At 37.8% G+C, this 144,179-nt stretch overlaps 1 protein-coding gene and 1 long non-coding RNA gene across 2 annotated transcripts; one reads left to right on the top strand and one right to left on the bottom strand.

Annotated features, from left to right (window-relative positions):
- Positions 1-3,715: 3,715 nt before the first annotated feature.
- Positions 3,716-18,432, top strand: CA2 (carbonic anhydrase 2). The gene is made up of 7 exons (XM_067711955.1): positions 3,716-3,900; positions 5,011-5,208; positions 11,828-11,946; positions 12,375-12,467; positions 13,471-13,533; positions 16,106-16,261; positions 17,625-18,432. Exons 1-7 carry the CDS (start codon positions 3,867-3,869, stop codon positions 17,742-17,744), a joined length of 783 nt encoding a protein of 260 aa, XP_067568056.1. The 5' UTR covers positions 3,716-3,866; the 3' UTR covers positions 17,745-18,432.
- Positions 18,433-39,430: 20,998 nt separating this feature from the next.
- Positions 39,431-88,289, bottom strand: LOC137210751 (uncharacterized). Its single transcript, XR_010936696.1, has 5 exons — positions 88,195-88,289; positions 46,017-46,095; positions 45,706-45,844; positions 42,524-42,562; positions 39,431-41,879 (listed from the first exon to the last, which is right to left on the bottom strand). It is a non-coding gene; the product is annotated as an uncharacterized lncRNA (long non-coding RNA).
- Positions 88,290-144,179: the final 55,890 nt, after the last annotated feature.

Below are 144,179 nucleotides of genomic sequence, written 5' to 3'. Positions count from 1 at the left end.
ACATATAATAGTAGTAATGATAACTAGGATTTATCAAGTTCTAAATATTGGCACTGTGCTAAATCTTTTATACAAATTATGTGCATTAGTCCTTGCCTACTCTAGCAGGTGGGTAATTTTATTATCCTAGTTTTTCAAATGAGGAAATTGGATCTTTGCAAGACCAAGCAATTTGCCCAAGGTCAGAGTGCTAGTAAATTAGCCCAGATTCAAAACCAAGTCTAATTTCAGCACAATGTTATTTGTTAACCGACTGGCTTCTGTACAGAGGAACTGCTGTTGCCTCCATTTGGATTAGTGACTTCATAATTTCAAACAGCATTACTTGGGTAGTTACTAGTTGCGTCCGGGGGCTCATGCCAGATAAAAGTCATAGATACCTAGGATTCGGAGGTGAATAATGTGATACAGTTCCCAGCCTCAGGTGGCTCAGTTTAATAAGAAAAACAAATATGCAAGTGTGCTAGAATGGACTTCTCCATAGCCCAAACACTCTTCCCTCCCCCCACAAAAAGCTGCATGCTGCGGAAAGCTCATTCTTCTTGTTTCCCTGAACCTTGCCCAGGTATTTAATTTTGCATTCATTACATTATATTCTAACGGTTTAGCACTGTCTGGGGTGAACTGAATAGCCATTTACTGAGTGCCTTGATGTAGCAGATGATTTATACATAGTCTCTAATTGAATCCTTATAATAACCCTGAGGTGGGTGTCATTATTCCTACTTCACAAATGAGCAGCCAGCAGCTTCTTGGGATGGTGAATTACAACTTGATGATCATAATAGCATCTGATTAGAATGTGCTATCGAAAATACTTGGATGGATGAATATGTGTGCAAAGACCTACAGGAGCCCCAAGAAGGGATTGGCTCTTAGCCTGCATAGATATTTACTTGAAAACTATGATTGTAACAAACATGAGACTAGTTAACTTTTTATTATCTTATTAGTTCTGTAGTTAAATGTTTAATAAACTATGTATATTTCACCTTGTAAAATATATTAAAAATATCTTTACTTTGAGGGGGGAAAAGCAAATACTTTTCCATTTTATTTTATATTTTTAGCAAGATTAATATGTTAGAAGCCTTTTTATTATGATAATTAGAGCATGGACTTCAAAATTTTTATATTATGTTTCCCTAGTCTATAGCCTGCCATTTCTTCCTCCTGGGGCAGGAAAAAAGTGCCTTTCTTCAGATACTGTACAGTTTCTTTATTTAGAATTATTCTGAAATGAACAAGCCTTTCCCTCTAGTAGAAACATGGGGACAGGAAAATTAATATTTTTTATATTTAAAAATCCAATCTTAGAGTAGTCTTTTGAACATAACTGAATTATGACTGCCTGCTAAGAATGCCCTCAGTAAAATAAAGTTACATTCTGAATGTATCTACATGAAGGCACAAAGCCATCTCCAGCACTGAAAAAAAATGGACAGAAAAAAGTATTGACAATCACTGTAATAAAAAAAGTTAATAAAAAAATGTAGATCTCTGCTGAATATCCAAAGGTGAGATATAATTTCTGCCCTGCAGTGAGCATGTGACATTCTCCCCAAGCACAGCTCTGTGGGGAGGGCCTGCTCCACTGAAAACGAGTTCATTTTCTAGAAGTGAGAGAGAAGGGAGAAACTCACTTGAATAATAAGAATCTATTTTCTGAACTGCAGTTTGGTGGTGTTTGAAGTTTTAAAGATATTTAATAATCAAAATATACTCTTATTACTTCCATGTTAGTAAAGCCACAATCCAGCTCCACAGAAAATGAGAGAGACACAAGGATTCCAAGGATTCTGAAAGCCTAGCTAGCTTCACAGAATCTTTAGAACCCACTTTACATTCATAGACTTAGTATTCAACTCTTCGCACTTACCAACTTTACATCCCCAGGGCCTAGTGAAGAGTCTCATAGAAACTGCAAGGCTCTCTCCTTTTGAATTAAGTAAATATTTCAAAATTATGCAAAGAATCAAAATTATTTTACTGGGCTCCACAAGAGACTAGGCAGCTACAGAGGCATAAATAAAAGGTTCTTTGTAACTACAAACTACATTTTCTGATGTTACTAGAAATCAAAAATAGCTCATTGCCTAAGAATTCACGGTGACATCAACCAGAAGACCCCAACACAAAGTGGTATACACTTTTCTGGAGACTTAGGACAAAAACAAGTAAATCTAAATATGAATCATATTTGTTTGTGTAGAATTGACTGAAATAAATAGTAAATAATGATTTTGAGATCAACATTACAAAAATTTACACTAATATTATAATTTATCCTTTTATTTGTCTATAAGAGTAATATGATGTTAAGGCTGATAGAATTGTGTAAAACTGTGTCTTGCTGCCCCAATTTTAACTCTAATACTATGCTCTCAAAGATCACAGAGATCCACAGGAAAGAAAATCCTTCTCCACTTTTTGTGGCAAAGTCCCCTGAGGGAAATGAATTCTGTCCCCACCTCAAAACAGTCCTGACTTACCCATTAGGTACAGGAAAAACAGTGACTCAGGCTCACAACACTTTTCAATATCCATGAAAATATTTTCTTTTAAAATCAGAAGAAAAAATTGAACATTTAGATCAAAGAAAAAATTTAAATATATACTATTAAGGTATTAATCTTTATATCAATACAGCCATAAATACCTGTATGTGTGTGTGAGCTTGTGCGTGTGTGTATGTTTATGAATAAGGGACCTATAAAGGCAAAATGCCTAGGGCCCAGGAAAGCTATAATGCTGCCTTGTCTCAAAAATATCCTGTCTTAAATTTCTTTCAATTGGTTTTTAGGTATGCCAGATGCCAAGTTTCCTTTGTCAGCCGAGGAAATTCTCATCTTTTTGCAAGAAATTCTTTCTTTTACCCAATTCCTGTTAGAAAAGTGATTCTTTAGAAGTTTTGATTGCTTTAAATTAATATGTACTCAACTAGGAAGTCTCTCCCGCAAAGTTAATTTTTTAAAGAGAAAAAAGAAGATAGGAGGTGATGAGCACTTTATATGAGACCTTGACAGCTCTCAAGGAAATGCATTCTCCCTTGCTCGCCTCAGTTTGGACTTACGCAAAAGAGACTCTCTCCTCTTTCTTGATTTATTCCACAGCCTTCCAGCAGGGGGAGCGTGGTTCTCAGCCCTAAGCGGCTCGCTCCCCAGCGCCTCAAGGGACCCGTATCCCTATTTGCCCCAAGGTCATAGCTCCTAACCGAGCTTGCCGGCCCAGGGCCGGGGATACCGGTCAGCAACCCTCCGGGCTGGAGACCTCGGCGCGGGTGGGGCCGATGGGGCTGGGCGGAAGGGCTCCGAGGCCAAGGATGCGGTCACAAAGGGGACAGGGGATGAAAGGCACCGGGCCCGGGTCCCGAGCTGTCAGCTCTGCCGCCAGCCTCAGCGCCCCGGAGGGGGATGGGGTGCACGTAGACGCTCCGCAGCCCAGTCCAACCCAGGAGCCCAGGAGCAGCTGCCGCCGCCGCCGCCGCCGCCACGCGCGCAGAGAGCTCGGAGCCTCTTGGCTGCCCAGGGACCGGGGACCCGGGCCGCGGGCCGAGGGAGCCGGGCGTTGGGAGAGGAGCTCTTGAACCTGGCCGAGCGCCCGCCGGGAGGGCGTTCTCCCTGCCCCTGGAGCCTCTCCAGCCCGGCCCGCCCCGAGCGCGGGGAGATCACCTCCGCCTGTCACCTCCTCCCCGCGTCGCCCAGGTCCACCCGGGGCCTCCTCCCCCGGGCCGCCCCCAAGCACGAAGTTGGCGGGAGCCTTATAAAAGCCGGCTACGGCGCGACCCGCGGACACACGTTGCAGGCGCCAGAGCAGCCGCCGTTTAGACCCGCGCCAACTCCTCTGCCCGGACCTACGGCGCGACCATGTCCCATCACTGGGGATACGGCAAGCACAACGGTGAGTGCGGCCGGCGGGCGGCGCGGCGCCCGGGGCCCCGGTACCCGCAGCGCCCGCACCTACTGTTCACCGCTGCCGTCCGGAGCACCCGAGGTTCAGGTGCGCCTCCGGCGCCCGCCCCGCCCGCCGCTCCCAGGCACAGGATGCCCCCAGCACAGATCCCTAGACCACCGTCGAGGAATCCCTGAGTCCCGCTGCGGCGCGCAGGGCCCGGGGAAAGGGGTGCGCAGCCGCAGCCGCGGGACCCACGGACAGCCACTCCAGGGTCACGAGCCGGAGACCATCCTATCCCGACCCAGGAATAAACTAGGAAGGGTTGTAAGGAAACATTTTAGTTGTTGATCGCAGAGAAATTAGGGAACCCCCTTCACCCACCCACCCGCAACTTCATCCTCAGCACCACCTGTGGCTAAGACTCTCAGCACGAACTGTTCCGGGGCATTTTCTTGGGCTGGTCTGAATCCTTTGCGTTGATTTCTGAGTTTTCCCTTCAGCTCTCGACTTCTTATGTTAGGAGGTCACCAGGAACCCGGTTTTATCAGGGCCGCAGATCTGGGTTCTCCCGGGCCAGCAAACGCAAGGGAAAGATGTGTCTGGCGCATCTTTGAACATCTTTAGGGGTTTGGGGATCCCCAGGTCATGGGGATCCTGACCATTAAAGGAGGGGTGCCCGGGCGTGAGCAGTTGACTCTGTCCTTACATCTAGTCCGAGGACTAGAGGAAGGAATTCCGATCTGCTGGAGTGTCCTAAGTGAGCTTGCATATCCCAAATCCTAATCACAAACCCAGTGTCAGTTGCTCAATTTCAGTAAAAGGAGCATAAAAATGGCTAATATTTATATGGCACTCACTACTTGTTCTAAAAGCTTTACATGTATTGATTCTAATTCTCACACCAACCTCTATAAGCTAGATGTTATTATTACCCCCTAATACAAATGAGAAAACTAAGGCACAGATTAAATGTTTTCCCAAAGGTTATTCAGCTGTTCGGTGGTGCCGCCAAAACTGGAGCTGAGCAGTTTGGCTCCAGAGTCATTGCCCTTTTCTAGGGGTCTGCATGTGCCCTTCCCCACACTGGGGAGTTCACACGTCTGTTCTCAAACCCAGGACCCGAGCAATGGCATAAGGACTTCCCCATCGCCAACGGAGAGCGCCAGTCCCCTGTTGACATCCACACCCAGGCAGCCGTTCATGACCCTACCCTGAAGCCTCTGTCTCTTCGCTATGAGCAAGCGACTTCCCGCAGAATTATCAACAACGGTCACTCTTTCAACGTGGAGTTTGATGACTCCCAGGACAAAGCAGGTCAGTGTTTAAAAAATAACTTGTGCAGTTCAGCCAGTAGCTGTTTTCCCAGCTTAACAGGAGCAGCAGCAGGACCCCTGTAATACTACACTCTGATAATCTTCATTAGGTTGCAGTCTCTGAGGAGTAGGCTAATTACTTTGAAGTGGCAGGGGCTGTCTCTCCCTGTAAAATTCCTGGTTTCTATGTAGGGCATTGAATAACTGTGATATGCCTGGGAAAAGTCACAAAAGGCAAGGTGCCCTGGCAACAGAGATCAGCAAAGATGAGATTTGCAAAACTTGAACTTTTAAGACTCTAAAATATTTGTTTCCCAGAATTGATGCCTATCCAAGAAAAAGCACATCCTAGGGTGATCTGCAAGGTAGCAGTGAGAAGAGTGATGGAAACCTAATACTTTAAAATCCTGAAATTCTTGGAAACATTGTAGTTACAAATACTTTCTCAGCATTGGGCTAGTGTGATAAAGGTGGTCGTGTATCTTGGTATCCACCCAGAAATTCATTCCACAAAGGAAAATGTTTTAGAGTTGGTTGGACATACCTGGTCCATTACTGACAAAACCAATTACCATAATTTATTTGTAGTGAGGCTGTTTACAGAGCACCCTTTGAATTGTTCTTTTCTTCTTGCTTAGAAATAGGAGAACAATCCCCTTGATTTTGTTGCCAGTGTCCTATTTTCCTGAGTGCTTTCCTCTGAAGGGCACTGAGTGAATGGAGCTACAAACACATTATGTGTGGTGGTGTGGGAGTCTGGGGGTGGGGGGCAGGGAGCATTGGGGCAAAATGAGGGAAGATAGAGACAACATTCAATAATGCTGTCAGAATGTTGGAGTAATGACCTATAGTACTCACATGGTATATAAATGTAATTATCGTCATTATAATAGAGTTGACTATTCTCTTTCAGTAGCTATCCAAAGTATTCAGTACAGTTTTGAAAAAATTCTTCCTTCCTCCCCTCTTGGGAGTGATAGTAACTTAACCTAAGTTTTTGTTTTCTTAACTGTAAAATTGGAGTAGCAGTATCTATTACAGAGGAAGGATTGAATGGGACAGACATATAAAACCTAGTGCCTGTCACCTAACAATTCCTCAATAAATGACCATTGCTCTTGTCGGGTCTATACACCATTTGACTGCCTTTATTAGGCAATTGCTGTAGCTATTGCACCTCTGATAAGTTTTTTGAATTAAGTTTTTAATTAGCTTTAAAATTACTTCCCATCACTTGATGGCATTTTAAAATCTTACTTTTATATTGTCCCAAACATGCCATTTATTATATTAAACTATGTACTGATTTTATATATGACATTATTACATAGTAATATGTCTTACCATGAATATGTCAAGTTCTGATGGATTTCTACATAAGCAGGAACTGATGAGAGCTAGCCACCTTTGTCTAACTACTTCTGGTGACACATACATTACTAAAGCAACTGGCCATGTTTAGATTGTGAAACAGATGAAAATCAAGTGGTTCAGATAGAGGCTCAAACCCATGTCTTTAGAGACAGAGGTATTATTCACCTAGTTTTATGCAAAAAAACAAAATTCTTACAAATACCACTTATATGTTAAGACAAGCTAGGCATCTTGAGGGCAGGATGGAGTCCTGGTCCCTCTCCTGCATCCCCAGAGGCCATGATGGCGATACCTCAGGTAGAAAGACATAGAAATAATAGACACTGACAGTCACTTTGATAAGTGCAACAAGGAAGTATCCCAAGGAAATATGGAAAGCAGGTTTGGAGTTGGCCTGAGCAAGTCAGAAAAGACTTTTCAGGGTGAATAAAGTTTGTGGTTGAAGGATGAGGCTTGAAGGATTTCAGTTTCTTGGAGGAGACTCCAGACAAAAGGAAGTAGGAAACATGGGAGACTTGAGAGAGCTAGGCAAGAGGTACAGTAAAAACAAGAGGAGTGAATGTTAGAAAGACTTGTTCTCCTTTAAATACGGAAGACTCCTTTGTACTTTTGCCCATATCTCTTCAACATTTGCAGTTGTTTTGATTAAACAGGAAGCATTTTTTTTTCTAGAATACAGAATATATTAAATGCTGATGTTAAGGGAAAACACACCTACAGGATAGAAAAAAGAAAAAAAAGTGAAACAAAACCAATCATACCATGCAGAGAAACACCCTTTAGACTTTTTTTTTAAGATCCTAGACTCTCAAGTTAGAACAAATGGTAGAGATACTCTAGTCAAACCCACTTAAAATAAACATGAAGAAACAGAACGCTCAAGAGTTTAAGTTACTTGCTAATCATCTCCTTCCTAGTTTGTTGGAATGAGACTAAATGGCAACCACTTAAAAATAGAAATTGAATAAGAATCTTTGAAGGACCATCATAGTTAATATTTAGTGTGTTTGTACTTGTACCATGTTTTTAAAAACTGATATATTTTTATGTTCACTTAAGTCAAAAAATAATTTTTCATTTTGGTCACTCAGTTTTTTAAAATGGACAGTTTATCATAGCTTTTTGTTAGGAATTATTTTCATGGTGTTAACATTTTTAGATATCCTTTATTTTCTGTAGTTAAATGCTTCAGTTCATTTACTTCCCCCCTCCACCCCCAGTGAGATTTCAGTCTTCTAGAACTTCTCATAGACTCAGATTTTCAGATGTATCCTAAATGTTATCTTATACCCAAACTTAAATACTTGGGTATAAGGACCTGAACTGGTAGAATTTATTGCTATGTTTAAGCTTGAGAGAAATCTTTTAAAATGCGGAGTTAATAGGCTTTAACTAGAAGCTTGGGTTAAAGCTCTCATCAATCTTCTAAGTTCCTTTAAAAATAAACCACCTTAAATTAATGAAAAATTGTTAATCCTGTTAGGTTTTTTTTTTTAATTATTAAAAAATAAATCTTCCTGCTTGAGATCTTTTATTACATGCTTCATCTGGGATAAAAGAATAGTAGTCAAATTGTTAACTCCTGCTAACTTATTAACTTTTATTAATGAGTTTAAAACTCTCCTGCTTTATAGCAAAGTTAGAGGCAAATATCTTTGAAAAACCAATGTTCGAATTATTGGGCCAACCCATATACAACTCTCACATCATTTCTGCTTTTAGAAATTGGAATATTTTTATCTGTTTTTATTATTTCAAGAAAGAGAAGGAAGGAAGCTGAGTTCACCTGTGCTCATTTCAAGCAGATCATTGTTTGTATGATATAATGGATCGTCATACAAGATTCCTGCTTGATTTTCAGAGACTTGCTTTTGAAGCTTTAACATTTTCCTTTTACAAACAATTATAAGTTAAAAGGAAACAGAACAACAAAAAATGGAAGGGCTTGTCCTGCCTACTGCTAATGGTGTGAACAGAACCCTAAACTTCTATAAAACTGACAAAAGCATCCTAGACACTGTATTTAATAATGTTCATGTCAAAGAGTTACTTTTTTTTTACTCTCGTACAATTACCATAAACCTGAAACTGAAAATTTCTGTTCTCTTGAATCTTAATTGTGCTTACACTAGTGAAAGTGACAGCTAAACATTTCACTACATAAAAAGAAATGGAATGTGGGTGTCTATTTCTCAGATTTGTCTACACTGACATTTGTTTTTTTAACCTTAGTAGGTAGCCCTAGGATTATTGACCACTGTCGAAAAACCAAAACCGATTTAATAAATTTCAAATTATTCACCTGCTAGAAATGTGTTTTTAGTAGACTTATTCATTTACTTCATTAATAGGAAATCCCTTAAATTTTAGTTTTAAACTAAGGATTATTGGGAGTAGTTTATTTATATTTTGGATTTAGGAGAGATTATTGACATTCACTAAGGTCTTTAGTTTGTTATTTGGATGCATCTTATATTAAGTAATAATAAAGTGATTAAGAAGGAAAAAAAATTTTAACATTAAATTTTTAATTTATATAAGTATCTAATTTGTTTCAATATTACTGGAATGAATCTCTTACTTTTCACAAGTAATGTATAATTTACATAAGTAATATGTATAAGAAGACAGATTATAATATTACATTTAGTGCTTATTTTGTGTTTTATATATAGTATGTATAATTGATGGAAGACCATAAAAGTTAAACTCTTCTGGGGCTCTTGGTTTTGAGATTTGGATTTAAATTAAGTTTGGAGAAGTCTTGAACAAGACATTGAGTCTTTGAGTAGAAAACCCCATTTATGTATCTCTATCACTTGTGGAAAAAACATTTCTGTGGTACAAGAGGTGATTGACTCTTCAGAGCCCCACTAACAGATTTTACAGAGGAAAAAAGAAACAATTTTTTAAAAAGAATATCAGCAATTTCTGATATTCTTTAAAATTATTTTTGCATTAGAAAAACAGGTTTTATTTTAAACTGGGGTAGTTTAGAAAATGGCTTGGAGCAATCAAATTAAGTAAAAAAATAAGTAGATCCAGAATATTGTGTAAGCTCCATCTTTAACCTTGTCTTTCCTATTTCTCAAATAAAAAGATGTATGCTACCTATATTAGAGTTTATGGCAATTTATTATTATAACAATGTTTTGAGGGGTTTCATTGACTAAACTCCATGCTAAGAATTTGCTGAGGAATGACCAATTAGTTGAAGAGGACCAGAAATGCTGCTTTTTGTAGCAATTAAACTTCAAGAATTTAATACCTTTCCTAAATACAGTAGGCTTCTAATCTACATAGCAACATAGTTTTATTTTAACAGGAGTTCAAACAGGTATCTGGGAATAATAGATTAGCCCTGAAAGTGTTTAATCTTTGAACTTAGAGTGTTTCTTTTTTTTTTTTTTTAGTATTAGAAAACCTTATTTAATAAAAGCTCATATACTCTTGCCTAATTCTAAATCTCTTCTGAAATATGATCAGTTATCTCAGATGCTTACTATGGTTTTATTTAACTAATTTTGCCATTTGGTAGAATTAATGATGTTACAAATGGTTTTTATGATCAGCCAGTTAGTTAGTAGTTTAAAAAAGTTATTATAAAGGAATTAATTTTGGTATCAATTTACCTTATAAACATGTATTTTGTTTTAAGGGTATATATAATTATGAAAAATGGGAATTCCTTCATTTTGGAAAAAGTCTATTTTGGGGATATAAGGATAATTCTTTCCTTATCAGATTTAGAAAAACACTTTTACAATAAAAGTTAAGTTTCAAGAGATGTGATATTATCAGAATACATCCAAATTCATGTTTCTTAATAGATCTGTAATGTAATACCATTTATAATTTGTTCTCTTTCTTTTTTTTTATTCTTTTCTTCTCCTGGCCTATTGTAAGGCAGATCTGGCAGCCAGAGGTTGTATCAGGAGCCATAGAAAGGCCTGACTGCTTAAGTATCTTCCAGCCAGCTTTATCTTTTCTTTGAATAGATGAATGGGTATTGCTGCCATCTAAGCATATTTAGGTGAAGTTGAGCGAACAAACTTTTTGTAGAGACTTTGTCCCTTGGTTTTACAAAGCCAAAATTAGTTTGGGCTCATTACTCTGTGGAATTATAAATCAAAGCTAATAAAATACACTTATAGCAAAAGGTGTTCTAATCCCAGTTCTAGAGAAATAAAATTGAAGTAGTAGAACTAAACTAATTTTAAAAGCTTGTATCAGTTAAGTCCCATTAATACATATAAATTAGGTAAAAGGCTTTTTGGAGGGAATGGGGGAAACAGTGATTTCTTACTATTTTAATCCTCTCTTAAGACACAGCTCATTAATTATCTACAGATAGACTATAGTCTAAGAATGTGATTTCTAATATGGATTTAAGTGTAATAAAGTTACATTAATATCAGAACAGTAGAATCATGGGATGGTTATTAAAGTTAGAATTTCAAGAAAGCATTATGCACTGCGTCTCACAGATAATCAGTCAATTCTTAGTGAAGTAGTAAATAATTGGAGGTATCCATTCTACAAATGAGCAAATTAAGATCAGAAAGTCAAATAGAACATTTTAAGGGTATAAAGCTAATTAGTAGCAGTGACAATCTGCTGTGTAAGGAAAATTGTAAGCCTGTGTAAGGAAAAAGCCTGTGTAAGGAAAATTGATTTTATGTTGTTAAGCTCAAGGGAATGATTATTGTTTCACAAATTCTGGTAAGAACTGGTATCAGAGGTTAGCAAGGCCGGCTGAAGGTCAGTCACTGGTCCGTGGCAGAGGAGAGATTCCTCAGCTTGCAGGTGTGCAGCAAACCAGCACTGACGAGTAGCTGTGGGCACTTCCTCACTGATTCACAGAGGAATTCATAGTTCCCCTGAAAATTTCCTCTCTCTGAACCTGAACCTGAACCTATGAGGAGGCCCCAAAAAAATCTGGAAGAGAAGTGCCACTGTGCTCAGAAAACAGATGGGAAAAGCATCCATCCTTCAGTCAACACAAGTGAGGAAAAAATAAAACAGTTGAAATGATCCTCTTCAGCTCTGTAGACTAAACCTGAGTCTAGATTGAATTTTCAGAGTGAAAATGTTGGTTCAGGCATAAATTTAGTACTATAAAATGGGATTAAAGATTGTAATATTCAGTAGTGTGTGTTTCATGTGCATGTGTATGAGTGTGTGTGTACGTAAATGTGTGTGTGTGTGTGTGTATATATATATATATATATATATTTTAATTTTAGTGCTAGAAGGAGGACCCCTCACTGGCACCTACAGGTTGATTCAGTTTCACTTTCACTGGGGTTCATCTGATGAGCAAGGTTCTGAGCATACTGTGGATAAAAAGAAATATGCTGCAGAGGTAAGATACACTTTTTTTCTTTCAAAAGCTTAATTTGGTAAACTCAAACCCCCTATTTTACAGAGGACCTTCACATTTGCTTTTTATAACTTTTATTTGTGATATTACGATTAATACTGCAAAACTTTCTCTAAGACCTCCATTTGCACAAAATTAATAAATTCAAATTGGAGGATCCTGTTTTAATGGAAATCTAGAAATAAACTTTCTGTCTTTCCTCAAAAGTATGCAACTCTTTTTCTTAGAGTTGTTGAAGGAATCACTTGATATTATGCCAATTAGAATTAAAATACGAGTTTAGATTTAAAATTATCCACATTTTCACTCTCTTTAGTAACCTCTAGCTGTGAAGAAAAGATCGCTAGATAGCTGTGTAGGCTTTTATTATGTAAATCATTTGTTGTTTGTGGTTTTGTCTCCTACTTTAGCTCCACTTGGTTCATTGGAACACCAAGTACGGGGAGTTTGGAAAAGCAGCGCAACAGCCTGACGGTCTGGCTGTTTTGGGTATTTTTCTGAAGGTTAGTTGATGGCCCAATTCTTTTTATTCCCTGTTTGCAAAAAAGATTAACTGGACAGAACATTCATAACAAATAGGACATTCTACAAAGAGCCTAGGAAATGCCTTTGGCTCTGAAGTATTTTCAGGCTTATTTTCCCGTGCATCTGCTAGTAGCAGTAGAGATGGGGGACAAAATTGCAGAGGTATTTCATAGGTACCATTTGGATGTAAATGTGAAGGGTATATACATGTGAAATGTGAAATGAGAAAGAGGCATATTTTGGATGAATACTAGTATTTTTCTTTTCATTCAACCTTAAGCTAGATAGTACTATTTTATGATAGTGCTAAATTAAGACCAAGTTTTGGAGAAGTGAAGGACAGTGACTCCATATTGGAGAATTCAGGCAACAAGAGTAGGACATACAGGTTGAGCTGCCCTCTGGATAGTTGTCAACCCAGTGGAGAAAGGTCTGGGCTGCAGATTCATGATTCTGGAAATCCTGTGTCAAGGTGGAAGCTACAAGTGTATATGAAATCATCCGAGGAAAGCATGAAGAGGGAGGATAAAACTGCTCAGCAAGCAACCCTAAGAAACTTCAAACTGTAAGGAAAGATGCTGATTAAATGACTAAAAACGAATACAGGAGTCAAGGGAGATTTGGGAGGCTGGAGAGCAAGAGGAAAGCCAAAAGAGGGGAGAATTTTTAAAAGGAGGGAAGATGATAGCACAAAATCCTGCATGAAGCTTAAAGTAAGCACGTGAACAGTGCTCTTTGCTTTGGCAGTTGGAGATCACTGGTGACAATTGAGAAGGTAATTTCAGGGGAACTACAGGGGCAGAAGCAGAAGGAGGTTGTCAGTGAAAGAAGGGAAATCAAACTAAGACTGATGGGTGGCGTGTAACAAATGGTGAGTTTTGGTTTGCTATTTGGAGAAATTTTACCATAGAACTGCCCTAATTAAAAGCTGGTGTAGTGCCAACTGGAATACACTATCTTGTCCCTTGTCTCTTTCTATAGATTGGTGATGCTAAACCAGGCCTCCAGAAAGTCGTTGATGTGCTGGATTCCATTAAAGCAAAGGTATAGTTGAATTTTTTGCCACCTGAATAAGGTACCTATTTTCCATACCCCACTCATTTTTGAAAATTCTTTTGCTCAAATTGAGTAGTCTCGGTTTGACGTGTGGTGCTCAGATGAGCAGTTAATAAAGGTAAAATGTTGCTTATGCGTTTATTTAACTTATCTTCAACCCAAAGTTGATCCTAATACTCGTATAATTTTAAGACTTGTATTTATTTAATGTTGCTTCCCATCATTTGAATATCCATATGCAAGAGTCAGAGAAAATCATGATTGCAAGGAGGCTGAAAGATCATCTGGTGAAATTATTCACTCATTCATACAGCAGATATTTGCTGAGTACTTACTACATTCTGGTCACTTTGTTAATCTAGGAAATACAGTGGTGAACATGACAAGTCAAGTCATGCTTTGTGGAGATTTATATTCTATGACCTCTTTGAATTCATGTTTAAATCCGCTCCACAGCACAGTTGTGCTGAGGTCATGGAACATCTGCTTATAAATACTACCATCAGCAGTAGCAACCTGGCTTTATAAAACTCATCCTCAAATTGAAGCAGCATCTATCTTCTGAAATGCTTACCTGTTACCCTGAGCTTGACTCCCTTGATTCACATAGAATAAACCTGATCCTACAACACTAATTCAAAAAGATATATGCACCCCCTCGTTCACTGGAGCATTATTTACAATTGCCAAGATAGAAACAGCCTAAGCATCCAGTAACAAATAAATGTATAAAGAAAATGTGGTATATAGATAGATAGATATAATGGATTCAGCCATAAAAAAGAATGAAATCATGCCATTTGTGACAACATGGATGGACCTTGAGGGCATTAGGCTAAGTGAGATAAGTCAAAGAAAGAAAGACAAATACCATATGAACTCATATGTGGAATCTAAATAAGCAAAACAAAACAAGCAAACAAACAAAAAACCAACTCAAAAATACAGAGAATAGATTGGTGGTTGCCAGAGGTGGGGGTGAGGCCAAAATGAGTGAAAGGGGTCAAAAGGTACAAATTTTCGGTTATAAAATAAGTCGTGGGGATGACTTATAAATAAGTCAAAATAAGTACTATATTGTCTATAGTTAATAATACTGTATTGCCTACTTGAAAGTTGTGAGGAGTATATTTAAAAGTTCTTAACACAAGAAAAGAAAATTCTGTAACTATATATGTTGACAGGTGTTGACTTATCGTGGGTGATCATTTCACAACATATTCAAATATTGAATCTTTACATTGTATTCCTGAAACTGATATAACATGTCAATTATATCTCAAAAAAAAAAAAAAAAAAAACGGAAACAAAGCAAAACCTGATCTTCCTTCCACTTGACCCTATTCTCTATCAGCCTTTTACCTACCCCCAGGCTAATTATCTTTAGTTCCCTTTAACTAGTCTTACATGACAGTTGTGTCTTTGTAGCAAACTTGTCACTCTTCCAGTAACCCTTTCCTGTTGCTTCTGTTGCTCTAAAAGCATGGTGTCCAGAACTGAATACAGTTCTTCAGTTCTGACCTAGCCATCAAATAGGACAGCAAGACAATTACCTCCTCGTCAAGGATACTATATATTTTCTGTTACAGCAACCTAAAATTGCCTCATTTCAGTGGCAGCAATTTCACTTTAAATACTGGCTATGATCAATGAATGACTTAAAGAAAACTATAAGGGATTATTTTAGAGCAGGGGTCCCCATCTCCCGGCCACAGACAAGTCCGTGGCCTGTTAGGAACTGGGCCACACAGCAGGAGGTGAGTGATGGGCAAGTAAGCAAAGCTTCATCTGTATTTACAGCCGTTCCCCATAGCTCACATTACCGCCTGAGCTCCGCCTCCTTACAGATCAGTGGTGGCATTAGATTCTCATAGGAGTGCAAACCCTACTATGAACTGCACATGCGAGGGATCTAGGTTGCACACTCCTTATGAGAATCTAATGCCTGATGATCTGAGGTGGAGCTGAGGCAATGATGCTAGCACTAGGGAGTGGCTGCAAATACAGATTATCATTAGCAGAGAGGTTTGACTGCACAGAGACCATAATAAATCAATTGCTTGCAGACTCATATCAAAATCCTATCAGTGGGTGTCAAGTGAAAACAAGCTCAGGGCTCCCACTGATTCTGCATTATGGTGAGTTGTATAATTATTTCACTATATATTACAATGTAATAAAGAAACAAAGTGCACGGTAAATGTAATGTGCTTGAATCGTCCCCAAACCATTCCACCCCCTCCCCTGGTCCGTGGAAAAATTGTCGTCCACGAAACCAGCCAAAATGGTTGGGTACCTCTGTTTTAGAGGACAAGGTGAGAAAATGGATAGGTGAAATTAATAGTCAGGTTCTCTTGCTCATATCTGCCAGTCTAAATTTCCATGTCAAATGTCTTCTGTTAATTTGTTTTATTCTGTTTTCTGGTGAACATGGAACTTCTCTTCAAAAAAATTGAAAGTTTTCTGGGTACCAGAGGGGAATATTTCTGTTTCCTATTCTCCTGCCTCCCCCCTACTCTGATCATGTGACATTTCTAACACATGTATTTCCTTGTTCCAGGGTAAGAGTGCCGACTTCACTAACTTTGATCCTCGTGGCCTCCTTCCTGAAAGCTTGGACTACTGGACCTACCCTGGTTCACTGACCACCCCTCCTCTCCTGGAAAGTGTGACCTGGCTCGTGCTCAAAGAACCCATCTCTGTTAGCAGTGAGCAGGTCTGTTTGCTAAAGTCAAGTGAAGCATTTAGTCCAGGCAGAAGGACTTGGCCTTTGGAGTCAGACAGACCTGGGCTTTAATCCTCCTCCTCATGCTTCTAGCTGTGCAACTAGTGCCAACAACAGTGCTTAGCAGATATAATCAGCTCTCAATAAGTATTTGTTGTTGTTAACTATATCCTTAGGCAGTTTTTTCTTTTTTACTCTAAAGTTGGATAAAATTGAAGATTACATGAGAAAGGTGTCTGTCACCTAATAAATGCTTTTTTTGTAAGCTATGAAGAAACTGAGGCTGGGAACAAAGAGATTTTATATTCAAGGGTGTATAGGAATGGGTGATAATTCCCAGCCTACTGCTCACTCACCTAAGAGCTTACTGCAGTATATTTATGTCAGAATACATTTCTGGATCCTGACAAAGGCAAGAGTCATCCCTTAGAGAAAATATGTCTATTAAAAGTCATTCCAGGTTGCTTTAGCAGCTTAGACCAGATACACATTTCCTATACAGTGTAATTTGTGCTGTTCGAGTGATCAGTGCATGCAGTGACCATGGCTGTGCCTGTTACAGTAGTTGGCTTACATGAAGTTGACTTCCTGGGGGGTGATCGAGGGAATATTAGTGGACCAAAGAGATCAGGTTCAAGGCTATTGATTCATGGGCAGCTACATTACTTCCCAAACCACCCTTCTTCATTTAGATCAAGTCATGCTTAAGGAAAGGGAAGTGCCAATTTGCAAAAACAACCTCAAAGAAGAAAGAAACCGGTTGAGGGCTGCCTATGTCACATCACTGTGCCAGGAACTGACACAAATTTAATAGGGAATCAAAATTAACCAATGATAAGGATTTGAAATCCCAGCTTGGGCAGATTCATTCCTGTGTCTCTATAAATTTAAGAAAAGATGTCAGCCCATCATTCGGCCCCGGAATTTGCAGATCCGGGATCACTTCATCTAATTGTACAGATGCTGTCGTTTATCTTCCCTGGGGTAGAAAACCAAACCTTAATTGGGATCTAGAATTGTTATTATTACTTTACATCTCAGAATTATTTTATAGGCTTTTGATGTTTGATTATAGAATTAAAAGAGGAAAAAAAACAAGCTCACCAAAAATTTCCTTTCAAATGACAGCAAAATTTTGTGTGTATTTTATAGAAATTGATTTGTTGTATAAAAGCATATATATGTGATCTATATGTGATTATATATCTATTGGGAATCAAATTAAATTTTGAACATTGCAACATGGAACTATGAATATTGAGGAATGTATTTCAAGATTTAACACAAACACATAATTGAATACTCCTGTGAAACTTTTTTTTTTAATTTTTTCATCTTTGATTTTGTCTTTTAGTTATCGAAATTCTGTACCCTTAACTTCAACGCAGAGGGCGAACCTGAAGACCTGATGGTGAACAACTGGCGTCCGACTCAGCCACTGAAAAACAGACAAATCAAAGCTTCCTTCAAATAAAATGGTCCCAGAGCCCATGTCCAGTGAAGAGTCTTTGGGTTTCCCTTTAGCTAAGCACAAGTCTACCTTGGTGAATTGGACCCTGGCTGCTTTGTATCTATTTGGTTTTCTAGACCCTTCTAGACCTGACGTGCTTACTACTAAAATGTGAAAACCTAGACCAATTGTCAGGCTTGACAGAATTGCTGTGACTGGTGCTTTGCTTATGGTAGTAGCCTTTTTGTAACAGAGAATAATATAAGGAGTAGAAGAAAAGTACCTTGACTTTGTCTGTAGCACGTGGGCTAATGAGCATTCACGATTGTTCACTAAAATGCTATTTTTAAAACATAAGAAAGTAGGATGATTGAATGCAAAGCCGTATAATGAGATAAATTGAGCTGTGTAATTTAATCAGGTAAAATAGTCATGATCCTATGTAATATAAATCAGATAAAATAAATGTTTGTGGTTCCAATATGGTAAATTAAAGAAAAAATTTTTAATTCTTATATATTTGTAGCAATGTTATGTTAAATATGAATTATGTTGTAATTTAGTGACTTTTGAAATATAGGGATGTAAATGAAGTATTATCTGTAAAGATTGTTATAGTTGTGATACAGAGTATATTTCCATTCAAATAATATATCATAACTTAATAAATATTGTATTTTAGATATATTCTCTAATAAAATCTGGAATTCTATTTTGGGTTATTTTATTTTATTCTGGGCAGTGGGTAATAGTGGAGGAGCAGATGTGTACTTTTATAATTCATATTAATTCACTGTTAATAATAAGCCATCATAATTGACTTTCTCATAATTGATGGAGTCTCCATAAAAGGAAAACCCCTGAAGGTCATTTATTATTTGCCAAGCACTGTTTTAAGTGACTTGTGAGCACTCACTCATGTGATCTCCATGAGGACTGATCCTGCAAAGGAGAGAGGAAGTGGTGATATGAACAGCAGAAGGGGGGTGGGGGGATGTCCTGAATCAACACATGCTCCCTGGAAATACAATAAATAAAAATCCATTTTATTCAAAAAGGGAATCCAAGTGGTACCCAGAAGTAAAAGAGTCATTTGAATCTTAGGAAGGTAAATTACCCTATTACAGGTAGGAAGAAGAGTGGATAGATGAAATGCCAATCTCCTACTACTATGGCTGTTTTGGATCTAGCTCTGTGCCAGGACCATGGGATGTTTGGCTAATGAGTTATTATGGGAAGCCAAATTTAACACATAACTCAGGTTCCACACTTCGAGGCACAAAAACTCTTTGTTAACAGAGATAGCAAACTCTCTAAATTCACTCTCACCTGCTTTCCTAAGGAACTAAGCTGAGTTTTCTGCAGAAGAAAGATCACAAGCTTTGGAGTTTGATGATTTGTTTTGAATCCCAGCTCTTCTCAACCTCTCTGATCCTGAGTGTAAAAAGAGAATAACACCCAGGATATTCATAATTATATGGGGTAATGTCTGGTGTATAAGAGGTGGTCGAAAATAACACATTTTAAATGTGTTGTGTGTATGTGTGTGTGTGTGTGTGTGTGTGTGTGTGTGTGTATGAGTCTGTCAACTTAGTTTCCTGGAACAATGTTTCTCCTCTAATTTGTTGTTTATTGCTTTGAGTATGGAACCCACAAAGCCAACCTTAAACAGAATCGTGTATGAACTAACGCAAGAGGGAGGAGATATGGGGATGTATGTATACGTATAGCTGATCCACTTTGTTATACAGCAGAAATTAACACACCATTGTAAAGCAATTATACTCCAATAAAGATGTTAAAAAAAATCCCTTATTTTTCAAATCAAAAAAAAAAAAAAGTAAATACTCCAGGTGAGCTGCAGAGGGCCTCTTCTAAATATGAAGAGTTTAATTTGTGTATATTTTTACATATTGGTTTTCAGTTATATATGGAAGCAGAAACTTGTCAACAACTGAGTTCTATATATAGATGAATTATGATGTTCTTGGTGCCTAATAAATGATCTCTATATTCTGCAATGAAAACATTTTATATCACTTTCAGCTGGGATTAAATGTAATCAGGAGACATTTTCTTGAATTTTTTTTGAGAAACAAAAAGCTTTCACAAATTATTCTAATTTATACCAGTGCTTTTCAGATGTTCCATCAAAATATTCCTTAAAGCAGAGAAGAAATTCCTTAGGCACAGTTTGGAGTGGATCATTGCTTCTTTAAAGTCTCATGTTTTACTAAATTTACTAAAAATTTCCATTCTACTCTGTATTATAGCCATGTTCATTTTTTTTTTTTTTTTTTTTTGCGGTACACGGGCCTCTCACTGTTGTGGCCTCTCCCGTTGCGGAGCACAAGCTCCGGACGTGCAGGCTCAGTGGCCATGGTTCACGGGCTCAGCTGCTCCGCGGCACGCGGGACCCTCCCGGACCGGGGCACGAACCCGTGTCCCCTGCATCGGCAGGCGGACTCTCAACCACTGTGCCATCAGGGAAGCCCAGCCATGTTCATTTTTAACATAAAATGTTTTAACTGGCTCATTACAATTAATAAAATTGGCACTGGAGCAGTGTTTATCCTGCAACTTATTGTCACCTCTGGTTATCAGGTGTACCTGCTGGGACCCAGGTAGCCCCAGTTTGAGAAGTACTAATAAAGTAATGTTGGGAGGCAGGAAACAATTTAATGTTAACTATTGAGGATTTTGATTATATAATATTTATTTCTCCAAGGACAACTGTTAGTTTTAAATGGTGTTCACCTTGACACCTTAATGCAGCAGTCCCCAACCTTTTTGGCACCGGAGACCGGTTTCTCGGAAGACAATTTTTCCACAGACCACTTGGGGGGGATGGTTTGGGGATGATTCAAGTGCATTACATTTATTGTACACTTTATTTCTATTATTATTACATTGTAATATATAATGAAATAACTATACAACTCACCATGATGCTGACAGGAGGTGGAGCTCAGGCAGTAATGCAAGCGATGGGGAGCGTCTGTATATACAGATGAAGCTTCACTTGCTCGATTGCCCGCTGCTCACCTCCTGCTGTGCAGCCCGGTTCCTAACAGGCCACCAACTGGTACCTGTCCATGGCCCGGGGTTTGCGGACCCCTGCCTTAATGGATATCGTAATTGGTATAAGTATGTTTACATTTTTTAAAGTATATTTGAATTTTTCTTTTGCATTTCACTAATAGGATTCTAACTCAGTTATTCTCACTGAATAAAAAGAAGGGAAGTAACATAAATGATACTGTAGTAGGCATACAGGGGCCCTCCAAAGATGCCTACATCCCAAAATTGTGAATATGCTACCTTACATTGTAAAAGAGACTTTACAGATTTGATTATATTAAGGATTTTGAAATGAGGTGATTATCCTGAACTATCCTCATGGGCCCATTGTAATCACTAGGGTTATTATCAGAGGGAGACAAGAAGGTCAGAAGCAGAGGAAGGAGATGGGGCAACAGAAGCAGAGACTGGGTTGATGCAGCCACAAGCAAGGGAAGCTGGCAGCCTCCGGAATCTGGAAGAGGCAAGGAACAGACTCTCCTCTGGAGCCTCCAGAACCAGCCCTGCTGACACCTGGATTTTAGCCCTGTAAGGCTCACTTTGGACTTCTGACCTCTAGAAAGGTGAAATAATAAATCTGTTGTTTTATGCCATAAGTTTGCGGTGATTTGTTATAGCAGCAATGGGAACATAATACAGATGCAGGAATTATATGGAAAATCCATATGAAAATAAACTGTGAATAGCCAAAAGTTTACCTGTCCAGCCTTGGAGCCCTGGTAGAAATCATTCCTTGGCCTAGAATGTTCCTCCTCTCCATCCCTAACTGTGAAATCTTACCCGTCCTTGGATGCCAAGCTCTAACATCAACTCTTAACATCAACCCCCAATCTCTCATTCAGAAGAGTTTGTGATTCTATGGCTTCTAACACCAGTACCCTTCTCCACCTGGACTGCAATCGTGACACATCTGTCTCCCTTCCAGCCTTGAAAGCCCCTGGAGGGCAGCTTTTGTTTCACTGCTGAGCTCTGTGTACATAGCTGGTGTTTGGCAAACATGTGTGGGATGGAATTAATCAGGAAAAGCCTTCTGAGGGGAGTGAACTTTGTCCTAGATCTGAAATGAGTCAAGTGGGTGGGTGTTGGAAGATGCCCTGCTCTCAGACGTGCACTCTGCACTTTGTGTAGCTCTTTATTTACTACATTGTGTAGCTCTTTATTTACTACATTTACAAAATGTAGCTCTTTATTTACTAAGGCTCATCTCATCTTCCCCAGGCCCACCCTCATCCACAATGCTCTGTGTAGTGGTGGTGGGGTGGTTGAAAACTCAAACCTGCCACCAAAGAGCATCTCAATCTATTCTGGTTTGAAGCAGATTTTTAAAGGTTTTCTATCTCTTAATTCCTCACCAGGCCGCTCAAACGGCATGCCTGGGTGACTGGAGCAGGCCTGGATCCGTAAGAGGTCCCCTAGGTGCTAGATGGCCTCTGCCGTGGGGTGGCCTGCCTAGGCTGGCCCTGACCTCAGTCTGTGTCTGCTGACACTTGTTTCATCTGGTCTTTGGAGGTGTCTATAGCTGAATCTATCCCCACCACTGCCCCGATTGCAAAGTCCTGTACTCTCCCATTGTAGCCCTAGGAGAGTGTCCAGGTGAATGCTGTTTCCAAAAGGGAACAGAGTATAAGGGAAGCCCCTTTCACACAGGAAGAATCAAACAGAGACAGCCTCCCTCTTCTGACCCAGGTACTGGGGGCCTTGCTTTCCCCTCATCACCCAGATTTGACCCTGAAAGAAGGTGGCAGTGAGGATGAGGACATTGGTACCTGACCTCTTTTTTAGCTTCCCCTCCCATTCTCCTCTTTACACTGGTCAGAAAGGTAGTCTGTCTCTTCTTCATATGTGATGGGGCTGCCCTTATACTGTTTTCTTCTGGAAGCAATATTCACCAGGACCCTTCCCCACAGTCATAACAGCAGATAAAATGCACATAAAGAAAATTGGTTTCACCAGTAGAGGAAGGTCTATCAGAAAATATTTCAAAATTACTATCGTTGTTATACCTAGCAATATGTTGTTATGGAGACTTCAAGAGCTCTCTTTAGCCTAATTGGTAAAAATCTAGACGATATTTAATTTGTGTTTCTTCCCCTTTTCTCTCCATTCTCTCTCTGTCCTGAAACCCTACCTTCATTATGAAGTAAATAGTGCTTAAATAAGTCAACGACACGTAGCATCATTACTTTTCTTCTAATATTTCTAACAATTTGATGGAATGAAACAAGAGAAAACTCTGTAGTCTCTGGTACTGAAAGGTTTATGTTTAACAAGTAGAGAATCACACAACTTCCTTTATATGTGTGACACCCTAGGGTCGGATGGTCTTTCTGTGGGATTTGGGGGAGAATCACATCACCAGGATACCTGATGGAGTTATATTCTGCAGAGCAGCATGGTGGCTCTGCTACTGAGGACTTGCCTTACAAGTTTACATGGTCTATTATGCTTGGAAGGAGGCTCAGCCCTCAGCCCCAGGGGCCTGCGGTTGCTTGTGGAGAGAGTGGGCCCAGTGCAGTCCCCACCCCCTGCACACTTTCCTCCACGGGGACTGGAACTGCCGGCTTCTACCGGATGTCCCCAGTGTTTTTGAAAGATTCCCCAGTGTTTTTAGAGAAGACAATGTTCCTGGACTTCCTCTTAGAAGAATGATTCTGGCTTGTGTGGCAGAGGCCAGCACACCCTCCCAAGCAGGGCTCTCCAACACTCAGTCACTAGTCTGTCTTTCTCTCCCTCCCTTCACTCCACCTGAGTTTCTCCTTTGTAAAAGTTTTCAAGTCTGTGTGCTTTGTTGTCTGAAGTTTATTCTCAGAAAGTTCTGGCAGGAGGTATGATGCCTTTCAGTTCTGAGACCTGTGCATATATATAGAATTTCAAAACAATTTTTGTTAAACATACACCCACACACAGAGTGACTGGCAACTTAACAAAGATTAAAATGATAAATTTTATGTGGATTTTATCACAGTTTTTTAAAAAGTCAAATATAAATTCCTTTTACAATATCCACTGTTTCATTATTCACTTCTCCCCTGTCAGTTGAAAACAGGCTCAAAAGAGAAGAGACATTTACAATCTCACTTGAAAGATGGATGGGTCCTTAAACAAGATTGTGGCACCAACATGAGCAGGATTGAAAGGCAGCAAATGTTGTGGTTAATCATAATGGATTGTCTAGATTTAATGCCTGGCTTTTTGTCTCTTAGAGCATAAAGTGGGGCAAGTTATTTAATCTCTTTAAATCTCCTTTTCCTCATCTGTAAATTGAGGATTATAATACTAGCTGTCACATAAGGTTTTTGGAAGATAATCCATGTAAAAGGAATACTATCATGCTTAGAAAACAATAAAATATATCAGCTAGGGGCTTCCCTGGTGGCGCAGTGGTTGAGAGTCCGCCTGCCGATGCAGGGGACACGAGTTCGTGCCCCAGTCCGGGAAGATCCCACATGCTGTGGAGCGGCTGGGCCCGTGGGCCATGGACGCTGAGCCTGCGCGTCCGGAGCCTGTGCTCCGCAACAGGAGAGGCCACAACAGTGAGAGCCCTGCGTACCGAAAGAAAAAAAAAAAAAAAAAAAAAAAATATATATATATATATATATATATATATCAGCTATGACAAGTAAGAAGTTATAGACCCCAAAAGTGACTAAAGATGAAAAGTCTTCAGTATTAGTCCAACTCAGACCAGGCTGCTGCTTGCAAACAGCTGTGAATGACTCCGTATGTCATCTTTCCTCTCTTTCTCCTAGGGATCAGGATGCCACCTGTGCTGCATTCTTCGACAATGCGCCCAAGAATTCATGTGTGCCCTGATTGTTCTGTGAAGTACATACTAGATGAATGAAGAACAAGCTTTTTTCCCCTTTGCTTCAAAGTCTACAGAGCCCTTATGCAACCAGAAAAGGAAATAATGAATCCATTTCAGATTGACATTTTTACTTGTTTTAAATGTAAACAAGTAAAAGGGGGAGATTAACTACTATAGAGAGCACTTTCTTAGCTTATCTTAGCCGGCTGGGGCATGAAAATACAAATAACAGCTTCGAGGAAAAAGGTGTTTTATACGCATCATTGTTATCCATAGAGTTTTATAGGTACGGTATCAGAAACAAACCAAAAAGAAACATCAAGAAAGAAGTTTAGAGCAGGAAGTATATAGCCTTTAGAGTCCAACTGAGAGATGTTTTTCAGACTGTGTGACCTTGAACAAGTTGCTTCGTGACTCAAACCTGTTCTTTCACGTGTAAAATGGTGATAATATATATCAGAGGGTTGATGTCAGAAGTAAATGCGGTTTGTACGAAGAGCACCATTGTAGTCTGGCACATGGTAAGTGCTCAAGAGATAGTCGCTCTTGTATGCATGCTCAGAATAAGATCTATTTTCCTGTCAGACAAAATCCTCTTTATTGAGGATCACATCAGCCTCCATCTGCTGCCTGAGGTACGGTTAGGCAGAGGGTAAGAGTGTGAGGGTCTGGCTGCTGACATTTGAACACAGGCTCAGCTATCACTCACTGAGAGATGATAGGTAAGGTACTTAACCCCCCAGAGCTTCAGTTTCCTCATCCGTTCCATGGAGATAATAAGGGTACCTACTTGTGAGGGCTGTTTCGGGGATTAAAAGTGATAATCTAGGTAAAACTCTTAATCACCACACTTTGCTCATGGCAAGTGCTCTATAAGTGCTAGCTATGGTTATTAAAAATTCATTGACTCAACCACGCAGAAAGCCACTGGATTTTTTTCAGACTTCTGGAAATGCATCACCAAAGGGGTGGCTTTCATATGCTGCCTCCAACAATTGTATTGGGGTTTTTCACTTCAGAACACGCACTGATCATGCTGCGAGCCCAGTGCAATGTCTGAGTCTTCTGGGTATAGCTGTGGAACACCCACCATGACATCTCCAACAGTGGAGGCCATAGAGCAGATAAATGGCTCATTAACTGTGGAATGGAATGAGTGTGTGAAGACACAGTATCTGACACCTTCTTTGGTGTAGAGATAGAGCTGTCAGCCCTGACAGGCTCTTCCGTTTATTTTTTCAGCTGATCTTGTAGTGTTCAAGAAACCTCTTTCGGGCCACCCCCAAGTTTTCACAGTGGAAAACCCTAAGGTTTTCCACTGTGCCAGTGAGCAAACCTTCACTGTTTTTGCTTAGTTTTCATTTACCTGCTTCTCAGGTAAATTTACTAACTACAAAATAGTTGTTACAGCCATGAAGTTACAATATATGGCTTTTTAAAAATGCCATTGTCCTTGAAATAATTAATTTTATATACATATTAAAGACAATAAATTGACTTTAAATGTATACTAGTAAGATTGCTATATACAGATTTGCATACAAGTCAGGAAACATTTATATTAGTGTTTAAAGTTTTGATCCTTCAATCTTATCTGATAGGCTTGCAGAAACTTTGATCTGCGCTGATAGATTCTTTCTCTCCAGATATTTGTGCAGGTCTGATGGGTGCCTACAATTATTCCAAAATTATCCCTTGGGTATAATATACTATTATTGCCTGCTGAGGAAGCAGAAAAATTCAGACATTCCTTGTGGGCAAATTCCGTAGGTGATGCACCCCTGAAGGTTTCTGATTCTGTGTTTCCATCGTTCCTAATCCCAGTGAGGGAATGGGAGATCTGCTATTGCAGTTGGGGCTGGGAAGTCACCACATCACTGGTGGTACTGTCACCCTGGCCAGGGCTTTCAGCTTGAGCCTTGTTAGTCCCACGGCCTTAGTGCAGACCTCTTTCTGCCTACACAGGTTGTGATGCTCTTGGAAAAAGAAGGGCATTAAACTTGCTTGGGGCTGTCCACTACAGAACTGTCTGTGCATTCTCTCTCTCTCTCTCTCTCTCTCTCTCTCTTTCTCTCTCTCTCTCTCTCTCTCTCTCTCTCTCTCTCACACACATACACACACACACACACACACGCCATTACCTCCAGGATGCTTCCATAGCACCAGGACTGTTTGGCCTTCATGCTGCAGGCAGCTCAGGGGCCAGATTTCATCTGCCCCAGTAGTATTATCTCTTCCATGGTTCATTCTGATTTTAATCATGTGCTACACAGTGTGCATGTTTCTATAAACTTGGATCCCAAAGAGGTCAGTGTTCCTGTGTCTTTTCAAAGGCAGATTTTCAGCTCTTACATACATTAACTCATCCTAATAGATGGGTGGGGTATTGTCCAGCTCTGCTCCTCCACAGCTGCAAGCTCAACGTTCTTATGGATTCCTTGAATGAAGGAGATTCCTAAAGCCACCCACCAGCAGCAGCTGACCATCTATGTTAGTTTACCTGGGTTTCTGTTAACACAGTACCATAAACTGAGTGGCTTAAGCAACACTTTATTGTCTCACAGTCCTAGAGGCTGGAAGTCCAAGATCAAGGTCAGGGCCTCTGAAGGCGCTAGGGAAAAGATCTGTTCCAGGTCCCTCTCATAGTTCCTTGAATCATGGTAGCATAACTCTAACAGTCTTGGTGTTCCCCTGTGTGTCTGTGTCCAAATTTCCCCTTTTTATAAGGACATCAGTCATATTGGCTTAGGGCCCCCCCCCCCACTCCAGCACAACCTCATCTTAACTAATTATGTCTGCAATCACCTGATTTCCAAAAAAGGTCACATTCTGAAGTACTGGGGTTAAGACTTCAACATTCCTTTTTGAGGGAGGAGAGACACAATTTAACCCATAACACTAATTAAATGTCCTTTTACATAATATTTGTGTTCAATGACAAAGTGAAATTATATTCTTCAGAAATTCCTAAATATTCCTTATTTGGACATATACTTTACTTAATTATGATTAGTTCCTTCTAAAGGATTTAATGGAATATACATGGCAAGGTTTAATCACTGCAACAGAAAATTTTAAATTTTATTTTATTTTTATTTCTTGGCTGGGTCGCATGGCATACAGGATCTTAGTTCCCTAACCAGGGATTAAACCAGTGCCCCCTGCAGTGGAAGTGGGGAGTCTTAACCACTGGACTGCCAGGGAAGTCCAGAAATTTTTAAAAAGAAGAGGGGAAAAAGGAAAGCACAATTTAGAGTTCCCATGTGTTCATACTGTATGTAAACTTTCCCAAGAGGCAGAAATTTTTACAGAGTATTTGTGTATGTGCCAAACTGAAAAAAATAAACGCTTATCAAACTACACTCACATCCCTAATATCTTCAAATGCATTTTGTTAGAAACCTTCATTTTCTCAGGAAGCAGTGAGTCTCTTACTCATGTTGTGTGTTTCACCAGCATGTTTGTTATTCTAGAGGTTCACTTACAAGGCACGTTCTTTTACAGTTGGGGCAAAACTATTTCTATATACATTAGAATATGACCTACTGCTACCAGTGTATCAAATTTCTACATTTTATGTAAAATAATGCTCTAATAGCTCTGTTAGTTGAAAAACTGCTTTTTGTATAAAGTAAGTAGTGCATGAATTTGGTTTTGTGTGAACTCATTGAATCTTTAAGGAGAAACAATTCACTTTCAAACTTCTTCCTTAAGTGTCTAAAATTCTGGCACATCTAGATTTCAGATAAGTTCCTTTTTAAAAAGAATTCTGAATCGATACTTCATATAATTTTCCTTTGCTCTTCAAGGACAGGAAGCAAAGCATTAGACTTGTACTGAAATGACCCGGGCAGAGAGTTAGCCAAACTCTGTGCTGTTTTCACAAATTAAATCAGATCATTAGGTGAAAGACCACAGGAACGAATGCGTTGGTCATGATCACCTTGCCAAGTCGCCTTCCAGCTGAAGCTGTCTTTCTGCTGTTTTCCATTCAGAAAAGCAGGGCTTGGTTGTTCTCTGAGCACTGTTGACCACCTATTGGACTGAACTGGGGACCCAGCTCAAATATGGACCAAGAAATGGCCTGGAATAAAGATTTCTGCCCAAAGAGATAACAGTGGGTAGGTGAGCCTATCAGTCAGACCTTTCCAAATCAGAGTCGAGATTACAAAGAGGATTGCCTAATAGAAAGAGGGGAAGAAAACAGCACAGGGAGCCCACAGGCAAAGATCTGGAAGCCCAAAAGACAGGAGGGAGAAGCTGGTACCCAGGTCTGCCTGGGTCTCTGCCAGCTCTCTGTTTCTATTTACGTGAATTCCTAGCCTCCCTGTTCTTAAGGTAGCCTGAGCTATTTTTCCTTTGTATTATCCAAAGTGCCTAGTACACACATAATCAGAGATCACTTTATTTCCCTGAATATTTTTGAACTCCTCCTATTAGGTGCTGAGCTCTGAGCTAAAGACTTCCAGTCTTCCAGGAATGCACAGAGAAATCCTCTATGTACTGTTCTTTTTATTTAAATAAATGACCACTTGAATGTGTCTCTTTCATTAATGTACTAGCAGAACTATATTTAGTTTTCATTTCTGTCTTCCTGAAAGATCTTGTAAATGGATCACAAACCCATTTTGAGTCAGGGGTGCAGGAATTTCTTCCCTCATGTGTCACACTTACATGAATAACATGTGATTTGCATGATCAGGCCACTCAAGATGGCTGCTCTCTTGATCTCTGTACATCCCCTTCTAGACAAGTTCCTGCCTCACCTACACCCTATTCCCCCACTGACCTTCCCTCTTAATCATAGGGCTGAATCAGCAAATGCCTACATATTCATCCCCGGCCCCAGCTAGTGATTGTTAAAATCTTTAGATCAGAACATCACCACTATGACAGTTTATCAAAGGGGCAGTGAGGGGCATATTCCTCTGCTGGCTTCCCTGGTAACAGATGAGCCAACCTGATGTCAGTTCCCTCTATAACTGGTAACCTTCCCCTCCTCTTGGTGACAAAGACTGCTGTCCTGTCCTGCCTGCCTTCTGCCGTCCACAGTGTGGTGTTGCTCCAGGACTCTTTTGCCTCAGGTGTGTAAGATCCCCTATCCAATAAACCATTATGTCTCTGTCTCGGGGCTCTTTCCTCGGTCTTGAGGCTGGACAATTACAAGGCTTGTAGGCCTGTGGGGTGCAGCCCAACACTTGTTGTCACAGTCAGATGGAATGAAATGGTGTTGAGTAGAACTCTAAGAATTCCTACATAATGTCATTATTTTTCTTCTTCAAAATAAATGTAAATAAGAAATAAAGCCATTTGTCATAGTTATGTGACAAAGTTTTTGCTAATGTGGCTGATGACATTATAGTTAATTGCTGCAGCTGGAATTTGGATAGACCATGCATTGGCTCCCTGATACGGTACGTTAGGGAATTAACTTCCCTGAGTTTCAATTTTTCCATCTTGAAAAGTGTATGTAAATAATAACCCTAAAAGGGTTAGTATTTATCAAAAAAGGTTCTTTTTTGATTCTTTGGTAAGAATCAAAAAAGAACATATTTTAGGGTACTTAGCATAGTGCTTGGCACATGACTGAACAATAATTGTTAGTGCCTTTCCTTTCCTCCTTCACTTCATCCTTTCCAATGCTTGTTATCAATAAAATCACATGCAATCTTTAAAAGTCTACTTTTAAATTTTACCTCAAGAACCACATCCTCAAACCTAAGTGGCAGTATATTTTATTATTCTGAGTCAACTCTACTTCGTGTGACATTCATTTCTTATTTCATATATACTGTCTGACCTTAAATGCAGACCAAAGAAAAGTAGTTTTCTCCCCATGTCCTATATAAGCTTTCAGAGGAAGCATGGTGAAATCACTTGTAACTCTGCTCTTTCTACAACAAGGCATGTGCTTGGGAAATGGGAAGTATTCTCTTTTGAAAATGGGACTCCTAAAGTATACAAGATACAGTTAATTCTTCCTAGTGACAGACATGGATCTTTTCAGTGATTAAATCAGTGCCACACTTCTTCTTTCTTTGGACCCCTCCCAGCCATCTAGTATTCCCAAACCTCTTATCTAAGCATTGACTCTGGTAGGTCTCAAAATTAGGCTAATTGACTAACCTGTCTGATTGACTGTAGTAATATTTAGTTAAAGATGAAAATTAAAGAGATGATGTTAAGCAAATACACAAAACTCTTTAGATACAAATTAAAACATAGTATATTTGATTAAAAGCTTGTCCTATATTCAGGGTCAGAAACTCTGAGGTTCAAAGCAAGGAACTACTCACTTACTATCTGTGCACACCTGGGCAAGTTATGTCAACCAATTCAGCTACAAATCCATGTCCTTGTTCACAGCAAATCTCTAAGAGTTGCCTATACCTGCTGTCTCCACTTCCTCCTTCCCTTCTCTCCTTGGCTCACTCCAATCAGCATTTTGTCTCCATTGGACCACTGACGTGACACTAGGGAAGACTACAAAGACACCCTTCTCTCTCCTCACCTTACTTGTCATCTTGATGCATTTGATACAGTGCATCACCCCTATTTTTTTAACACTCACTTCAGTTAACTTCAGTGATGCCACACTCACAGTTTTCCTGACAGTGTACTGCCTGTCCCATGTTAGCCTCACACAAACCTATTCTTTGCCCATTTTCCCTCTAGGTACACTTTCTACCTAGTTTATCTCATCCAGGATTTCAACTTTAAAGGCTACCTACATGTTGAAGACTCCCAATTTTTAATCTCCACTTGAGACCTCTTCCCAGAACCACAGCCTTTCCTTTCCATTTGTCTGTTTGACTTTGCTACTTGGATGTCTAACAGGCACCTTAAACTTCAGTATGACCAAAAAGACCAATTGAGCTCTGCAATCTTCTCTATTCTCACGGCCTTTTCTAGTTCAGCAAATGGCATCACCTCTCACCCAATTGCTCATGCCATAGACTTAGAAATCACATCTGATTTCTCTTTCCCTAACACTTTCCATGCAATCCTGTCCAAGCCATCACTGTATCTTCCCTGAAGTACTGCAATAACATCTCAACATGTCTTCTGCCTCTATTCTGGTTACTCTGCTGTTTATTGTCCACACAGACACCAGCCTTGCTGATCTAAAGCATAAATTAGATCTTATTACTCTCCTCCGTGAAACCCTCCAATGACTTCCCATGGAATTGACAAGAAAATCTAAACCTGTCTTCAAGGCCCTATGTGATCTGGCTTGAGCCTTCCGCTTTGAACTTGCTGCCCTCTTTTCCTGTTTCACTGCATTCCAGTATACTTCCATTTTTTGTGTGTGCCTCAAGGCCTTTACACATGCTATTCTTCCTCCTTGGAATGCTTTTCTCTGAGGTTTTCAAATGGCCCTTTCCTCTCATTTGAGGTTTCAGCTGAAATGATGCCATTTTATGAAGCCCTTACCTTACTATCCTAGTTAAAATAGCTCCCCCAGTTCTCTATCTCTGTCACTCCCCAGAGTATCATTCTATTTTATTTTCTGCAAGGCACCTACCACTATTTGAAAAGATCTTATTTATTTATATGCCTTGGTTTATTGTATTTCTCTGGCCTCTAGAATGTAAGAACTTTTTGTATCAACAGCACCTAGAACAGTGGCGGGCACAGAGCAGGGGCTTCTTCCGTTAATAGTTGTCAGCTGTCTTACTAGATGCTTTAGTTTCTCTGTAAGGTTGAGACAGAAACAAGACTTCTATCTTAGGACTGTTTATAAAGTAATATATATATATATATATATATATGCGCCACACGGCTTGTGGGATCTTAGTTCCCTGACCAGGGATTGAACCCAGGCTCTTGGTAGTAAAAGCACAGAGTCCTAACCACTAGACCACCAGGGAATTTCCTAAAATATAATTTTTGGTCTAGAAAATTTACTATCTATTAGCTATTAGTAATGCTGAATAGGTGTGATGAAACAGACATTCTCAGACATTGCTGGTAGAAACTGAATCCTCTTAGAGAGCTATGGGACTTATGCAGCAAGACCACCAACTGTTATGAAAGACCTTGGTAATTTTCATACTCTTTGATTCATAAATATATGAAGATATGAGAAAATTATATCTATATTTTCATAAAGTAAACTTAATTTTAAGAACATTCATCCATCATTATTTGTAATAGTATGAATGCAGAAGCAACCTTAATAGGGTAATACTTAACTATAATATGGTTATAAAATTTATACAATAATATGGAAAATTTAAGTACATATTCTTAAATTAAAAACTTACACAAACTTGTACTATGGTAAGTGTCTCCCCCTCAAATAAAAATCCATTGAAAAATGGGAATAGAAATACATAAACAGTGATTTTTCTCTAATTTCCAACTTTTTAAAATTATTTCTACTTTTATTATGAGTATATGATAAGTAAACAGAAGTACATATTCATAAATTTTGATTAAAGCAGCTTTTTTAACACAACCTTATATATCCAGTAATCTAGTTTTCATTTGTCAATTACTTTTTAAATAGTGAAAAAATATAGAAAAGTACCAAAGTATTATAATAAATACTCATATTCTCATCATCATCTATCAACAGTTAATCTTTCCTTGTTTTGGCTTTTTTTTTTTCTCCTCAGTTATTAATTTAAAAAGTTACATCACTAAGATTTGCAAATATGCAAGTCATATTTCTTTGTTGATTATTAGGCAGCTTTTCAAGAGTATTAATAATTCTTCTCCCTTTGTGTCTCTATAACCAGTCAGCCAAGTACTTTCAGGACCCCTAATTGAACTACTCTTTCTAGGTATTTGATTTTGACAGGAACTCTTTACCTCATCCGAGGCTGACATTCTTTCTCATTCATTACCATAGTTATTCTGAATATTTAATTGTCAATCGCAACCATGCGCTTATCCCTTCTTTTCATCAGACAACCTTACCTTCTACTTCAATGTGAAAATAAAGGTCAGGTCACTAAGCACAAACATCAACTTTCCTCCCCATCGCTCAGGACTAATATGCCCCTGATATACACATGGGTTGTTTGAATCAATCTGTTCCGTATCATTGATACCCCAGGTCAAACAGGTTAATCACTGTTTTGAATATCGCGTCTGTGGCCACTTCAAAATTTACCAATATTTTATTCTTACTTCTGTCTGTCTCAGAAGAAGAAAATTTCACTTTCAGGCAACAGCTAACTTCTGTATTTCACTTCTTCATAATTTTTCACCAATAATTATTTTGCCTTCCCTTTGATCTTCAACCTCTTCCTATTCACCAACTTCTTTTACTCCATGTGTGACTTACTCAAAACTTCCTCAGTATTAAAAAAAAAATCCATGAAGATTTTAGACCTAACTTTCATTTATAACAATGCGAGAGTAGAGGAACTGACTGATTTTATCTAGAAATCTTAAACATGAAAGAAAAAAAAAGTGGGGGGAAGGCCTGTTTTAGACTGCAAGAAACTTAAAAGGAGGCGCAACAACCAAATTCCCTGATTCCAAGAAACTATCTGTAGAGGACTTTTTCTGAGACAATAGGAAAAATTTGAATATAAACTGGGAATTAGGTATAATAGAGTTACCATTAATTTTGTTGGATATAAACATGGCATTATATTTATAAAGGAAAAGTACAGATTTTTAGTGAAGCATGGTGAAGGATACGGGGATTAAATAACATGATGTCTGGGACTTGCCATAAAATAATTCAGAAAAGAGAACAAGAGAAAGGAAAAATGTAGTAAATGTAGCAATATAATTATTGATAATTGTTTAGTCTGAATTGTGATGGCTCATTTTACTTCTTTCTACTTCTGTGTATGTTTCAAATTTTTTCTTCAAAAAGTTGTTTTAAAAAGCTATATGAACAAAAAAGTCTCCTTTAACCTCATTTCCCTTCAAGGTTCATTCTCTTCTCTCTCTTTTTTTTCTCTTGTTATTTCTAGAAATAGCTGTTTGACTAACCACCTCCACTTCCTTATTTACCTACAGCAATTTGATTTTTACACACACAATCTTCTTGAAACTGCTCTATCAAAAAGTGGTTTAGGACTTCCCTAGTGGCACAGTGGTTAAGAGTCTGCCTGCCGATGCAGGGGACACGGGTTCATGCCCCAGTCCGGGAAGATCCCACATGCCATGGAGCAGCTAGGCCCGTGAGCCATGGCCGCTGAGCCTGCGCGTCCAGAGTCTGTGCTCCGCAGCGGTAGAGGCCCGCATACCGCAAAAAAAAAAACAAAAAAGTGGTTTATATCTGTCATCTGCTAATTCATTTTCCACTGTAATGCAGAGCAGGAAAGGCTGTCTCACCACAGAGGGAAGGAGAGAGGATGCACAGTGTTTGCGTGTGGGAGGGGGCGGAGGGTCACTCCAAAAACTGTTAACATGATGACTTAACTTGCATGATTTGTTCACAGACATAAGGTCACCACACAGGATGTTATAGTAATCCTTTTGAAGAAGTAACTATCAACTATGAAAACCACAATAGCCTTGACTGAGCAGAGGATTAATTCCTTCCCTGCTTGCCAACGGATCCGTCAACAGAAAAATAAGAGTGTGTTTAGATGTCGCCATCCACTTCATGAGGATAGTTTGAGGTTTCTTGTCACAGGAACAAAACATGCCCTTAAATAAAGAACAAATTCTTCCACGTGACCTCTAAGGCCTGGCAGGGTTGGGTCTCTCTGTGGCACATGCGCCCTGTGTTCTGCACTGCAACCCGCATGCCACTGGGTCTTTGCATCCCCTATCCTCTCTGTTCCCTTGAGCACCACTGCCCTTTCCCTATCCTCTCCCCAGAGCTTCTGAGCTCAGCACAGTCTTTCTTTTCTCAGGAAAACCTGTCCTCCCGGAGTAGACAAATCCTGCTCTCCCAGCTCCTTGCACTGCTCCTTCCTAGCTCTTATCAAGCTATAATTTTACATTTATTTGAGCCTTTCATAAAGTATGTCTTCATTATACTATAGACTCCATGAAGGCAGGGACGAGATTTTGTTTGCCCTCAGTAATCCTTAGTGCCTTAGAAGTGGTATGCTCTCAATTAGTCCTTGATCAATCTCCCAACATGTAAGCCTGGAGTCATTTGATTTCTCTCTCATCTCAATCCATACTGCTCCATACTTCCTATTTATGACCCACATTTATCTGTTCCATTTCAGGCCAATCCCAAAGCTATATACTCTGGGGGCCTCATGAACTTTGTGATTAAAAAGAAAAGTCAATATTCTCCTAAATCCCAGTTGTTGTATTTAAACCCAACTTCTTTTCCTTCCTTATGTAAAACTTCACTGTCTTTAGTATCTGTCCTCCTACTGGTACACTGCTCACTTCCCAATAATAAAAGATTTTGAAACTTACTTTTTTAGGTACCTCCTGTCCTGCCAACGTAACAGTGACTGCCATGGTCATGTGAATGACCCACGTGAAACCTGGTCATGCGGTCAGTCCCTTGATTTCCTTATCTCCAAAGATTCTGACCTTCCCTCCACCTCAGTTGCACCTAGTCAGACTCACACTCTGGACTTTGTCACTAACCCAGACTAATTCCTATAAGAAATCTTCAACCCCGGTAACCCACCCTGACCATAATCTCCATATTCCAGTTCTTTTGCCAAAATATGGGTGTTAACTTCAGCTGTAATCTTTCCTGACCACTTTGTAGTGTTTGACAATGTTGCCCAAATATTTCTTATAAAAACTCTTAACTGTCATGAAAATCATCTCTCCTGGTCATACTCCTCCTTTTCTCATTCCCTCTTACTCTCATGCATGAGATTTTTTTTCCTGCCTCTCAAACTATTGCTTCTCCAGTTTCTGTCCTTGCCCACTGCTCTTCTCATTCAGTATGTCTTTCTGGGTGACTCACATAGCTTACGTAACTCCCAATTTAAATGGATTGAAATAAGATGAACAGCCATCTCCTTTGAAGTTCACTAACTGTGCTCTGGGTAAATTCAAATACCTAGTAGTTTTGTTCACAGCTTTGATATACAAACTAGAAAGGACACATTATTACCCTCTCGCTTTGCCAGTGTAATCATAATTGCTTCCTGTTCTCACAAGTTATGAAATAAGTTATGTACCGCAAGAAATACTGTGATGTCCCACCATTATTTCCTCTACCAATTTTGTGACCTATGAGAAGGACCTTCAGAGGATCTAATTGATTCCTAAAGTTCAATCTGTTTTGACAGTCAGCAAATCTGTAAGTCTGTGAGTGGCTGTATTAAGAGCACATAGCACCTAATACAATAGATATTTACCTAATCCGGAAGGATATGAATTCTAAATACCTATTCTGAAACAGGAGCCTTACATAAGAATACTACTTAGTTGCCACATAGTTTCCAGAAGTGTAACATAGTTTCAGATATAAAAAAATAAAATTAAAAATATGCTGGCTGTAACAGAACACTCTTTTATTTTTACCAATGCACCTCAGTATCACACTTTATTTTCCAACCGTTTTTGAGTCTAGTTGGTAGCCTTAGAGAGAGATGATTTTTATTTGTGCACGATTCAGCAAAGTTCATTTCCAATGTTATCTAAATGTCCTCATCCCAGAGGGAAATAAATTGGTAGACCACTATGGAAGTATTTTCAGCTGCAGAGTTTAGAACTGTGCCCTCCTTGGTCAGTAAGGTATTCATTGAAAAGCCCAAGACAACACCACAGGCAACATTTGAGCAAGTCTTCATTGTTTTTGTCTGAATATATTTAGCACACAACTTTCTGGGAAGGTACCAGGGTAGAATTACCATAACTAACAATACATTTCCTTTCCATGTAAAAGTGGAAGTGATTGCAAGGATTGTTATTTGTGTGGCTCCAAAGAGATACTGCATATTGCTGCATAATACAGTTGTACCATGGAATTTGCAAAGTTTCCTGACATGATCTCATGAAGCACCCGCTGATTATTTTGTTCATCAATTAAATAAGGTTTTAGAACTACAATCTGTTCTACGTCAAAGTGTGCTGCTTTGTACTAATTACTCCATTAACTCTTGGTAAATAGGAAAATAACGTCTATATAACATGTCAGTCATGGAATGGCTCTTATATGATTTTTCTCATCAGGTTAATGTTTTGAAGCCATCAGGAGCAGGTTTTCTCTCAATTAAAGAGAAAGCTGGAGCTATTTGTGGAGACCTTAGGAAGAACTGGAAATCTACAGAACTGCAGGTAGAGATTGGTTTAGTGGCTTCAAGAACTCCTAAGCTTTCTTCTACATTAAGCTTCCTTGAGAAACTGAGTTTAGCTGAAGAAGATGCAAAAACATTTCCCTTGCATTAAAACAATGGAAAAATGTAAAAGGTTACACTCTGAATTAGATTTTTAATTTTCATTACAAGGTCTGATAGAATGGTCTACCTCCAGGATCTCTACCTCACAAGGGAAGCATAAGCACCAGGGGTTAAGGCTTCAAAGATCAATTGATAGGGCATAAGTACCAATGGACATGTAACTGTGTTCATATGTCTATTAAGATTGTTAACTGCCCTTATTAGTGCTTTGTTTGCAAAAGTTCCATAGCTTTTGAACTATCTTCCCTGATCCTACTCTTCCCATAAACTCTCTTATTTTTAGTGTGCGATTTTGCAGAAAGTGAACATGCCTTATAATAGATACACCTAAATCATTTCCATTTTATAAACAGGAGAAATGTACATGTATGAGAGACTAAAACCAAGTCACAACCGATTCAAAGACAGAGTAAAAATTGGGATTTATGATTATTAATTCTTATAAGACTGTTTTAAGTAGTACTTGTTCATCTACATTTATTCATTGGAGATATGTGGGTTCATAAAAATCGAAACTTTTCAACTACTTTAATTTTCCTTTTATTTTTACATATTTATTTCCAAACAGACTGATTTATCACTGTTGAGGGACTCAGTGCTTTATGACCGTTTCAGGGCTTCCATGTAACACATTTTAAGACATGGTTAAAATAAAAGATATGCAGGTGAAAAATACTACACAGCTTTAGGATTGTGCTTGACAACTTTTAAAAAGATAAAGGCCAACATTCCAAAGACTTTCCTACTGAGTGGAGAAGGGTGGAGACATACTTAGCATCTGATGTTAAGCTGGCTGGTAGAGGGTGATACCTTCATGGTGGATGAGGATGTGAAGGGTGGAGGTGGAAGCCATTGTCCTGGAGGACAGAGTGACACATGTCCAGGCAACAAATGCATGTGATACCAAAAATCAGCCCCGGGGCCATTTTGCCATGTGTGTATGGGTTGCTGAATATCTTTGCATATGACATTTCTCTACGTTAATTAATTATGCACTTGACCTGAGAAACATGTATTGTCCATCTACTGTATTCTAAGAACTGTGCTCAGCATGAGGGAGAGAGATGAAAGACAGAGTCTCTGCTGTCAAGCAAGTCCACAGCCAATCACAGTCCAGTGTGGTAATGACTATCTGGTTCTGTGGGAGCAGAGGAGGCACTTCTAACTTCAACTGTGGTCAGGAAAGGCTTTAAAATGTGAAGATAATGCTTGAGTTTAGATTCCAGGAAAACCTGGGAGCCTACTAGGTAAATAAAGGGGAGTAGGAGACTTTCACGCAGAGAGAATGGCATATGTAAAGTCATCAAATAAAGGAGAATATAGGAGTCTGTGGAAAATGCAAGTGGGTGTGATTCAAGCATAGCCTGTGAGTGTGTATGTGAGTGTGTGTATGTGCAATATGTGGGTAGTGGGAGTGGTGGGGAAGGAATAGGGGGTTGGAGGTTGAAATTGAAGCCAAAGAGCAGGTAAAATCCAAATCATAGAAGAGCTTGTTTATTAAGAGATTGAAATCTGTACTTTTTGACAACCAGTTTACTTATTCTAAGTTGCTTCCGACATCTGTTTTCCCCCACAGCATTCCCAGACATTTACGAAACATTTGTCACTACAGTGAATAGAATTCATTGTTACCATTTTAAAAAGGAGAAAACTGAGGCTTACAGCTGTTATACGAATACATCAAATTCCCACAGTAAGCAAGTAGTAGAGTTTGAACATTGTCCTAACTAGCCTTATTGAATCCAACCCAAAGAAACATTTCAGGGAGGAATTACTTGTTCAATATGTATGTGACATTCAATATGGAAACTGTTCATCCATTATTTCATTTATCTGATATTTATTGAATATCTATGATATACTAGGCACCGTGTTAGGAGCTTGGGGGGATAAATTAGTAAAACATGAAGACTGACCTTAAAGCAATTTGCCATTTGCAAATCCCAAACTTCACTGTTAGGACAGGTAAGCATTGATTAAACATAGGAGATGGTTTTCTAGATTGACTAAAAGAATCTCAAACTACTCTGGCTGAAACAATTTCTCTTAGATACCTCAATAAAACACTAAAGGAAAGAGATATGTTGGGCTAAAAATACAATATAATTTGAGAAGATTGGCCTCAAACATGCTTAAAGAGTTTTTTTTAAATGGCAGACAGTTTAATATCCTGTTCAGATAAAATAACAGATTACTTACAAAATTACATACATAAATGAGTCAGAATGCTTGCTAAGCCTCATGTTTACTCATTTAGTGTGGTGGGATTTGAGAATGATGAAAAGAAACAGTATTTGTCTCAAAATGCAGTGTATTTTCCGGCTGGGCAAGTATTTACTGAATGCCTACCATGTGTCAGGCTGCTTCATAGGTATTTTCCATTCTGTTGTGTAACAGTAAGCAACTTAGTTCCCATGAGTCTCAGTTGCCCATCTGTAAAACAGAGATGCTAATAATACCTTCCTCACCACATTGTTATAAAGATCACATGAGATATCACGAGAAAGCACTTGGAACATGTAGCTTTTCAATAAATGTTTGTTCAGTCTGAATCATAGAATCTTCACTATTATTCTTAAAATAAGACTGGAAGACCTTTATCAAATCCTATGTGCTTCAAAGCTGAAAGCTCTTCCATAACTTTATTAAAAATACATATTGTCAGATATATGCAAGCTTTATTTTTGGCAGAAGAGCAAATATAATAAAGAAAATGATAACAAAGGTCTGAAAATAAATTATAGGCTGAATTATAACATTGTAGACAAATTATTCTTAGATGTATTTGAAAGGGCTGTATATTCCCCCAGGAACTTAAAAGAAGTGGCATATTTTTTCATATCTTTTCTCTATTATGCATTGCTTTAAGATCAGGGCTACTTAAATGAAGCAGTCAGTCACATTCTCTACTTAGGGTAAGAAAGTATAAATATCATATAAACAAAGTAAAGCAATGGATTCATCCTGTAAGAAAAAAATTGATCAACTGAATCTCATAACCATGAAACAAATACACCAACATATTATGTGATTAAGTGTTGACAACGCTGTAGTTTATATAGATTAAACTGTACCTTTATTTATTTTAAATTTATGTCCCATCTATTTCTGAAAGAATGTAAGGCAGTGTATAGAATACAAATGGTTTAAAGTTTCAAGAGACACTGAAACATAACACTAACAAATCAATAAATTCCATCAAAAACCTAAATAACCTGTGCTTTCCAGTTTCTGGGGAAAGTGTGCTTGGTTTCTTGAGGAAAAAATAGACTCGACTTCCTCTTATCCATTCTCTTAGGAGTCTCTTAGGGAAGCTAGAGCTATTCTGGTTGCTCTTATACACTAAGTCATGTGGGCTGGGAAGGTGGAAGACTTCTATTCAGCTCACAACAATAATGTGCTAGTGAAACCCCACTGAGGTATATTGTTGCTACGGACTTGATACAATGAATAATAATATGTTAAGATTATAGATCTGGAATATATCTATTTTAAAAAGTAGATAAGAAGACATAATATTAAAAATATTAGTATATATTAAGAAAATAGCTCTAGAACATTATACTTGACTAGAAGGAACTTTCTACCATAACTTCTATTATAGTAAATGATACTCCTAATGATGATTCTTTCCTTTTTTAAAATTTTTAATGTTTAAAATTTATTTATTTATTTATTTCCATTTTGGTGGGAATTATTTTACTGAAAAAAGCAGAATCGTATTTTTCATTCACTCACTCAGCCATTTCTACAACAAACCTTTATTGAACACTTAATATGTGTTGAGCAATGGACATGGGCTGAGGATGCAGTGATGAATACAGCATGGCCCCTGCCTCAGAGAGTTCTTGTCTTACTGGGGAATGAGAATGTCAACAGGCTTTACACCATAGCCTCATTGGTGCTATGGGAGCAGTGGAAGAGCACTTCACAGCAATGAGGCGTCAGGACGCTGAGTGAGAGGATAATCTGAAGAATAAATATATGGTGTGAAGTTAGTTTTCACCCAGAAGGGACACCTTGGACAGTCTTCCCAGTTCATGCAACAAATTCAACATACTGTGGTGGCAAAGAGTTAAGCTGGAGTCAGGTTTAAAGTTTTCACCCAAGTCACACTAAAGAGACAGCCTCACCCTGAAGTCAATGAGGAACCACTGGAGAATGTCAAACCTGTTCATCATTGAGTTTTAGAAACATTGTCCTGACTGAAGGTAGATAGTGTGGAAAATGTACTGGGGTTGGGAGAGTCAGGAAGAGGCCATCACAGAAATACATGGGAGAGGTAACAGAAACCTTAGTAATATAATGGCTATAGGGATGGACGTTTTAAGACTGGCTTCTACAAGCAGGGAAACAAGTCTAAGATTATTCATTAGGCACAAGCACACAAAGAAGTTTATGATCTTTCACAGAGATTCCCACATCCTGAGATTGCTCTCCTATCATTAACATCATTCCATCTAAACTCATCGAGTATCATCAAGCAATAAGATGGTTCCCATTTTGTCCTTTTCAGCTATTATCTCACTCCTTTGCTCTCTTGCCAACCTCCCCTCTTACAACTATGGTTCTGAAACAGAAAAGCTGGAAACATCAAAACAATTAGTACTTACCTCTTTTTGAATTCCCACAAGTCACTGAGAGGTGTGATGCTGTGAAAAAAATATGATAAGGAGTCACTATATCTTACATTTTTACTTAGGAAACATAGATCTAAATACTTGTGATTAAAAGTTAGAAAATTATAAAAAGATATATAGTGTTAGGAAAGATAGAGACCTTGCAGTTAATTTCAAAATAACTATGAGTTTATTGCATATATTTTTTCCGTTCTTAAATTTCTTATCAGAAATTGAGTGGAATAATAAAACAAAATGGACAAAATACTGAAAATTATTGAATCTGGGTGGTGTGTATATGAGAATTCAATATACTATTTTCTCTACTTTTGGGTATGTTTGAAGTTTTCCATAATATAAAATTTTTTGAAAATGTTATGGCAATATTATGTGTGACGAATATCCCAAACTGGAAAATCATATAACAATTTTATTAAATTACTTTATCAATTTATTTAGCCTCTGAATTTGTGGGTCTGTTGAACTCATGGTAAGCTTACATTACATTGCTCTAATGTCTTGAGAAAATAGTGCCCCAAATGCCTTCCCCTAGAAGATAATTTACAATAAGGATTCAGCCATTTAAAGATAGTGATAAAAATATTATCATTTTCTATCTGAGTAACTTAACCAAATGAAAAATAAATCTTTTGTGCATCAGATAGCCATTAACTTTTTGAAGAACACATTTTTACATTTATTTATGTCCCAACATGTTTCAAATTACTTGATGTGGCCTATGACATATACTAGAGTGATCTCTGATCCTAGAAAATGGGATATATTTCTCAAAATAAAATCATTGAACCTCAGAGAATAATTTTCACAAATAACTTAATATATAATCGTATTTCATGTTTTGTTTACTAATGCAATTTTCAAAGTGGTGATGATTTATTACTATTGCTTTTTAAGGTCAAAAAGGTTTATGAAAAAATTCAAAGCGAAAGTTGTCTTACTTAAAACTGAGAAGGAGAAGATGGTGTGAATTAATTGTTTCCTTTTTTGTCAGAAGACATTTTCAAACAAATTAAACTAAACAAGAATTATAGACCCGGCCCCAGACAGATGACTCTCTAGTGGTAAGGCTCCATATACAGTGGTAAAGAGAGAAATGGTAAGCCAGGTTCTCCTCGAAGCCTACAACATTCAGATAATCTGCAGTTATCCATTTTCCAAATCTGACCTCAAGAGAAAGGTAAACAGTTATGCAATATTGGGACAATATCCAAGCCATTTTAGAGGAAGATTCCCCACCCAGGTTGCAAATGAATCAAGTCTGAAGAGACTGTGTGAGTGTCTTGTCTGGAATTCAGAAAGCATTTTCTCATGGAAATAATCTTTCTTATCATGATTTGGACCGACCCCAGAAAAGTCCACAAATTTCTTTAAAATGTAATAGATTTGCAATATGTACTGATAAGGTTGGCAGCTGATACTATTGATAATGCCAGAGTTCTCTAACTCAATGACTTCCTCAAAGCCTAGGAGTTTCCCACAATGACTTTCGTGCTGCTCCCTCTCAAACCCCATTTCACACCACTCTCCCCTCACCCTCTGTGCTCCAGTCACACTGGTCTTCCTTGAGATTCTTGAAAAAGTCAAATTTGTTGTCATCTTAGGACATTGGCACTACCTGTTTTCTCACTTTGATGCTATCCTCTCTGATTTTAGCAAGGCTGGCTCCTTCTTGTCCTTCAGCCATTCAGAAAAATGGCCCTGGGTACAGTTGCCTAGTAGACTCAACTTAACTATTAGATCTTCTCTGACACACAGTGCAAAGTAGCCACCTAATTATTCTATTATGTTATCCTGTTTTAATCCTTTGCATAGCTCAAAAAAAAAAATCTACCACCTTATACCTTCTTGTTAACTTCTTTGTACATTACGTATGTGCCCTGCTAATACGTAAGCTCCGTAAGAGAGACCTTGCTCGTCAGTGCCTCCCATCACCTAGACTAATCACAATAGTAGAGCCTCAGTGCATGAGAAAGGGAATTCAATAAACTACAGAACTACTGTATGTAGTAATTGAGACCATAACTGCCGCCAGAATATTTATTCAGAGTCGTGTCTTAGGGAACCAGGAACATACCTTCTCCTGTTTCATCCCTGGTGGTGTCAAGGCATTGAAGTTGTCTTCCAACACTCTGGGATGAGGGAAGTAGCTCTAGAGAGGTGCCACTGAATATAGGTGTGGAGGTGGATGGTGTGAGGATTAAGAATGGCCCTGAGACTGACTGAGTGGAGGTGATGGAAAGCTCTGCGGCAGAGTTTTCTCTCCTTATCAATTTCCCTCTGACTTTCTCTCCCTTTTCTCACCTCCATTCTCACTAAACAAGATCATGGCAAGGAAAGAAGCCAGCTAGCAGCATTAATTGGCCAGGTATGAATAAATATTTCCCCCTTTTCCTTTTCTCCTGCCTTTCCTCTCTTCTTCTCTCCCTCCCTTCCCTCTCTCCCCCTCTAATTTCTCCCATTCTTCACACCCTTTTCTTGCAAGCTTCAGTCAGTGCTGCTGGTGGTGAAGTTGGAAATGTGGACAGTGACAAGCACCATGTCCAGCGTGCAGTAAGTGCAAAAGGAATGCTTGCCAAGTAGGACAACGTCAACGGCTTTGCCTAAATCAAGACAGATTACTTCTTTGACTTGCTCTAGGCACTAACAGACATGTCACTCGGCTACTTAAAGGACTTTGATTAGTTGGGTATGATGTTTTTCCGTGATGCTGACAGGATTTATTAGAGACTCAATTTTAAGAGACTTAAAATGAAAAGGTTCAAATAGAAAACACTGTGAATTCTACTGTTTTAAAAGAATAACTTATACTAAATAGGCAATGACTACTCCTATTCCTGAGTTCCTAAATTTACTATTTTGGTTAGGTTAAGACATGTTTTTCCTTTCAGGAGAGGTACTGGAATTCCTTCACTAGATGCTTAGATACTGTTATGGTCTTTTCTAACAGTTATGAAAAGAAGGACAGTTCAATAATAAAGCTAGAGGTTTCTCTATCAGAAATGATTTGCCCCTTATGGACTTAGAGGCTGGACTTACTGACTTGTTTGAATGCATTCTCCAACATATCTATTTCTACTTTCCAGCACCAGCGAAGATGAGGAGTTGCTGATTTAGCAGGTCTCTTTGTCTCCATGCCCATGACAGGGATGTATTACCTGATTGTGCCAGAGAGAAGGCTCCAGCTCGCTTAGCTGCTTCTTTGCCCTTGGATTCTCAAAAAGTGACATCACCTAGAAGCAGCTGCCTCACGGGAAGCTGTTAAGGAGGTGGGAATCCTCATGCCTGCTGATTTTTCTGGAATGACAGACAGTCTAAGAGCCAGATGCAGTAAATTCTTGAAAGCAAAGTTTCTTAAAAACAGTGAAAAAATATTATAAAAAGCCACATTTACTTTGATCTAGAATTCAAGCAAACTTCAGTGTTTGAGTCTTTGGTAAAATCTCAGAAATGGGAATTTGGGACTCACCATAATTTTCAGGCTTCTTCTTCTATTTATAACTACCTTAGCGTATGCTTGGGTTTCACATTATGCCCCCATCCTTTTCCTGTGAATACAGTTGAACAACAACAACAACAACAACAACAACAACAACAAGTTTAGGAACTGAAGTGATCACATACTGGTCTCCCTGACATCTATTCCTCTTCTGCCAGATGTAGCAGCCTGTGGTCTGGGTGGGATTTGCCCCTCTACCACGTCCCGTGGGGAGACTTGATTGGTCTTAGACAGTCAGGGCGGTCCTGCCCCTCTGGCCACGGTGACTGGCTAAGGAACTCAGGCACAAGCCAATCAGGGCCTTTCTCTGGCCACAGGAATTGATTCTGCAAGTGGCTAGATTCAAACCAGTTAGATTAGAGTTTTTGTTGAAGAGGAATTTGCTTGCTTTTCAGAGAGAGTAACTCAAATAAATGATCTCTCCCAGGATATTTTCGTGCACCAGTGTGACATCTGGAGTGTATGAGCCATTTTGCCTCCTTGAGGGGGATCCATCAGAAGAAAAAACTAAATTCTAGAGGAAGACACAGCTGAAAAAAAAAATAAAAAGGAAAATGGAATGGAAATGTTGAAGGTATTGCACTGAGGACCCCAGTTCTATGAGTCAATCAACTGCCTGTTACTGTTTAAGCCTGTTTGGGAAGGGTTGGCAGTGACTCACAACAGAAAACACTCTAAATGGCATATGTATTAACTGTGATTATAATGCTTCTTATAATTTTCATTTGTCATTAACATTGATCAGAAAGAGTAGCACAAATGATTCATGCAAAGAAATTCTTTGGTTTAAAAGGTCAACTCTACTGTTGAGTAAAACCTAACAAGGGTTGTAATTTAATATTTGATGATTTTGATAACAGTAGAAAGATTTTACTTTGGTCCCTTTTGTAAGTATATCTCAGGTTTCTTCTTAATGTAAAAATGTAGTTTATCTAATTTTGAAATCATTATACCAGGCAACCAGAGATATGGTTTAAAAAAATGACTGAAAATATGCTCACAGATCAACAATTCTAATACTAGCTTCTAACTTCCATTGTCCTTTCTTGAAACTATTTAGGAGATTTGTCTTGATGGAATTAAGTATCAATCTTCTCTGGAATAATTATGAATAATCAATAAGCCTATTAATTAAAGGGGTCTCTATTCATAGAAAAACAGTGGATAATCGTTGCTGTGGTACAAAAAGCATTAAAATACATGTTTCATAAATAAATAATCAAAAAGTTTAAAACATCTGTCCTTTCTCCTTTGTAGAAAATTAAAGTCAGATGAGGAAACTAAACTTAAATTCCCTATTTAGCTGAAATGTAGTCAATAATTGAAATCAATTGAAACTTTAATTTCGTTCTACTCTGTGACTGCATTTGTTTGCATCATTGCTCTTGGGGCGGAATGAAAAAGCTGACAAGTAGCTTTATAGAAATTGCTTAATAATTAATTCACTTTCTCAAAAGTAGCCAGAGCACACAGTGAGTGAGATAAATCCTAAGCATAATGAAACTGAATTAAATATGTCTGTTATAGGTAATCCTGACTGATCTCTTAGTTTGTTTCTTCTTTTCTCTGTAGAATTGGATTATTAGTCATAACAGGCAACTCTGACTTGCATTTGGGTTCTGTTATTGCATTTCTTTTTTATCTGATGAAAAGGGTCAAATGAAGTATAATTCATTACCCTTCTCTGGCTTAGAGTTGCTGGCATATTACTCAGATGAGAAAAAATAGTTTCGAGGATTGATTAATGTCTCCAAAGATGTTGAAGAAACTCCATTGGTGCTTTGTGTTATTGTAGCTGTACTCATGAATGTGTTTTGGTTGTACTGATCTGTGTGCTTCATGCATTAAACTGTTCAAACTGACAATATTCATTATAGTTAAAAAAATAGATTTAAAGGCCATTGTGTGTCGTGATAGAAGAAAGCAGAATACCAGAATCAGTATATTCATGTGATAATTTTATATTTTTGGCTAGACATTGCTTGGCTAGCAGAATAAGAATAATAAGAAGTTATATTTCAAATATCAGAATAATATATAGTTATGTTACTGTTTTTATTTTGGAGGTTTCAGTAAATATGCAGTGCCTAGAATAGTTCTGGTAATATAACAAACACTTGATAAATTCTTGCCAAATATATTAATTAGAATTACGTAGAACTACCATATGATCCAGCAATCCCACTCCTGGGCATATATCTGGAGAAAACCATAATTTCAAAAGGTACATGCACCCCAATGTTCATATGAGCACTGTTTACAATAGCCAAAACATGAAACAACCTAAATGTCCATCAACAGAGGAATGGATAAAGAAGATGTGGTACGTATATACAATGGAATACTACTCAGCCATAAAAAAGAACAAAATAATGCCATTTGCAGCAACATGGATGGGTCTAGAGATTATCATACAAAGTGAAGTAAGTCAGACACAGAAAGACAAATATCATATGATATCACTTATGTGTGGAATCTAAAAGGATGACACAAATGAACTTATTTATGAAACAGAAATAGACTCACAGACATAGAAAACAAATTTATGGTTACCAAAGGAGAAATATGGAGAAGAGGGATAAATTAGGAGTTTGGGATTAACACATGCACACTACTGTATATAAGATGGATAATCAACAAAGGACCTACTGTATAGCACAGGGAAATCTACTCAATATTGTGTAATAACCTCTATAGGAAAAGAATTTGAAAAAGAATGGATATATGTATATGTATAACTGAGCCACTTTGCTGTACACCTGAAACTACCACAACACTATAAATCAATTATAATCCAATATAAAATAAATATTACATTAAGAAAAGGATCACATTAAATATACTGTATTTACTTACTTAATATACTTTATTTTTTAATTAATGTATTTATTAATTTATTTATTAATTTTGGGCTGTGTTGGGTCTTTGTTGCTGCACTCGGGCTTTCCTTTAGTTGCAGTGAGTAGGGGCTACTCTTTTTTTGTGGTGTGTGGAATTCTCACTGCTGTGGCTTCTGTTGTTGCAGAGCACAGGCTCTAGGCGCACAGGTTTCAGTTGTTGTGGTATGTGGGCTCAGTAGTTGTGGCTCACGGGCTCTAGAGTGCAGGCTCAGCAGTTGTGGCACACGGGCTTAGTTACTCCATGGCATGTGGGATCTTCCTGGACCAGGGCCCGAACCCATGTGCCCTGCATTGGCAGGTGGATTCTTAACCACTGCAACACCAGGGAAGTCCCAATATACTTTTTTACCAAGGATTTGAGTAGGTTTAAAAAATACACAAAATGAAAAGTAACTAAAGTAAATAAATGAGAGAATTAGGGCAAAGGAAAAATATGGACAGGAAAATAATAAATCTATGGTAAAATTGGCATACAGAAATGCATATGTTTTGTTGTGAAAGGTTGGCAATGATTTTCTCTGTGCTTCCTAGAGGCCAAATCAAAGAAGAAAACAGGATCAAATAAATGCAATTTGGTGTCCTTGAGATAAAACAAAAACAGTTATTTGGAAGAACTTTTTGACCAAGAGACCTGGGAATCATTTCTGATGTGTCTTCATTAATGCAACAACCATCATCAACATTGCCAGTTTTGCATATTTAAGTACAAATAATTAATAAAGGTCTAAAGCAATACAATTTAAACATGTAGTTCTCTGATAAGAGAACTTTACTATGATGATAAAGAGCACTCACTTTGGGATCAGACACACTGATGTGAAGACTAGTGTGTTCATATTAATTATGAAGATAATTAATAGCTACAAATGACATGGCTATAAACACACAATTAGGTAAATGTCTTAGCACAGGACATGGAACAAGTGCTCAAAGGATGGTTGTTTCTGAATTCATTTATTAGTTCTAACAGGTTTTTGTTTGATGACTTTAGGATTTTCTACATAAAATGTTATGCCATTTGCAGAGAACTGGCATAGTTCAGATGCCTAAGATACTGGGGGAAAGGGCACTTTCCTGCAGCTGGTTTGGCTCTTGGAAGCTTGGAGAAGGTGTAGCCTTACTTATTATAAAATAATTAAGAATAGGAGGGGCTCAGTAACTTGAGTAAATGGGAAAGGTGCAGACGCAATTAATTTAGCTGAGCCCTCTCTCCATTTGGACTAATTTCACCTATGAACTTGGCCAACCTCACTTTGGTTGGTTGCAAGAATGTAAATATTCTATGATCTCTTATCTAGTTTGTCTCAATGCCTTGCTGAAAAATAGATACTTCAAAATTCAGTGACAAGACATATGTAATCTAGTATGTTGCCCTCCTTCAATACAATAAGTTTCTTTTTTGACCATCACTACTCAAACTTTCCTCACTGATTTACTGCCTTTCTAAATTTCTTATCTCCCTATAAAAAGTTAATCACTGCATCTCCCCACATCCTTCCTTCTGACCCTCTTCTTCTGGCAAGCCTCTTCAATTCAGCTGTTAAGATCAATAGTCCCCAGTTCAAAAATAGGCATATTATGAAAGATTATTTTAATGTTTGTTACTTGGAATCATAATGTACAGTCTAACAAAATTTATAAAAGTGGTGGTTGGTTTTCCAAACTAGCAAGGAAAAATTAATCTCTAATATAGGTGTGGTACTGTTCATTTATAATGAATGGGAGAATAAGGCAATGTTATTGCAGTATTAAACTAAAGGAATAACTAAGAGGAAAAAACTAATGACATTGAATAATAAATAATGATACATGCATTTAAAAAGAAATGAAATTGAGCTATTTGTAATGAGGTGGATAGACCTAGAGTCTGTCATACAGAGTGAAGTAAGTCAGAAAGAGAGAGACAAATACCGTATGCTAACACATATATATGGAATTTAAGGGAAAAAAATGTCATGAACAGCCTAGGGGTAAGACAGGAATAAAGACACAGACCTACTAGAGAATGCACTTGAGGATATGGGGAGGGGGAAGGGTAAGCTGTGGCAAAGCGAGAGAGAGGCATGGACATACATACACTACCAAACGTAAGGTAGATAGCTAGCGGGAAGCAGCCGCATAGCACCAGGAGATCAGCTCGGTGCTTTGTGATCACCTGGAGGGGTGGGATAGGGAGGGTGGGAGGGAGGGAGATGCAAGAGGGATGAGATATGGGAACACATGTATATATATAACTGATTCATTTTGTTGTAAGGCAGAAACTAACACACCATTGTAAAGCAATTATACTCCAATAAAGATGTTAAAAAATTTTTTTTCATTAAAGGATCATCTTTTGTTGAGATCATAGTAAGGCTAACTTTTATTATTATGAATAATTTTTATCTAGAAATAAGTAGTTCTCTATTCTTGGATATAAATGCACCCAGGTCGCACTTGATACCATTCAGTCCCTCTTATCTTTTGGAGATCTGCATGGGTCTGGAAAAATAATAAGCCCTCCTCCATGATTGTGGATTTTTGATTTCTCTTTTTCCTTTCACTTTGTATTCCTGCACCCAAATCTGCTCTCTCATTTCAACCTTATTCTGGTTTCCATGAAAAAGGAAAAGTAAAAAGACACTCTTGGCAAGCATCTTGTGGTGCTCATAGCTTTCCTGAAGATCTAGAGGCATCACTGGAGAGGGATGAATCACACACTCTCACCTCCCTGGCTCACTCTTCACAATCTGCTCCCTCTGCAGAGCTTTCTCTCTGGACACATGGATCCCCAGGAAGTGCCACAATTGATCAGGCAGAGCGGTACTGCCAGCACCTTAACTTCCCGGCCCTCTCGATTCTCTCTCCTCCTACCATCCAGCTCCTGCCAGGTGGTCCTCTCCCCACAGCTCTCTCTCTGGGATCTCATTGCTGCCTCAATTCCTTGCCCTTCAGGTCCAGGCATGGTAAGAGTCCCTTGCTCCTACTGGCTCTGGGGTGTTACACTACCCCATGGAGAGTCCACATCTCACCCATACTTTCTGAAGAGTCCCTTTATTAAACTCTCATCAAATTACGTAATTGGTCCATGACTGTTTCCAGTCATGACTCTGGCAGTAGTGAGATAATACTTACCAAGTTGCTCTTGTGTCTTAACTCAGAAATAGAGCAAATCACATCAGGCTAATGTGAAAAGACTTCTCTAGGTAATAAACCTATAACAAATAATTTTTCTTGGGCTATTGAGCTTGATCTTCTCAGTTCAGCAATTTAGCAATAAAAAGGAATGAAGTACTGATACTGAGGGAATGAAGTACAACGTGAATGAACCTTGAAAACATGATGCTAGGTGAAATATACCAGTCACAAAAGACCACATATTGTATGATTGCATTTATATGGAATGTCCAAAAGAGGCGAATCTATAGAGACTGAAAGTACGTAAGTGGTTGCTAGGGTCTTGGGGGATGGAGGAATGGGGAGTAATTGCTAATGAGTACAGGGTTTCTTCTTGGGCTGATAAAAATGTCCTGAAATTAGATAGTGTTGATGGTGGCACAATCATTTGAATATACTAAAAAACACTGAATTGTACACTTTCAAAGAGAGAATTTTATGGTACGTGAATTATTTATAAATAGAGCTGTTATATAAAACTTTGTCTCAGGAGAGTTAAAAAATCAATTTATTTCACTTCTGTCATAATACAGCAGGACAATTTTCAGTTCTCTTAAATTACATTCTAACATGGGCTGTGTAAAGATCAGTATTCATTTGTTTGATATTTTTTGTCCTTATGGACAGTCTATAAAGGGCTTAATATAGAGGCGCTTATAAAGGAAGGATAAGTGGCCAAAATTTCTTTATTCCAGTTTTCAGTCAACATTACCCACATGTCCAGGCAATTGTTGGAATAAAACTTGGGACCTCTGGAGAAGATCTTTAACCTTTGTTTCCTAGTTTGTGCACATCTTTGTTTCCTTCCTTGTGCACATCTCTCTGAGCCCATGACTCTAAGGTCTTCTTCTGGGGAAAACCACCATTTTAAACTGTGATAGGAGTTTCAGATTCCAACTTTAATCCTGACTTGAGTAGGATTAACTCTTGTAAGCAAGAGTTATACACAATCTCACGCCAGGGACAGAGCAGGCAATTCTTTTGTAGCAAAGTTTCTGAAAATAAGGTGAAAGAAAACCCATTGAGTCCAAAATGTTGGTTTCAGTAGGAACAAAGCAAGTACTAACCTGACCCAGAGGGAGACTCAGTTTTAACAAAAGTGGAAACAGTCTCGGGACAGAACCCATCTGAGTTACTTGCAATTAATTGACTTTAAAAGTCATGAAAATTAAAGCCCATCCAATGGCCTTTAAAAATTCGAGTCAGTGACTTTGAAAGTGCTCTCTATATTTTAATGGCACAGGTAATCTGGTGCTCAGATTGGAGGGGTCTCTCGGGGCGATTTTTTCATCCTTTGAGAAAGAACTGAAAATTAACAAACTGATTTCATTTGGGGTACAAACCTGTGCACAGCTCTTGCAATATTCATTGAAAGGTATTTAGCACAGAAGGAGGACCTACATACTAGCTCATAAAAAGAAAGCAAAAGCAATTACACTCCCTTCCTCTGCATCACTGTAATATTTAGTAGAACTGTAAGAAAACACAAGGCCAAACAGCAGCACGTTGCCTCAGTTAGTTTACAAGATCTTTTAACCAGAGCTTTTGGGGGGTAAGAGGGCAATTTTGAATCAAGAAGACTTTGTTACTACCTGTTAAAAATTTACAGTATATTTTGATCCCTTTTAGCCACGTCTAAGACTCTTAGGTGACTTCCATGTCATGAGGGATTTGTGAAGCAAAGGCAAATATGTTAATGGACAAAGGATTTGGAGTCAAAGGTAATAGTGACCAAAAAAAGTACAGGAGAGTTTTTAGGGGAGAATAGAACAGAAAATGAAAGCTATTATTTCCCAAATAGTGACAAATCCCAGGGGAACCAGAAGGGGCTCTGGATTGGGGCCATTATAGACAGTCTGCCACTTTGCTTTTAATCAGGATTAAAATGCAAACTAAGCTTTGTTTAGCATTTTATTAAACCCCTTAGAGAATTATTCCTTACATTGTTCTCGATACTCAAAAAGTCAAATAATGCTTTATTTTTTAAAGAAAATTTAAAAATGGAGGCTTTATTCCATGTAACAGTAAAATACATTTCTATTTTAAAATGTCAGATAATAAATAAAGTCTGACCTTGGGATACTTTTCAGGAAGTCTGATTAAAATGTCATCTTAACAAATATTTGAATGATAATTTTCCTTTTAAAGAAGAAACTGGTACTCAGTTGATCCTTGGTATTATGAAGAGGCGAGTGTATGAATCAATAAATCTTGATACATTCATTGGAAACATTGATCTTTGGGTTTAGGTGAAACTTTACATTTTGAGTGTGTTTTAAGTGATACAGAGCTTGATCGTGATTTGCAAACTATAGGTCTCAGATTTTGTGTTTCTTTGGAGGATAGAAATGTTTAATGAGTTTTGAGTTGATTTTGGAGGCTTTAAAAGTTTTTGAGTACATTAGGGCACAAATACCATAAGAAGAAAACCATTAGCTTTAGGTTCTGGGTGTTTTGTTTTGGCCACAAGCTTTTCAATTTAAAAATTATTTTATCTCTTGCAGGCCAACAGACAGCCACATGCAGGATTCTGGAACACTGGAACTTCTTACATGACTATGATCTTTTCTTTGCCTGTAACAATCACATAAGTTTGAAACAATCTCTTAACCATTGGGGTACTTATCAACTTTCTCCCTTGGAAAAGCTGGAACAGCCCTGAGATCCTGCATTATTTTTGTGTGATCACATTCCAGTGGGAAACAGCCACTTAGCCAAATTTACATCAGAACTTCCTATGATAGCTACTGGAAATTAAGCACAGACAAAAATGTTACTCTCTATTGCATTTTGGGGGCTCTTATAGCCTATAAAAAATAGATATATTTTGACTCTTTCTTTCCACATTTTTCCCCTATGATGAAAAATATTTTGAGCAAATAATGAAGTGTTGGCATTTGATCATTCCTAAGAACCCACTAAATAAAAGAAATTGTACCATGCTGTATTAGTCTCCTAGGGCTGCCGTAGCAAAGTACCACTAAATGGGTGGCTTAAAACAACAGAAATTTGTTGTCTCGCAGTTATGGAGTCTGGAAGTCTGAAATCAAGGCATCAGCACGGCCATGCTCCTTCTGACACCCAGAAGGAAGAATCCTTCTTTGCTTCTTCCTAGCTTCTGGAGGTTTCCCAGGAATCTGTAGTGTTCCTTGGTTTGTAGATATATCACTCAGACCCTCTGTATTCACGTGACATTCTCCCTGTGTGTCTTTGCATCATCCTTCCTGTGTATCTATTTCTCTGTCCAAATTTCCCCTTTTTATTCTGACACCAGTCATATTTGATCAGGACCCACCCTAATGACCTCATTTAAACTTGATTACCTGTGTAAAGATCCTATTTCCAGATAAGGCCATATTGTGAGGTTAAGATTTCAACATATCTTTTTTTGGGGGGGGGGACAATTCAACCCATAACACATGTCATCTATACAAATTTCTGAATAATCATGGAATACAAGGTACTATGCTCAGATTTAAGAAATATAATCTTTGGTTTACAGCATCAAATGTTCTGTTACATGTGGAAGCAAGATGTAGGTCTTGAAAAGGAAGAGGATGGGTGGTTTCAGAGCTGCCCCAGTAAATACCTGGTGCCCTCTGGTTGATGACATCAGTAATGGTCCACCAGTCAGCTCTCCATCCCACCAGAGAGTTAAGTAATTGACCTCAGTTTAGAACTCGCAATTGGAGTCAGGATTCAGACCCAGGCAGCCAATCTCAGAACCTTCATGCTTGATCACTCCAGAGACCCAGCTTTTCATTTCACAACTTAAGAAACTAAAGCTCAAAGAAAAAGCCTTTGGGGAACGGTTGCCAAGGCATCTGAGGAGTGCTGGTCTTTATTTTCAGGCTTTAGGTAGCTCTTTGTTCACCTCAGGATTTCTGATCAGTAAGTAGAAGTAAACGGCAGCTATGAATGTATTCCTCCATTCTGTACTTTTCTGTTCTGCTCCCTGATAACACAATGAACTGATTTCAGTAACTATCTCACACACACATCCCCACACACTCACATACATACACTCATATACACACTCACTTTCACCCCCACACTCACACATACTTACACACACACATACTTACATGCACACACACACACACACACACACACACACATGACTTTCCTTCTCCAAAGCCTTTGCTCAAAATGTCTCCATCGTCTAGAATGTGCCTCATCAAATCCCATCCCACTGCTCTTTCTCACCTCAATCCAATTCCTCACACACATCTTACTAGAATGAACTACGGGGTAACCTCCCCCTGAATCTCTACTTTGCCCTGTAACCGTCTGCCCAGCCCCAGGCTGGGAGAGATGCACCTCTTCTGTGGGCCTCCGCTCCCCAGTACCCTTCACAGGCACCGTTACTGGATCTATCAGTCTGCTTTTATAAATCACTTCTTGGTCAGCTTCTTGAGGGTAGACAGTAGATACTTAATCATTCCTAGTGCTTAACAGAGTACTTGGCACACAGCTCCCCTTAGAAAGTATGTACTGAATAAATGAATGAGTGAATAAATTAAGGAATGAAAATGGAAAATGGGGTGAAGCTGGAAACTGACCGCAGTCACTAAGCCACCTCATCCCATCTAGATTTTATTAAATGGGTCAGAAGTGCTTCATCATATATTTTAAGAATAATTCTCAATCTACTCAGCCAAGAGACCTCATGGATGAGCAGAGTCAGAGGAACTGGAGCAGGTGTGGGGAGCAGTAGCTGTCAGGAGAGAAGCCGCCTGGTCAGAGACTACAAATGTTCCCCTCTTTGGTGACAGCATCCCGAGTCAGGTTGAGGTAGGAGATAGATGGGACCCTGGGCCAGACAGCTGGTATTTGTCAAGTGAAGCAATATTGAAGATTTGTTTTCCCCCAGACACTCCAAGACGAAGCAAATGGCAGAAGCTGAGCTCTGCTGAAGTAAAGAGATAAGACGACCACTCCTGAAGTCAAGGAAAACTTCCCTGTCTGCACATGTACAGGAAGGCTTGGGGGTCAAAACAGGAGGGGGCACCACCCCATAATAAGTGTGGACATGAACCCACAGGCCTCTGCGATGGAATCCATCTTAGCAAAAGGTTGCACACACATGCTGGGAAGGGTCCTAGGACTGGTCAGGTGTGAAAAAAGAAACAAGGTAATTGGCCAAATGTAAACAAAGACCTGGAAGGACTGTCTTACATAAGTGAATTAAATCAGGGGTCCCCAACCCCTGGACCACAGACCGGTAGTGGTCTGTGGCTGGTTAGGAACCAGGCCACACAGCAGGAGGTGAGTGGCAGGTGAGTGAGCGAAGCTTTATCTGTATTTACAGCCGCTCCCCATCATTCCCATTACTGCCTGAGCTCCGCCTCCTTTCAGATCAGCGGCAGCATTAGATTCTCATAGAAGCGCGAACCCTACTGTGAACTGCACATGTGAGGGATCTAGGTTGCACACTCCTTATGAGAATCTAATGCCTGATGATCTGAGTTGGAGCTGAGGCAGTGATGCTAGCACTGGGGAGTGGCTGCAAATACAGATTATCATTAGCAGAGAGGTTTGACTGCACAGAGACCATAAAAAATCAACTGCTTGCAGACTCATATCAAAACCCTATCAGTGGGTGTCAAGTGAAAACAAGCTCAGGGCTCCCACTGATTCTGCATTATGGTGAGTTGTATAATAATTTAATTGTATATTATAATGTAATAATAATAGAAATAAAGTACACAATAGATGTAATCCGCTTGATCATCCCGAAACCATCCCCACCCCACCACCTCTGGTCCTTGGAAAAGTTGTCTTCCATGAAACCAGTCCCTGGTGCCAAAAAGGTTGGGGACTGATGATTTAAATCACCTCTTTACTGCATTCCTCATTCAGGACGTTGGCACTCCTCTCCGGGTGTTTATTTCTGCCTTGTTTCTGACTTAAATAAATAGTTTCTCTGTGTTCTCTCCCATACTTTGTGCCATGTCTCTAATAATATACTTTGTACCTGTTTTTGCCTCCTTGAAATACATTTTGTGATCAAATGGGGCAAGAGCCAGGGGACTTTGCTTGTAGCCTCTAGCGCCTGGTGGACTAGTGGCTGAATTCAATTCCTGAGCACAGAAATAACATCCTGCTTCAAGACTGCTGTCCCTCTGAGAACAAGGTGGGAGGGCACCTAACCCAAAATGAAGGGTCACAAGCAACTAGGTCCACCTGGAGGGCTACCCAGCAGTTTTCTATGTCTTATGGGGAAAATTTCGTCTCCATGTGTATTAAAAAGCAATCAAATGAGAGAAAAAAATTATGTAGTGACGTTTGAAGCTGTGAAGTAGAATGTTCTGAACTGTGGGAAGAAAACTCTCGTATAACCTTCAAACCAGCCTCCTCTCCAGTGCTTGGCAAAGTGTTAAAAGACACTTTTTTTTTTCCAAGGACTTTTGCAAGTGGATTGATGTTTGACTAAATCAGACTCTGGACTGTACTGCCAATTTTCACTGCCTACTCCTTGTGGGGGCTGTGGAGTAATTCTAAAAAAGACTGTCTATTGAAAAGTAAGGTTACAAAAAATATAAAAATTGATAATGCATTAGAAAAAACCCTAGTTTAATATATTTCTCACCACAGAAGAGAAAAATGGCCCCCTGTTCATCTAGCGAAGGGAAAACAGCTCTGAACATGGACTCAGAAATCTGGACATGAATCTGAGCTCTGCCTGTACTGGCCAGGACCTTGAATAAGTTATCATGAATGTCAGTTTCCTAATCAACAAAGTGGTGAAATAATGCCTACCTCACAGGATTATTATGAAGAGAAAATAATTAATGTAAGAAAAAAATAAGCTAGTGTCTGAAACAGAGTAGTATCTACATTATTTAGTGGAAATGAATAATTTACCTGCTTTAATTGTTTAAAAAACTAGTGCTTACCAAAACATTTCTCTTTTTTTGTTGATAACCTCAACCACAGTTTTAGTCACCAATAAAATTAAATACTAGGTTCCTAATATGTTTCTAATCTGGTATTTTTTAAAAATCTCCAATATTATTAATCCCCAGCAGAAAGGGCTAAAGTTGGTGGGAAATCCATGAACAGAAGAGCAACGACATCAATAAAGCCCAGGACAGAGTCAGTAGTAGGGTGATCGCGCAGCTGTGGCCTGATTTTCCCTGGCATTACTCGAAAAATAGGGGAGGGACTGGAGCATAATGCAGCTAAGTGGTGTCCAACTCTCTTAAATCAGTGACGTTCAGATTAAAAAGAAAAAAAGCAACACAACAAAACACCAAGTGCAAATTCCTTGGTGCTTCCCCTTCAGTTCTGAAGAATCAGAGTCTCTGGGAGTAAGGCCAGGGTATACATGATTTTAAAGAGCTCGTAGGTAATTCAGCCACTTTGAGGAGCCACTGTCAGAGGTAATACTTTGAGATTTATAGGTAGCTTTTTCTGACATCATTAATCATGATTCCAAAGCACAAGGTGTAGCAGAGGATAATATTTGTCAAATATGTAAAATTCTACTTAGCAGTAAATTGTGAAGAATACTCATCTGTTATGTAAGATGTCATTCTTTTCTTTCATGTATTAACGTGATCTTCTTTTGAATCTGCATAGACCTTCAGTAATTGTTTAAAAATTTTTTTTTATGTTGGTGTATTGCCTTCCTCATTCAAGAAATACATCTGTGAGTTGGATTCCTCATTAAATTGTTTCCAAACACCAGGCACTGTTGAAGCTCTCCTCTTCTAACATTTAGTCTGTACAACAACCTGTGAAGCAGGTACTATTGCTATTCCTGAGCCAACAGCTACCAAGAGCTTAATTATTTGCCTACAATCACACAGCAAGTATCAGCGCCAAGATTTGAATCAAGGTAGTCTTGTTTTTAATGTTCTTCACTATCATTACCTTAGAGGGATTAACTGCACCATGGTTAAGCATAAGCCTTGGAGCCAGGCTACCTCTATTATCGTTCCATACATACAGTGTAATAGCTAAGGACATATGAATACATTGTGCCTCAATTTCCTCCACTCTAAAATGGGGTTAACTCATAAAGTTGTTACGAGAATGAAATGTGTTAGCAAGTGTAGATTGTGAGGCACCTAGTGAGCACTCAGTACACATTGACATCCAGTCATTATTGAATGGCATCTAAACTGAGACCTGGAGATTGTCAAAGAATGAGCCCTGTGAATAGAAGGGATCATCTAGGTCAGTTCAATCTGATAACATCTTGCTTTATTAATACCCTTTTGAAATGCTAAGAGCCTCCCTCACTAGAAACACACCTGTAATCCAAATCTAGAAAAAAATAAATTACTAGTCTGCAGGCAAAGCTAAAATATACTCATCTGCTATTGATTTGTCAATTGACAAAGTGAAATAAATAAGAATGAAAAACAATTTAAGTTTTCATATAGATTTTCCTTTTATTTATTTCACTAACCTTGCATTTTTCTTCTCTGAGAATATTAGTGTAAGACCTTTGCTATATTTATTGATTTAGAGAAACAGAACATATTTGTAGACCAAAAATCTCAAGAACAGCCTCAAGTATACTCTTGCAATGTATTTTTCCCTACCACCTCTTTTCCCCCCAAGGTCTATCTATTCCATAATTATATCTAGTTCAAAGTTTAAATCACAAACTGACTGAAAGAATTATCTAGATTTTTAATATTTATTTGAGAAATGGCCTGGTCTGCATTTTCATTGTTGTTTTTTACAGTCATTTGTTGGAGATTTTTAAAAGTCAGTTTCCACTGTGACTGAGAGGGCAAACACTGTTCTAATCACCTAGGCTGACCTGGATTAAAAAAGAAGTGAAAACTGAACTTGTTGATGACAACATCATGGTATTACTTAGCTCTTACTGACATCTAATAATGTAGCAGGCTTTATATATCAAGTAGAATTAGGTAGAGCACTTGTCTGGTGGATTTATTTCACCTGGACTGACAGATTGGCAAACTAAAACCTGAGAAGTAGACAATTAATGATATTCACAGATGAGATCTGTCAAGTAACGGAAGTTCTGTAAATCTGAACTCTGTCATCTCTAATCTCACGCAAGGTGCGCCCCCGGCAAAATGAAGTTAGGGGAGATTATATCCTTGGTGTCCCTTCTTCCCTTCTGGCCGACTTACTCCTCTGCCTCTCAGTTAAAGTGGATAGAGTTTGTTCCAAACAATCCCTGTTTAAATTATCAGTGATGACTACTGCAAAATTTATTGGTGGTGATGGGTGGGGGAGACAGATATGTTAACCTACTGAGAGGACTTATTAGAAAACCAGACTTCTTCAAGACTCCCAGCAACATACTGTAAAAATTGCAGTTTCATTGGTGATCAAACTTGATAATCTTGAGCAGCAATCCTTGTCCCCCCTTCCCACCCAAATTCTTCCTCCAACTTCCTTAGCTGGCTCATAGTCTGTTTCTGGAATTAGTTTTACTCAGGAAATAGGATACTGTCTTGAGAAAAAGTGGCTCATGAGATTATCTCAAAGATAAACATTTTGAAAAGAGAGCATAGAGTTATTTGACACAAAAATGTGAATAGTTTGTTCAACAAATATTTATTGTGCAAATACTACAGAACAAACAAAAGCCCCTGTCTTCAAGAAACTCACATTCTAATAATACGATAAATGTTGTTCTAAGCAAAGTGTTGGGTGGGACAGCTCTTTGTAGAAAAGCGCAAAGAATCATTTGAATTTTTACTTCTAGGCATCTTTCCTAGAGAAATAGACCTGTATATAAGTAAGCACATATAAATTGTCATTGCAGCATAATTTTTACAGTGAAAAATTTGAAACATTTAAAAATATCCATTGATGAGGAATCGTTATATAGTTTGTATGATTGTTATGAGTCAAAACCTCAGGTATGAAAACAAAATTGGTAATGTTCTTTAGTTTTCTGTAACTGAAGATAAAAATGTTAAGTTCCCATTTAGTCTGATGGCAGAAAACTTACTCTGATCACTTCAGACAAACTTGGTCAATTCAGGACTTTCTTCCTCTTTCCTTCCCCCTGGAATGCCTGGTAAATCCCAGGTACTAAGAGAGCTTCAGACTTGGGGTTAGGGAACCATTGCTTGGTGTCGGCCACACTGGCATCTGCTGAAGGGTGTGATACCATTTTCAAGGCATAGACATCTGCTATACCTTCTTCTGGGAATTCACTCCCTTCTCACCACACCCACCAGCCCACTCCCAGCTTTCCCTAGATGACTGCCACCCTATCTGCTTCCGGTTCAAGGATGGCATGGCTTTCCTTTGGAGAAAGCCATTCCCGCTTCACAACCAAAATGTCCCTTCATACTATGCAGGCTCTCTTGTACCCATGCTCTCTCTCTTAGCGTATTTTCCCATCTTCTGTGGGGTATGGGAAAATCCAGCTCTTCTCCCTCCTGGCTATGGGCAGCAAGAGGTCTGACAGGGCTGCCTCAGGGCCCCTCCCTTCTTAGAACTACACTTGTCATTTTTAGCCAACTGCTACTGCATTTGCTGTGATAGTGAAGAGAGCTGTGAGGGGCCTACTGCCTGTCAGGGTCCCAGACAGGAAGCAGGGAATGAGTTCCCTCTACACTCAGATAACACAAAACTTATCTGAGGGTCTGCAGTTCTATTGTTCTTCCCTGAGGCAGACTGTATTTTCAAAAGATAGCCATAGGCATATCTCCCAATTCACATGCTTTTCTTACAATGAGACTTTGACATTCCTCTCACCACGAGGTCGGTGGGTCTATGTCCTCTTCCCTTGAACCTAGGCAGGACTTCATGACTGCCTCAACCGGTCGTGTGTGGTACAAATGACGCTATGCGACTTCCAAGCAAGGTCGTAAAAAAGTCACGCACTCTGCCTCCTTCTCTTGGGACACTTGGCTTTGGAGTTCTGAGCTGGCATGTAAGGAGTCTGGCTGAACTGAAGTCACTCTGCTCTGAGGAATCCCAGACTAGCACGTGTGTAATAGAGACCACACGGGTGGCCCTGAGACTTGGTGAAGAGGAACCGATGCCCGGCCAGCCCCAGCTGCCACCACTGCTGTTCTGCTCAAGCCACTGTCTGGCTGCTGCTGAATGGGAGGACCCTGAGCCAAGACTGGCCAGCCAAACCTCTCTTGAATTTCTGACTTGCAGAAAATTTGAGAAGTAATAAGAGAATTGATTCTGTTTTAAGCCACTAAGGTTTTGTGGTAATTTGTTATGAGGTAGTAGATCATTGGGACCTCCCTCCCTCTATTAATTTAATGGTACCTGGTCAAAATGTTCTATCCCCAAAGACCCAAGTGGACACCTGACCTTCCAATCCCTTCCATCCCCAGGACCAGTAACATTAACTGGTGTGCCTGTGTGGGTGGGGATGGAGGAGACATAGTTATTCTGCCTCTTCAGCTATTCTCTTTCCAAGCTATTGTTTATGGATTTTTATTTTTTCAGCTCTGCCTGAATTTTAATTTTGAGTGTCAAAACTAAGCACAAAAACAAAAACAAAAACAACCTTTTGTCAAAAGAAAAAATGACTTTCAAGACTATTTTTGGCCATGATTCTCCAAAGCTTACTTAGAAGCTTAAAAGTTAAGAAATGAACTAACTGGGTCATTTGGGTGTGTTAGCACTCTGAAGCAATGAATGCTGCTAACTAAACAGAAGAAAGGGTCAGGGGATAAATGTCTATGGAGGAAATAAACTTTATGACCATCTTAATGCTTGATCTTATTGCTGTTTTAAAAATAAACTATGGTGAGTCCATACTATAAACTAGTAGGCATCAGGTAAAAATAGTGAGGTAAACCTATGTGGATCCTGGAAATATTGTTAAGTAAGAAAGCAAGCTGCAGAAAAATAAATATGGTACCATACCGTTTAAGTAAAAACATTTTTTTAAACAAAACAATGAAACAAATACATATATGTATTTATTCATGAATGCCTATATAAACTCTAAAGCAATCAGGGGAGAACACAGGTTTATGGAAAAGTCAGGAGCTTTATTTTGTATGATTTGAATTCTTTATTTTCTAGAGTAAATATTAATTTGGTAATCAAAATTTTAAAAAATTATATTAAATTTAAGAATGAAATGCCTTAAGAGAACTGAGCTATCAATCTGCCATCAGTATTAATAAATGTACTCTCACATCCACAAACATTAGGATATAGTTTATGGAAAAATATAACAAAGATTAAAGTTCAAATTAGTTTTTGAAATAATATAAAAATCTTATATACCTAAATTTTAAGTTTGTAAGTTATAAGAAAAACGTTATGACATGTTTCCCAAAATGTCATGTCTTTTAGATATTGTTACAAATTGTAAATATCATTTCGTTGCATAGCCAGAATAATCATTTTTCTCCTGACACTAATTAACCCTGGAATTCTTGAAATTATTGTAATAGCTCATAAGACTACCCACATCATTTGTTCATTAATTAAATCAATATATATTTAATGAGGGGCTACTATGTGCCAGGAAAAGAAGTTGGACAGAATTTAGAAAAGAGATGATCCCTGCCGCTGTGGAATTTACAGTCTAGTGGAAGAGAAAATAATTTATAATCACACAAATAAACATATAATTACAAATTAATTGAGTTCTCTAGAGAAGTGGTTTATGATCTCAATCAGGGGTAGTTTTGCCCCCAAGAAGACATTTGGTAATGCCTGGAGACATTGTTGTCACAAATGACTAGGGTGCTATTGGTATCTAGTGGTAGAGGCCAGAGGTGTTGCTCAGCATCCTACAATATATAGGACAGCCCCCTTCCCCACACAAAGAAACACCCAGCCCAAACTGTCAGTAATGCCAAGGTTGAGGAACCCTACTATAAAGGAAAAATATAGAGTATTTAGAAGCATATAGTGATAAGGGGGTTGGGAATTTAGGTAAGGCCTCTGCTATCCAGTACGGAAGTTCACAGAAAGGTAACTTACCAAAGACAAAGGGCATACTTGTTCTGTCCTGATTTCTTTGCTTGCCAACATACACAGAAGTGTAGACTTCAAATAGAGAAGGTTCTTCGTTTCCTTCTCTAATGAGAGAGTCAAAAAATGAGAGGATATTTGGAGAGCCCCAGCTTGAGGAATGAAGGCAGAAGATGGAACAAGACCATCTCAGTAATGTAATCAGCCTTGTAGGGTAAGAATCATGATTATCAGAAATTTGACTTTGTTTCTTATTTATTTCTCTTGCCCCTAATTTTCTCAAGATTAAAAGTAAAACAAAACAAAGCAAAACAAGCAAATCGCCCCCCTCCCCAAACCCTGACAAACCAAAAGGGCCTACATGGTTGACGTTGAAAGCAGCATGGCACAGGGGAGCCAGGTAGGCTGAGTTCCAGTCTGCAGCCAGTGCTGGGGAAGAGCACGACATTAAAGAGCTGCAGCTCTACAAGTGCAATGACAGCTGACAAATGCCAGGAGTTTCTGGAAAAGGAGAAAGGCCTGGGAATTGATGCAGGATTAACTACCTACAGATCTACCTAGGATTTGCCGGTGGTAAGCAGTGAGCCTGATTAAATTATCAGCTCTGCCTATCAGCCTTGTCTCTTTCTAGCTGGTTTGGTGAGGTTACAGTGGTTAATGATTAATGAGTTCACCAACCCCTCATGTAAGACGTTTCTGGTACATTTCTGGAATTTTCCATCTGTACAGGAGGAGAAATGTGGAGGAGTAGAGCCAGAAGAATATTCCTAACAGGAGAATATGGTATAAATCTACCCAGAAACTAGGAAGTCATCATCAATCCAGACATGAAATGACAAGTGATATCTTTGTCCCTATATAGTCAAAAGTAAGGTCAGTGGAATTTTGTAATTCATGCCACATTCCTGTCTGAAAGTTATCCTGGAAAAAGGAAAATGTTGTCTTTTCCCCCTTTCTTTGTACATGTAGTTCAGCATCTCCTGGACTCTCTCTAAACCTAAGGTATTAATATCCCTGGAAAGAAACTAACTTAGGGTAAAATCAAATGGTTGATTCTTTTTCATTGTGATGGAAAATTCTCTACATGCATGAGCTATGTTGTAACAATTTTTCATAAAAAACATCTTTGGCCACATTTGAGTTAAAAATCGTTACCAAAGTGTTGTCTTTTTAATTTGACCTTTAAAAAATGATGTATAGTGTAAGATTGTTTCTTACTACAAAAATAACATGAAAGAACTATAGAAAATTCCAAAAAACACAAAGAAGAAAATAAAAACTTTTAATTTCATCCCAAGGCAATAACTATTGTTAACATTTTAATTATATCTTACCTTTATCTTTAGTTTATGGATATATTAATGTACATTTTAGAATGAGGTGAAATAGATATAAAGACTTCATGGTCCAAAAATATATGAAGGATTTCATTTTTGAAAGTTACAGTTTATGCTGGCATATTCTTGTGCCCTATGTAAATAAGCAAAGTAGCTTAAGAATTGACATAGAATAAAGAGTAGTGAAAATATCAGTCATATGATTTCCAATGTTCTAAAATATGGCTAAAATCATTTCCTGTATGATTAATTTTGGGTCCAGAGTTTTTAATATTTAACGTATCTATAAATGGACTATTATTGAAATAGAGAATTCTGCCTCCTTTCCAGAGAGAATTATTTATTGATTAGCTCTAGTTTTTCAACTAAGCACCTGGTACTTATTTGCAACAAATGAGTCACTTAATAGAACCACCTACACATAATTCAATAGTCTTTGTTTTCTGCAGAGAAAAATCAGTGAAAACTGTATTTGTGCTAATCTATAACCTATTACTTGAAATTTGTGTGAGTCTAAAAATATTAGTGAATAGAATCTCATTCTATTTCTTAATTGTTTCATGTCCTGGGAATGGGTATCTTAGATGCCTCTGTTGCCCAGATTCATCCTGGCTGCCACCATCTCCGACTTCAGCTGTGTATTGTACGCAGGTCTATGCAGGCTTGACTCACAGAAGGGAGGGAGAAACCCTTGAGCAGAGGCTTCATGTATGTGCTGCCTGTTTCTGCTTCCTGCCCTAGGGCTCTGTAGAGCTCAGGTACTGGCAGGGTCTTGCTTCATTACCACATATGTTACAACTCGGAACCTTGGGGCAATTAACACTCCTGCGGGCAACTCTCAACCAATGGGGCCAGAAGTTAATGGAAAATTCCTTCTGTCTTTCCCCCATCAGGTAGCAATTCTAGGAGGTATCCAGTACGTTCTCCTGTGAGAACTGAGACCCATTGTCAGAGCATGGGAATTTTTTTTATATATATATATATATCATTATTACATGACTTTATCTTTTTTTTATCTTTATTGGAGTATAATTGCTTTATAATGGTGTGTTAGTTTCTGCTTTATAGCAAAGTGAATCAGTTATACATATACATATATCCCCATAACTCTTCCCTCTTGCATCTCCCTCCCTCCCATCCTCCCTATCTCACCCCTCGGGGTGCTTACAAAGCACCGAGATGATCTCCCTGTGCTATGTGGCTGCTTCTCACTAGCTATCTATCTTACATTTGGTAGCGTATATATGTCCATGCCACTCTCTCACTTTGTCCCAGCTTACCCTTTCCTCTCCTCGTGTCCTCAAGTCCATTCTCTAGTAGGTCTGTGTCTTTATTTCCGTCTTCTTGTCCCTAGGTTCTTCATGACCATTTTTTTTTTTTAGATTCAATATATATGTGTTAGCATACTGTATTTGTTTTTCTCTTTCTGTCTTACTTCACTCTGTATGACAGACTCTAGGTCCATCCACCTCACTACAAATAACTCAATTTTGTTTCTTTTTATGGCTGAGTAATATTCCATTGTATATATGTGCCACATCTTCTTTATCCATTCATCTGTCGATGGACACTTAGGTTGTTTCCATGTCCTGGCTATTGTAAATAGAGCTGCAATGAACATTGTGGTACATGACTCTTTTTGAATTATGGTTTTCTCAGGGTATATGCCCAGTAGTGGGATTGCTGGGTCATATGGTAGGTCAATTTTAGTTTTTTGTTTGTTTGGTTTTTTTTTTTTTTTTTTTTTTTGCGGTACGCGAGCCTCTCACTGTTGTGACCTCTCCCGTTGCGGAGCACAGGTTCCGGACACGCAGGCTCAGCGGCCATGGCTCACGGGCCCAGCCACTCTGCAGCATGTGGGATCTTCCCGGACTGGGGCACGAACCCGTGTCCCCTGCATCGGCAGGCAGACTCTCAACCACTGCGCCACCAGGGAAGCCCTATTTTTAGTTTTTTAAAGAACCTCCATACTGTTCTCCATAGTGGCTGTATCAATTTACATTCCCACCAACAGTGCAAGAGGGTTCCCTCTTCTCCACACCCTCTCCAGCATTTATTGTTGGTAGGTTTTTTGATGACAGGATTGTTAACACATACTTCTATTGGCTTGTCCTCCTTCTGTGCCTCATGCCCCTCCCCACCCCTACTCCCTGGGCTCACCTCCCAAATAAATTTCCTGCACACAAATCCTTCATCAGGTTCTCCTGAAAACAGAACTAAGATAACAGGTAAGGGTGCTCTAATAATTCATACACAAGTAACATTCTAATGAAATTGACCCATGTTGTTCTGTATATGAGATCAGAGGTATGTTAAATGGAACCCTAGAATGCATGACCTCTTGAGGAAAAACAAATTCAAACTGAATTGCATTTCTAAAGACTTTATTCAGACTTCTAATGTCAATTCAGCTCTAACACCATTAATTCCTGGCTGTGTGACCCAAATCTGGGTTTCCAACATTATGGAAACCTAATTTGATTATCTTTATATTAAGTGTGATAATATCTTCCACAGAGAATGGAATTCAAGGGAAGAGTTTATAAAATATAAGAGATCATAAAGTACGCTGCAACTCATGATAAGAAGTATGTATTATATCCTGAAGCAATGGAGACTAGTGAAGGGTTTAAAGCTGAAGAATAACTGACTAGATTCACATGTAAGAAAGATGACTGGCAATAGAATAGAGGATGGATGTGAGGGAACCAAGAATGGGAAACCTGATAGGAGACTGTCATTAAGAAAGTGAGAAATGATGGTGACATCATGCTGATGATGACCACCTGAATTAGAAGGCTAGTGAGGGGCTGAGAGTGACTGAGAAACTTGGTAATCAAACTGATGTTGGAAACAGGAACAGTAGAACCAACAATGGCATCCTTGTTTCTGTCTTGGGCCACTGCCTACTGTGGAGTCATTCACTGAGGCAAGGAACACAGGAGGTCGATGAACAGATTTTGTGGACTGTGGGGACCTTGGATCTGTGCATGTTGAGTCTGAATTACCTATGACAATTTGCAGTGTCAGGAATGTCCTTCACCTAGAAATTTTATTAGGAATTACACACCAACAAAAGTAGTACAGGGGTGGAACACTGAGTGGCACACTCTGAATTAAAATTAGAGTTTGGTTGTGAAATGTCTCTCTTGTTTAAAAACCACATCCTTTCAGACGGACTCAGAGAAAGCCAAGAGCGACTACCATTTCCTTCACAAATATAAAATATTGATAGCACATTTGTCTATTTGGATCTCTTTTATTATGCTGCCCACAGAGTTGAAACCTACTGTAGACTTTAAAGCATGTTTAACCTTTGGCTATGTGAAGAATCATGTAATAATGACACTGCAGTTAAGTTGCTAGAACAAATGCAATCAGACACTTGGAGAGGGGGAAAGAAATCTCTTAGGTGGCAAATCTGAATAATGAGCTAAGGGATAGTTGCCTGAAAAAGAGTTGCTATAAGGAGAGGCATCCAACACAGACAACAGTAAGAATTCTTGTTTCATTTTGCCTTAATACACCTGCAAGAACTGTGGACGCTTAATTCTTCTGACATGTGATCTTTCTAGCTGGAAAACATTAATATGCTAAGGCTTGGGAGTCTGGATTTAACTTTGCCCTAAACAAACATTGGATTTGACTTTTTTGTTGCTGTTTTTGCAGTTAAGGATATTTTAAACATTAAATATGTACGCACACATATATATACATACACACATAAATATACCTATACATTAACGCACATATATACATATATACATAGTATGTTCATATATATACACATATATATGAAATTACATATATGTATGTTTGCATATTTTCATGTAGGTATATACACATATATACCCACATGAAAATATGCAAACATACATATATGTAATTTTATGACTTCTAGGCAAATACTGGAAGTGACCTCAACATATTTAAATAATTCAGAGAATTTTAATGTTGAATAGCTTGAATGTATGTTTGTCAGAGAGCTAGTTGAGCTAATTACTGGTCTATGGTGATTTCTTAAAAATGTCATAAAACAATTTCAAAAGATCACCAAAAAAGTTAACTGACACTTTTTTAAAAAGTATCATGATTTCTGATGCACCGGGATTTTGTCTAGGTATAAAGAAGCTTTGTTTGTTTGACTTAAATATGTAGTATGATCTCTTGAAATTTCTTATTTGCTTGTCCTTTCTAAGTTTTCAAGAGTTCCTTGATTTTGTCAACAGCGGCACACTCCAAAAGGTAATCGTGGTACACTGGAGGTTCCATTAGTGTTTGAGCTTGCTGTTATGAAATAGATTTCCACACAGTAAAGAGTTTTAGATGGACATATTTTCTATATAGGTCAACATACTCTGAGCTAATTAAAAATTATGGGCTTGTCCTGGGAGTTGATTAAAGTTCACAAGATCACTGATTGTTGTTGTTATTTTAATGATCACAAAATTACTGGTTAAATAAAATATGTTCAACAAAGATGCTTGTATCTTTGCTCAGTGCTTGCTCCTTGCTATCTTCCAGGGTAGAAAATGATTCTAAAGAGTGAATGTCTGATTTTTGTGGATATATTTTCATCTCTACAGTTTTCATTTCTAAAGAACAAGAACTGATCCTCCAAGACTCCAAAGTCTCTCTCTCTCTAGAAAATTCCTCTGTGATGCATTTTCAGCAAATCAGGCTGAGCTTAAGGATGAGAGAAATCAGCTGCTTTTGTTATTGGTGTGTATCTTGGGGGCAGACAAAGATGTTGTTAGAGAGATACTGGAGGAATACCAAGGAAAAGAGAAAATAAAATAAGTCAGAAAATGAGATGTAGTGTTTATATTTTTAAATGAAAAAGGATTTTTAAAAACTGGAATCCATTCATGCAAAAACATCTATATTTAGTATCTCCAGACACAAATCCTTGCCCTCTTGGTATGGTTAAGCTACATTAGTGATACTGATTCAGGCAGGACTATGCCTCTCTTTTTTTGAACCACCTATAGGGTCATATCATTATATTTCTTATGCTTTTCCCCTCTGTAGCCAATATTTAAGTCAGTAAAAGGAAATTTGGCCTGGCAGAAAGAGATCACAGCTGTGGAACCTAAAATTCCTGATCAAATTGATCAACAATGTAAAGAAACACATATATTTGTAGGAGGTTCAGTGGTATTGTCTTGGAATTTCTCTAAATAGAGTCTCTCTAGCTGGTTCATATTTTGTAATTTATTATTAATAACAATAAATATTTGAGTATCAGTGTGTGTTAATTTGCATATATGCAGAGGTTAGTGATGGACTTAAATCTAGCAGCTTGGTTTGGTTGTTCATTGGACAGTGTATGCATGCATGAGGGACTAGATGTACATTAGCCTCTAAAAGCCTAGCCCCTAAGCAAGATTGGAGACTCATGATTGTAGGATGGCATTCAGCTGTCAGTACCCCACGAATAAAAGAAATGAGTTGAATACTTTGGGGCTTCTCCCATTCCACCAGACCTATCCATCTTAGCAGATTCCAGATTCAAATGATAACAAATATTTTTATGTTTTAGATAAGATTTATTCCAGAACCTGGACTGCTGAAAATAAAATTCTAATCTCAACACCTGAGTCCTTCTCCGCTAAGGACAGGCCAACCTCTCAGTCTCTCTAGATCTTCTCTACTCCCTCTCTGCATCAGGGAACCCAATACTCCATATTTCATCCTCTTCAACATCTGGCGGCAAAGGACTGCCCATGGCTGGGATTTTAGCTACAAACTTGGAAAGTAAAAGGTAAATTTTATGTTTAAATATAAGACATCAAAGGTGGATAAAGTTTAATATGACTCTCCAAGAGATCCAAGTTCCAAATGTTAAAATATTAATTGCATTACTTTGATTGTTTTACTATTTAATTACTTGGTTTATATACACACAACACTCTCATTCATATTACACCTGTTCTGCATAGTTTTCAAGGGTTGGTGAACAGCAGGTAGGTAAGGTCCATTTGGGTTGAATTGTTAATAGTATGCCTTAGAACTTTACTTTCTTGAGTCCAGAAGGGATTACATCAACCTTTGCAGCAATCAAGGCTTCATTGGAATTATTCAGTGTCTTCCTTCAAATAATCTATTTTCTTTTCTGCACCTCGCCTGTGATGAGGCTGTTTTCTTATCAGTTACCCTATGTTCCTTAGTTTTATCATTTGATACCAGATTTACACCTGGATTCATAGAAACCGGGTGGATTCTTACATAGGCCATAAATTGTGAATGAATTGTCTTTCAGCTTTTCTTGAGCCAAATTTAGTTTTGTAACTTCTCATAAAAGTTTCCCACACTTAATTCAACCAGTGGTACTACACTTAGTATCTTTCCTCATTGATATATTAATAAAAATCTAATGAAGAAGACTCCAATTACAACATCAATTGTAACCTTACCATTCCAGGGGCTTATAAGGATGTTGCTTTTGCTGTTTACAACTGGACTCACAACCTCCTGCCTGGTGTTCTCTTTCTTGTATTCCTGGGTTTGCCCTTCTAGAGTTTGGTGATATTGGAACAAATGGCTGTGATATTCAAGAACATCCAGAGGTGAGGGAGTTGAGAAAAGATACATGAGAAATTAGTGGGCAGGGATCTCCAAAAGCCCTGGTGCCAGCTCATAGAGTGGAGGATGTAGTAGAAGCATAAAGAATCGTAATGTTGGGAATATGGATCTAAGACTTTTGCCTTTTAGTCATTGTAAATTTGTTGTTAAATAACAGATCAATGACTCTCAGTAAGCCAGATGCAACATGAGGACAGGGATTATGTCTGTCTTGTTCAGCATGGCAACCCAAGAGCAAAGCCTACAGGGTTTGACATGCAGTGACCATGAAAAGCTTTTCAATGAACACTCACGTCAAATTTATGAGATTATTACTGGTGTTTCCCCCAATTTACAGATGAGGAAACTGAGACAAAAAAATTAAGTAACTTGCCCAAGGGAACCCAGATCTTAAGCAGTGGAGACAGTATTCCAACTCAGGTATCTGGCTTCAAGACCTTGAACACCCATTAGTTTAGAAAGGAGGAGAGTGAAGGAGTGAAGAAAACAATGGGCCTGAGAATCACTTTCTCTCCCTTTAAGAAAAGCAACATCTGCTTTTCTTCAAGACTTGAAAGCCAAAGAACAGCAGGTGTACTGAAGACTTAGTGGTCCTAAATCTATTGGTCCTAAGGGTAGACTCCAGAGCTTTATGAAAATGTGCCCACCCAATGCTTGTCCGATGCCACCATGTGCAGAGCTGAACTCCAGAGCTTAAACTTTAGAAAGTTCCTGAACTCAAGGCTATCAAAGTGCAGCAACCACCAGAAAACGTTTGTTTTGCTGCTAGGAGGGATGGCATTCTAAAAGTGGGACAGCATGTCTGGTAATGAACAGAGATTTTATATGTTATAGGAACTGAGGCTGACCAGGAGAAAAGAACAAAGAAACAAAAAATGTGACAGAGAGTGAGGCAGATGTTCTCCGACATAGATGGCTAAGGATAAGCAAGACCATTCTGTGTGCATTTAACAAGAAAAATGGGCCTTAGCAGGCTTGAGTTAGTCCATTTATGTTTGGGGGTTTCTCAAGAAAAAATAAGGCTAAAGGTTTGTAACTCTTGATGTAGGGGGCAGGAGGTTGCACAAAAGATCTTAAGCCTTCACACTGCCAGGCTCTATGGGTGTAGGTGTTGAAGCAGAGCCTAGAGCCTTCCTCAATCCCAAGGCTCATTACTGGGGGTTACCATGCCCAGAATTCAAAAGTGAATAAAACTTTGCTAAACGAATGAATAAAATAAAATTATTATGACATATTAGAAAGAGCCAAAATACTTATCATGATAAGTATTATGAAGCAAAACATTTAAGAAAGTCCGATAGATAGCTAAGCAGTCATTTTACTCAGACTATCAATTTTGCTTACCCACTGCCCTGTAAAAGTTTTAAGCACTCATAAAAATTATCAGTGTTAGGGTGCTTCTCATATTATGTTTACTTTTTAAAGAAAAGTCTTGTTAACACTAACAACATAAAAAACAATAAAGGAAAATTTTTTTCACATGCTTTTGTCACCCAGACACAGCAATCTTTACTTTTTTCTCCATTATCTTTTTGCATGCCTACATTTCTGCATAATTCTTACCTATGATTTTTAATATTCCTTTTTTGTTATACAGAAGTCATACATTTTCTGTCATTGAACCTCATGTGAAGAGTTGATCATGCCCTCAGTTGATGACACCCCCTCATGCTCAGTGCAATACAGACCTTTCCGGTCCCCTTTTCTTTATCCACATTTTCCTGATCCCCCCAAGCACATTCTCTTCTCTGATGGACATCTAATTTTTGGATATGTTTTTATCCTTCTAAAATATAATATTTGTAAGAGTTTTAATGTGCATATGTGGCATTTTGTGGTAGACAACTAAATTGCCTCCAATTTCCAGGAATCAAATAATGTTGCAATGAATACCCTTGCAAATGTTACATAGTGGGCTTTGAGAGCATTTCCCTGAGATTTATAGCCAAGTGTGAGACTGCTGGGCCTCTGGGATTTTTGCATGATGGGTTTCATTAAGTACCATCAGATTGTTCTTCAGGGCAATAGGAATCTTCTGCTCTCATCTGTAATGCATGAGGCTTCCAGTTTACACATGTTCTCATCCGTATTGGGCAGCATCCAAATTTTAAAATTTTTCTATTTTGATGGCTCTGAAATGGTGTCTCATTGTTTAATCTGCATTTCTTTTGTTACTGATGAGTTTGAGGATTTCTTACCCATTCAGTTTCCTTTTTGTATGATTCTTACTCTAGTGCTTGTCCATTTTCTGTTTCTTTTGATTTGCAAAGGTTTCCTATTTTTAAGATATTAATCCTTTGGCAGTTTTAGATATTATTGGTATCTCTACCATTCTGTAATCTTTTAACTTTTCCTATAGTATTTTTATAAAAGAGAGATCCCTCATTTTGGTATAGTCCAATTTATTAATTTGATAAGCATATCTTGTATGTCTTGTTTAACTACATATTTTTTCTACCACAAGATCACAAAGATATAACCTCTGCATTTATTATATTGACTTCATAATTTTATATTTATATTTTAATCTAGTGTTCGTCTTTATATAAGTAAAGATCCAGTTTATTTATCTATATATACTGAGTGAGATTTCCCAACATAATCTACTAAACAATGAATTGTTCTCCAATGGTTTTGATGCTCCTTTTATCATATATTAAGTTTATATACATATAAAATTATATATCTATACAATATATATAATATATATGCATACATATTAGCTCTCTTTTCACTTTCATTGATTTATTTGTCTGTTTTCCATCAATATCATTTTCTTTTTATTACTAAGGCATTGTTACTTTAATATCTAGCAGAAATAGCACCTCTCTTTGCTCTTATTTTAGCCTTGCTGAGCTATTCATAGATTTTATATTCCATATTAATTCTAGAGTAAGTGTTTACATATTTTGAAAAATGTTGCTAAAATTTTTATTTGGATTACAATAAATTCAGAGATTATTTTGGAGGAATACTGACAACTTTACTATGAAATTTGCCCATTTGTGAACATGATATATTTCTCCACTTATTCACATCTTTCTTAATGTCTTTACAAGCCTTTTAAAATGTTCTCTGAAAAGGTATTGTACTGTATCATTTTAGTTATTTCCTAGAAATTTTATAGTTTCATTGTTATTGTGAAAAGAATTTCATTTCTATACCATTTTCTGCTTGGTAGTTGTTGATGTAGAGAAGAGGTTGGCAAACTATGACCTAGGGGCCAAATCTGATCTACCACCTGTTTTTGTAAGTAAAGTATTATTGAAACATTTTCTTGTCCATTCATTTACATACTGTCTATGATTGTTTTCATGCCACAATGGCATTTTGACCTTAAGGTCTGCAAAGGTGAAGATATTTACTAACTTGCTTTTTTACAGAAAAAGTGTGCCAACCCATAGGGGAGAGGAAAATGTTGGCCTTGAATTCTGCAGTTATTCTGAAGCCTTATTAGTTCTACTGGGTTATTCCTTACTTTTCAATTCTTAAGCAACATATTCCTTTCTCTTATATTATTGGCCATTATCTCTAATGTCATGTAATAATTGACATCCCAAAGTCAATATATGACCTCCCCACTCCTCTCTGCTTCCACCCCTTTTCTCAGGGCATTTGCAGCTGTTTTTTCTTCTATATGAAAAATTCCCTTTTCCCAACAGCCACTCTCTTTTGGGTTTTTCCCGAAAGCCACCGGGCTTTCAGGTCTTGCAGGTCTCTGCTCAAATGTCAGTTAGCAGTGAGGCTTTCTACCACTGACAGCTCCCCATTCCCCTGCCACCATATGCTGCTTTCTTGGTACTTCTCACCATCTGATATAATGTATTTATATTGTAAACAATACATGTTTATATGTTCATTACTTATACCTAAAGTGAAATATAAAAAATAGGATATATAGCTTCCATTGGAGCAAGAAGGAATATTGGAAGACTTGGAGGAGAAAAAGGAGGTGGGCTTGGGACATGTGGAATATGAAGGGCATGGTTAATAACTAGGATGGAATGCCTCCTTTTCTATATGGTCTGAAGTTCAGGAGAGAACTATGAGCTAAAAATACTGATGTGAGAGTCATTAGCCCATTATTTGGCATCAAGAATCCATAGGGTCTTGTTTCAATTGTTTGATGATTAAAATGCTTTTAGCAAGCATTAGATACTTTTAAAGACCAAAAACACCTTAGAGACTTAGGAGAGGATCTATTTTCAGGAAAAGATGAGCAATGAACTGGGAATTATTTTAAGACTAACATTTTCCAAAGAAGGATGTGTCTGAGGAAAGTGCTCTAGAAAAAGCCCTCTACATGATTAAGTCAAACCAGGGAGGAATTCAAGGGTAGCCACATGGTCTAAGTATGAGGGGAATTCAGCCAAGGACAACCAGCTATTCTACTAAAATATTTGTATTTATTGATGGAAGCATGTTCAGAGTAGGGTGGAGTGGATGAGAGGATCAGGATGGAGGCAACACGAGTCAGGGAATCCAGTCAAGGATAAAAATAGAGGAGACAGTTTAGAATAGCAAGTAGATTGCAAAGTGGACTATTACTAAATAAAGAACGAACAGGTGCCCACAGCTCTTGGGCTAGCTAGAACGAGTGACCTTGCTGGAAAGGGGAGCCTCCCTTCCTATGCTCAGAGGGTGATCTCGCTCTCTCACAGCTACACAACAGGAAAACGGCCTAATCTAAGAGTCTTACTGGCTGGGAAATTCTGACTCCTCTTCAGGGGCTTTTTCCTTGAGGTCTGCTTCTCACTTTGAAAGACCTGCTGACTAGTGTCTGACATCAGAGTCCCAAGTCTGTCACTTCCTAAGCATTATCATGCAGGTGCACTCTAACTCTAGGCTATGGCCTTCTTGCTGGACTCCTTAACTGATGAAGGTCACGTGGGATCTCAGTGTAGTCTCTGGAGATCACCTGGAATGCCCTCGAGTCTCATGCAAATAGCATGTTAGATTCTCAGACAATTACCTAGGGACTTGCTGAAGGAGTCTTCAGAAGCATCCTTTCAACTGAGACCCTCCCCATCCTCTCTTGGAATCTCTGGCTGGATTTGATGGCTTTCTGAATGGTTTCATTTTATAAATGGGAATGAACCATATTAAAAAGACTAAAAGAAGATTCTGATAAAACATTTAGGATAGTTGGGAACTTCTTTTTAAAGCTTTCTTTTTTTTTTTTTTCCGTTTTGGTTAAAGATTGTGTCATCCTTAGCTCCTTCACCCCTTGGCTCTATTTCATGTAGGTGAGAGACAGTGAGTCACTTATCAGCAAGTGGGGAAAGTTGAGATATAAACAGGAGCTCTGATTTTTACACTGCCTTATTTTAATTATGGATAGTTTTTCTCATTTGGAACTTTCATGGGGGAAAATTTTGTAAACCAAAAGTCAATGAAGGGCTTCCTTGGTGGTGCAGTGGTTGGGAGTCCGCCTGCCAATGCAGGAGACACGGGTTCAAGCCCTGGTCTGGGAAGATCCCACATGCCGTGGAGCAACTGAGCCCGTGCGCCACAACTACTGAGCCTGCTCTCTAGAGCCCGCGAGCCACAACTACTGAAGCCCATGAGCCTAGAGCCCGTGCTCCACAACAAGAGAAGCCACTGCAATGAGAAGCCCGCAACCAAGAGTAGGCCCCACTTGCCACAACTAGAGAAAGCCTGTGCACAGCAACAAAGACACAATGCAGCCAAAAATAAAAATAATAATAAAAAATAAAATAAAATAAATAAATTAAAAAAAAAGTCAATGAAGAAAAATGTCTCAATTGAATATATAGACAGATATGAAAGCAGACAGATGGATGGATGGTTGGATGAATGGATAGAGTGATAGATGGTAAAAGAGAAAGGAGAGAGGTAGAGAGAGAGAAAGAAAGACAGACAGACTAATACTTCTTTTTAGTCCTAGAAGTGACTTTTGTTAAGAAGTATTAGCTGATCCAGAAGACTTTGTGCAGGAATCACATCTTGGGATCTGAAGAGTTCCAGATCTTTCTGATTGGTTACCAGTATCTTGCATGCTTGAATCCTTACTCTCACTCACTCCTCAGTGAACCTAAGGGAAAATAATTGTGATTCAAATAAAATTGGCCCATTTTAAGACTGGTCCGAGTTTGGTATTACACGTGAAAACAAGGAAAGAAAGAAAGAAGGAAGGAAAGAAAGAAAGAAGGAAAGAAAGAAAAACAATTCCAGCTCCAAAAGTTATTGAAAAGTAATGTAGTCCCTTACTGAAAAGTATTTGAAGACATACAAATGGGAATTACACAGTGGAGTTTACATAGTACATTATAAACTATACTTCTTAAAGTTCTTTATTAGATATCCCTTTCTCTCCTGCAAATTCTCTGTGGTTATTCAAATCTCTGGATACCCTCAACCCCATTATAAGCCTGTCTTTTTAGATGAACTTTTAGATGCAGAGCAATCTATTCCCTCCCTAAAAAGGCATAACAGCATGTGTGTGTTTCGGAAGGGGGGGATGTTATGTGTTATTATTACTTATTTTTGTTTTTATCACATAGAGATTGACCCTTTCTTTCTCATTAGGAACAAAAGTTATACATGTATGGATATACAAATTTTTCTTTGCGGTATTAAAGACTTCTTTCAAAACTTATAAAGTATATGCTTACCCAGTTGTCCTCCCTGTAGTCCTGAGAGCTGACATTTCATTGGTAAGGTAGGAGGAAGGAAGGAGAAGAAGGAAGCTAGGAATCATTTGGGGACTGCAGAGGAAGTGAATATCTTTTTCTTGTAGGGCAGTGGGAATGTCACAAGGTCAAGTCTGAAGACCTGGCTTCAGGCTCCAGCAGCCTCTTCCTGATGGAGAGGCCTTGGGCAGGTCACCCAGTCACCTGGTGCCTCACCCTCCCTCACTAATCAGTAATGTGGAGTACTGGTCTACCTATCCTCCTCAACCTTAGCTGCTGCCCTTGCAAGTTAATCAAGAGGCTTGGTGCTGATTTAGTCTGTCATTGAGCAAGTCTAGGCTCTCCTCTCAGTCTCAACCTCTCCTCCCATTAAATGAGTTTGTTGGGAGGCACACAGGAGATGACAGACATGAAGATGCTTTGAAAATTATAAGCACAATCAAATAGAATTCATGGATCCAAGAGAAAGAGTCATGGTTCTCCTTCCTTTGTATGAACTTTTTGGGAAGGTTTTTGGTATAGGAGACTGTATTCATTTGCTAGTGCTGTCATAACAAATACTACAGACTGAGTGACTTAAACAACAGAAATTTATTTCTTCACAATTCTGGAGGCCAGAAGTCCAAGATCAAGGTGTCAGCAGGGAGAGATGTCATACTGTGGCTTCTCTCATTGGCTTGTAGATTTGCCATTTTCTCCCTTTGCCCTCTCACTTTCTTCCCTCTGTGTATGTCTGTGTCATAATCCCCTTTTCTTGTAAGGACACCAGCCACATTGGATTTGAGCTCACCCCAATGACCACGTTTATCTTAATTACCTCTTTAAAGTCCCTATCTCCAAATACAGTCACATCCTGAGATATGGGTGTTAGGATTTAGCACATGAATTTGGGAGGAGGGGACACAATTCAATCCATAACAGGGACTGTCACCTTTCTTTTTTGAGATGTTAGTTTTGCTTTCAAGATTTGTTATATTACTGACTTATTGTAACTGCCTTAAGTTGTTTTGTGAGCACTTGGTATTTGAGGAAACACTGAAATTCTGAATTCCATATTTTCAGGTGTTCAGTTGGTTATGGTTTCAGGCAGGAGCAATAATGTCCTTGAAACCTTGTTCATCAGTCCCCTTTGAGACTTGTTTATGGTTTTCCTGTTGATTCACAAAGAAGTAAACATTACTAGTGATTCGTCTTAGTTGATAACCAGCTTCCAAAAAGAAAAGAACATTTCCATTATTTAAGATCTACTTTAAAGGAGTAATTCATTGTCAATTGTAACTGTCTAAACCATTTTCTGGTGACCAACTAAACCTAGTACTTTTCTGTACTTTTGTAGATCAAAGACAAAGAAATGGAAACTATAATTTTCCTTAATCTCAGCAAAATTTGTATAAAGTGATGAAACACACAGGATAATTTCTTAGGGAAAGTTTACATTCTCTATTTGTTAGGGTGGCAAACATAGAATATATCTAAGGCCACCAAGAGCCCGAATAGCCACAGGTGTGGCTCCTTGCCTCTCTGCAGCCCTGCTCCCTGCTTCTCCAGTGGTGGCAGCCTGCAGCCACGGGCCATCTCCAAAGTCAGGCTGACGTCAGATCTGGGCATGGAAGTGGTCTGAGAACAGAGGGAGAAATATCCTGACCCAAATATGCAACATGTGCATCTTGGGAGACACTTAAGACAGCGTGTAGCATTCGAGAGTGAGCCATTTCTTTGGAAATTTCTAGATGGAAAAACTGAGAATCAGAGAGGGCTAGTGAACTCTCAGACAAGTGGTCAGTAGCCATGTGGCTGACAGGATCTTGGTGCTCCACACGTCAAGCCTGTGTCAGGCCTGTGCCTCTGAGGAGGGAGAGCCGAATACAGGACGTTGGTCCACAAGAGATCTCCCAGCTCCACGTAATATCAAATGGTGAAAATCTCCCAGAGATCTCCATCTCAACACCAACACCCAGCTTCACTCAATGATCAGCAAGCTACAGTGCTGGACACCCTATGCCAAACAACTAGCAAGACAGGAACACAACCCCACCCATTAGCAGAGAAGCTGCCTAAAATCATAATAAGTTCACAGGCATCCCCAAAACACACAAGCAGATGTGAACCTGCCCACCAGAAAGACAAGATCCACCCTCATCCACCAGAACACAGGCACTAGTCCCCTCCACCAGGAAGCCTACACAACCCACTGAACCAACTCTCGCCTCTGGGGACAGACACCAAAAACAACAGAAACTATGAACCTGCAGCCTGCAAAAAGGAGACCCCAAACACAGTAAGATAAGCAAAATGAGAAGACAGAAAAACACACAGCAGATGAAGGAGCAAGATAAAAACCCATCAGACCTAACGAATGAAGAGGAAATAGGCAGTCTCCCTGAAAAAGAATTCAGAATAATGATAGTAAAGATGATCCAAAATCTTGGAAATAGAATAGACAAAATGCAAGAAACATTTAACAAGGACCTAGAAGAACTAAAGATGAAACAAACAATGATGAACAACACAATAAATGAAATTAAAAATACTCTAGATGGGATCAATAGCAGAATAACTGAGGCAGAAGAATGGATAAGTGACCTGGAAGATAAAATAGTGGAAATAACTATGGCAGAGCAGAATAAAGAAAAAAGAATGAAAAGAACTGAGGACAGTCTCAGAGACTTTGGGACAACATTAAACTCACCAACATTCGAATTATAGGGGTCCCAGAAGAAGAAGAGAAAAAGAAAGGGACTGAGAAAATATTTGAAAAGATTATAGTTGAAAACTTCCCTAATATGGGAAAGGAAATACTTAATCAAGTCCAGGAAGCACAAAGAGTCCCATACAGGATAACTCCAAGGAGAAACATGCCAAGACACATATTAATCAAACTATCAAAAATTAAATACAAAGAAACATATTAAAAGCAGCAAGGGAAAAACAACAAATAACACACAAGGGAATCCCCGTAAGGTTAACAGCTGATCTTTCAGCAGAAACTCTGCAAGCCAGAAGGGACTGGCAGGACATATTTAAAGTGATGAAGGAGAAAAACCTGCAATCAAGATCACTCTACCCAGCAAGGATCTCATTCAGATTTGATAGAGAAATTAAAACATTTACAGGCAAGCAAAAGTTGAGAGAGTTCAGCACCACCAAACCAGCTTTACAATAAATGCTAAAGGAACATCTCTAGGCAAGAAACACAAGAGAAGGAAAGGACCTACAATAAAAAACCCAAAACAATTAAGAAAATGGTAATAGGGACATACATATTGATAATTACTTTAATGTAAATGGACTAAATGCTCCTACCAAAAGACACAGACTGGTTGAATGGATACAAAAACAGGACATATATATATATATATATATATATATATATATATATATATATATATATATATATATACTGTCTACAAGAGACCCACTTCAGACCTAGGGACACATACAGACTGAAAGTGAGGGGATGGAAAAAGATATTCCATACAAATGGAAACCAAAAGAAAGCTGGAGTAGCAATTCTCATATCAGACAAAATAGACTTTAAAATAAAGACTGTTAGAAGAGACAAAGAAGAACACTACATAATGATCAAGGGATCGATCCAAGAAGAAGATATAACAATTGTAAATATTTATGCACCCAACATAGGAGCACCACAATACATGAGGCAAATGCTAACAGCCAAATAAGGGGAAATAGACAGTAACACAATCAGAGTAGGGGACTTTACCACACCACTTTCAACAATGGACAGATCATCCAAAATAAGGAAACACAAGCTTTAAATGATACATTAAACAAGATGGACTTAATTGATATTTATAGGACATTCCATCCAAAAACAACAGAATACACTTTACTCTCAAGTGCTCATGGAATATTCTCCAGGATAGATCATATCTTGGGTCACAAATTAACCCTTGGTAAATTTAAGAAAATTGAAATTGTATCAAGTATCTTTTCTGACTACAACGCTGTGAGACTAGATATCAATTACAGGAAAAAATCTCTAAAAAATACAAACACGTGGAGGCTAAAGAGTACGCTACTTAATAACGAAGTGATCACTGAGAAATCAAAAAGGAAATCAAAATATACCTAGAAATAAATGACAATGGAGACACGACGACTCAAAACCTATAGGATGCAGCAAATGCAGTTCTAAGAGGGAAGTTCATAGCAATACAAACCTACCTTAAGAAACAGGAAACATCTCGAATAAACAGCCTAACCTTGCACCTAAAGCAGTTAGAGAAAGAAGAACAAAAAAAACCCAAAGTTAGCAGAAGGAAAGAAATCATAAAGATTAGATCAGAAAGAAATGAAAAAGAAATGAAGGAAACCATAGCAAAGGTCAATAAAACTAAAAGCTGGTTCTTTTAGAAGATAAACAAAATTGATAAACATTAACCAGATTACTCAAGAAAAAAAGGGAGAAGACTCAAATCAATAGAATTAGAAATGAAAAAGGAGAAGTAACAACTGACACTGCAGAAATACAAAAGCTCATGAGAGATTACTACAAGCAACTCTATGCCAATAAAATGGACAACCTGGAAGAAATGGACAAATTCTTAGAAACGCACAACCTACCAAGACTGAATCAGGAAGAAATAGAAAATATGAACAGACCAATCACAAGCACTGAAATTGAAACTGTGATTAAAAATCTTCCAACAAACAGAAGCCCAGGACCAGATGGCTTCACAGGCGAATTCTATCAAACATTTAGAGAAGAGCTAACACCTACCCTTCTCAAACTCTTCCAAAATATAGCAGAGGGAGGAACACTCCCAAACTCATTCTACGAGGCCACCATCACCCTGATATGAAAACCAGAAAAGGATGTCAGAAAGAAAGAAAACTGCCAATGTCACTGATGAACATAGATGCAAAAATCCTCAACAAAATACTAGCAAACAGAATCCAACAGCACATTCAAAGGATCATACATCATGGACAAGTGGGGTTTATTCCAGGAAGGCAAGGATTCTTCAATATATGCAAATCAATCAATGTAATACACCATATTAACAAACGGAAGGAGAAAAACCATATGGTCATCTCAATAGATGCAGAGAAAGCATTTGACAAAATTCAACACCCATTTATGATAAAAACCCTCCAGAAAGTAGGCATAAAGGGAACCTTTCTCAACATAAGAAAGGCCATATATGACAAACCCACAGCCAACATCATCCTCAATGGTGAAAAACTGAAAGCATTTCCACTAAGATCAGGAAAAAGACACGGTTGCCCACACTCACCACTCTTATTCAACATAGTTTTGGAAGTTTTAGCCACAACAGTCAGAGAAGAAAAGGAAATAAAAGGAATCCAAATTAGAAAAGAAGAAGTAAAGCTGTCACTGTTTGTAGATGACATGATACTATACATAGAGAATCCTAAAGATGCTACCAGAAAACTACTAGAGGTAATCAATGAATTTGGTAAAGTAGCAGGATACAAAATTAATGCACAGAAATCTCTGGCATTCCTATACACTAATGATGAAAACTCTGAAAGTGAAATCAAGAAAACACTCCCATTTACCATTGCAACAAAAAGAATAAAATATCTAGGCATAAACCTACCTAAGGAGACAAAAGACCTGTATGCAGAAAATTATAAGACACTGATAAAAGAAATTAAAGATGATACAAATAGATGGAGAGCTACACCATGTTCTTGGATTGGAGGAATCAACATTGCGAAAATGACTCTACTACCCAAAGAAATCTACAGATGCAATGCAATCCCTATGAAACTACCACTGGCATTTTTCACAGAACTAGAACAAAAAATTTCACAATTTGTATGGAAACACAAAAGACCCCAAATAGCCAAAGCAATCTTTTTTTTTTTTTTTTTTTTTGCGTTATGCGGGCCTCTCACTGTTTTGGCCTCTCCCGTTGCGTAGCACAGGCTCTGAATGCGCAGGCTCAGCAGCCATAGTTCACAGATCCAGCAGCTCTGCAGCATGTGGGGTCTTCCCAGACCGGGGCACGAACCCGTGTCCCCTGCATCGGCAGGCCGACTATCAACCACTGTGCCACCAGGGAAGCCCAACCAAAGCAATCTTGAGAGCGAAAAACAGAGCTGGAGAATCAGGCTCCCTGACTTCAGACTATACTGCAAATCTACAGTAATCAAGACAGTATGGTATTGGCACAAAAACAGAAAGATAGATCAATGGAACAGGATAGAAACCCAGAGATAAACCCACACACATATGGTCAACTTATCTCTGATAAAGGAGGCAGGAATGTACAGTGGAGAAACGACAGCCTCTTCAATAAATGGTGCTGGGAAAACTGGACAGGTACATGTAAAAGTATGAGATTAGAACACTTCCTAATACCATACACGAAAATAAGCTCAAAATGGATTAAAGACTTAAATGTAAGTCCAGAAATTATCAAACTCTTAGAGGAAAACATAGGCATAACACTCTATGACATAAATCACAGCAAGATCCTTTTTGACCCACCTCCTAGAGTAATGGAAATAAAAACAAAAATAAACAAATGGGGCCTAATGAAACTTCAAAGCTTTTGCACAGCAAAGGAAACCATAAACAAGACCAAAAGACAACCCTCAGAATGGGAGAAAATATTTGCAAATGAAGCAACTGACAAAGGATTAATCTCCAAAATTTACAAGCAGCTCATGCAGCTCAATAACAAAAAAAACAAACACTCCAATCCAAAAAATGGGCAGAAGACCTAAATAGATATTTCTCCAAAGAAGATATACAGACTGTCAACAAACACATGAAAGAATGCTCAACATCATTAATCATTAGAGAAATGCAAATCAAAACTACAATGAGATATCATCTCACACCGGTCAGAATGGCCATCATCAAAAAATCTGGAAACAATAAATTCTGGAGAGGGTGTGGAGAAAAGGGAATGCTCTTGCACTGCTGGTGGGAATTTGAATTGGTACAGCCACTATGGAGAACAGTATGGAGGTTCCTTACAAAACTACAAATAGAACTACCATATAACCCAGCAATCCCACTACTGGGCCTATACCCTGAGAAAACCATAATTCAAAAAGAGTCATGTACCAAAATGTTCATTGTAGCTGTAATTACAATAGCCAGGACATGGAAACAACCTAAGTGTCCATCATCGGATGAATGGATAAAGAAGATGTGGCACATATATACAATGGAATATTACTCAGCCATAAAAAGAAAAGAAATTGAGTTATTTGTAGTGAGGTGGGTGGACCTAGAGTCTGTCATACAGAGTGAAGTAAGTCAGAAAGAGAAAGACAAATACCATATGCTAACACATATATATGGAATCTAAGAAAAAAAAAAATGTCATGAAGAACCTAGGGGTAAGACTGGAATAAAGACACAGACCTACTAGAGAATGGACTTGAGGATATGGGGAGGGGGAAGGGTAAGCTGTGATAAAGTGAGAGAGTGGCATGGACATATATACACTACCAAACTTAAAATAGATAGCCAGTGGGAAGCAGCCGCATAGCACAGGGAGATGAGCTTGGTGCTTTGTGACCACCTAGAGGGGTGGGATAGGGAGGGTGGGAGGGAGGGAGACGCAAGAGGGAAGAGATATGGGAACATATGTATATGTATAACTGATTCACTTTGTTATAAAGCAGAAACTAACACACCATTGTAAAGCGATTATACTCTAATAAAGATTAAAAAAAAAAAAAAAGAAGAGTATGGATCCAGTGACTTTGTTGGGAGTCAGGAACTGGCTCTCATAACTAACCCTGAGAGAACCACAGCTTGGACACAACATAATTTCAGTTTCCTCAACTAAAAGGAAATCAGTCAGTAATTTTTAAGTCCCCCTATGTGCCTTGCACTGAGGGAGGCATGTAAGTATTAAAAGAAATGAGTAAAACACAGAGTTTGTCTCAACGATCTTGCAAATATGGCAGAGTTTTCTACGAATAATTACTTCTGTCTTATTTCCTCTAATGTGCTTTGAAAAAGACAGAAACGATCTAGGCATTATGAATGACAAAAGGAAACAATCGGAAATAGTTGCAATAAATTCTTCTTGCTTATAATTTTGAGCAGAAAATGGGTATTATAAGTCTTTATTGTCATTACGAGGGTGCATAAGATCTACTCTCATCTTTGGTCCACTCTGACCCAGGACCGCAGCACTGTTTCCCACACAATTTAGGGATACTGCAGTGTGAGGGGCTCTCAGAGTATCACTGATCTGTGGTTTGTCTCACCCACAGGTTATCACATCATGTTCTGTGTGAATTGAGCTCAGTCGTACTCTGGGCAGTCTGCTCACTCACCGGCTTAGAATGGTCCCCACCTGTGTCATGGCCTCATCCATCCACTTGGTCTTTGTCTCGACCCCTCAGTCCACGGTCCTGGAATCTCCCTTCCTTGTCTCCCTTGTTTTCTTTTCTGGCTTCCTTTTGGGTTTTTTTTTCAGGTTTTCCTTCACGTTTTCCCCTATTTTGGTCCTCTAGTTTTGAAATACTTTAGCACTCATATTTTAATCGCTCCTGAATCAGAAGCAGAATTCTAGCTATGCCCACACCTGCAGATAACTATATTCCTCATAACAGTTCCTTTATTTAAAAAAAAAACATAAAAATTGCATACCTGTGATCTTATATTTGCAACCGATCTCAATGTCTCTGCTTTCCTTTTTCTTCCTCTCCCCTCACATTGATACAGAGTTTATTTCCAGAACTCTGTAATCACCCTGTTGTGGGAGAAGGGACAGTTTTCTCATAGCAGATGACATTACATAGTCTGTGTGGGCAATGCTTAAGTAAAGCAGAGTCTTGTATAATTATCTTAAAGCACAGTCTATCGAAATAATTCTACCCAAAATCTTTCATTTCCTGAATTAGTGGCTTCTCCATATTGGCTCCAATGCTTACCCATTAAAAATGAAGAAACCAAATGTTAGGTAAGAGAATTCCATTGTCCAGGCTCTTGTCCTATTTTATTTTTTTCCAAAGATAGATAGTTGCAATGGTTCTGGGTATACAAGATAAATGAAGTGCCTCTAAGCCTAAAATAATCCCTGTGGTGAGAAAGATGCATGAGGATCTCCTGGAAGGACAGATCCCCAGATCCATACCATCTACCTCCTAACACTCTTCTATCCACTGAGATCAATTACACTTCTCAGTTGTAGGCCTTGAGTCATCAAGTCAAATCTGACTTTAGGTACAGTTACTAGGAAATTGGCTCTTGCTTTGCTACTCTTTACTACCAATTCTCAACTGCCTTATTCTTCCATGCCTGAGGCACTGGGTGGATTACCAAGCCACAGACCGATTTTCTCTGTGACTAATGATTTGTCTTGCTGTAAAGTTTAAAGTTTGAAACAATCCTCCCAGGGACAAGTCTTGTTCTTGAATGCTAAATCTGAGCTCCTTGCTTTTGTGCTCTGCCCATCTCAGCAATAAGCCTAGAAACATCCATCTTCATTTGGACTTCTGATGTTATATTCCCCAGATGGCTTCCTTTTTCCTTCTGTCAGACTCCAGTAAGCATCATCTACCTATCCAGACTTTTCTCTGCTGGGCCTCTATAAGCTCTGGTTTGACTTTACTTGCTCTGTCCATTTTTGGCTCACTAAGGCCTCATTCAAGTAACCAGTGGTTATGCCTATCATATTCATGGCTCTATAAGTCAGTAGAAATACAGTCACAAATTTTACAGGAAACTAAAAATCACAATGCATACATACTACCCTGCCAAAGGAAGCAATGCTTCTTTCTGCACCCAAAGGAGTTGAATTTTATTTTCAGCTGAATATCTTTAATGAGCTTCGTGCTCATTTGTATGTTTTGTTTCATTTCCCTGGTTAATGAAAGTAATATTCATTTCTTTCTTTTTTCCAATGAGTCTTTATCTCAGCTAAGTCAGAGTGTTCACAAAAGACATTATATCAGGTAATTGGATTTCATAGTGAAATTAAGTCTGAAAAAACACCCTTTTACTTGTCCCCTTGTAGAAACGTTTCTAAGGTATAATAGATATTTTTTGCCTTAGTAAACAAAATAGAGTAGTACCCCCTTATCTGCAGTTTCATTTTTCACAGTTTCAGTTACTCATAGTCAAACGCAGTCCAAAAGTATTAAATGGAAAATTCCAGAAATAAACAATTCATAAATTTTAAAGTGTATGCTCCGGGCTGTTCTGAGTAGTGTGATGAAATCCCATGTCCTCCTGTGCTGTCCTGCTGGGTCCTGCCAGGGATGTGAAACATTCCTCTGTCCAGTATATCTACCCTGTATATACTACCTGCCCATTAAGATAGGAAAAAAAAATATATATATATATATATATACATACACATATATATATATATATATATATATAGGGTTAGGTACTAACTGTGGTTTCAGGCATTCACTGGGGATCTTGGAACTTATCCTCACAAATAAGGGGTAACTACTGTATAATAAGTGGATTGACTCTTATTTGGAGGATTTCAGTTCTTGCCATGTTTTTTTTTTTTTTTTTTTGCGGTACGCGGGCCTCTTCACTGTTGTGGCCTCACCCGTTGCGGAGCACAGGCTCCGGACGCGCAGGCTCAGCAGCCATGGCTCACCAGTCCAGCCGCTCCGCGGCATGTGGGATCTTCCCGGACCGTGGCATGAACCCGTGTCCCCTGCATCGGCAGGCGGACTCTCAACCACTGTGCCACCAGGGAAGCCCCTCTTGCCATGTTTTAAGGCACTGGATCATTAAGGTCAAATGTATTCATTCTTTCAATGTTTACTATGTACAATGTCCTTAATGATGAATAGGTTCTGCCTTAAGAAATCTTAGAGTCCAACAGGGGAACATAATCCTCATATAGAGTAACATTCATGCAGAACAGAATGTACTAAGTGCCTTATCAGAGAAACGTGATTTTTCTAAGTATAGGAACTACAGAGGTTATAAGGTATTGGCATAACTAATGAACCATGTCCATCCATTCATTCAACAAACAATAACTGGGCAATTTCAAGCCCTGAGATACAGATACATGGGGATGACTTTCCTGAGAGGTGGGGGATAGACCATCAACAAACACACCTAAATGCATAGATGTTAAGTGGTAGTGAAAGCTATGCAGAAAGATAGAGCTGAGGAAGGGCAATAGGGACTGTGGGGTGAGGGTGAGCTGCTTGTTGACACTAGATGCTCAAGGAAGACCTGAGTTATGGTGTTGTTTGAGCAGAGACCCAAAGGAAGGGGTGATCATGTGAGTAAAAAAGGAAAGAGTGATCCAGGAAGAGGAAACAGGAACAGAAGTCCTAGGATGCAAAATTCTCAGAGCTTCTGGAACTTCTTGGTAGTGTTTGAGGTAGAGCAAGGAGGCCAGTGGGGTTCAACAGGGTAGGTCTGGGGGTTGGTGAGAGGAGAGGGGTTCAGAATCCTAGAACAGGCAAGGGCAGGTCCAGAAGGGTCTTGAACGCTTTGTGCTATGCAAGCCCCCAAGCCCAACACATTTTCTCTCCTCACTCTCCTATTTTGTTATCTTGTTGTCATTCTCCTATAAGAAGAAACTGGAAAGGAAAAAACAATGTTAATTAAGGGTTCTGGCAAGCTGAATTCCATTTAATTGAGGTGGAACTGTAATATACTGTTTTGTATTTAATTCTTAAGTCCTTTCACATGGATATTTTTCTTGTGCCGGTTAGATAATATATGATCAATATCACAAATAGTCTTCAATTCTTTTTCCTATTCTCTTGGAGCTCTTAGATCCTAGAAGGGCTCACAGTCTAGGGCTAAAAGAATCAACTTTTCATATTGTGGTTTACCCTAGACAATAACTCCGGAGAGGTCATTCTTCTGTACCACCTTCGAATCTTATCCCTCAGTCTCTAGGACTGGCCCTTTCATGTCATTATAAACTGGCCAGGGATTGTAGGGAGACTGTAGCCACTTATCATCTAAGAGAGAGAGAGAGAAATCTGAAGATATGGAAAAAATAAACATTAATAATTTTTCTCTATATTAGTCTTTTATCTTAAGAGTGTTTGTTTATGGGTATATCTCAAAGTTCTGGTAGTTATTTGGTAAAACACTCTAACACATCTAATATTACATGAGGAAATAAGTTACCTAAAGTTAAACCATTTCTTTTCATAAGTTGGGCTCAGCGTGTTTTCCATAAAATAAGCAAAGCTGAATCTTCCCTGCAAGAGAAACAACCAAGTTGCTCTGACAATTATTATAGTGCTCTGTTTTGACCAAACCTAGGGTAAGGAATGGCATTCCCCAGGTTTTTTTGTTTTTAAGTTTGAAATAATTTTAAACTTACACAAAAGTTTCAAAAATAGTATCAAGTGTTCTTGCATATCCTTCACCCAGTTTCATCAGATGTTAACATCTTACATGAACATAGTACAGTTACTGAAACCAGGAAATTAACACTATTCACTAAATACAACACTATTAACTCATCTACACACTTGGTTAGACGTTCCCCAGCTTTCATGCTCATGTTCTGTTTCTGTTACAGAATCTAATCCAGGGTCCACACACTGCATTGAGGTGTCATGTCTCCTTAGGCACTTCAATCTGTGACAGTTTCTATTTGTCTTTCATGACTTTGACCCTTTTAAAAAAGATACCGATTCTTTATTTTGTAGAACGACCTCTGAATTGGATTCGTCTGAGCTTTTTTTGATTAGATCGAGGTTATGCATTTTGGACAATATTATCACAGAAGTGGTATTGAGTGCTTCCTGGTGCATCTTATCATCGGGAGGTACAAAATACTGACAGGTCTTCTTACTGGTGATGTTGACTTTAATCATTGGGTTATGACACTGTCTGCCAGGTTTCTCCAGTGTAAATATTCTCCATGACCAGCGTTGTGCTTTAACTTGTGTTATACTCTAGCACCCTGCCTGACTCTGGGTATGGTTTTGCTGGGTGTGCAATAGATGTTAATTGAAAAAAAACAAATGAATTAACTTAAAACTAATGTAACAAAAGTAGGTTTAATAGTAGGATTAGGTAAATGATTCCACAACATTTTCTGACTTAATTAATTTGGTTCAGAATTCACCACCAAATTCCAACAAAGCTAAATGTGAGACTCTGTATCTTAATCACCATTTTTTGAAAGGTGCCTAAGCTAACTTGAGCAATTTTGATATTGGATTGCCTTTCCCTTGCTACTGCTTGTGTTTGTTGGGATCACATTTAAAAATATTTTGAAATGATTTTTATATTTTGAATAGGAAATGCGTACAAATAGTTAAAAGAAAAGGCATAAGCGTATACAATGAAAAGCAAATCATTGTTATCTGCTTCTGTGTATCATCCCAGAGATACTCTACGCCTATACAAATATATATTTATACGTGTATGTGTGTGTTTCTGTATCCTTTGTATTACTTTTTAAACACAAATGAAGTCATACTTCACATACTGTTCTACTCTTAGTTTTTTTTTAAGTTAACAGTATGTCATTCTTTATTAATTTACTGAGATTTACCTCATTCCTTTTAGTGGCCAAAGAACATTCCATCATACTTACACACTATAATTTTTTTCATGAGTCTCATTAAGAGTTTATATTTATGGTTATTCACAATATTTTGTGTTTTAAATAATGCTTTAATGGATATCTTGGACTATACTTTGGTCTTTTTGGAGTTTTTCTTATTGATTATTAAAGATTTTATATACAGGAAATTATCAACTTGGCAATAATATATGTTGCAAATATTTGTTCCAGCTTGTTTTATATCATTTAGCATTATACACTTATCTTGCCATTTTTCACCAATCAGAAATTTTTAATTTTTACATATTAAAACTTATGATTCTTTTATTTTCTGAATTCTAAGTTTGGTTAGGACACAGAAATGCATTCTCTACTCCAAAGCTAAAAAAACATTTTCCCTTGGTGAATTTATTTACTTTATTTCCATTGAAATAGAACCATTTCAAATTTTGTTTTGGTATAAGAAAGAAAGTAGGAATTTTATTTTATTTTTTCCAGAGGTCTTCACTGTATCAAAACCATTAGTTCTTCCCCCACTGAATAAATGGGTGCTGTCTTTTTAGCATATTTCCGAAAGACAAAAGAGTACCAAGTAGTCACTGAAGCTGATTTAGTCGTGTTGCCATTTATTTACCCAGATCGAAACCATTTTTAACTTTTATAAAATGTTTTCTTTCCTCTCCCAGGAACAATCCAGCCACATCATGCTGGCAATTAACCAAACCATAGTGCTCTTGAGAATCGAAACTGCTTGTGCAATTTTGTGGTTGTCATTTATAGCTAAGCTGACATCTACATCATAGTCTTCCTACATATCTGGATCAGCCTCAAGTGTGCTCTTTATATTGTTAGCTTGAACTTTATTTTTTTCTGTAAAGAAAATCAGGCAAACAGGATTTTTATCTTCATGTCAAACTATAACATAATTTATAACCAGTATGGTCTTTAACTCAGTTAGATAGTGCTTGTAAATGTCTCTATTTTATCTTTCTCTCCCAAGCCACAAAGACACAGGGGAGAACAATTGTGGAAGGCTGCTTTTAAAATGACCCCTAATAAACCTCCCTACTGGTGTTCACTCCCCCTGGGCGTGGGACGGACCTAGTAACTTTTTCTAATGAATAGAATGTGGCAGAAGAGATAGTTATGTTACTTCTGAAGTTAAAGTGTAAAAACTGAGACTTTGGTCTGCCTGGTGCTCTCTTTCTCTTGCGGTCTTTTTTCTCGCTTTGGTGAGGCAAGCTGCCATGATGGAAAAGCCTATACTGAAAGGAAATAAGGGTAGCCTTCAGCCAACAGATTACAGGGAACTGAATCCTGCCAACAAGCACACGAGTGAGCTTGGAAATGTATCTTATCCCCGTTGAATCTTGAGATGATGTAGTCCCAGTTAAACACCTTGATTTCAGCCTTGAGAGACACCCTGAAGCAGAGCACCCAGCTAAACCATACCCAGATTCCTGACCTATGGAAGCTGAGATAATAAGTGTTGTTATTTTAAACCACCAGGTTTTGGGGTAATTTGTTATGCAACAATGGATAAGTAATACAGCGAATAAGGAATTGGGTAATAATATTAATATTATTAATATTAATAATATCAAATTACATTATCATCAGTATAATATTAATAATTTAAACTATTAAAATTATATTAACAATGATATAAAAGAATGCCATGTTAATTATAATAATATAATGTTAGAAAGCTTATTACTAGTGAATTTCAAATGTGGAAATCACTATTCTAAGAATTTTGCATATGTTACTCTATTTAATCTCATAACCCATGAGAGAGTTAATACATTTATTTGCATTTCATAGATGAGGAAACAGAAGTATTGAGACATACAGAGGCAAGATTTGAATCCAAAGTCCATACTCTGAAAATTGTGCTGTAAGATTGCAAAGACAAAAAAAGTAACTTCTATCTTCCAACATCACTGGGTTTGCAAGAACAAAATGTTTTTCCTTTCCATAACAGGGCCTGCTCCTATCATCCATGCTGGGGTTTGACTTGACTTTGGTCTTGGTCTGTAGATACAGTAACCTCCCTCTGAACTGCCTGAGGGTATGTATCACCAGGCACATGGCAGGTATGAAATAGATATCTCTTAAATGCACGGATCAAAGCGTGGTTGCACATTCCATCTTTGCCACTGAGAGACGTGCTGCTCTCACAGCTGGTAGCATGGAGTGTGGAAGGAGTGTGGGAGCTGGTGATGCGTTGGATGTACAAATTCCTCCAGCACAGGGGAATTTACTCATCTATGCTTCCTTACAATGATTTCTTTGCATAGTTCTAACTCTAGTCTCTGCTTATGACAGGAAAATACATGAAGGTAATTTATCATCTTGTGTTTTTACTCCATTGTCATTACAGAAGAAGATAATGACTGCAATTTCAGATCCTTTGAAGTGAGATGCAGAGAAAATGCTTCTTTTCTTTTCAGCTAAATGATGCTTTTCCTACTATATACTGCTTGTAGCGGTATAACTCAGAATATTCTCTATGAAGGAAAAATTTGCAGTATATATCAAAATCACAAACGCACAGAACTTTTGATCCAGCAATTCTACTTCAAGGAATTTATTCTACATAGATACATACATGTGTGAAATGATAATATATTTCAGAATGAAAGATTAGAAGCAACTTAATAGCCCATATTAAGAGGCTGGTTTAAATAAATTATGGTATATCCATCCTTACAAGAGAATACTATGTAACTAAAGCAAAACAAAACAAATGAAGGAAAATTTACATGTGTTGATTTGGAATTATCTCCAAAGTGTATTAAGTAAAACAAATTAAGAAGAGTACTTTTTGTACTAAATTTGTGTTAATAAAAATAGATTGTATATATAGGACGGTTTGAAAGTATATAGACAAATTCTTTGACCATCTTCCCTTGAAAAGGTAGAGCCTAATTCTCCTCTCACTGAGTGTGGGAATACTTTAGTTACCTGCTTTTATAAATATAAAATATGTTTAGACTAATATTCGAGACACTGAAAACTTTGAGAACTTCTAGGGAAGATACCTTGGTCATCGGGCACAAGGTGAGAGCATGCACATCTCTTATACATACTCTTTGAGCCTCTTGGATTTTGTGATTACCTATTTAAAAATAAAATAAAATACTAACAAATACTAAGCTAGGAACTCTGTATTTAATAAGTAAGATAAAGTAGTATATACCATTTTTTATTTTCAAGTATACTTATGAATGCCTACAGGTATTTCACCACCTTAGAACAGACTGACTAAATGCTTCTTTTGAAATTAGAATGGCAGGATGTTGATAGAGACCATCCAGGGAAAGAGATGTTTGAAAAATACTATAATCACTTCTTAGGTTCAAATAAGGAAGGAAGAGGGCTACTGCAGGAGGAGGAAGGACCAGGTGGAAACATTGATGAAGGGAGGACCTAACCTTGCTAGCTGTTGATCACCCAGGTGTAGGGTGGCAGTCCACCCAGGGTTACTCAAGTTGGAATGGCAGGCAGATGTGACTCCCTGGCACACCAGAGGCAGGGCTTCAAGACAGGCTGGTCGCCCTAAGAGGCTTGGTGACAAGCACTGAGCTTGAGTGATTGGGCTGAGTGTGGGGAAGCTGACAGGTAAAATGCAGAGGGAAAAGCAATGAGATGTACACCTTCATCACTGATGGCAGCAAGCTATTAAGTAACAGATTTTCTTTCTGCTCTTTTTCTTGCTGGACACACATAATCCATTTGCTTTGCAAAGCAATTTTAGAATGTTGTTTATGGTAAGGTATAAGGTGCCTTATGGCAAAAAAATCTCTCCCAAATTCATGTGTGGATTCAAAGCTATTCCAATCCTAAAACGCTGCATTTGTTTTTAGAGATAGCTGTTCCTCCATTCATAGTTTCAGAACAAAGAAATCTTCCTCATAGGTTGTCGAGTGGATTTAATGAAATAAAGTTAACCGAGTGCCAGAATCGTCCCTCCTTCTCCTCCATAGCGCTGGCACCCCCGGTTCTTCTCCTCTGAAGAGTCCCCCACCACCCCTGGCCATACTGCCTGTCCTCCAGCACAGCACTCTCTGTGCTCCATCCTATTAAGTGCCCAATATTGTGTGAAGGAATCTTGGAATGTGAATCATACTCAGTTTCGGGAGTTTGTGAGGGCATCCTCACAAGTCATCTGGGGGATGATTCACACAACTGACTCAAGGTGGCACAACTAGTAAGAGTCAGGGCCACAATACAAACCCGGGCTGCTCTCCCCCACCCCTTGTTCCTCTGTTGCCCTGGATGAAGGTGCATAAACAGTAAGAACCAAAGGGGATCCTCCCACGCCGATCCAGTGATTCCACTGTCAGAACAGTCAGTAAACTGGGGTCCAAAAGAGAAGTAACCATCATGACTCTCTGCATCCATGTTCCTACTTTGTGAGTCTTTATTGAGTGATTAGACACTAGCCAATTTTGATCAACTGTGCAAGAACTTAGTAAAACCCTGGATTTCCACTCTGTCAGAAAAGTTTTAAGGAATTGAAGTAAGGCCAAAACAAAAAGGCATTTATGATGAATTTTACCATTCCTGACATTTTATATTTCTTTATAGCTCAGACGTGTTCTGTGGAGATATAATAAAAAGGGTGTTAATAGAAATCACTCTGAACTTGTTACAACAAACAAAGGTTTGTTAAACAAACCTTTAGGGAACAGACATTCTAGGCTAACAGATGGTGTCCATGGCGGTTGTTTAAACACCTGAACAACTTGAAAATTATTTTACCTGTAAAAATCTGGACCATGATCTCAAACAGGTATCAATTAATTATAGGTATCAATTAAATTTAGTCATGGCTGTATGTGTATATACATATACACCTACACACTGACTGTCCAACACTTCCTTTGCCCCTTCTGAAGCTATCAAGCACAGGAGTGGGCAGGGTACCTGCCTCCAGGCGATCCCATTAGAGCACTTCCCTTCCCCCACCTCAGTAATCGGTCCAAGTCGGGAGCTTGTGTCATGTAAACTGGGCCAATGTGAATCTTCCCTAGAGTTTTTCAAACTGAAGTTAGGAGAAAGAAGCCTCTTTTCCTCCTAATTTACGGAACTGTTAGAATATGAAGTCAGAAGCATGTTGTTTCTCAAAAACTGAGGGGAGGGCTCCTGGAGAAGCCGGCTGAGATAGCGCTTCACGCAGAAGGTCATGGGGTGGGCGGGGGGGAGATGCGAGTGCACTCTGGTGATGACATTAAAGTCCCCAATTATAGACCACCCTAAAACCGGTATTACCCCTGCCCTTCTCAAATTTGGCTCAGTAAATTCCTCCCGTTATGTTTATTTTAGCTTCTATTAAGACTCAGGAACTTGCTTCCTGTAAATAGAGTAGTGCAAATGCTATCCTTGACAGTGTTGGAGAGAGCTCTCACATTCACTGCTGCTGCTGGGTGTAGGCTTTTTTTTTTTTTTTTTTTTTTTTGGCATGGCAATTTGGTAGTACCTACCAAAATTTACAATGGTAAAACACTGTGTCTCAGAGATTCCACGTTCAGGAATCTCTACCATAGAAATATTAGCAACCCCCTTAAAGAATATATGACAAACGTGTACATTGAAACATTTTTTATACTAGCCCCAAACTGATGACAATCTAACTATCCATAAATAAGGGAGTGTTGAGAATAAGTTATGGCCTGCTCACCATGGAATTCTCTGCAGATAAAGAAATAATAAGTTGTCTGTGTATGGAAAGATACCTATGATATATTATTAGAAAAAAATCAAATTACAAAAGTATAACCCCATTTTGGCAACAACAAACAAAAATTAAATAAGTATACATGTATTGTATATGCTATATACATGCATGAAAAGATAGCTGTAAGAATAATAAATTAGGAGTGAGGAAAGGAAAGCTTAGAGCTTTTATATTTTACCTTATAGATTTCTGTATATTACTTTGTTAGTTTGTAAAAGCAATTTCAAAAAGAAGATAGTTCTATCTATTTTGTTACACTGTCTCCTTAGAAGAAAAACTCCTTAGGAAAGGCAGAAAGGTACACATTGGCCAAAGACCTCTAGGTTTGACTTTGGCTGCACCTCTAACATGCTTGATAACTTGGATTACATAGATCCCTCTCTGTGACTGTTCATCTGAAAATGGGGGATTAGAGCTGTATGGGCATTAATGTCCCTTTCAGTTTCAATAGTTTATGAACACAGATCTTTTTAGTTTTAGGTTTTATGATATGCACAAACACAATTTTGAAGTTAGAATGACATTTGGAAGAGATACATTAAACAAGATGCATAAGTATTAAATATATCTCAATGATAGCATAGTGACCAATATTTGAAACCAAAAGGTTTGTTTTATCTTTATTCTCTAGATGAATTGTTCCTGGTGAAATGATTACTGCATAACTTTTATGTAAAATCAAAACCTATAATACCTTTACTTGCCTTATATTTTGAGATCTCCCAGCATAGGGGAATTCTGAAAAAGAAGGAAAGATGGCAAATGGTCAAGTCCCTGGTGGAGCAGGGAAGCACATGGCAGCTTCCCATCTACCAAGACAGGCATCTCAGTCTACTGGGACATCCCAGTGCACTGAGTGGGAAACCCTGTGACACTTATTTACTGATTAATCAGGGCTAAGAAGCTGGTCACCGGCAGGCAGAATCAGGGCTACAGACCTTTCTTTGGCAGGTCTGCACATTTTCCCCCCAGGGCAATGTGAATCCCTTTAGGCAGGGCGTGCACACACTCTCCATTTAAACTCAGCTCCCACCTTCTGTTTGCCCTAGGCTGGCTGGTTGGCTAGTCACTTTACTTATCACCCTGTCTGCCAGGCTGTAGAAGTCCTGTGACTTTTGTAAATCCTTTACGTGTTAAAACCACCTGCATAATAACATAGTAGTGTGGGGAAATGGAAGAGGAGACACAGCAGCAATTTATTCATGCTTAGTCATAAGAACAAGTAAATGCAATGACCTTGGGTCTTATTCAAAGGCATAGTCCCTTTGAAACAGATTTATCAATCTTACAACAGTTATAAAGCAGCCTGTGGATTCACTTTTTGCCCCATTCACTTCCTTTTCATGCATTGCCATTGTAAGGTTAGTACTTTTCTAAGTAGAACACTATGCTAGAACAAATACTAATTTTATCAGATAAATAACTCTTTCTTAGGCATCACTTACTAGCTCATTTTTATAGGCATCTATCTATAAGTTGGTGTCACCCACTAGACAATGAAATTTTTGAGGACAGTCTCTCCATCACACCTAGTCCAAGGCCAGGCATTTGGTAGAGTACAAAAAGCCTTGTTGAGTGATCTAATGAAGAAATAGTGTCTGGCTAATTCTAAATTTGAAGTGTGAAAGAATAAATCAGTAACTGGCACACAATTTAAGCTATTCAGTTTTATTCACAATCTGAAGTTGATTGAATTTCTAGAATATAAACTCCAAAATGTGAGGACTTTTACCATTTTGTCCGCTGGTGGATCCCAAGTGCCAGGAATTACCTACGCCCATCCTCACTCCCACACACACCTTGCTGACTATAGTCACATGACCTCACCACCCCATTGTCTTCATTCTCCTCCCACTTGAGGGGACTCTTGCTCAGGCACATAACTTGATTATTCATTCCATTAACTTCCAGAAAGACCTCTCATCTTGTAGGGGAGGAAAAATAATCTTCTCTCTTCATTTCTAGGTTCTTGGCTGAGGCCCGCCAGTAAATTTTTTTTAAAGGCAGGTTAACAGAGGAAACCAAATTCAATTACTCACATTCATGCAGGAGCCCCACAAAAATGAGACTCAAAGTGACTAGAGAAGGAAGCTTTTATACCTTTTAGACAAAGAAACAATAAATTTGTGAAAATTGACTAAACAAGGGGATTTGGGTTTGGGGTAGTAAAATGGTGAAGGAATAACAAGATTTGTTTATATGGCCTCTTTGGCACTAAATTCCCTGCCTTTGGCGATAAGGATTCCTTCTACTCTCTTGGTACAGGGAAGGTAACTTTCACATTGGAGATTTATCCCCTGCTTCCTAGGAGGTCAAAGGATGGGTCAGAGTGTTACTTTTGCATTGGCTATTTCTCAAGTACCTTTAATTTAAAATAATCAATATACCAAAGTGTCATACTTTAGAGTGATTATTTTGAACCCCTACAAACTGTTCACTAGAAAACACAAGACAGTTAACTGCTGAAGATTCTTTGAATCCCTTGCCTCAGAAATCCTCACCTTACTCTTTCCACCAATTATAAACTGTTAAATCATAATCCTTACCCAATCCTAATCAAGGCTCCTCCTCCCACGGAAATACCTGCCTTAAATCAAGCTTCCAATTCTCAGTAAATCCCATTAGAGGCGCTGCTGCTGCTTGGTCAAGCTGGTGATGCCTCTTACCAATGAACTCAATACACTCAGTTTGGTCTTGTCAACAGGTTTGTTAGCGATATCTGGGGAGCAGAATTCAATGCACATAGAACAGCACTGGGCAGAGAGTAAACAACTCAATAAATATTTGTTGAATGAATGAGTGGATGCTGTATAATTATACGTAAAGGGATTTTATAGGCCTTACTAAGCCTAAATCAGAGTGGAGTCAGTCCACGTAAATCTCTTTGTAAGCATGACTAAATCTGGGAGTAGAGACATGTTACAGTATAAGCATTGACATGTTATTGGGTGACTTCTAAGCCAGAGATGGTGTATTTACCATGTCTTCTTGACCTTAAATTACTTTCTTAGAGTTTGAGCCAAACAGTACAAGACAATGGTTCATGAAAGATCAGTAGATGAATATTTTCAGACCCACCATTCTTTACAAATTGCTGAGGTGACGTAAAGGGATCCTAGTTTATTCATCATTGGAAAATGTCTGTCTGTTGATTTACTTCAGGTTTCCACAGGAGGCATTTTGATTCCCTTTACTTTTTTTTTTCCAGGAAAAATAAGTTTTCCTTGAGGGTTTTCTAAGCTCAAATAAGGCCTTCTTGCTTTATCTTTAAGGCACCCAGATGACAGTGAGAAGCCAACTTATCTGATTTTACACAGCAGTTGCTTGCAATTATAATTCAACCCATAGCTGCTTACAGCCAGCTGGTAGAACTCTCAACCATATGCATTATTTAATAGAGGTGAAAGAAAATGAGCCATTTTATAATGAAGAATTTAAATATGTGAAAGGTGCACTGGCCATTCAACTGGAATATCAATCAGAGAGGTATGCTTATGTGCTCAATTTGAACTGTAGTACTAACTGCTAAATATAAAAGCAAGCCCTTTCATTTCTCCAATATCCCACAGTTGGACAGTCAGATTTGTTTTTAGCTTTTGGTTTTTTTGTTTTAGAGTTTACTTGCAGAATGTGTAAAGCTCCATGAGTTTAATCCAAATATAATTCAAACTTCTGTATTGTACTCTTTTTCCCAAGCTACTCAAACCTGAAATACAAAATAGCACAGGAGGACAATTTTCTTTTTCTTTTTTTCAAAGGAAGAATAAATACCCTGGTATTTATCAGGACTCTAAAAAACATCTTAAGAATTAAGTACGTGCTTTGGGAGGTGGCGATAGAAGGAGATGTCTTAGATCAAGGTTGTTTGCTGAAAATCCTGGAAATCATATTCTTCTCTGGGCAGAGTTTATGGTAACAGATCTGTTTCGACTTCATTACCATAATATAAAATAGCTTCGGTGTTTCTGAAAGAATCTGGGGGTGGAAAATTTCCAAAAAGCTAGATAGCCAAATTCCCAAGAGGCCAAACCTCAAGGCAGATTCCAGGAGCCCTTCATACTTCCAGCCTCCAGAGAAACCCAACTCTCTAAAAGCAATTGGTTCTTCGAGACTTTATAGAAAAATATAGATCCAAATAATTTTATCTGTGCTTTTCCAAACCGTACGGTTTTGACAAGAAATCTCTGACTTGGGTTCTAAGCCCAATATAGGTTTTAGTAACTGATTTAAGTTTTTCATTATTTTTTTTTCTCAATTGTCACAGTCAAAAGACCTTTTCCTATGTTTACCAAACTATCTCTTCTTAAAAAAAAAAGAAAGAAAGAAAGAAAAACTCATTATTTTCTCTTGTCACATTAAACTTTCTTTTATTCTCTTCATCCTTTTCCTACCCTTCTCTTTCTCTCTGCCCTCAGAATCCATATCCTATGAAATAATAAAAGTGGTGAATATGTAGGTAGTGCTAATTAGGTGTTGAAAATTGTAGTAGGTGTTAACAAACCTGGCCTTATTTAATCTGCATAGCAAAGCATGTAGAAACTATTTACAGGCCTAATTTATAGTTTGTAGTTTGAGGGCAGTGGAGTGACCTGCCCCGGATGGCATGGGGTCAGTGGGACTGAGACCACACAGGCTTGTCTGACTACTAACTAATCCTACACTCTGCTCTTCTGCAGACTTCACAGTACAGGGTAGCAGGAGGTGCCCCCCTGCCACAATATGCCTCTTTGGCATAAGGATTATTTTGAGCTGATAATTTTTAAGAAACTGCAGACAGATGAGCTCTGAAAACAGAGTAAAACTTATCCTTTTGTAAGGGAAATTTACATTTGTAAAAGAAATTTATGTTAGAAGGGACTCCTGTCCCAGAAGAGCGCCATTACTGGAGATAACTTTTATCCCTGAGAGACTTATCTGCAGGCCAGGGCAAACTTTGTTTACCAAACATTTCCTCTTCTCACCTTCCAGGTGAATTGTCTTCCTTGCTTTGCAGCTCCAGGCCCCTATCCCTTTCTTTAGTCCTGGATGGCATATAAGCCTCAAATGTTGGCCACATTTTGAGTCTCATATCTTTGTGGGGCTCCCGTATGTCCGTACATAATTAATTTTTTTTTTCTTCTGTTAATCTGTCTTTTGTTACAGGGGAGTCTCACCCAAGAACTGGGAAGACTGGACAGAAAATTATTTTTCCTCTCCTACAACCCATACTTTTGTGGCTGAGACTTTCTGCATAAAGCATTGCAGATGGAAATTACATCTTGAAAAATATTTTCTGTAAATAATTGCCACAACTACAACCTGGAGGAAAGCTACAGGGGACAAGTGAAAGCATTCACTTTCTGTTGCTGCAAGCAAATTAAGCCTACAGACCACTTTTGCAAGACAAAAACATTATTAAATTATTAGCTGCTTTAGAACTGCCTGCACTGGCAAAGGATTAAGCTGTCTCAAAGTTTCCTATGAAGCTCTGATAGCTGTTATTATTTAAATATCCTTAGAATTCATGGGAGCTAAGGGGGGCAGTGAAAACTCAAACACAGTTTCTACTACTATTAAAGAAAAATGACCAAAATAAACAAATTATTGCCCTCCCCCACCAGCTTGAAGTAATACACAGTCACAAATCACCTTGAAAAGCTGATTTCAAACAGAATTGAGTGTCTAACTCCCAGCATGCATTTTAACATGTAGAGATTACAATCAGAATGGAGACTCCTTAGTTGTTAATTTTCACTAGTTGATGGGTTACAGTCAGCTTCCAATATGCCGTTGTTCCTATGTGGATGTATTTAACAATCTCTCGCTCTCAAAATAAATAACTAAATAAGTAAGTAAGTAGGTAAGTAAATAAATAAATAAATAAATAAGAAGCCGAAATGTTGTTGAGTGAAAAAAAATGCACAACGTGAAAGTTGTGAGTTAAGTTTTATTTGGGGTAAAATGAGGACTATAGCCTGGAAGACAGCATCTCAGATAGCTCTGAGAAACACGCAATCATGCACATATTTTTTGCAGAAGGTTGACGCTAGTGTCATGAGTGCTACTGCTAGTCATGCGGAGGAGTGGAGGTCACCATGAAGGATGTTAGTGCTTTTCTAGATACGAGGAGATGCAAGAACTGGGCTCATAAAATCTGCTCCTGAAAATATCTATCTGAAGGCCTGTTCTCCCAGTTTTTCCCAGAGCACAGGGTGCTTCATTCCTGATCTCCACCCTAAATGCCTTTCAGGGGTGTTGAAAGTCAGCGGCTACAACAGCTCATAAGTTAATCCTGTAGAGGTAGATGGCAAGTGCCAATTTGTAGTTGACAATAATATCGCTAGATGTAGAAGGAAAAGAGCAATGTGACATTTTTATAAGACATTCTATGGGGAAAATCCAGATTCTAGGTTGAGCAATTCTGTAAGGAGATCTATAAAATATGACAAATAATGTCTTTAAGTTGCATAGTTTACTACTGGAAAGCCAATAACGTGCCTCTGGTAGATCTAGTCAAACGAATGATGGTAAACCAGATGCATGGTAAGATTCAAATGAAATTACCATTTGATAAACAAATGTTTCATAATAATTTTTTTCTATTATTTCCACTACATCTCAGAGGAACTGGTAAGACAGGAATAGAATCTTGAGAACCTCTGAAATCTTTATATCTGAAATCTCACCTTCAGATAAAAATTTGGAGGAGGAACAAACATTCCATTTAGTATTCTGGCTCCATTGCTTGTGGTCTGTAGACTTAAGCAAGATATTTAATAAAGCTGTGTCACTTTTCAATCCCCATGATTCTATACCACAATCTACCTTTTACAGATCCCTTGGTACTTAGCAGGCAGCATGTTCAGTGTTTTACACAGCATCCCAGAGCCACCTCACCTAGCAGGCTCTGTGCATCCAGCTTAACCTTATGCTACAGCCTGGAGTTTACTTTCAGGCTGAGAGAATCGAATGTGTCACTAATTTTAGTGGCTAAAAATGATGTCAGCTTTTTCATCCACAACTTCTGTATCAGCAACTCTCAAGCTTTTTGGTTTTAAGACTATATTTACACAAAAATTATTAAGAACATCCCACATAATTAATATCCAACCTATGTAAATGGCTCATACAACTCAACATCAAAAAACAAATAATCTGATTTAAAAATGGGCAGAAGGGATTTCCCTGGTGGTCTAATGGTTAGAACTCAGCACTTTCACTGCCATGGGCCCGCATTCAATCCTTGGTTGAGGAACTAAGGTCCTGCAAGTTGCATGGTGTGGCCAAAAAAAATAAAGGGCAGAAGAACTGAATAGACATTTTTTCCAAAGAGGAAACGCAGATGGCCAATAGGAACATGAAAAGATGTTCAATATCATTAATCATCAAGGAAATGCAAATCAAAACCACAACAAAATATCACCTCACACCTGTCAGTATGGCTATCATCAAAAATAACACAAATAACAAATGGAGAGGATCTGGAGAAAAGAGAACCCTCATACATGGTTGGTGGGAATGTAAACTGGTATAGCCACTGTGGAAAACAGCGTGGAGGTTTCTCAAAAAACTAAAAATAGAGCTACCATATGACCCAGCAATTCCACTCCTGGGTATATATCTGAAAAAAACAGAAACAGTAATTTGAAAAGATACATGCTCCACAATGTTCATAGCAGCATTATTTACCATTGCTAAGATATGAAAACAACCTAAGTGTCCATCAACAGATGATTGGATAACGAAGGTGTGGTGCATATGTACAATGGAATACTACTCAGACATAAAAAAGAGTGAAATTTTGCCATTTGCAACAACATGGATAGACTTGGGAAGGTAGTATGCTAAGTGAAATAAGTCAGACAGAGAAAGACCAATACTGTATGATATCACTTATATGTGGAATATAAAAAAATACAACAAACTAGTGAATATAACAAAAAAGAAGCAGACTCACAGGTATAGAGAACAAACTAGTAGTTACCAGTGGGGAGAGGGAAGTAGGGAGCAGAAATACAGGAGTAGGGGATTAAGAGGTACAAACTGTTAGGTATAAAGTAAGCTACAAGGATATATTGTACAACATGGGGAATATAGCCAATAGTTATAATAACTATAAATAGAGTATAACCTTTAAAAATTGTAAATCACTATATTGTACAACTGTAACCTATATAATATTGTACAACTATACATCAATAAAAAAGGAACCTCTCACATATTTTGTTACATGGGTTATACCTATCAAAATTTACCTTACTGGAAATTAAAGCTGAGGACATCTTTTTTTTTTTTTTTTTGCGGTACGCAGGCCTCTCACTGTTGTGGCCTCTCCCTTTGTGGAGCACAGGCTCCGGACCCGCAGGCTCAGTGGCCATGGCTCACGGGCCTAGTTGCTCCGCAGCATGTGGGATCTTCCCGGACCAGGGCACGAACCCGTGTCCCCTGCATTGGCAGGTGGACTCTCAACCACTGCGCCACCAGGGGAGCCCAGAACTTTTAAATAATGTATTTATTAATTTGTTTAAAAATAAAAGGTCCATTATATAAATGACATATTTTTATGAAAAATGATTTTCCAGTTGAAAAAACTTCCAGTGAGAAAAGTGTAAAGGAGATTTTTACAAATCTCTGTAACATCTGGCTCAGTAGGTAATAATTAGATTCTCATGTCTGCTTCTTTATTTGGTCTGTTGTAATCTTATATACGGACCCTCTGAAAAATGCCACTCTAAACTCATGAAAGAACAAAAATGAAAAAGAAAAATAACTTCTTAGTGGTGTATGAAAACGCTTTGACCTCTCAGGGCCCCTGAAAGGGTTATGGAGACCCCAAGAGTCCCTAACTTCCCTTTGTAACTGCTATTCTGTATGATGGAGTAGTCACTCTAAATTATAAGGATTTACTTTACATATATATAAAGAAATGATATACATAATGACATATATATATATATTTATTTTATTTTATTTTTTTAGTCGCACTGCACAGCATGCAGAACCTTAGTTTCCAGACCAGAGATCGAACCCGGGTCCTTGGCAGTGAGAGTGTGGAGTCCTAACCACTGGACCACCAGGGAATTCCCATATATATAAATATATTTTTATACCAAGGAATTATATAGTTATGTTCACTATGAATGAAAATAACTGTCAGTAGAGCTTCTTTTTTTTTCTGAATTGATCCTTAGAATAACAATGACAACAAGACCTAACACTTATAAAGCACTCCTTATATCAGGAACTGTACTAAGAACTTTGCAAATGTCATTTCATTTAATCCTCAAAACAATACTGGAAGACTGTGCCACTAAAATTATTGTTTCACTGAACAAGTGAAACTAGGCATTGGAGGGCATAAGTGACTTGCCCAAGGTTACACCACTGGCAAATTCTAGATTTGGCACTTGTGTTTAGGTAGTCTGACTCCAGACTACACCAGATCCTAATCAGGATACATTATTCTACCTTCAGGAAAGGTTTCTCAGCACTGAAATAATTTTCTCATGTAATCCTCTCAAAAATTCTGGGAGGACAACCTCATAATCCTCACTGTTTGGATGAGCAGAATATGCACCATGGTTGCCTCTCCTCTTTCTGTGCTACTAGCCTTTGGCCTCCCATGTAGAATTGGTATATTCCAGAGACAGCCCGAATAGTTCACAGGTCAGGGGAGAAAGAACATTAGGACTTGTTTTCATCTTTATCTAAAAAATGAAAAAAAATCAGCCTTTAAAATATTTAATACATAAATGGATGCTTGCCCTTCATTGAACCACTTAAGTTGTGAGATGGGTCCTGAGGAAAAAGGGGTTGTCCTCAACAGAGAAATGTTGCTCTCAGTACATATGATGAGTGCCCAGTCAAGTTTTATGGGTTTATTATTATTTGTTTTATTTTACATAAAGTAATAAAGAAAGGACAATTGGTTTATAAAGATTTCTTTGAGAAACAAAACAGAACAGTTTGCTTTAGCAAACTGAAGCAAATGTTAATAACTCAGGCAAAAACAAATAAGAAAATGGCAGAACTGACCCTTTCTCTGAATTATTACTAACCTTCTATTAGCAATGTTACATGAATTTTTAAAAAATCTATTTAAGCAATACTGGGAATAAGTTGGCCAAATATGTGAAATTATCAAAAGGATATCTAGACTATGGATTTTCACCCACTGTTGTTAGTGATGACTCTTGCAAAGTGAATACTTTGCAAATGATGACATGAAGCATTCATGGTTAATAAGACATTATAAAATATTACCTACTTCATCTTTAAAATGTTCTTCTATAATTCTAGTTTAGGTGTACATTTTATAAGATGTGCAATATATTAAAACAGTCATAGAGGAATATAGTTCATTAGTAATACACATCAATTTTCTATTCATAGAAGACCTTGGTCAAAATGGTTTGGAGAATTCTGCACTATGGTATTTATCTCTATAAAAAAGCTCTAGACTCTTTCAGGCTCCAATATTTTATTATTTTAATTTTTTGTCAAGTATACTGAGTTTTTAAGTATGGGTCTGAATTAAGAGTGGGAGAAAAAAAACAAAATTTATTTAATTATATTGGTTACTGTAACAGAGAAACACAGAAAATTATTTTCTTTTGAGAGCCAATACATTCATAGAACATTGCTTGGCAAATAGTAAGGGCTTAACATGTTAACTGATTGTTAAGTGACAGGTTATCACTCATCAATAGATGACATTTGTTTTGTGATGAGTGCCTACTATCCAATTTCATCTTTTTGCTTCTTTGTTAATAATGCCATAAATTTCCCATGTAAGCCATCCTTCCCCAGTGTTCAGCCCTTAAGGCTCAGAGAAGAGCACATCATCTATGCCTAAGTCAAGTGGGCATTCTCCCAACCTAACCTCTTGACTCAACTCAGGTCAATGAGGAGACTGAAATTCTACTGCATTTGCACTTGGAAGGCTGTGGGGCTGCAGCTGCTGGCAGGTGTCGTATTACCACATGGACCCTGATATTGAAACCAGTGGAGAGAAGTGCAGAGGGATGGAAAAAGACTCCAACTAATACAATAGAAAAATTATAACCATGTGACTTATTTTTTATTCAGTGTTACTTAAGCTTAAGAATAAGCATGTTCTCAAGACCTCTCTTCATGAATGATACAAAATTGATTATTGTTAAGCTCTTTAAGAAAGTAAGTCTTTTCTTCCCTGAGATTCAGGAACAGTCCTTTAGTTTTGGCAAGATGTTTCTGGCACATGAAGTCTTCAAGGTCATCTGTTATCTCACAGAGAAAGAAATTTCTGTGTGATTTGCTTGGAGAATATACCTTCATCACACACATGGATAGTGACTATAAACTTTTACATTCCTCTCTTAAGGGGAAAAAAGGGCAAGGAGAAAATATTTCAAAGCACACGTGAACTGAAAAACAACAGAAAAGCTAAGGAACAAACAGAACAACAGAAAAAACAAGCACAGTCTTTTACATTTTCAAATGCTCGGATTTCCATTAACCAGAACATTCCACCAATCGGCACGTCTACAGAGCCAAGTGCAGTAATTATTACTTTATGTAATTACAATCGTGAACCACTACTGTAAGACCTCCAACATGTATCAAGCTTACTTTGGCTCTGATGACTTCAGTTTAAACATTCCTAACTTACATCCTGATTATACACTCCTAAAGAATGGGTATCGTTTTTGGATTTTTCTCAGTGTAGTCATAGAAAAAAAATCCAAATGGAAAGAACAAAAGGACCAGGGTAGGCAGATGGGGTTGGTGAGTGTGAAGAAAATAGCACAGAAATGTGGCGTGTATGCAACTTACTTAGACGCAGCCTAAGATAATGGCAGCAATTTCCTCTGAGGACAAAAATACACAAAGAATTACTAGGTGCTGGTGGAAGAGGTGTGAGGCAAGCTGTGAAAATAGCACATTTACAGGGGGACTGTGTTGATTTGCAATCTTAATTAAGCATATTTTCTGCTTTTATGAAGTAAGAGCCAGATTCGCTTTTATTACAATTTTTTTTACAAAACCTAGAATAAATAAAATGCATCTAACTCATTTATGATCAAAACAAGCCATCCCATTAAGAGAATGCTTATTTTCTCTAATGGGGTTTCTTCTTCTTTGTTAATATTTGTTATTCCCATCAAGTAATTAAGTGATTATAATGTACCCAAGTAAATATATTTTGCTAACTCTATCAATTAGGTGATCATTTATTTAGTGTTCTACATAAACAAGCCTGGCTCATACTCCCATTACACATTATAGTTATGTCTATCAGCACTTACATGTATATTGTAATTATTTGTTACATCTCTCTTTCTCTGACTCCTGCTAGACTGTGAACTCCAAGAGGTATGTACTTCTTCACTACCAGAAGGGCCAATACTTATTGACTTCAATTACATGCCAGATTTTGTTTTGTGTCAGGTGAGTTTTTTAATTTTCCTCATGAAATCTTATGACATGGATACTATCAGTATTCTCATTTTAGCAATAAGAACATTTAAACTCAGACATTTTCATTTGTTTGTGTTCACAAAGGAAGCTAGGAAGTAGAAGCCCTAACATATATCTGAAAAGATATATGTTTTTATTGGCCTTGGATTCAAGAAACATATCTCTAAAATAAATATGTTTTTCTTTACCATACCTTAACAAGCTTGGGGTGAGTTCAGAGGTGGGTAAATACAGTCCAACAGTATTTAAAAGTCAGATTTCCACTGGTGTTATCATTCTTTCTCCAGGGCTTCCAAGTTTCTACTCTCCATAGATCTTGGGCAGTTCAAATATTTTGTCATCTTCTGCTACTATTCTTCTAAAGTGATTTTTGGTCTTATTGCTAGTTTTCATTCACTCATTCGACAATTATTAATTGAGCATCAGTCATATACCAGGAAATTTCTAGGCACTGGAGATTAAAAAATAAGTGAACAGCACACATGACCCCTGCTCTCTTGGAATTTGTAGCTTAACAATGGCCCATAACTAGACAGAGGGACATTTGAGTGACATTTTTCTATTTCACCCTCATCCAAGTTTTACTTGTATTTGGTGCTCAAATCCAAGCATTGCTTGTTTCTATTTCAACAAGTAGAAACAAGAGAAAACTGTCTTTACCTCCCCAGCATCTAGCACAGTGTCTGGCACATAGTAGGTACATCATAAATTTGCTGGGCTTTTTTTTTTTTTGAAGTATAGTTTCTGTACAATATTATATAAGTTACAGGTGTACAATATAGTGATTTACAATTTTTAAAGGATATATTCCATTTATGTTTATTGTAAAATATTGGCTATATTCCCCATGTTGTACAATATATCGTTGCAGTTTATTTTATAACTGATAGTTTGTACCTCTTAATCGCCACTCCTCTATTGCCCCTTCCCCCTTCCCTCTCCCTACTTGTAACCACTAGTCTGTTCTCTGTACCTGTGAGTCTGCTTCTTCTTCGTTATATTCACTAGTTTGTTGTATTTTTTTTAGATTCCACATATAAGTGATATCATACAGTACTGGTCTTCCTCTGTCTGACTTATTTCACTTAGCATAATGCCTTGCAATTCCATCCACGTTGCTGCAAATGGCAAACATAAATTTGCTGTTGAATGAATAGAAGATGTGTATGATCTAGAAAGTAACCATGGAGTTATATGGACTGGCAATTTCTTCTGATAATATGTTTTACCAAATCATTGTCCAAACACAGGACTAATTTTACTCCATACTCCTGCATTGGATAGGTAACATCCTCCTGGTCTTTTCTCTTTCCAAGGAATAAACCAGAAATAAATGTAGGATGGTCAGAATAAAGCAAAGGAAATATTTATTTAAGAAATGTAATTCTGTTTAACTTTCATTACCCTGAAAGATTTTGACACTGCTTTTAAATTTGCTATCTGAAGTTTTCAGAAAGACTCACACAAAACACAAAACATTTCTCTCAACTTAAAGGGTGGAGTTTATTTTTAGGAAGAACTTTTTACAAGCTTGGGCCTAGGATCTAATGGATTCTTGCACAGGAAAAGATGTGAATGCCAACAGACCTGGACTCTTGGTTTTCTTCAATCCTTTGATCATGTTCTGTGATCATTCTTCTGTGATTTTATTCCAAGTAATGTTGTTTTGATAATTTTTCATGTTCTAAGATAGAGATTTCATTAGCTGGGCTAGTTCAGCAAATCTTAACTTTTTTCTCCCCTACCTCAACAAGTATGTTAGTGATGTTCAAATTTAGGACACATTCTCATGGAGACACTTATGGCTATTATAATTCTCAAAGTATACCTTAAGGTGTCATCCTTTTTTTCTCTTTCAGGAAAGTATGTATGCCATGGACTGAATGTTTTTGTCCACCACCACCACCACCACCAAAGTTCATATGTTGAAGTCCTCAACCCCAGGAGATGGTATTAGGAGACTGGACCTTTGGAAGATAATTAGGTCATGACGGTGGAACCCTCATGAATAGGATCCATGTCCTTAAAATAAAAGACATGAGAGAGATGATCTCTCTCAGCCATGTAAACCTTTTAGCAGATATGTCTTTTGCAAATATTTTCTCCCAGTCTGTGGCTTGTCTTTTCATTCTCTTGACAGTGTCTTTCACAAAGCAGAAATTTTTAATTTTAATGAAGTCTAGCTTATCAATTCTTTCATTCAAAGATTATGCCTTTGCTGTTGTACCTAAAAAGTCATCACCAAACCCAAGGTTATCTAGACTTTCTCCTGTGTTATACTCTAGGCTCTTTATAGTTTTGTGTTTTACATTTAGGTCTATGATCCATTGTGATTTAACTTCTGTGAAGGGGTAAAGTCTGTGTCTAGATTCAATTATTTTTGTATGTGAATACATAGTTGTTCCAGCACCATTTGTTGAAAAAATCTAAGAACCAAGAGCAACGATATCCAGCTCAAGCTCAGAGTGAATTTGCCCTTCCTCCACCCAGGCCTCAAGGGATTGGGTGATCCAGCCCAGCTACATCAGTGAAAGTAAATTTCTTTATTCAGTCTACTGATTCAAATATTAATCTCTTTTAGAAACACCCTCATAGACACACCCAGAAATAATATTTTACCAGCTATCTGGGCATCCCTTTGTTCAGTTAAGTTGACACCAAAAATTAACCATCACACATAAAAATTAAAATAGCTGAAGATTTTTAAAAATTCAAATATAAAAATGCCATCCCAATATTTTCAACCTAATTGATATTTTCAAAAAGAAACAACAAAAAAACCAGACCAAAAACACCTTATAGGGTTTTGTTAACTTTATTTTCTATTGACTTTTGCTTTTATCTTCATTATTTCCTTCTTTTTTCTTACTTTGGGTTTAATTTTCTCTTGCTTTTTCTTGTAACAGATTTTTTTTTTTAGAGTAGTTTTGGATTCAGTGCATCATTGAGCAGAAGGTAGAGAGATTTCCCATATACTCCCTGCCCCCACACATGAATAGCCTCCTCATTATAAATATCCACCACTGGAATAGTACTTTTGTTGCAATTTATGAACCTACATTGACACATCATTAACATTCAGTGTCTGCAGTTTACACTAGGGTTCACTCATGGTGCTGTACATTCTATAGGTTTAGACAAATGTATAATGACATGTATCCACCACTGTTGCAGGAAGGGGGACCCCTTCCAGTGCCTGAGAGTGGGCTCTTGTCTAACATTTGGAAATAAATTGTCTGATGAGACACACATGCTGACAAAGCAAGAGACTTTATTTTGAAGTGGTGCCTGGGCAGAGAGCAGTAAGGTAAGGGAACACAGGAGAACTGCTCTGCCACAAGGCTCATGGTGTCAGGTTTTATGGTAATGGGGTTAGTTTCCGAGTTGTCTCTGGCGAGTCACACTGGCTCAGGGTCCTTCCTGATAGCGAGCTCATCACTCAGCCAAGACAGATTCCAGTGAGGAGGATTCTGGGAGATTGGTAGGTTGTATGGACTGGAGTCTCCTCTCTCCTTTTGACCTTTCCCGAATCTTTCCAGTTGGTGGTAAATTGTTAGTTCTGTGTTCCTTCTCAGGACCTCCTGTTGTAAGATAACTCACGCAAGTGGTTACTATCTTGCTTGGCCAGGGCGGGTGGTTTCAGTCTGTGGTTCCCCTAACACCACTACAGTATCACACAGAATAATTTCACTGCTCTAAAAATCCTCTGTGCTGTGCCAATTCAACACTCCCTTTTCCCCAAACCCTTGCAACCATGAATCTTTTTACTGTCTCCACAGTTTGCCTTTTCCAGAATGTTATATAGTTGGATAAAACAGTACGTATCTTTTCCCGATTGGCTTCTTCTACTTAGTAATATGCATTTAAGTTTCCCCAATGTCTTTTCATGGCTTGATAGCTCATTTCATTTTAGTGCTAAATAATATTCAATTGTCTGGATGTACCACAGTTATTTATCCATTCACCTACTTAAGGATATCTTGGTTGCTTCCAAGTTTGGGAATTTTTTAAACATTTTTTTATTGAAGTATAGTTAATTTACAATGTTTTGTTAGTTTCAGGAAAGTGATTCAGTTATATATATATATACACATATATATGTATTATATATACATATATATAATACATACATATATGTATATTTCAGATTCTTTCCATTATGTATTATTATAAGATATTGAATATAGTTCCCTATACTGTACAGTAGTCCTTGTTGTTTATCTATTTTATATATAGTAATATATATGTTAATTCCAAACTCCTAATTTATCTCCTACCCCGCTTTGGTAACCATAAGTTAGTTTTCTATGTCTGTGAGTCTATTTCTGCTTTGTAAATAGGTTCATTTGCACCATACCTTAGATTTCACATATAAACAATATTATGGGATACTTGTCTTCCTCAGTCTGACTTATCTCACTTAGTATGATAATCTCTAGGTCCAACCATGTTACTGTGAATCACATTATTTCATTCTTTTTGATGGCTGAGGAATATTCCATTGTATGTATATATACCACATCTTTTTTATCTGTATCTGTTTATGGACATTTAAGTTGCTTCTATGTCTTGACTCTTGTAAATAGTGCTGCTATGAATATTGGGGTGCATGTATCTTTTTGAATTAGAATTTTCTCTGGATATATCCCTAGGAGAGGGATTGCAGAATCATATGGTAACTCTATTTTTAGTTTTTAAGGACTCTTCATACTGTTCTCCATAGCAGCTGTACCAATTTACATTCCTACCAGCAGTGTAGGAGGGTTCCCTTTTCTCCACACCTTCACCAGCATTTATTTGTAGAATTTTTAATGATGGCCATTCTGAGCAGTATGCAGTGATACCTAATTCTCTAATAATTAGTGATATTGAGCATCTTTTCATGTGACTGTTGACCATCATTGTCTTCTTTGGAGAAATGTCTATTTAGGTCTTCTGTCCATTTTTTGATTGTTTGTTGTTTTGATATTAAGGTGTATGAGCAGTTTGTATATTTTGGAAATGAATCCCTTGTGGGTAGCATCATTTGCAATATTTTCTCTCAGTCTGTAGGTTGTCTTTTTGTTTTATTTATGGTTTCCTTTGCTGTGCAAAAACGTTTAAGTTTAATTAGGTCCCATTTGTTTATTTTTGTTTTTATTTCCACTACTCTAGGAAAGCTTTTAATTAGGGGATTTATGAATAAAGTTGCTATAAATATCTGTTTATTACCTGTGTGCAGGCATTTGTGTGAATACAAGCTTTCAACTCTTTGGAGTAAATACCAAGAAATTTGATCGCTGGATCATATGGTAAGAGTGTGTCTAGTTTTGTGAGAAGCAGCTAAACTGTCTTCCAAAGTGGCTGTACCATTTTGCATTCCCACCAGCAAAGAATGAGAGTTCCTGTTGCTCCACATCCTTGCCAGAATTTGGTGTTGTGTTTTGGATTCTGGTCATTCTGGTATCTCTTTATTGCTGTAGTTTTCATTTTGCTGATGACATATAATATGGAGCATCTTTTCATATGCTTACTTGTCATCTGTATATCTTCTTTGGTAAGGTGTCTATTAAGGTCGTAGATGACTTTTTAATTGGGATATTTGTTTTCTTACTGTTGAATTTTAAAAGTTCTTTGTATATTTTGGATAACAGTCTTTTTTTTTTTTTGCGGTATGGGGGCCTCTCCCTGTTGTGGGCTCTCCCGTTGCAGAGCACAGGCTCCGGACGTGCAGGCTCAGCGGCCATGGCTCACGGGCCCAGCTGCTCCACGGCATGTGGGATCTTCCCCGACCGGGGCACGAACCCGTGTCCCCTGCATCAGCAGGCGGACTCCCAACCACTGCGCCACCAGGGGAGCCCGATAACAGTCTTTTTAAAAAATATTTTTAATGTATAAATGTGTTTACTTTATTTTTTGAATTTTATTTTATTTATTTTTATACAGCAGGTTCTTATTAGTTATCTATTTTATACATATTAGTGTATACATGTCAATCCCAATCTCCTAATTCATCCCACCCCCGCCCCCCCACCCCACCACTTTCCCCCCTTGGTGTCCATATGTTTGTTCTCTACATCTGTGTCTCTACTTCTGCCCTGCAAACTGGTTCATCTGTACCATTTTTCTAGATTCCACATATATGTGCTTATATACGATATTTGTTTTTCTCTTTCTGACTTACTTCACTGTGTATGGCAGTGTCTAGATCCAGCCAAGTCTCTACAAATGACCAAATTTCGTTCCTGTTTATGGCTGAGTAATATTCCATTGTGTGTATGTACCACATCTTCTTTATCCATTAATCTGTCATTGGACACTTAGGTTGCTTCCATGACCTGGCTATTGTAAATAGTGCTGCAACAAACATTGGGGTGCATGTGTCTTTTTGAATTATGTTTTTTTCTGGGTATATGCCCAGTAGTGGGATTGCTGGGTCATATAGTAATTCTATTTTTAGTTTTTTAAGGAACCTCCATACAGTTCCCATAGTGGCTTTATCAATTTACATTCCCACCAACAGTGCAAGAGGGTTCCCTTTTCTCCACACCTTCTCCAGCATTTGTTCTTTGTAGATTTTCTGATGATGCCCATTCTAACTGGTGTGAGGTGATACCTCATTTTAGTTTTGATTTTCAATTCTCTACTAATTAGTGATGCTGAGCAGCTTTTTGTGTGCTTCTTGTCTATCTGTATGTCTTCTTTGGAGAAATGTCTATTTAGGTCTGCCCATTTTTTGATGGGGTTGTTTGTTTTTTTAATATTAAGCTCCTTGAGCTGTTTATATATTTTGGAGATTAATCCTTTGTCCATCGATTCATTTGCAAATATTTTCTCCCATTCTGAGAGTTGTCTTTTTGTCTTGTTTATAGTTTCCTTTGCTTTTCAAAAGCTTTTAAGTTTCATTAGGTTCCATTTGTTTACTTTTGTTTTTATTTCCATTACTTTAGGAGGTGGATCAAAAAGGATCTTGCTGTGATTTATATCATAGAGTGTTCTTCCTATGTTTTCCTCTAAGAGTTTTGTAGTGTCCAGTCTTATATTTAGGTCTCTAATATATTTTGAGTTTATATTTGTGTATAGTGTTAGGGAGTGTTCTAATTTCATTCTTTTACATGGAGCTGTCCAGTTTCCCAGCACCACTTATTGAAGAGACTGTTTTTTCTCCGTTGTATATTCTTGCCTCCTTTGTCACAGATTAGTTGACCATCGGTGCATGGGTTTATCTCTGGGCTTTCTATCCTGTTCCATTGATCTATATTTCTGTTTTTGTGCCAGTACCATATTGTCTTGATTACTGTAGCTTTGTAGTATAGTCTGAAGTCAGGAAGTCTGATTCCTCCAGCTCCATTTTCTTCCCCTCAAGATTGCTTTGGCTATTCAGAGTCTTTTGTGTCTCCATACAAATTTTAAGATATTTTGTTCTAGTTCTGTAAAATATGCCACTGGTAATTTGATAGGGATTGCTTTGAATCTGTAGATTGCTTTGGGTAGTATAGTCATTTTCACAATATTGATTCTTCCAATCCAAGAACATTGTATATCTCTCCATCTGTTGGTATCATCTTTGATCTCTTTCATCAATGTCTTATAGTTTTCTGCATATAGGTCTTTTACCTCCTTAGGCAGGTTTATTCCTAGGTATTTTATTCTTTTTGTTGCAATGGTGAATGCAATGGTTTCCTTAATTTCTCTTTCTGATCTTTTGTTGTTAGTATATAGAAATACAAGACATTTCTGTGCATTAATTTTGTATCCTGCAACTTTGCCAAATTCATTGGCAAAGCTCCAGTAGTTAGCTCCAGTAGTTTTCTGGTGGCATCTTAGGATTCTCAACGTATACTGTCATGTCATCTGCAAACAGTGACAGTTTTACTTCTTTTTTCCCAATTTGTATTACTTTTCTTTCTTTTTCTTCTCTGATTTCCATGGCTAGGACTTACAAAACTATGTTGAATAATAGTGGTGAGAGGGGGCATCCTTTTCTTGTTCCTAATCTTAGAGGAAATGCTTTCAGTTTTTCATCATTGAGAATGATGTTTGCTGTTGGTTTGTGGTATATGGCCTTTACTATGTTGAGGTAGTTCCCTCTATACCCACTTTGTGGAGAGTTTTTATCGTAAACAGGTGATGAATTCTGTCAAAAGCTTTTTCTGCATCTATTGAGATGATCATATGGTTTTTATTCTTCAATTTTTTAATATGGTGTATCACATTAATTGATTTGCATATATTGAAGAATCCTTGCATCCCTGGGATAAATCCCTCTTTATCATGGTGTATAATCCTTTTAATGTGTTGTTGGATTCTGTTTGCTACTATTTTGTTGAGGATTTTTGCATCTATTTTCATGAGTGATATTGGTCTGTAATTTGCTTTTTTTGTAGTATCTTTGTCTGGTTTTGGTATCAGGGTGATGGTGTCCTCATAGAATGAGTTTGGGAGTGGTCCTTCCTCTGCAATTTTTTGGAAGAGTTTGAGAAGGATGAGTGTTAGCTCTTCTCTAAATGTTTGATAGAATTCACCTCTCAAGCCATCTGGTCCTGCACTCTTGTTTGTTGGAAGATTTTTCATCACAGTTTCAATTTCATTACTTGTGATTGGTCTGTTCATATTTTCTGTTTCTTCCTGTTTCAGTCTTGGCAGGTTATACCTTTCTAAGAATTTGTCCATTTTTCCCAGGTTATCCATTTTATTGGCATAGAGTTTCTTGTAGTAGTCTTATGATGCTTTGTATTTCTGCAGTGTCCATTGTAACTTCTCCTTTTTCATTTCTAATTTTATTGATTTGAGTCCTCTCCTTTTTCTTGATGAGTCTGGATAAAGGTTTACCAATTTTGTTTATCTTCTCGAAGAACCAGCTTTTAGTTTTATTTATCTTTCTTATTGTTTTCAGTGTTTCTATTTCATTTATTTCTGTTCTGATCTTTATGATTTCTTTCCTTCTACTAACTTTGGGTTTTGTTTGTTCTTCTTTCTCTAGTTCCATTAGGTGTAAAGTTAGATTGTTAATTTGAGATTTTTCCTGTTTCTTGAGGTAGTCTTGTATTGTTATAAACTTCCCTCTTAGAACTGTTTTTGCCACATCCCACAGGTTTTGGATTGTTGTGTTTTCATTGTAATTTGTCTTGAGGTATTTTTTTGATTTCCTCTTTGATTTCTTCAGTGATCTCTTGGTTATTTAGTAACCTATTGTTTAGCCTCCATGTGTATTTTTTGTTTTTTTAGAAGATGTTGGGGGTAGGAGTTTATTAATTAATTAATTTATTTTTGCTGTGTTGGGTTTTCATTTCTCTGTGAGGGCTTTCTCTAGTTGTGGCAAGCAGGGGCCACTCTTCATCACGGTACATGGGCCTCTCACTATCGCAGCCTCTCTTGTTGTTGAGCACAGGCTCCAGACACACAGGCTCAGTAGTTGTGTCTCATGGGTCTAGTTGCTCCACAGCATGTGGGATCCTCCTAGACCAAGGCTCGAACCCGTGTCCCCTGCATTAGCAGGTAGATTCTCAACCACTGCACCACCAGGGAAGCCCTCATGTGTTTATGTTTTTAACTTTTTTCCCCCTGTAATTGATTTCTAATCTCATAGCATTGTGGTCAGAAACAATGCTTGATATTATTTCAATTTTCTTAAATTTACCCAGGCTTGATTTGTGATCCAAGATGTGATCTATCCTGTAGAAATTTGCATGTGCACTTGAGAAGAAAGTGTAAAATGCTGTTTTTGGATGGAATGTCCTATAAATATAAATTAAATCTATCTGGTCTATTGTGTCTTTTAAACCTTGTGTTACCTCATTAATTTTCTGTTTGGATGATCTGTCCATTGGTGTAAGTGAGGTGTTAAAGTCCTCCACTATTACTGTGTTATTGTCGATTTCCTCTTTTATAGCTGTTAGCAGTTGCCTTATATATTAAAGTGCTCCTATGTTGGGTGCATATATATTTATAATCGATGTATCTTCCTCTTGGACTGATCCCTTGATCATTATGTAGTGTACTTCCTTGTCTCTTGTAACATTCTTTATTTTAATGTCTATTTTATCTGATATGGGTATTCCTACTCCAGCTCTCTTTTGATTTAAATTTGCATGGAATATCTTTTTCCATCCCCTCACTTTCAGTCTGTATGTTTCCCTAGGTCTGAAGTGGGTCCCTTGTAGACAGCATATATATGGGTCTTGTTTTATGTATCCACTCAGTCAGTCTGCGTCTTTTGGTTGGGGCATTTAATCCATTTATATTCAAGGTTATTATTGATAGGTACATTCCTATTACCATTTTCTTAATTGTTTTGGGTTTGTTTTTGTGGGTCTTTTTCTTCTCTTGTGTTTCCTGTTTATAGAAGTTCCTTTAGCATTTTTTGTAGAGCTGGTTTGGTGGTACTGAATTCTCTTAGCTTTTGCTTGTCTGTAAACCTTTTGATTTCTCCATTGAATCTGAATGAAATCCTTGCCAGGTCGAGTAATCTTGGTTGTAGGTTCGTCCCTTCCATCACTTTAAATATTTCATGCCACTCCCTTCTGGCTTGTAGAGTTTCTGCTGAGAAATCAGCTGTTAACCTTATGGGAGTTCCCTTGTATGTTATTTGTCATTTTTCCCTTGTTGCTTTCAATAATTTTTCTTTGTCTTTAATTTTTGTCAGTTTGATTACTATGTGTCTCAGTGTGTTTCTCCTTGGGTTTATCCTGCCTGGGACTCTCTGCACTTCCTGGACTTGCGTGGCTATTTCCTTTCCCATGTTAGGGAAGTTTTCGACTATAAACTCTTTAAATATCTTCTCGGGTCCTTTCTCTCTCTCTTCTCCTTCTGGGACCCGTATAATATGAATGCTGTTGCTGTGTTCCACAGGTCTCTTAGGCTGTCTTCATTTCTTTTCTTTCTTTTTTCTTTATTCTGTTCCACAGCAGTGAATTCCACGATTGTGTCTTCCAGGTCACTTATCCGTTCTTCTGCCTCAGTTTTTCTGCTATTGATTCCATCTAGTGTATTTTCCATTTCAATTATTTTAGCGTTCATCTCTGTTTTTTTGTTCTTTAATTCTTCTAGGTCTTTGTTAAACATTTCTTCATCTTCTTGATCTTTGCCTCCATTCTTTTTCCGAAGTCCTGGATCATCTTCACTATCATTATTCTGAATTCTTTTTCTGAAGGTTGCCTATCTCCACTTCACTGAGTTGTTCTTCTGGGATTTTATCTTGTTCCTTCATCTGGGACAAAGTCCTCTGCCTTTACATTTTGTCTATCTTTCTGTGAATGGGTTTTTCTTCCACAGGCTGTAGAATTGTAGTTCTTGCTTCTGCTGTCTGCCCTCTGGATAACAGTCTTTTATCATCTTTGTCATTTGCAAATATTTTCTCCCAGTCTGTGGCTTGTCTTTTCATTCTTTTGACAGTGTCTTTCACAAAGCAGAAATGTTTACCTTTAATGAACTCCAGCTTATCAATTCTTTCATTCAAATATCATGCCTTCGGTGTTGTATCTAATAAGTCATCACCATACCCAAAGTCATCTAGATTTTCTCCTATGTTATCTTCTAGGAGCTTTATAGTTTTGTGCTTTACTTTTAGGTCTATCTTCCATTGTGAATTAATTTTGTGAAGGGTGTTAGGTCTGTGTCTAGATTTTTTTTTTTTTTTTGCATGTGAACCTATAGTTCTTCCCCCACTATTTTTTGAAAAGTCTATTTTTTATCCATTGTATGGCCTTTGATCCTTTCTCAAAGACTAGTTGACTATATTTACATGGGTCTATTTCTTGGCTCTCTATTTTTTTTACCACTGATCTATTTCTGCATCTTTTCACCAATATGGCAATGTCTTGATTGCTGTAGTTTTATAGTAAGTCTTGGAATCAGGTAATGTCAGTCTTTCAACTCTGTTCTTTTCCTTCAATATTGTGGTGGCTATTCTGCATCTTTTGCCTTTCCAAATAAACTTTAGAATCAAATAAACTTTCTGGGATTTTAACTAAAATTGTGTTGAATCTATAAATCATGCTGAAATGAAGAGACATCTTGACACTATTGAGTCTTCCTATCCTTGAACATGGACTCTCTCTTGATTTATTTAGTTCTGATTTGATTTTATTCATCACAGTTCTGTGGTTTTCTTCATAGCGATTTGTACATATTTTGTTAGATTTGTAACTACTTCATTTTTTGAAGTCTAATGCAAATGGTACTGTGTATTTAATTTTGGATTTCACTTGTTCATTGCTGAATACAAGTGACTTTTTTATATTAACTAAGTATCTTGCAACCCTGCTGTATTTGCTTACTAATCCAGGAGTTTTTAAAATCAATTCCTTTGGATTTTCTAAAAAGACAATCATGCCATTGGCAAACAAAGACAGTTTTATTTCTACCTTCCAAATCTGTATATGTTTAATTTCCTTTTCTTGTCCTACTGTTTTAGCTAAGACTTCTGATACAATGTTAAAAAGCAGTGGTGATAGGGGATAGATAACATTGCCTTGAGCCTAGCCTTAGTGGGAAATTTCTCACCATTGAGTATGATGCTAGCTGTAGGTTATTTGTAGATATTTATTATCAAGTTGAAGATGTTGCCTTCTCTTTCTAATTTGCTGAGAGCTTTCATCATAAATAAGTGTTGGATTTTGTCAAATGCTTTTTCTGAATCTATTTATATGACAATGTGATCTTTCTTCTTTAGTCTGTTGATGTAATAGATAATGTTAATTAATTAATTTTCAAATGTTGAAACAGCCTTGCATACTGGGGAATAAATCTCACTTTGTTGTGCTATATAATTCTTTTTATACATTTTTTGTTTCATTTTGATGATATTTTGTTGAGGATTTTTACATCATGTTACGAGAAATATTAGTCTGTAATTTTCTTTTCTTGTAATATCTGTTTCTGATTTTGATATTAGGGTGATGCTGGCCTCATAGAATGAATTAGGAAGTAATACCCCTGCTTCTATACTTTGAAGGAGATTGTAAAAAATAGGTATAATTTCTTCCTTAAATATTTGGTAGAATTCACAAGTGAACTCATCTAGACTTGGTGCTTTCTATTTTGGAAGGTTATTAATTATTGATTTCTTTAATTGATATAGGTCTATTCAGATTGTCTATTTCTTCTTGTGTGAGTTTCAGCAGATGTGTCCCTCAAGGAATTAGTCCATTTCATCTAGGTGATCAAATTTGTGGGTATAGGATTGTTTATAGTATTCTTAAAATACTATAAAAATACTTATAGATTATCATTTTAATGTCCATGGGACCGTTAGTGATCCCCCTCTTTCACTTCTGATTCTAGTAATTTGTGTCCATGGATCTGTTGATTTTTCAGTCTGATCAACTTTTAACTTGTTGATTTTTCAGTCTGATCAACTTTTAACTTGTTTTTAGGACAGAGTGGTGGCTTCCAGCTTCTTACATATTGGACTGGAAACCAGAAGTCCCTCTTTTTTTTGCTTTTTAAATATTCTTAAAGTGGAAACATCAGTGGCTGATTCTAGACCTTTCTTTTTTTTTAATATAAGCATTTAAAGCTGTAAATGTCCTTCTAAGCACAGTTTTAGCTATATCTCATGCGTTTTGATATATTGTATTTTTGTTTTCAGTAGTTGAAAATATTCTCTAATGTTCCTTGTGATTTATTCTTTGACCCATGGGTTATTAGATTTCCAAATATTTCAGTATTTTCCAAATACATTTTTGTTATTGATTTCTTATTTAGTTCTGTTATGGTAAGAGACTGTGCTCTATATGATATTCATCCTTTTAAATATTAGGATTTAATTTATGGCTCAAAATATAATCTGGTATTTGTTTCATATGCCCTTTAACAGAATGTGTATTTTGCATTGTTGAGTGTAGTTTCTATAAAGGCTGTGAGGTCAAGTTAGTTGGTAGTGTTGTTCAACTCTTCTATATCCTTACCTCATTTTTTGATCACCATTTTCTACCAATTATTGAATAAAGAAAGTTAAAATTTTTAACTATTATTGTGGATTTATCCATTTCTCAATTCAATTTTGTAAGTACTTTATACATTTTAAACATCTATAATTATGTACATACCCATTAAGTGTTAGTATACCTTCCTGATGAATTGACCAATTTATCAATAATAAATGTTCCTTTTTAATCTCTAGTAATACTCCTGATCTTGAGATCTACAGTTTCAGATATTATAGCTACTCAGCTTTGTTTTATTTGATGTTTTCATTATCTCTCTCTATATATATATTCTATAATTTTGCTTCTTATCTGCATATTTATATTTAAAGGACATCTTTTGTAACAGCATGGAGTTGTGTCTTGCTTTTTTATGTAATCTGACAATTTCTGCTTTTTGATTGGAATGTTAGTATTATTGATACATCTGGGGTCAATTTTATCATATTGCTATTTGTTTTCTATTTGTTCCATCTGTACTTTATTTATTATTTTGTCCTATCATTCTTGGATTAATTGTATATATTTTACTCTTGCATTTTCCTCATCTACTGGCTTTTAGGTATACTTTTTGTTGTTGTACTAGGGATTTAAAAGGTATCCTTTATTTGTCATAGTCTACCATAAATTAATACACTTTATATTAAGTATAAGAACTTTACAAAAATATACTTTCATTTACCCTTTCTTATTCTTTGTGCTATTTTACTTCCACTTTTGTAATAAACATCACAATGTATTATTATTTTTTCATAAAAATCAATTATATTTTAAAGAAATTAAAACATAGTAAAAATCTGTAATTCTTATACATCTACCATTTGGGGCATTCTTTATTCGATTTTATATATCTGGGTTTGTAAATGGTTTCATTTTCCTTTATTTTGAAGATTAAAGAAGAGCAACAACCTATTTCTTATACTACAAGTCTGCAGGCAACAAATTCTCTCAGCTTTTATTTGTCTAAAAATATGTTTCACCTTTATTTTTGAAAGATATTTTCACTAGATGTAGAATTTAAGGTTAACAGTTTCCTCTACTTTCAGTACTTTAAAAAATTATTCTACTGTATTTAGGCTTGCATTATTTCTGATGAGAAGAAAGTAATAATTTTTTTTAAACATCTTTATTGGGGTATAATTGCTTTACAATGGTGTGTTAGTTTCTGCCCCATAACAAATTGAATCAGTTATATATATACATATGTTCCCATATCTCTTCCCTCTTGCGTCTCCCTCCCTCCCACCCTCCCTATCCCACCCCTCCAGGCGGTCACAAAGCACCGAGCCGATATTCCTGTGCCATGTGGCTGCTTCCCACTAGCTATCTACCTTACGTTTGTTAGTGTGTATATGTCCATGACTCTCTCTCGCCCTGTCACAGCTCACCCTTCCCCCTCCCCATATCCTCAAGTCCGTTCTCCAGTAGGTCTGTGTCTTTATTCCTGTCTTACCCCTAGGTTCTTCATGACATTTTTTTTATCTTCTTAAATTCCATATATATGTGTTAGCATACGGTATTTGTCTTTTTCTTTCTGACTTACTTCACTCTGTATGACAGACTCTAGGTCTATCCACCTCATTACAAATAGCTCAATTTCATTTCTTTTTATGGCTGAGTAATATTCTATTGTATATATGTCCCACATCTTCTTTATCCATTCATCCGATGATGGGCACTTAGGCTGTTTCCATCTCCGGGCTATTGTAAATAGAGCTGCAATGAACATTTTGGTACATGACTCTTTTTGAATTTTGGTTTTCTCAGGGTATATGCTCAGTAGTGGGATTGCTGGGTCATATGGTAGTTCTATTTGTAGTTTTTTAAGGAACCTCCATACTGTTCTCTATAGTGGCTGAACCAATTCACATTCCCACCAGCAGTGCAAGAGTGTTCCCTTTTGTCATTGAGCCTCTGTATGTGAAGTGTGTTTGGAGATTGTTGAGCTTGAACCTATGGGTTAATATTTTCTCTCAAATTTGTAATAAGTTTGACCATTGCTTTTTCACGAATTTTTCTGCCCCATTCTCTCTTTCCTCTCCCCTCGTACTTCAACCATAAGAATTTAAACCACTTGATATTTCCCACTGGTCACAGAGGCTCTGTTTATTTTTTCTTGGATTTTTTTTTCTTTGCTTTGGTTTAGATAGTTCCTATTGTCCCTTCATCAAGTCACTGATCTTTTCATTTGTAAATTGCTCTGAATTTTAAACTTTATGCATTATATTTTTTAGTTCTAGAATTTGTATTTTTCATAGTTTTTATTTCTGTTGAAACTCTATTTATTATGCAAACTTTTTCTTTAAATTCTTGAATATAGTACCAATAACTCTTTTAAAGTTTTTGTCTCTTAATCCTAATATCATTGCTATTTCTGGCTCTCTTTTTATTGACTGCTTATTTTATTTAATATCTAGTAATATTCTGGTATAGAGGACATTTTGGATATTATGTTGTAGATTCTTGGGATTTTGTTGTCTTTAAAGAGTTTTGGATTTACATCTGGCTGGCAGTTAGTTTGCTGATGGAGCATACTGACATTTTAGGCCTTGTTATGCAAGGTCTAGAGCAAGGGTCAGCAAATTACACCCACAGGCACAATCTGGCTCACCAAATATTTTTGTAAATAATGTTTTATTGGAAAACATCCATGCTTATTTCTTTATCTATTGCTTATGGATGCTTTCATTCTAGAATGGCAGAATCACGTAGTTGAAACAGAGATTATGTGGCCTGCAAACCTAAAATATTTACTCTTTGGTCGTTTACAGGAAAAGTTGACTGACTACTAGTTGAGAGTAGACTTTACGCTAAAGCATGGCTTTTCTAGGGTTTCAACTGAATATCTAGGGTGTTTACTAAGGTCTATATACTCTCCATTGGTCCAATGTTTCCAAACACTATGTGGCCTCCAGAATCTACATTCAGCTCATAGCTCCCCAATAGCTATTCTGCACCAGGCCTTGTAAGATTTTGCTCTACATGCAGTTTATTATTTGGCCAAAGACTTAAGGGGATTTCTATGCAGATTTTTCAAGCCCCTTCTCTGCATAACTCTCTCTTCTCCAGTATTGTGTGTTCCACAAATTCCAACTTCTTCAGAAGCCCTGAACACCAATATCTGCCTCTTCTGGTCAGTAAGACTTCAGTGTTCTGCTTGGGATCCACATCCCCTGGCACAGTCCAAAAATGCCTCCAACTTAAAGCCTTGGACAATTGTTGGGCCCACCTCAGGTTATTTCCTTTTTTTCCCCAAGGGTCACAGTTTTGTTATGGTTATTATCTAAAACCGGAAAACAGTTTCTCCATATATTTGTTTACAGAAGGGCTAGTCTGATACCCATCTCAAAACATTTCCTTCTTTACTTCTTTTATTTTTTCTTTCTTTCTCTTTCTTTTTTTTCTTCCTCTTCCACTTCCTTACTTCTTCTCCCCTTTCTCTATCTCCTTCCCTCATCATTAATTTGTTGTCATTCCTTCTTTTCATGTCTTTATTTCTGAAAATACTTCTCAGACAAATGCTTCACTATGTGAGGCATCTCCCCCACCTCTTTCATACTCAAGCAAAAGAAAAAAGGAAAAGTTTGCCTAAATTTTGGGAATGCCTTCCTCATATATTTCACCAATTTTAGTATCTTCAAATACTAGAAGGATATTGAAAGTTTCCTTTTCGTGCATTGAATAAATGACCTTGAATTTATTGCTACTTGATGCAGTTACTCAATCCTTTCAATTATTGTTTTCATCAGTCAGAACACACAAAACTTAAAATAAGGCAGTCTGGACTTCTGTCTGTTATTCATCATATTTTCATATTTTTCTGCAGTGATGGTTTGAGGCTACATAGATTTCACAATCTGGCAGCTTTACATTGGTACTCTATAGGCCTCAGACTCTTATTAGGTATCAAATAAGTGTGTGCAATGGGTTGAATAATGTGCTCTTATAGGGCTCTGAACTACTAATTTTAAATAGCCCAATTAGAGTTAACAGAGTTAAAAACCTGACTTTCTGTGCTATTTCTCTACTACTTCTTAAAGAAAATAAACTCAACTCTCCCCGTGTTGTCCACAACTGTAACTCATTGACACAAATATCTGACAATATCCACTCACATCCCTGTAGAGTTTCAATGGCTCTTAATACTGATGGCTCTTGAGACAACGATAGGAACTTCTTAATATGGACCACAAGGGCTCGCATGGGTCTACCACTACCTTTATTTTTGGTTCCTCTTGCCCTCTGGACAAACTGGCCATCTTTCCATTTAACTCCTACTCCTCCTTTAGATTTTGTCTTATACATTCCTTCTTCTGAGAGTCTTCTCTTACCTCTTTTCCCATTAAATTCCTCCTTATCATAGACTCACTATCACTGTTAATACCTACTCCCCCTAGTAGCAAACATTTATAGTGATTAATAGTGTTTAACCTAGGTCTATTGTTACATGAGATAACAATGGAGACCATGTCTATTTTTTCCTCTCCATTATGCTAAACACAGCTAAAGCATGCAACACTCAATAAATATTGCACTCAGTAAATATTCAACTGAATAAATAGGTAGTTTGGTAGATAGATAGATTGATAGATAGATAGATAAATAGATGATAGATAGATAGATGATAGATAGATATAGATATATCTTTAAAAGGACATTGAAACCCCTTAACCCGTGAGAACCATACTGATGCTCCAGTCTTAATCTTCCTTGAGCACACTTCATAACTAAATGCTCAACCCAGAGCACTAAAAGATTGCCATCAACATCTAAATAACAGCTAAAGTATGTTATTAACATATAACCAAAACACTTTGGAGGATCTTACCTCCAAACTTGAATTAGATTCTTCTGATAGTCTGCTAAGCTTTGTTCTCACAGTTGGCTAGCATAGGCTGTTGGGTTTTGGTTGTTTGTTTGTTTGATTGACTGTTGAAGTGAATTTTCTCTTAAGTTCCATCATTCATGTAATTCATGAGAATCCTAGGAGAATAGCTGGGAAAATAATTGTTTGTTGAATAAATGTCACAAAATATCTTGCTAATTCTGTTTGTTTTTAAAATGATTTGATAACTATTCATTAGACCCAACAAGTGTCTGGCTTCTAAGTGAATCAGTTCTACATAGTACAAGGCAGAGAAAAGAGCATCCTAAGGGCATTTTTGTGAGTTACTTCAAGTATTTTTTACCCCCTTTTTCATTGGGTACAAATATGTTGACTACAGTTTTTACCATAGTGGAAATTAACTTCCAAACAGAACGAGGCTAGGGTCCTTAATAGATAGAAAATGATGTAAGCTCCTTGAGGGCAAGAATCTACTCATTTTGTACCTGCTCACACATCTTCTCCCTGTCCCTCTTCTTTACATGGTGTTGAAGGTTATTTAAAAAGTGCTTTCTGAGTAATTGCCTGAAGTAATTTATTCATATAATCTTTATAAAAGCAAGATATGACCAGAATAACTTTCAGTATCTTTGAAACTGTGTTAAATCTCAAGTAAAGTGGGCTTCATTACTCATTTCATAAGAAGACATCTGATGTTAAATGCATTCATTAAGGAATAAGAACTTAAAAAATAGCTCAATTATATTAAAACATTGAGCAACCTTCATATTCAACAGAAATGCTAAACCAGCTATTAATGCAATGACTCTCTTTGATTGCACCTACACTCATTTTGGCTATCACTATGGAAACCAGGGAAACTGTCCTTAGTGAAACATAATGGGGCTTTTAAAAATACATTTTAATATCACCTGCAAACAATAGCTTTTAAACCAAAAGCTCTAGAAATCATTTTTCTCCCTTTTTGAGTCCTAAACATAATTAATATAATTCAGTTACCTAACAATGATCAGTGAGCTGCTTTTTCATAAAGAAATTTATCCTCAATATTATTTTAGATTGGAAGAAATATGAAGAGCATGTTTGTTTTCCTCTTGTTAGCCTTTCTGGTTATTCTGAACTGAGATGGACAAATGAGAATACACTGAGATATAAGGATCATCTGAGTTCAAGCTATTCTAAACTTGGCTGACACAGGAAATGCTAGAAATCTTATGAGAAATCAGTTATATTTGTTGAAGAAAAAGCATTGGGGAATAAACTTGACATCAATTGATTTTCTTTTTTAGAGTTACACACAGTGCTGAGATAACTGAGTCCATCTGTTTGAGGGAGCTGAATGGGCGTTTGGTTCCATCCAGCACTGGTGGTAGGTTGGAGCAACCTACTCCATTCCTAGAGGGAAAGAGACTGTATTCTTGGTGTCACTCTATTTTAAGCATCTAACTGGAAGGTATAGGATAAGTGTTCATGTTTACCGAATGTTCAACGAAAAGGTAAATGAATATAAACAAATAAATGAAGGAAGCTAAATTCTCAGTACACATTCACTGACAAAACCCACAGTTCATCCAGCACTTGAGAAGGATTTGATGGTTGTAGAGAAAAGACAAGATACGAAAGGATATAATGCTGTCTTAGTTTATGATGAACTAACCCACTCAGTTATTAACCATGGCTGCACCAGGGGTACTTTGAAAAAATAATGTTTTAATCCACATCTCTCCAAAACTGGACCAAGCATTTCTCTGAGATACTTGCATATCTTCTCTTTCCAAAGTTCTTACTTAGATCAAAGGGTCCAATTCAACAGTTTCAAAGAATAAGAAACAGGAAACTATGGTCAGTCCACTAGCCAAGATCTGTTTCTAAAGTCGCAATACTTTCTCAGGGCACACAGGGGTCCTCTACTCCCAGTGTAACACTTGAACTATGATATTTCACATCAAAGTAGGTTGAAATTCCCACCTGGAATTGCTCTTAGTGCTCAGCTCTGTACTTCAAACACATTTTATTCCAGGCAGGCTGAGTCACATGCAGCCACAGCTCTCTTCCAGTCCTCCTCTCTGGGCCCAAGGTCTTTTCATTGACCTCAGGTCAGTCCAGACAAGACCCTTTTCTGTGATGACTCTTTTCTGGGATACTGTTAACCTTGGAGACCAACTGCCTCTCTCAGGAACATACCAGTCCATCAGATATTCTCAAACTACTTTGAACTTTCAAGGAAAGGCTTTGGGATCTGCAGCTTTTCCTTTGAATGGTTCTTTGGCCCCAAAGTAAAGCCAAAAGTTTGAATAGAAGTTTGTGGAATGCAGTTAATTTCACCCACCACCAGCATTTATAACCCAGATCCTTGCAAAAGTACTCTATTATTCTCTTATCCTTAGGATATTTACCTTATCCTTTTTTTTTAAATTAAAAGGACCATTTGTTGACTATCACTGAGCAAGTAAAATCTATGAAAAATGTGATTTAATTTCTACATCTCTCAAAATAGAGACTGTTAGAAGCTTTTAAATGGTAATTCTCTCATATAAAAAAACATCAAAATAAAACCAGTCCAGAAAACCACAAAATTTGAAAAGTTCTCTGGTGTGATTTGGCATTAATATAAGCAATTTGTCAACTACTAAAGCTTTTATGTAGAGTAATTCTATTCTGCAAAAAAAAATGATGTTCTCAGATTTGTTTTAATTTGAAGGAAAATTTTCCTCTTATAGATATAAACATGCAATTGTCCAAAAAATCCACATTTCTGAGAGAGTTATTGTCGTGTCGTTTTATGGTAATGGTGGAAAACTTGAGAGTAGAAGTTGGGCTGCACCCCACAGGCCTACAAGACCTGTACTTGCCCACCTTCAAGACTGGAGAAAGAGCCTGGAGTGAGCAACAGACACATCAAGGGTTTAATGGATGGGGGCGCTTACATGTCTGAAGCAAGGTCCTGGAGTGACACCCCACCATGTGTGGCCAACGGTGAACAGGACATGGCAGCAGTCTTCACTCTGCAGTGTGTGTGGGGGGGTATGTTACCAGTTATAGGGGAATTCATGTCAGATTGGCTCATTGGGCTACCTGGGAAAGTAGCAGAGGGACACATCCCGCACAGCCGCTTTGATAAGGAGTCATTAGCTGGGGCCTGAGGCAAGGATGTAGGAAGGTCAGTCATGTGAGCAGGGTATAGGTGAAGCAGGCACTGGTTGAGAGGCGATGTACGGAGAGCAAGAGAACAGCCACCTTGAGTGGCCTGACAATACAATAGACTTGCATTTTTTCATTTCACTTTTAATGATTTTAGGTATACATAATAATGTTGGTAAGTTGCTTATTGCTATGTTTTATCTTTTTTCACAATGGAATTTTATCTCTTTTAATTAATTAGCTAAAGCAAAAGATAGTACCAATTACCAACTCTATTTGGCCCTTGAAGTCTTGCATTAAGATGAGTGGCTATTATGTCAATTAAATAATAAATAACTAGGGGCCCCATAATCTTTCTGTTCAAAAAATTTAAAAATCTGTAGGGGACAGAAAACTACCACTTTGGCTTTTAAAAAACATCAGTATGGGAGTTTGGGGTTAGTAGATGCAAATTATTACATATAGAATGGTTGGACAACGAGGTCCTACTGTATAGCACAGGGAACTATATTCAATGTCCTGGGATAAACCATAATGGAAAAGAATCTAAAAAAGAATGTATATATATGTATAACTGAGTCACTTGCTGTACAGAAGAAATTAACACAATTTTGTAAATTAACTATACTTCAGTCTTTAAAAAAAGTAAAAAAAAATCAGTAGCCCAAAGCAGACACGCAAAATCTTCTAAATACCAAAGAAACTTTCTGAAACATGATTTTTTCGAACCAGGATTTTTTCCTCCCAATTTACAAACCAATGGCTTGTGTTCTCTGTCATGGATGTGGTGGATTTGCACATGGCGTCTAGCCTACCTTCCTTCTCCTGGGCCTTTCTGCACAGCAGATGCTGAAAAACTAAAATTACAGTTTGAAGGAACACTTGTAACCAGGTTCCTGGATGTGATTAGGTTCACCCTATTGAAAAGCGGAAAGGAGGCAGAAACCATGCTTCTCTACTTCTGCTTCTGCTGTTTGTAGAGCTGTTTGGTTTTCCCATGGCAGCTGTAGCAATAGTACAAGGTCCGCAGAGTAGATGGGGGGTTGAGGGGCAGGACGTGGACATCTATTTTTCTGGCACAGAATGCAGCAGGCACTGCATGGTCTGGAAACAGCAGTTGCAGAAACAGCAGCTTCCTGACTGCAGTGGCTCCTAAGAGAACACGGCATCACAGGACTGCAGCAGGTTCCTCACTGTCACCAAGACGGTTTGGTTCTGGTGCCACTGCTCCCAGTTTAGCATGGTCACAGAAGAGTATCCAAAAGTAGGCCTGGAATTTGTGTGTGTGTGTGTGTTTTACGTTGGTGAAAACTCATATTTGATGATAGATTAGGGTCACAGACTTCCGATTTCTTCTTTTGCAAGAGTATAAATATGGAGACACGGCTATAGGACTATATATCTTCAAATTGTTAATACATAAAATCATGTTACTTATAGGTATTCTTTGATTTTTTGCAGCATTAATAAAGTTTAAAAACAAAGGAAATGTAAGTAAAGAGCTTATAGAAGTAGGCACAGAAACACAGATATCTCTCATGGTGAGATTAGAGTAGGTTTTTCATTCTATTTGTATTCCTTTTTTTACACATTTCTACAGAAAAGGAAACATGAACATATGTAACAGGACACGAGTGGCTTCAGACACAGTTGAATCTAGGGCCTCAAATAATGTCAGGTTATTAGGTTGCTAACTCTGTATTCTTCAGTTAGGCCCCCAATGGCCACCAGCATCTCATAGACTCACTTCCTATCTGCAAAAAGTCTTTCTCAATAGTTTGCTTTTTTTTTTTTTTTCAAGAGATGTTGGGAGTAGGAGTTTATTAATTAATTTATTTATTTTTGCTGTGTTGGGTCTTCGTTTCTGTGTGAGGGCTTTCTCTAATTGTGGCAAGCGGGGACCACTCTTCATCGCAGTGCGCGGGCCTCTCACCATCGTGGCCTCTCTTGTTGCGGAGCACAGGCTCCAGACGCGCAGGCTCAGTAGTTGTGGCTCATGGGCCCAGCCGCTCCGCGGTATATGGGTTCCTCCCAGACCAGGGCTTGAACCCGTGTCCCCTGCATTAGCAGGCAGATTCTCAACCACTGCGCCACCAGGGAAGCCCCAATAGTTTGCTTTCTTTTTTAATGTCTTTTTTGGAGTATAGTTGCTTTACAATGTTGTGTTAATTTCTGCTGCATAAAAAAGTGAATCAGCTATGTGTATACATGTATCGCCCTATCCCCTCCCTCTTGCATCTCCCTCCCACCCTCCCTATCCTACCCCTCTGGGGGTCACAAAGCACCGAGCTGATCTCCCTGTGCTGTGCAGCTGCTTCCCACTGGCTATCTATTTTACATTTGGTAGTGTTGATAAAACATCCTAAGAAGATCTGATTAGTCCAGCTTGTGTCAACTGTCATTTCAGAATCACTTACTGTGACCAAGAATAAGAGATAATTTGATTGGTCAGGACTGGATAGATCCAGACCCTATAGCTTGAGATAGGAGGTAGAGTGGGCCCCAACTGAACAGTATGGAATGAATTTTCTCAGGAAAGAGGAGGTCTGATCCCAGAAGTAGTGGGAGGTGATTTGTGCATAGCAAAAACAACATATGCTCACTATGTGCAGATTAATAAATGTGTGAGAAGTATTCTTTGTCTATATAAAGTCTGGATTATACCAAGTTATTCTGAAAGATAAAATAATTTACTGAGATGTTGTTACGTACTGAATTTATGTTATATTCTTGCAATTGAAAGCATTCTAATTGATAGAAATATGTTTTAATGATATCAACATTTCATTTATGATGATAAAATCATATCATTGGTAGATAGGACATTGCTCCTTATATTCAATAGGACAGGGTGTCAGGAGAGAAATACCAACTTCATCTAAATCATCATCCCATTAAGATGCACATTTAAATATAGAGGGTCTAAAATACATCCTATGTTTATACCATTTAATATTATTGTATGTTCTTTCAAAAGATCATCACTCTCAAACTACCATGGTATTGTAGGCCAATTATTCTTCAAAAACAAACAAACAAACTCATAAAAAAAAAAAGAGATCAGGTTTGCAGTTACCAAAGGCAGGGGTGTGGGCAAGGGGGAATTGGATGAAGGCAATTGAAAGGTACAAATGTCCAGTTACAAGATATGTACTAAGGATGTCATGTACAACATGATGAATATAATTAACACTGCTGTATGTTATACATGAAGGTTGTCAAGGGAGGAAATCTTAAGAATTCTCAACACAAGGAAAATGATTTTTTTCTATTTCTTTGATTTTGTGTTTATATGAGATGATGGATGATCACTAAACTTATTGTGATCATCCATGTACACCTTCAATGTATACAGTGCTGTGTGTCAATTATAACACAATAATACTGGAAGAAAAAGAAGTAAAAAATGAAAAAAACAAAGACCCTCATTCTGATTCTGGGTGTGTTATTAGAATACAGATTTCGCTAAAATAGTTTTCTCAATTAGGAATTGTATTCAATTGCTAGGACCTAAAATGGCTTTTCCAAAATACAGGCTTGTTTCCCATTATGGCAAAGCACATTCTTGGAGCTTCCTAGAATGGTCTGAGGGTTCCATAAGGTCAGCATTGTCTCAGTCTTCTTCTATCTGCCTGCTTTGACATTCTTAACATCCAGCTTCCAACCCCAAGGTAGCTTCATGCTCACAAAGTAACCACTGTTGCTCTAGCCATACTATATCAAAAAGAAAGTGATGAAAGAAAAGATGAGTGTGCCTCCCAGATTAGTTCATTCCCTTTTAAAGAGATTTCGTGGACCTCTCCCCACAGTAACATTTACTTACATTTAATCAATACCCCACCAAAGATGTGAGTGAGACATATAATCTCTTATATCTGGAAAGACTTCTGCTCCCCAGAATATAGAGACTCTTTTACTAATGACTCTGATGTGTCTTAAGCTCAAACCCATAACCCACCACAATGTCTATATGTTAAAGACGTAGAAGTCAATAAAAGCCATAACCTTATGTGTTTTGACAATTTCTATATGAATCAAGCATATATTACTATCATCAAGACTGGAGTTTTATGCTTGAAATTATTTGTTATTAAGAAGGAAGCCATGATAAAGTTTAAATGAACCTTGAACATTACAATAGGCAAATAATTTAGCAGGATGAATTTAACTTTTTTTAAAGGGAATAAACTTTATTTTAAAACCATCTAGGGAGAATCATATTTAAGCAATTTCAGAAAAAAAAGGGTAGCTTATGAGTCAGAAAAAATGTTAATGTTTACAGAATAAACAGTCCTGTCAGCCAGTGTCTGACATATTTCCACGTGCTTCCAGAAATGAGGATTTTAGAATAGGATGATTGCTTCCTTGGCTTGGTAGAGCTCTGATGGGTACATTAGTTAACTCAACATAAAGAGCCAGTTAAGGCTGGTACAAGACATCTCCAAGGGGAGCTATCTAAAATCTAAATTTGCCAATCAGGAAGGTTATAGCTTATTCAGTCCCAGGTGGAGAAAGGTAAAGGGATCTGCACGGTTATCTAGGGCTACTGAGCTGAAAAAAAATAGGGCTCCTAAACATGTAGAGTGACATGTGCCTCTGAATCTTCTCTACTCTGAGCCATAATACATTATTTTAAAAATGTGATCATTATTATTAGAATAAGGAGTCAATGGCAAAGAGTTTCCCCAAGTTTTATGTGCCATTATCATTTTTTGCTAATATAGGATTTATAGATTTATAATAGGATTTTTACATAATGAATTACGTAGCCCATTGGTAGTCCTCCTGCTATATGGCTTACTAATCTAGTCAGGCATTAAATTTGCTTCTCAGAAATTATTATCAATATAAGGATAAAAGATATAAGGCCCATGTTTGTTCATACATGCAATAGCCAGGTCTGACTTCAGGTATTCACTGGTTAACGTGAATTATGAGGAGATGACTATTTCAAGAAGCAATTAGAGATGAATATAACATTTTTTGGTCAACAAAATGTATATTAGGTTTCCTAACTCCCGAGTTTTGGTGGTCCCACTAATACATTTAAGCAAGCTTAAGGGCTGCTTCATAGAAAAGTAGTATGAGAGTAGAATGTTCACTTTCAAGACCATCAAAAATTCTTTGCCATTTGGGCTTCTCTGATGGCGCAGTGGTTGGGAGTCCGCCTGCCGATGCAGGGAACGCGGGTTTGTGCCTCGGTCTGGGAGGATCCCACATACCGCGGAGAAGCTGGGCCCGTGAGCCATGGCCTCTGAGCCTGCGTGTCCGGAGCCTGTGCCCCGCAATGGGAGAGGCCACAACAGTGAGAGGCCCGCGTACCACAAAAAAAAAAAAAAAAAACTTTGCCATAGTATTAAGCTACGAAGAGCTGTCTTTATGTAACATATTAAAGTGAAAGGAGAAATATTTATTCATTTGGCAAAATTTTTAGTAAATTTGGCTAAATGGTTTTCTTGTGAAGTCCTACAATTATTACTAGGGATGTAAGCCTTGAGAAATATTCAACTGGATTCCAGATTGCCTATGCATCAAGATTTAGTAGTTTTACCTATCACTATCAGGCACAGAGAAAAGAGTTGTCAGGTTGAAATTACATTTATATATATATAGATATATATAGAGAGAGAGAGACTGTAGGAGGAGGAATAGAAATTTTAAGTAATATAACTCCATTTTGAGGGGGAAAAGATTAAAAATGGAAAGAAACTGCACACCATGTATCTGATAAGGGGTTAATATCCAAAACATATAAAGAACCTATACAACTTGGGCTTCCCTGGTGGCGCAGTGGTTGAGAGTCCGCCTGCCGATGCAGGGGACACGGGTTCGTGCCCCGATCCGCGAAGAACCCACGTGCCGCGGAGCGGCTAGGCACGTGAGCCATGGCTGCTGAGCCTGCGCGTCCGGAGCCTGTGCTCCACAATGGGAGAGGCCACAACAGTGAGAGGCCCACGTACCGCAAAAAAAAAAAGAAAAAAAAAAAGAACCTATACAACTCAATAGCAAAAAATCAAATAACCTAATTAAAAAATTGGCAAACAACCTGAATAGACTTTTCTCCAAAGAAGATGCACAAAAGGGCAACAGGTTCATGAAAAGATGCTCAACGTCACTAGCCACTGGGGAAATGCAAATTAAAACCACAATGAGATATCACCTCTCGTCTATTAGAATGGCCATCATCAAAATGATGTGAGATAACAAATGCTGGCATGGATGTGGAGAAAAGGGAAGCTTTGGGCACTGTTGGTGAGATTATAAATTGGTACAGCCACTATGGAGAATAGTTTGGAGGGTCCTCAAAAATTAAAAATAGAACTACCATATGATCCAGCAATTCCACTTCTGGGTATATATTCAAAGGTAATGCAAACATTAACTTCAAAAGATACCCACATCCCCTTGTTCACAGCAGCATTGTTTACAGTAGCCAAGACATGGAAACAACCTAAGTGTTCATAGGTGGATGGGTGGATGAATGTACAAAGAAAGAAGTTGTGGCATATATGTGTGTGTGTGTGTGTGTGTGTGTGTGCAATAAAATATTATTCAGCCATAAAAAATGAGGAAATTCTACCATTTGTGACAACCATGCTGAGTGAAATAAATCAGATGGAGAAAGACAAATACTGCATGATCTCACTTATATGTGGGATCTAAAAAAACACAAACTAATAGAAAAAGAGATCAGACTTGTAGTTACTAAAGGTGGGGAAGGGGAGAGATGAGAGGAAGGTAGTCAAAAGGCACAAACTTCCAGTTATAAGATAAATAAATACTAGGAATATAATATACAACATGATGACTATAGTTAACACCACTGTTTGATATACTGGAAAGCTGTTAAGATAGTAAATCCTAAGAGACCTCATCACAAGTAGAAAAATTATTTTCCTTTGTGCTTTTCTTCTTTTCTTTTTATTGTATCTATATGAGAAGATGAATGTTAGCTAAACCTATATTGGTAATCACTTCACAATATATGTAATTCAAACAATCATGCTGTGTACTTTAAACTTATACCACGAGGTATGTCAATTATTTTTAATAAAACTGGAAAAAATGGGAAGAAATGAATTCCTTTTGTGAAGCAGGGATAGTGAAGGTCATATGATGCATTTGAAAGGCCAGTGGAGATAGGTTCTAAGACAGACTCTAACACTGACTGGTTGTGTGACTTTGGATGTGGTTTTTAGCATCACAATACAGCTGAAAAGACAAACCACTCAGTTTCACTAGTAGCAAGTAATAGAAACAGAATTCTTAAAAGAAAAATGTAAAATAAACATGAGAGATGCTCAACTTCACTCACGATTAAAGAAGTGCAAATTAAAATGGTAAGAACAAATTATTTCCATTTGTCAGAATAACAGAAAGTGTTTAAATATTGTTAAAGGTAAGAAGAAATGGGCACCCTCACACAGTGAGGGTAAACATAAAATAGTGTAACCTCATTTTTCTTAATTTAAAAGTTTTTCTTATGAAAAATTTCAAATGCACATAAGAATAAAGAGAATACTATAAAGAAATTCCATGTGTGACACCTAATAATTGTCACTAATTCCTCGGTATCACCTAATAATTGCTGATCTCTCTGATTGGCTGAAAAAGTCTTTTTTATATTTTGTTAGTTATTATTAATAACTAGATGAGCTCTGTTAGGTCTGCCTTAACTCTTTAAGTCTCTTATTTAAGGCTATCCCTAATCTTTCTTCCCTTGTACATGATATTGGTGCATAAAAAACCAAGTCAATTGTGGGATAGAACGTTCCACAATTTTGATTTGTCCTTTACATTTCCTGTAAATGGGCTTGATTAAATTTTGGTTCATCTCTTTTGTAAGAATACTTCATAGGCAGTGCTATATACTACATAGTGCCTCACACTGAGGATCATACAATCTTCTATTTCTCACATTTAGAGATGCTGAGATTGATTAGTGGATTTATGAGATAACTCCCTGATGTTTCCTTTGTAAATATCCCCATCGATATTCTACTTAATGATTACATCTATTGGTGTCTTTCTTCTGAATTGATCGTCTTAGAGATTGCAAAATGTTTATTTCTAATTCTAATATCCCTTTAACATTTACTAAGCTGGAATTATTTCATAAAGAAAAATGTTTCCCTTATCAAATAGGATTATTCAGTTATTTGGAAATATAATGCATATAGAAATGCCATAGGATGAGTACTCAATATTTCTCCCTTTCTTGACAATTTTTATTATGTGTTATTAGTGCCTAGTGTAATCTTTCTGAAAGATTATACACACACACAACACATACACACACACACATATTGATGGTTAGTTGTATGTGTCAACTAACTGGGCCATGGGGTAGCCAGACATCATTTAGTCAAACATTATTCTGGACGTGTTTGTGAGGGTGTTTCTGGATGAGATTAATGTTTGAATGGGTAGACTGAATAAAGCAGATTGCTCTCCCTAATCTGGGTGGGCCTCATCCAATCAGTTGAAGGCCTGAATTGCACAAAAGGGCTGAACCTGTTGTGAGCAAGAGGGATTTCTCCTGCCTGATTGCCTTCAAACAGGGCATTGGCTTTTTCCTGCCTTCTGACTTGAACTGAAACATCAGCTCTTCCTGGGTTTCAACCTTGCTGGCCTTTGGACTGGTACTGCGCCATCAATCCTCTTGGGTCTTCAGCTTATTGAATGCAGATCTTGGGACTTGTCAGCCTCCACAATCATGTAAGCTAACTTTTTATAATAAAGCTCTTTTTTATTTTTCCTTATAATACATCTCTTTATATATATGCTTTATATATGTGTGTGTGTGTGTGTGTGTGTGTGTGAGTGTGTGTATGTAATGCTTGTGTCTTCCCTCTAAAATTCATATGTTGAAATCCTAACTCCTAGTGTGATGATATTTGGAGATGGGGCCTTTGGGAGGCGATTGGATAATGAGGGATCCTATGGGTTTAGTACTCCTAAAAGAGACCCACAAGGAGCTCCTTCATCCCTTCCATCATAAGGGGACACAGCAAGAAGTCAGCCAACCATGAACCCAGGAAGCAGGTCCTCACCAGACACTGAATCTGCCAGCACTTTGCTGATGAGCTTCCCAACTTCCAGAATTGTGAGTAATAAATTTCAGTTGTTTATAAGGCACCCAGACTGTGTTATGCTATTATAGCAGCACAAACAGACTAAGATATATATGCAACACCATCTAAGTATAATGCTATCTAGTTTCTCAATGCCAAATTAGAGCATTGACATTATAATATGAGGTACCCCTAGGTCTGAGAACCTTGATTTATTTTAATGATAAAGAAAAATTTATTACTTGCCAATGGGATTGGAAATTAATAGAAATCTATTATTTGTTGTTAAGTCTACTTGTCTTGGTACTCTGGGTCAGTCCTTGAAGATATACACAACTTGATTTTTGAGATGTTATCTGAATGAACAAATTAATGTAAAATATTTAATAACCAATTTATGTTAAATAAAAATAAGTTATATTGTTAAATTTGTTGTTTAAAAGTTAGAAGTCTCTTGAGCCCCTATGCTGCCCTTGGGTGATTTTTATAAAGGCCATCAGTAAGTCTGGTTGTCACTGATGACAACATAGAAAAGTCCTAAAACTGAGTTAATTGATTTATTTGAATTTTGAATTGAAAATATGTGCCACAAAGTACTTTGCAGAGGTGGGATGTCAAATCATAAAGCTGCAAGCAAAATATTTGAAATCATACACTTTAGTAATGCTTCAAGGGAGAACAGTATAGACTTAAAAACAAGCAAGGAAAAAGCAAACCAAACCCTAAGACCTTCTTCAGAACTCACTGAGAGATCATCAGGGTCAACATGAACTTCATGTTTCCATTATAGCCTGGTAGTCCCTCCCCTTCTGATACTCTGAGAAAAGAGATTAAAATTTATACTTTAGGAGTATTTTTTAGTCTTCGACTCTTTTAATTTTGTCTCTAGATCTGAAAAAAAATCAAATCTTAACTTTCACTAGTTAAATGAGCATTTGGATCCTTAAAACTGTTTATTGAAAATCTTGGTATGCAAATCCCTATGGGCTATTCCCTAAATCGGTTCAGATTTCTGCCTAGGTGGTTTCCTCAACAAATAGGAGAGGAGGAGAAAAAGGATACTGTAGATATTTTATCATTCAGGATGATGGACTAAAACAGAAATGAGTTCAAGAAAAGTTAAAGACAAATACATTGCCAAAAGAAAAACTGAGGCATATTAAAAATTTTAACCATTTATTGAACAAAAATCAATTCAAATTGGGCAGCAACCAATCTAGCAGATAGAAAAGAGCTCTGTAGGACTTCCCTGTGGTGCAGTGGTTAAGAATCTACCTGCCAATGCAGGGGACAGAGGTTCAAGCCCTGGTCCGGGAAGATCCCACATGCTGCAGAGCAACTAAACCCGGGCACAACTACTGATCCTGTGTTCTATAGCCCGCGTGCTACAACTACTGAAGCCTGTGCACCTAGAGCTCCACAACAAAGAGAAGCCACTGAAATGAGAAGCCCGCGCACCGCAAGGAAGAGTAGCCCCCGCTGGCAGCAAGTAGAGAGAAAGCTCGCGCGTAGCAACGAAGACCCAACGCAGCCAAAAATAGATAAATAAATAAATTTATATTAAGAAAAGAAAAGAGCTCCAAGGACCTGTACAAAATGAAAGATTTGTAGAGGCAGAAGGGAGCAGGAACAAGGAACTTACACTAGGCAAAAAAAGCGGGTTGGTTATTCCAAGGTTACTGTCCTTTGGGGGATGGTAGGGGTCTATCAGGCAGATTATGTAACAGTACTGAATCACGCAATTCCTGATTGACTGGTTTAAGATTCCACTTCTGGGAAAGCCAAAACTATAATTAAGTCTGTTTGGTGCCGTGGGACTTAGCATAAGCAACTCCATTTGGGGCCAGTTGTCTTGTTTTTAACAATATCCTAATTTGGAAATCAAAGAAACTAAGTTAGGCTATGTTTCGCTTCTCAGTTTATTTTCCTTTTTAACTTGTTATTTTGATAAAATTTTGGCCTA

This window comes from Pseudorca crassidens, chromosome 17 (genome assembly GCF_039906515.1).
Source record: "Pseudorca crassidens isolate mPseCra1 chromosome 17, mPseCra1.hap1, whole genome shotgun sequence".
NCBI lineage: Eukaryota > Metazoa > Chordata > Mammalia > Artiodactyla > Delphinidae > Pseudorca > Pseudorca crassidens.
The sequence above is the reverse complement of the archived record's forward strand: the minus strand, read 5'-3'. Positions and strand labels throughout refer to the sequence as shown.

Excerpts from the sequence above, each read along its gene's own strand:
- CA2 (XM_067711955.1), top strand. The coding sequence starts at position 3,867 with ATGTCCCATCACTGGGGATACGGCAAGCACAACG. Across the intron at positions 3,901-5,010 it reads GGGATACGGCAAGCACAACG|GACCCGAGCAATGGCATAAG; the intron begins GTGAGTGCGGCC and ends TCTCAAACCCAG. Across the intron at positions 11,947-12,374 it reads AAAAGAAATATGCTGCAGAG|CTCCACTTGGTTCATTGGAA; the intron begins GTAAGATACACT and ends CTCCTACTTTAG.